Source organism: Bufo bufo, chromosome 1 (assembly GCF_905171765.1).
Source record: "Bufo bufo chromosome 1, aBufBuf1.1, whole genome shotgun sequence".
Classification (NCBI taxonomy): Eukaryota; Metazoa; Chordata; class Amphibia; order Anura; family Bufonidae; genus Bufo; species Bufo bufo.
In genome coordinates this window covers 403,242,136-403,386,314 of record NC_053389.1, presented here as the reverse complement: position 1 = coordinate 403,386,314, position 144,179 = coordinate 403,242,136, and positions in this window count along the sequence as shown.

Below are 144,179 nucleotides of genomic sequence, written 5' to 3'. Positions count from 1 at the left end.
CAAAAGGTGGCTACTTTGAAGAACCTAGAATATGACCTATTTTCAGTTGTTTCACACTTGTTTGTTATGTTTATAATTCCACATGTGTTAATTCAAAGTTTTGATGCCTTCATATTCATGAAAATAAAGAAAACTCTTTGAATGAGAAGGTGTGTCCAAACTTTTGGTCTGTACTGTAGCTGGAGAACCACTCACCAGTTACAATGCTGTGGGCACTTAGAAGCCATCATAGCCATGCGCAGTAATGGCTTTGCTGTGCTTGGCCGGAGCATCATGTGACCCAGTCTCTATACAAGCTGGATCACGTGTAGGACTGCCCATCAGCTCTGTGTAGTGCAGGGACAGGAAGCAGGAAGCTGAAGTAAGGGATAGTGTTAGGAATTTCATCTAGCTATTTATTCTGTGGGTGACCTATAGTGATTATTTTGGGGGTGCAATACACTATATTTGCACCCCTGAAAAAGAGATATTATAAATAATCTGGCTGTTAATTCTATGGGTAAACTATAGTGATTTTTTTTTGCGGGTGTCATGCACCATCTTTGCACCCCTGACACTGAAATATAATAATTAATCTGGCTGTTAATTATGTGGGTGACCAATAACGATTATTTGTTGGTGCAATGCACCATCTTTGCACCTCTGACACAAAATTATAATAGTTAATCTGTTTGTTGGTTCGGTGGGTGACATACACCCATTTGTGGCATAAGATACACCTGCAATGAATCCGTGACAGGGAAATTAATATAATTATTCTGTCTGTTAGTTCGGTGGGTGATATATACCCATTTTTGGTGTGAGGTACGCTTGCACTGCATACGTGAAAGGGAAATTAATATAGGTAATCTGTTTGTTAGTTTGGTGGATGACCTTAAAGAATTAGGAGAGCATCAAATAAGGGACGTGGCCCTGGTCATGGTGGTGCTGGTGGAACTCCTGCTGTAGGGAGAGGATGTGTCACGGCTGTGTCATGGTCTGGTATTGTGGACCATGACACTTTTGCCGTGCATGCTTGTTGCTGGTGGCAACATGTTGTTTTTGCATGTTTTGACACTTCCCCTTTAAGTTGTGTGTCCCTTCCCATCCTGGTGTGCACGGGGTTAAGGTGTGTTTGCTAGGTGTGGTGGGTGTGATCTCAGGCCTCCTTATATGTTGGGGTGGTGGAACCTGAGGTCAGTTTGATTTTGCTTGTCAGTCTGTGTAGGAGCTCTGCTCCCTGGCTGTATGTTTTAGTCTGTGTGAGCCACCCAAATTTGTTATATTGTTTCCCTTGCTCTGTCTGTGTGTCCCCTCCGGCGTGTTTCTGTTTTCCCTCTCCCATCTGGTGTATGTTGTTATGGTGTGGGCCTTGTTTGGAGGTTATTGTGTTGTGGTGTGTTTCCTCTGAAAGGGGGTTGCTTTCCCGGAGGGGTTTAAGCAAACATCTAGACAGTGCATTTCTGGTCCTTCTCGTCGGCGGCAGGTAAGTTCTGGTAACCTAGGTTGTCTGTTGCCTTTTGTTACTTACCTGTCATTCGGCTGTGAACCCTGTCTAGTTGGTGGCCAGCTGCTAGGCTTCTGGAGACACCATGCATCCGTTGTGTAGGATGAATGGGTGGTTTCTGCCCTGTCTTCAGGCTTAGGGCATAGCAGGGATACCTAGGGTTATAGGTTGTGAGCATGAGCCCCTTTACCTTCTGAGACGGCTTATGCATTAGGAGTTTAGGGAGATCTTCAGGGTCGTGTTAGAAGGTGACCTGCTCCCTGTTCCCTGCTATCCGGCGTAGCAGCGACTGATATTGTACGGTGGGGGGTTTCCCCCACTGCCCGCCGTGACAGGATGTGGTAAATCTGTGCCAGCTACATGCCCAAATAGAGCACCTTCCTCAGGTGCACGTAGGCGATATGATGTTCTGCCTCATTTTGTAGTCCCGAATACCGGTGTATGAATGGCGAGGCCATAACAAGTAGAAGCGGTAGTAGATTGCATGGCTGACAGTACCTCCAGTTCCTTTACATTTTCTCCCACCCGGTTCCCTGCTGAAAGCATACAGTTGGCACCTGCTGCCCATCTGTCTTCCACGTCACCCCCTTGCAAATCAGCCAAGCAGTCTGAGCCCCAAGTCATGCAGCAGTCTCTTATTCTTTTTGATGACTCTGCTGGCATTGTTTTGTGGGCCTTCCACTTACCCCTGCCCCAGAGATTGAGTGCACTGATGCCCAACCAATTATGTTTCAGGATGTGCACGCACGTCTCTGATGATGATGACGAATCACAGGTACCAACTTCTGTGGCTTTCTCCAGTGTGCAGACAGGCAAGAAGGGCAGGGGTGAGGAGTGGGTGGAAGATAATGTGGAGGATGATGAGGTCCTAGACCCCACATGGAATCAAGGTCATGCGAGTGACGTGCGCAGTTCAGAAGAAGAGAGGTGGTGGTCACGCAGCGTCATCCACACAGCAAAAGAGGGAGAAGGGTATAAAATCAGACCGGCCATCCTCTAGCCAGTATGCCTGCTACTGCCCACCACACCCCGGGACTGAGCACACTGAAGCCATCTCCAAGGAGTTCCCTGGCGTGGCAGTTCTTCAGGCAATGTGCTGACGACAAGAAACTAGTGGTTTGCACGCTGTGCAATCAGAGCCTGCAGCGAGGCATAAATGTTCTAAACTTGAGCACCACCTGCATGACCAGGCATCTAAGTGTAAAGCACAAGTTGCAGTGGAGTGCATACCAGAAAAACCACAAAAGACCTCAGGCTCCTCCTGCTCCCTCTTCTGCTGCGGTCTTGGACTCTTCCTCCTCCTCTCAAGCAACAGGGCCATCTGGCTCCCGCAGACAGAGGATGTAACACCTCCTTCACTAACACCAGCAGTGTCACCGAGCTTCTCCACACTGGCCCATGGAAGCGTTCAGCTGTCCATGCCCCAAACACTGGAGAGAAAGAGGAAGTATCCCCCTACCCACTCGCGATCCCTGGCCCTGAATGCCAGCATTTCAAAATTCCTAGCCTTTGAAATGCTGTCATTCCGACTGGTGGAGACCGAGACTTTTAAAAACCTTATGGCGGTGGCTGTCCCAAGGTACATGGTTCCCAGCCGCCACTACTTTTCCAGGCAGACCATCCCTGCCCTGCGCAACCAAGTGGCAGAAAAAATCTGGTGTGCACTGCGCAGCACCATCTGTGGCAAGGTCCACATAACCACCGATACGTGGACCAGTAAGCACAGGCAGGGACGTTATAGCTCCCTAACTGCACACTGGGTAAATGCAGTGGGCCTGAGGTGCAAAGCGGTTTAGCACATATCCTACCACCACTGAGGATTGCTGGATGTTTCTCGTTGCTTCCTACTCAGCCTCCTCCTCTACTCCGTCTTCATCCGGTCAGCGTAACACCTGCACCACCAACTTCAGCACAGCCAGGGAGAAATGAGAGCAGGCTGTTTGGAGGAAAAGCCCCACACTGTGCAGGAGCTCTGGACGGGCATGGAATAACAGACCAATGAGTGGTTGGTGCCACTGAGCCTCAAGCCCGGCCTGGTGGTGTGCGATAACAGGCGAAATATCGTAGCAGCTCTGTGCCTAGCCAGTTTAATGCACATCCCTTCCCGTGGCATGTGATGAATTTGGTGTTGCAGAGGTTCCTGAAAAATGACCTCAGTATTTCAGAGCTGCTGCAGAAAGTGCGGGCCATCTGTGCGCGCTTTCAGCGTTTTCACCCTGTTGCTGTTTGCCTGTCTGCGCTGCCTTCCAGCCTTCCAGCTCACCACCTTATATGTGATGTACCCACAAGGTGGAACTCCACCTTGCACATGCAGGAGAGACTTTTAGAGCTGTATGAGGCAATAGTGGAGTTTAAGCTACAGCAAGCACGGGTGAGTTGCTCTGTGAAATAGTGATGGGAAGTTCGGATCTTTTAGGTGAATCGGTTCAGCTCATTCAAATGAACCGATTCATGAATCGGATCTTCGGTTCACTTGGTGAGTCAGACTGCTGAGCTGACTCGCAAGTGCCAGCCCCACCCCTCCCCGCCCACCAACCAATCACCGACCAGAGCTGAGGGGGCGAGGCAAGCACAGCACACTAGCAGCTCTGACTCGAGTCCTCGGAGTAGTACAGGGTCAGGGAGTCTAAATGAATCGAATAAGTCACAAGAATCTAAAGATCCGACTCAGTTAGTGACTCATTCGATTCATTGAGTTAAAAGAGCCGTGAGTCAGACTGTAGAACAGGTTACATTACACTGAGGCTGTTGGCTCTTGTTGCAGCAGTGATAAGGAGCAGAGAGATAAGAGAAGGGACAGATGACACAGAGTTTAGATTACAGGATGAATTAACCCTTTAGAATCAAATTGGCTTCTCAGGAGATATATACAGTTGCAAGAAAAAGTATGTGAACCCTTTGGAATGATATGGATTTCTGCACAAATTGGTCATAAAATGTGATCTGATCTTCATCTAAGTCACAACAATAGACAATCACAGTCGGCTTAAACTAATAACACACAAAGAATTGAATGTTACCATGTTTTTATTGAACACACCATGTAAACATTCACAGTGCAGGTGGAAAAAGTATGTGAACCCCTAGACTAATGACATCTCCAAGAGCTAATTGGAGTGAGGTGTCAGCCAACTGGAGTCCAATCAATGAGATGAGATTGGAGGAGTTGGTTACAGCTGCCCTACCCTATAAAAAACACACACCAGTTCTGGGTTTGCTTTTCACAAGAAGCATTGCCTGATGTGAATGATGCCTCGCACAAAAGAGCTCTCAGAAGACCTACGATTAAGAATTGTTGACTTGCATAAAGCTGGAAAGGGTTATAAAAGTATCTCCAAAAGCCTTGCTGTTCATCAGTCCACGGTAAGACAAATTGTCTATAAATGGAGAAAGTTCAGCACTGCTGCTACTCTCCCTAGGAGTGGCCGTCCTGTAAAGATGACTGCAAGAGCACAGCGCACACTGCTCAATGAGGTGAAGAAGAATCCTAGAGTGTCAGCTAAAGACTTACAAAAGTCTCTGGCATATGCTAACATCCCTGTTAGCGAATCTACGATACGTAAACACTAAACAAGAATGGATTTCATGGAAGGATACCACAGAGGAAGCCACTGCTGTCCAAAAAAAACATTGCTGCACGTTTACAGTTTGCACAAGAGCACCTAGATGTTCCACAGCAGTACTGGCAAAATATTCTGTGGACAGATGAAACCAAAGTTGAGTTGTTTGGAAGAAACACACAACACTATGTGTGGAGAAAAAGAGGCACAGCACACCAACATCAAAACCTCATCCCAACTGTAAGGTATGGTGGTGGGGGCATCATGGTTTGGGGCTGCTTCGCTGCATCAGGGCCTGGACGGATTGCTATCATCGAAGGAAAAATGAATTCACAAGTTTATCAAGACATTTTGCAGGAGAACTTAAGGCCATCTGTCCACCAGCTGAAGCTCAACAGAAGATGGGTGTTGCAAAAGGACAACGACCCAAAGCATAGAAGTAAATCAACAACAGAATGGCTTAAACAGAAGAAAATACGCTTTCTGGAGTGGCCCAGTTAGAGTCCTGACCTCAACCCGATTGAGATGCTGTGGCATGACCTCAAGAAAGCGATTCACACCAGACATCCCAAGGATATTGCTGAACTGAAACAGTTCTATCCAGAGGAATGGTCAAGAATTACTCCTGACCGTTGTGCACATCTGATCTGCAACTACAGGAAACGTTTGGCTAAAGTTATTGCTGCCAAAGGAGGTTCAACTAGTTATTAAATCCAAGGGTTCACATACTTTTTCCACCTGCACTGTGAATGTTTACATGGTGTGTTCAATAAAAACATGGTAACATTTAATTATTTGTGTGTTATTAGTTTAAGCAGACTGTGATTGTCTATTTTTGTGACTTAGATGAAGATCAGATCACATTTTATGACCAATTTGTGCAGAAATCCATATCATTCCAAAGGGTTCACATACTTTTTCTTGCAACTGTATGTTAAAGGCATCTCATTCAGTAGCTATATAACTAAGGGTGGGTTCACGAGATGCCTTTAACATATATATCTCCTGAGAAGCCAATTTGATTCTAAAGGGTTAATTCATCCTGTAATCTAAACTCTGTGTCATCTGTCCCTTCTCTTATCTCTCTGCTCCTTATCACTGCTGCAACAAGAGCCAACAGCCTCAGTGTAACCTGTTCTACAGTCTGACTCCCGGCTCTTTTAACTCAATGAATGGAATGAGTCACTAACTGAGTCGGATCTTTAGATTCTTTTGACTCATTCGATTCATTTAGACTCCCTGACCCTGCACTACTCCGAGGACTCGAGTCAGAGCTGCTAGTGTGCTGTGCTGGCCTCGCCCCCTCAGCTCTGGTCGGTGATTGGTTGGTGGGCGGGGAGGGGTGGGGCTGGCAGAAGCAGCTTCCACTCTAAGATCATATTACTGACTCCTCCCGAGTCCCTCCCTCAGGCTCCTGCTGCCAGCGTGAGGTGAGCTGTATTGTCTGTGCGCTGTGACTGAGAGCCGTTTCAAACGGATCGGATCATTCAAGTGAATCGACTCCTCCGGTTCACTGAACTGAATCGATTCAAATGAACGATTCGTTCATGAACCGGACATCACTACTGTGAAACAGCAGCACTTCACTACCAACGAGTGGGACTCCATGCAGCACATATATGCCGTGCTGTCCTCTTTCAAGTACTCCACCATCATGGTCACTGCTGATGATGCCATCCTCAGCCTTACTATCCCATTTCTATGTCTCCTTGAAAAAACGCTTCGGGCGATGATGGAAGAGGATTTAGCACAGGAGGAAGAGGGATCATTTCCACGGTTATCAGGCCATCATTTGCAAGTGGCTCGGTGGGTGGGTTCCTGCACCAACAGCGGCCAGGTACACAACTGTCCAGCCAGGGCACAGTTCTAGAGGATGAGGAGGATGATGATGATGATGAGGAACTGTGTTTATAACAGGGTGGCAACCAAAGCAGCTCATGGGCATCACTGGAGCATGGCTGGGGGGGATACAGAGGACATAGACAATACACCTTCCACTGAGGACAGCTTGTCTGGCACACATGAGCGACTACATGCTGCAGTGCCTGTGCAACGACAGCAGAGCTGCCCGCATTCTAACCGTTGCTGATTACTGGGTGGCCACCCTGCTGGATCCCCGCTACAAGGACAATGTGCCACCCTTACTTCTGTCACTGGAGACTGATCGGAAGATGTGAGAGTACAAGCACACGCTGGTAGACGCGCTGCTGATTGCGTTCCCACCTGACAGCGGAGGCTCAATCAAAGCACAAGGTGAGGGAAGAGGAGGAGGAAGAAGTCGTCAATGCAGCTGGGGCACCGTCAGCACCTCAGAAGGGATGGTTAGTATGGCAGAAATGTGGAAAAGCTTTGTCAGCACACCACAACAACCAGCACCACCAACCAATACGGAACGTCTTAGCAGGAGGCAGCATTTCAGTATGGAACAGTATGCGTGCACAAGCCTGCACATATTGACTGATGGGTCTGCCCCATTCAACTTCTGGGTCTCCAAATTAGGCACATGGCCAGAGCTTGCCCTTTATGCCTTGGAGGTGCTGGCCTGCCCTGCAGCCAGTGTATTGTCTGAACGTGTGTTTAGCATGGCAGGGGGCGTTATCACAGACAAGCGCAGCCGCCTGTCCACAGCCAATGTGGACAAGCTCACGTTTATTAAAATGAACCAGGCATGGATCCCACAGGATTCGTCAGTACATTGTGCTGAGTAGTCAAGTTTACCAGCCGCAACCAGCCATTGTTATACTCCAGCGCACTTTATTTTCATGTTCTCTTTACCATTTTCCAGTGTTTTGGGGCCTTCCCAAATTTATAAAAAAATATGAATTAATTAATAAAGTTAAAAACAAAACAAAACTGTGTTGTCTACCTCCTCCACCACCGCTTCCACCAACACCGCCTCCTCAGCCTCCTACTCCACTTTGACCTTCGCCTCCTAGTTCAAAATTATATATTTTTTTTGTATTCTACATTATTTTAATTAATTTCCCTATCCACATTTGTTTGTAGGGCAATAATCTTGCTCTTACCTACATTTTGCTTCCTTTTGCTGCCCTCTAGCCCTTACTACAACTATTGACTTAAATGGGTTTCGGGTTCGGCATTTTGACCGAAGTTTGGCTGAATCCAGCGAACCCGAACATCCACGTGTCCGCTCATCCCTATTCATGCTTAGAGTCAGTTCAGATTATTAGGATGTCATCAATGAAACAGAAGTAGGCCAAGGTTTTTTTTGGGGGGGCACGATACCCAAAAGTCACTTTTCATGGCCAAAATGAAATAAAATTAATCCATCAAATAGACTTAATATAGTGTACACTGTATTGTATTCAGTAGAGCACAAAGAAAGGGCTACTTACCAAGCTGTGAAAGAGCTCACTTTATCACACTGACAGATTTCACACTGAACCGTATTAAGCGGCTTACAATGCATGAGAATGGATGGAAGCTACAGAAGACAAAAGCTTGAACATTTTTAACTGTACTCAACTACAAAAATTATTTTTGCCTAAAATGTTTGTATGCCTCTAAAAAGAAATTCCCCTAAGTATGAGCATAGCTTTTAATTTAATTTAATTATTTTTGCTTCTCTTACTTTCATTTATATTATACAATCTTTATTCTTCTACTTTATGATGTTATCTTATCATCAAATTATCTTATTTCACTGCATAAGTTGCATAATACTCTAGCTGTTACAGGACCCAATGTAATCCTATAGCCTGTAATGAACTGTAATTGAGCCATAAGTGGAAGCCACACAAGATGTCACTGAAAAATATTAAAGGGGTTGTCCAGGATTAGAATAATAGGGCTACTTTCTTCCAAATACAGTTTTACACCTTTTTTGAGTAATGTCTGATATTGCAGCTCAGCCCCATTGAAGTAAATGGAGCTGAGGTGCAATATCGCACGCCACCCATGGACAAGTTTGGTGCTATCTCTGGAAGAATACAGCCATGTTTTTCTAATCTAAGACAGCCTCTTTAAGTTCTTCAGAACTTACATGTAAATGCCACATTCATCTGATTTTGGTGAATGACAAATACCAGAAAAAATGGGATGAAAAGTAATAAAGTTGCACAAAAAAATAAAAAAAAAGTATACTAGTTATGTTTTGCTGATATTTTAGATAACACTTCCAGAGTTGTAGCAAAATCATGCAAATACTGTTTCTTTTTATAGCAAAAACCAAAACATTACTGTTCCCATCTAATGGGAAAACAAAGAGAGGTCTCCTATTATATCTGATATCTACTGTATTCTAATGACTGGTAATAAATAACACATAAATGAATAAGAGCTTACAATTCTTGGAAGGTGTGGGTTTCTTTTCAATTCTCTTTTTGTATTGATATTTAACCACTTCCCATCTGGGCCCTTTGCCCCCTTCCTGACCAGGCCAAATTTTGCAAAACTGACATATCTCACTTTATGTGGTAATAACTTTGGAACGCCTTTATTTATCCAAGTCATTCAGAGATTGTTTTCTCGTGACACATTGTACTTCATGATAGTCATAAATTTGAGTCAAAATATTTCACCTTTATTTATGAAAAAATCCCAAATTTACCCAAAAATTTGAAAAATTCGCAATTTTCTAAATTTCAATTTCTCTGCTTTTAAAACAGAAAGTGATACCTCATAAAATATTTATTATTTAACATTCCCCATATGTCTACTTTATGTTGGCATCATTTTGGAAATGTCATTTTATTTTTTTAGGACGTTAGAAGGCTTAGAAGTTTAGAAGCAATTCTTCAAATTTTTAAGAAAATTGCCAAAACCCACTTTATAAGGACCAGTTCAGGTCTGAAGTCACTTTGTGGGGCCTACATAGTGGATACCCCCATAATTGACCCCATTGTAGAAACTACACCCCTCAAGGTATTCAAAACCGATTTTACAAACTTTGTTAACCCTTTAGGCGTTCCACAAGAATTAAAGGAAAATGGAGATCAAATTTTTAAATTTCACTTTTTTGGCAGATTTTCCATTTTAATAAATTTTTTTCTTTAACACATCGATGGTTAACAGCCAAACAAAACTCAATATTTATTACCCAGATTCTGCGGTTTACAGAAACACCCCACATGTGGTCGTAAACTGCTGTATGGGCACACGGCAGGGCGCAGAAGGAAAGGAACTCCACATGGTTTTTAGATGCCATGTCCCATTTGAAGCCCCCTGATGCACCCTTACAGTAGAAACTCCCAAGAAGTGACCCCATTTTGGAAACTAGGGGATAAGGTGCCAGTTTTATTAGTACTATTTTTGGGTACATATGATTTTTTGATCATTCATTATAACACTTTATGGGGCAAGGTGACCAAAAAATTGGTTGTTTTAGCACAGTTTCTATTTATTTATTTTTACAGCGTTCACCTGAGGGGTTCAGTCAAGTGACATTTTTATAGAGCAGATTGTTACGGACGTGGCGATACCTAATATGTATACTTTTTCTCATTTATTAAAGTTTTACACAATAATAGCATTTTTGAAACCAAAAAATTATGTTTTAATGTGTCCATGTTCTGAGAGCTATAGTTTTTTTATTTTTTGAGAGATTTTCTTATGTAGGGGCTCATTTTTTGCGGGATGAGGTGACGGTTTTATTGGTACCATTTTGTGGGACATACGCGTTTTTGATCACTTGGTGTTGCACCTTTTGTGATGCAAGGCGACAAAAATTGCTTGTTTTGACACAGTTTTTTTTTTTTTTTTTTTACGGTGTTCACCCGAGGGGTTAGGTCATGTGATATTTTTATAGAGCTGGTTTTTACGGACGCGGCAATACCTAATATGTATACTTTTTTTTATTTGTTTCACTTTAACACAATAATAGCATTTTTGAAACCAGAAAAATGATGTTTTAGTGTCTCCATGTTCTAAGAGCTATAGTTTTTTTATTTTTTGAGAGATTTTCTTATGTAGGGGCTCATTTTTTGCGGGATGAGGTGACGGTTTTATTGGTACCATTTTGTGGGACATACGCGTTTTTGATCACTTGGTGTTGCACCTTTTGTGATGCAAGGTGACAAAAATTGCTTGTTTTGACACAGTTTTTTTTATTTATTTTTTACGGTGTTCACCCGAGGGGTTAGGTCATGTGATATTTTTATATAGCTGGTTTTTACGGACGCGGCAATACTAAATATGTCTATTTTATTTTATTTTTTCTATATTTAATTTTTTTTTTTATTCCTTACTTGGGATTTTTTTTTTTTTTTACATGTGAAACTTTTTTTTATTTTATTTTTTCAACCCTTTATTTTATTTTTATTTTATTTTACACTTTTCGTCCCCCATAAGGTCATACAAGACCTCTGGGGGACATTTACTTCACTTTTTATTTTTTTTTACACTGTTGATTTCTCCTGTAACTGGGGCTGACATAGTAGCCCCAGTTACAGGACAAATGCACCCCTATAGAGGCTGTACAACAGCAATCCTGCGCTGTACAGCCTCACAGCAGGGCTGATCGAGGTCTCTGAGAGACCTCACACAACTCCTTCACACTCCGGTCACGGCGGTCACATGACCGCCGGGCCGGAACAGGAAGCGCACGGCGCTTCCTGCTCTGCAGACACAGCGCTCGGTGAGCGCTGTGTCTGCAGCGATCGTGAAGGCAGGGACACCTGGGCACTGTCCCTGCCTTGTCTTAGGGTTGCCCTGCTGTCACTGACAGCGGGCAACCCGATCAGCAGCTGCACGATTAGCGTGCAGCTGCTATTTCTGACAGGACGTTTTAAAACGTGCTGTCAGAAATAGACGTCCACCCATAGGACGTTTATATCCTATGGGCGGACGTGAGGCGGTTAAAGATGAACTTTTGCAATATCATATGACCTATCAAAGATTTTGGTTCATGGGGGTCCAAGTGCTGAGACCTCTGCTAATATGAGGAATACAAATAACTTAACTGAGTGCTGTTTCTCCATCTTGCTGAAGCTGGAAATAAAGACGGCCTCATAGTCTTTCTACTGAGTCTGTCTTCATTTCCATCTTCAGCAGTAAGGAGAGACAGTATACGGACATGTAAAGTAGAGATAGTGGATGATACTACTTGTGGGTCTGTCATGTTGTCTCTGCCTGACATCTTGTAATCACTTACATATATCATTACATTCACACATATATGCTTTCATTGAATTCCAACAACTCCTACTTAGCACACAGTTGTTCTTTCATCGAGTGTATAAAATAGTAGTTACCTACAATATAATAAGATAAAAACTCTGAAAATGAGCGGAAACTCTGCAGGGTGATAAGACCTTCTGAAATTATTTATGTACTCATTGAGACTCCTTGTTATGAAAGATGTGCTCTATTTTTTAAGCCATTGTACAGTTGTAGGAGAGACTGGTTGGCTGTACTTCAGGGGGAATAAGGACTTACCTGTTAATATGAAAATGTATTTTCTGGTGCTTAGGCATACCTGTAGGTTGACGACAATATTATGAAGCACTATGGGTGGGTAAAAGAATGAGGATGAAGTGCCTACTTTACAAATAATTGCTATAAAATCAGACCAGTATGGCATTATATTATGGCAGAGCCACCATATATGTAGACAGGCTCTGACATCTGGTAGACACCTCTAACATTAACATTCTGTAGATGAGCGAAAGCTCTGCCAGGGTGACAAAACCTTCTGAAACTTTTGATGTACTCGGGCTTCCTAAGCTGAGACTCCTTGTTATGAAAGATGTGCTCTATTTTTAAGCCATTGTACAGTTGTAGGAGAGACTGGTTGTTGTTCTTCAGGGTAATGAAGACTTACCTGTTAATATGAAAATATATTTTCTGGTGCATAGACAAACTGTAGGTTGAAGACAACATTTTTAAAGTACTACCTGTGAGTAAGAGAATGAGGATGAAGTGCCTACTTTACAAATAATTGTTATGACATCAGACCAATAGGGCATAATATTAGGAGAGTCACCATATATGTAAACAGGCTCAAGCTTCTGATAGACACCTCTAACATTAATCTGCACTTATTTTAATCTCACTGGGATGAGATGCCAGAGTCTTCTTCAATTCCTTCATTCAAGTTATCAAGGACGCAGTTGGCCAGATAATTAATTCTATTGTCCCTATTTGAATGAGGCTTTGGCTTTCCAGAACTGGAGCTGAGGCAAATTTTTAGGTCTCAGTAAAAAACTATTTGTATGATTCAAACCAGAGCATACAAAAAGATGGTAGTTTTCATTGCTGCTAATTACAATCAATGTCCCACATTTAATTGTAAAGGCCATTTGGCTATGCTGTACCAGGTACTGAAACTGAAGATTATCCAATGCATTTTATACAAAAAGTAATCATTAAAATGTTATGCACTTTGACATCATAGTGTATGTACATAGAGTATTATATTATACACACACAAATGTACTCCCTCAGAATACAATGTATATATTAGTTTAACACTATTTTTTTGTGGTGAATATGTCAGTAGTAATAATAGTAACAATCAACATAGGAAAATTTGATTTTATGTAACTTTGCCATGTATGATCTCTTATATTATAAAAATGAGTTTCTGTCTGTCTAGACATCTGTCTGGACGTTCTTTATGTGCGACCAAACGACTGGACCGATCTTCACCAAATTTGGCACACAGGTACATCAGGTGTCCGGGAAGGTGCACAAGGTCACATATCCCTTATCAGTCAATAGAAGCTTGCAGGCTTTTAGTCTCCACACACACACAGTTTTATTCCAGGTTTCCATAACAACCCAGCCATTTTTCTTCACTGCTATAAGTCCGCTTTAGGCTAGGGCTACACAACGACATTCACAGCTCAGCAGACAGTATCACACAATAGACTTAGATACACAGCAGATAGTATCACACATGATAGGATTAGATACACAACTCAGCAGGCAGTATCACACAAGGTAGGATATTAGATACACAGCTCAGCAGACAGTATCACACAACATAAGATTAGATACACAGCTCAGCAGTCAGTATCACACAGGATAGTATTATGTGTTAAAAAAGTTGAAGAGCAGCACACAAATCAAAGCTGGTGCAATTCCTTGAAGCAGACCACACAGGATAGTATTAGATACAAAGCTCAGCAGGCAGTATCACACAGGATAGGGTTAGATACACAGCTCAGCAGACAGTGGGGCGGGGTGCTGTAGAATTCACTGTTATGGGAGAAACTGTCTATCTTTTAACAACACACAGAAACTTTAAATGAAATAGATTAAATATACCCGTTCTTCTGGTAGTCTCTGATATATATAAAAATGAGTTTCTGTCTGTCTAGATGTTCTTTATGCGCGACCAAACGACTGACCCAATCTTCACCAAATTTGGCTCACAGGTACATTAGGTGTCCGGGAAGGTTTTAGACCAGGTCTCAGCTCTCTAGGACGTACTGTTCCTGAGATATTCCCAAAAAATGACCTGCATTAGCCAATAAAAGCCAGCAAGCCTTTCACTTGAATCTGAACTGCCATTAACACGGTCACATGTCCCTTATTAGCCAATAGAAGCTCGCAGGTCCTACTCCAGGTTGACATAACAACTGATCACAGTTTTTATTTTATTTTTATTATTAACAATTTTTATTGCTTTTTTCTGAAGTCATATGACATATGATAGTAAACAATAAGTTACATTGGTTAAGTATACAATGCTTATGAACAATGATATGACAATGTCTGATTGTTTTCACTGAACCTGAAATCACATAGAAGACTTCATTATTAAGTTAAAGGGCTTCCTGCGCCGATGACATCACCGAAATAGAAGACGTCATCGGCGCAGGCGCACTGAGGGAGTTCTGAGGAGACGAGCCTCCTTATCTCAGAGCGCCTGCACCGATTCAACACAGGCGCGCGATTTTTGAAACGCCGACAGGGCTGGCCGGAGGAGGAGATTCCGGCTGGCCCTGTCAATCAACAAGAGGAGGGGGCGGATTTCTGCAGCAGCTACCAGCAAGTAGCCGCCCTACTTGCTGGTAGAGACCGAATTTGCATATGATAAAACTTAGTTTTTTGAATAAACTGCTGGATCAAAGTAAGGAACACAATTATATTTTCATATATCGCTATATAACTAATTTAACTAGCCCCAAAAAAAAAAAAATCACTTTAGTGGGGTGACAGAAGCCCTTTAAGCTTCTTGAGAGATGCAAAAATGTAAGTTACATCACATTGTAATTTTTTCATAATATTAGAAAAACATGTTATGAAAAAAACATGAACAAAAGGGGTATGATTAGTGTAATATAGGCCACTTAGCCACAGATACAACCTAGGAGAGAGAGTGTACGGTTATAGACAAGATATTATGTGCATGTAATGAGGAAGGGTTAATGCAAACCACTATATTGTTTCCAAGGAGACCAGATAGCTAGGAAAGAGGACCGTGAGCGAAGCTCCCAATGAGAGAGTTCTTCTAACCTATAGATCTGGTCTACTTTTTGGATCCATTAACCCCTTAAGGACTCAGCCCTATTTCACCTTAAGGACTTGGCCATTTTTTGCAAATCTGACCAGTGTCACTTTAAGTGCTGATAACTTTAAAACGCTTTGACTTACCCAGGCCGTTCTGAGATAGTTTTTTCGTAACATATTGTACTTCATGACACTGCTAAAATTGGGTCAAAAAAGTAAAATTTTTTGCATAAAAAAATACCATATTTACCAAAAATTTGGAAAAATGAGCAAATTTCAAAGTTTCAGTTTCTCTACTTCTGTAATACATAGTAATACCCCCAAAAATTGTGATGACTTTACATTCCCCATATGTCTACTTCATGTTTGTAGCATTTTGGGAATGATATTTGCTTCTAGGCTTAGAAGTTTAGAAGCAAATTTTGAAGTTTTTCTGAAATTTTTATGGACCAGTTTAGGTTTGAAGTCACTTTGTGAGGCTTACATAATAAAAACCACCCAAAAATGACCCCATTCTAGAAACTACACCCCTCAAGAAACTTTATTAACCCTTTAGGTCTTCCACAAGACTTCATGGCAAATGGACATAAATTTTAAGAATTTAGATTTTTTGAAATTTTTTCCAATATAATAAATTTTTTCCTGGAAAAAAACAAGGGTTAACTGCCAAACAAAAGTCAAAATGGGTTGCCCTGATTCTGTAGTTTGCAGAAACACCCCATATGTGGTCGTAAACTACTGTTTGGCCAAATGGGAGGACATAGAAGGAGGGGAACACCATATGGGTTTTGCAAGGCAGATTTTGCAGGACTGGTTTTGTTTATACCATGTCCCATTTCAAACCCCCCCTTGCACCCCTAGAATAGAAATTTCAAAAAAGTGACTCCATCTAAGAAAGTACACCCATCAAGGTATTCAAAACTGGGTTTACAAACTTTGTTAACCCTTTAGGTGTTCCACAAGAGTTAATGGCAGATGGAGAAACAATTTAGAAATTTATATTTTCCTGAAAATTTTCCATTTTAACCCTTACTTTATTACTGAAAAAAATGGGTTAACAGCCAAACAAAACTCAAAATGGGTTTCCCTGATTCTGTAGTTTGCAGAAACACCCCATATGTGGTCGTAAACTACTATTTGGCTAAACGGCAGGACATAGAAGAAGGGGAACGCCATATGAAGGCAGATTTTGCTGGACTGGTTTATTTACACCATGTACCCTTTCAAGCCCCCCTGATGCACCCCTAGAGTAGAAACTCCATAAAAGTGACCCCATCTAGGAAACTACGGGATAAGGTGGTTGTTGTTTTGGGACTATTTTAGGGGTAAATATGATTTTTGGTTGCTCTATATTACACTTTTTTGAGGCAAGGTAACAAAAAATTTAAATTCTAAAATTGTTTCTACATTCGCTATTTAGTTTTGTGGAACACCTAAAGGGTTAACAAAGTTTGTAAAGTAACTTTTGAATACCTTGAGGGGTGTAGTTTCTTAGATGGGGTCACTTTTTTGGAGTTTCTAGTCTAGGCTACATCAGGGGGGCTTCTAATGGGACATGGTGTCAAAAAAAAAACTGTCCATCAAAATCTGCCTTCCAGAAAGCATATGGAGTTCCCTTTGTTGGCTATATAGCCATTTACGACCACATATGGGGTGTTTCTGCAAACTAAAGAATCAGGGCCATAAATATTGAGTTTTGTTTGGATGTCAACCCTTGCTTTATTACCGGAAAAAAAGGATTCAAATGAAAATTTTGCCCAAAAATTGGTGTTTTGATACAGTTTTTATTTTATATTTTTAACGCTGTTCATCCGAGGGGTTTGGTCAAATGTTATTTTTATAGGGCAGATTCTTACAAACGCGGAGATACCTAATATGTCTACATTTTAGAATTTATTTAGATTTTACACTACATTATCATTTTAGGAACCCAAAAAAATTATTTTTGTATCTCCATAGCCTTGGAGCTAATCATATTTTTTTTTAGTTGGGCGACTATCTAATGTAGGGGCTCATTTTTTGCGGGATGAGATGGTGGTTTTATTGGCACTAATTGGGGGTGGGTGCATATGACATTTTGTTCGCTCGCTATTACACTTTTTCTGATATTAGGTGACAAAAAAATGCCTTTTTTTACACGTGTTTTTTTTTTTTTAATGCTGTTCATCCGGGGGAGGGGGGGGGGGGTTGGGTTAAATGTTATTTTTATAGAGACGATTTTTACTGACGCGAAGACGCCCAATATGTATGGCTCTCAGACTTTGGAGACACTAAGCAGGCATCCTAAACCTGCGGCCCTCCAGATGTTGTAAAACTACAATTCCCACCATGCCCTGCTGATGGCTGTAGGTTGTCTGGGCATGCTGGGAGCTATAGTTTTACAACATCTGGAGGGCCGCAGTTTGAGGATGCCTGCACTAAAACTAATATTTTTTTGGGGAAAAAAATTGTTTCCGTGTCTCCAAAGTCTGAGAGCCATAGTTTTTTATGTTCTCTAGGGGACTGTTGGGGATTATAAACATTTTGTACTCCATGGAAGTGTGATACTCCCTGAAGCAATCGATAACGCAGAGGCCCTGATGATCGGGGCAAGTGTCACATTGAGTGGTGGTGTCCTTCCGTATCCCCCTCTTGTGACACACTCTGCATCTTTTTTGGGTTCGTCCCTTCTTTCCAGTATGGGGGACCACACCTGGAAAATGTTGGCCATGGACGATCCGGGCGTCTCCAATAACCGAGGTACTCCGGCCTGCTCTTTCCTGGTCCAAAAAGATCAGGTCTTTGAGGACTGCCTCATAGAATTGGAGGAATATCCCTGTGCTGCCAGCGCTCCGGGATAGTACAAAAGAGTTGTACAAGGCAACCTGTACCAAGTAGACCGCAACTTTTTTGTACCATGCCCGGGTTTTCCGCATGGCATTATATGGCTTGAGGACTTGATCAGAGAGATCAACTCCTCCCATATATTGATTGTAGTAGACGATACAATCGGGCTTGAGAACCGTTGCTGCGGTACCTCGCACAGGGACAGGGGTGGTGCTGTTACCGTGAATTGTGGACAGTACAAGGACATCCCTCTTGTCCTTATACCTGACCAGCAACAGGATTCCACTGGTAAGGGCACGGGTCTCACCCCTGGGGATAGGTACCTGGAGGGGGTGGGCAGGGAGGCCGCGTTGATTTTTCCACAGCGAACGTGGATCTGGCGGCAAGGGACCTGAACAAGGGAATGCTGGTATAAAAGTTGTCCACGTACAAGTGGTAACCCTTATCCAGCAGTGGGTACATAAGGTCCCACACGAGTTTCCCGCTAACACCCAGAGTGGGGGGACATTCTGGGGGTTAAATACGTGTATCTCGCCCCTCGTACACACAAAATTTGTAAGTGTACCCTGAGGTACTCTCACAAATTTTGTATAGCTTCACGCCATACCTAGCCCGCTTTGTGGGAATGTATTGGCGGAAACTGAGTCTCCCCTTGAACGCAACGAGAGACTCATCAACCGCGACCTCCCTTCCAGGTACGTAGGACTGCTCAAATTTGGCCCCGAAGTGATCGATGACCGGCCGTATCTTATACAGACGGTCATGGGCAGGATCATCTCGGAGGGGACATGCTGCATTATCGGAATAATGCAGACATTTCCGGATGGCCTCAAACCGGGGACGTGACATGACCATACTGTAGAGTGGGGTCTGGTAGAGGACGTCCCCGCTCCAGTATTGCCTGACACTGGGTTTTTGCACTAGAGCCATATGCAGCATGAGGCCCCAAAATGTCCTCATCTCGGCTGCACTGACCGGCGTCCAGCCACCGGGTCTAACCAAAAATGAGCCCGGCTGCTGAGCAACGAACTGTTGGGCGTACAGATTCGTCTGTTCCACCATCAGATTCACAAATGGGCTACTGAAAAAAAAAGTCAATTTCAGTAAACCCCACTGTGGGAATCTGGATTCCTGGATTGCCAGCAAAATCCGGAATCTCGGGCTCAAAGTCCACTGGGGGACACCAGCTAAGTTCATCGGCAGGGGGCTCCGGTGGGCTTATTTGGTGGGCCGGGAAACCAGTACGAACCCCAGGGCGGCTCGTACTAGGGTGGGCCACAGGATCTCAGCCGCCTTGGGGGCTCATCGTCATCAGATGATGATGAGGAGGATGCGGTTGACAAAAGGAACATCCTCATCCTCACTGGGGCTCTCGGAGTCGGAGGCAATCTGGGCGTATGCCTCCTCGGCCGAGAACATCCGGCGGGCCATGGGTATGTGTGTGCATGTGTATGTGCGTGTGTGTAAACCTTTATTCTATGTGCGTGTGTGTGGGGGCACGGGTGTTCGCGTACTAAAAAGTCCAAGCAAAAAAATTTCTGATCAGCGGTACAACGCTGATCAGCGGTGCGGCGGGCGATGCGCTAAACAGGGGCCGGACGCTAAGAGTGCCGGCCAGTCAGCGCACGCAGGAAAAAAATAAAAATCGTGGGGGGGCTGGTGGTGGTGGGGGGGCTGGTGGCCGGGGGGGTCTGGGGTCTGAAAGCTGGAACAAAGAAAGTTTAGATAAAAGTTATATTTTTTTTTCCTAACTAACTTTTCCCTTCTGTCCCTGCCTAACAGTGCCTCTCCCTCACTGACCCTAACCTACCTGGAGGGCGATGGGTGCAGGAAGGTGATGGATGGCGATTAGGGGGACTCAGGAGCTGGTGCTGCAGGGTGCTCGTGCAAAACAGGAAGAGGAGGGGAGAGAGGAGCGCAGGAAGTTTGAATCTCGCGCCTCTCTCCCCTGCACCAATCAGCACCCTGGACAGCGGCATTCAGCACCAGGGCCAGCACCGCCTCTCCAAATCTTCGGACTATGATTGGTGGTGTATAATCACGCCACCGATCGCAGTCTTTTTCCGGTTCATCGGGTCAAATGACCACCCCCTGCGTTGTTACAGGATGCCGGCTGAATGATTTCAGCCGGCATCCTGTTCTGATTAACCCCCGCGGCGCCGGAGTCGCGATTTAAAGCCATGATGCATCGGTATGTCATGGGTCCTTAACCCCTTAAGGACGCAGGGCGTACCAGTACGCCCTATTTCCTGAGTCCTTAAGGACTCAGGGCGTACCGGTACGTCCTAACTTTAAATGAAGATTCCGACGCCGCGGGGGTTAATGGGAACGGGATGTGACCCCTCCTATCGGCGATCGCCGTAAACCGCAGGTCAATTTAGACCTGCGGTTTGCTGCGCTTTCTGATCCCCGCGGTCCCTGACCGCGGGGATCAGAAACTTTAGTGTCCCTCAAATATAGATTTTCCACCCCCCCTGCACCCCTGCATGATTTGTTGCCGGGGGGTGGTCCAGGGGGGGAGTTGTGTGCAGTGGGGGCGGTGCGGGAGGCGGGCGGCAGGCGGGATCGCTATCCCCCGCCCGCCTCCTCTTGAAAATTCGTTGGTGGCCAGTGGGTATACCAGGGTGTCAGCACATTGCTGACACCCTGGTATAAACGTCTGACATCTGTGCAGATGTCAGCCGTTTAACCCTTTCCATACCGCGGTCCGTACGGACCGCTGTATGGAAAAAGTTAACAGTAAGAGGGCGCTCCCTCCCTCTCCCATCGGGGGGCTGCAGTGCCTTTGCAGCCCCCCGATGGAGAGAGAGAGAGAGCCCAGACAGCCCCCCAACGGCCCCATCCTTACTCTTCCCCGTCTGCGAAGTTCTGACCACTACTGAGCAGACGGGGAAGGTGTCCATGGCAACAGGGCGCTGTCTCAGGCATCCTGCTGTCCATGGTGCTGAACAGATCTGTGCTAAAGGCAGAGATCTGTTCAGACAAAGTGTAAATAAAATACAGCACAAAACACTATATAGTGTACTGTACTGTATTATACAGACATTAGACCCACTGGATCTTCAAGAACCAAGTGGGTCTGGGACAAAAAAAAAAGTAAAAAAAGTGAAAAAAAAGTAAAAATCAAAAAACACTTTTATCACTGATTAAAAAAAAAAAAAAAAAAAATTCCCTACACATGTTTGGTATCGCCGCGTCCGTAACGACCTGATCTATAAAACGGTCATGTTAATTTCCCCGCACGGTGAACGCCATAAAAATAAAAAAATAAAAACTATTAGGAAATTGAAATTTTGCCCACCTTACTTCCCAAAAAAGGTAATAAAAGTGATCAAAAAAGTCGCATGTACGCCAAAATAGTACCAATCAAACCATCATCTCATACCCTACCCAAGATAATCGCCCAAAAACTGAAAAAACTATGGCTCTCAGACTATGGAAACACTAAAACATGATTTTTTTTTTTTCAAAAATGAAATCATTGTGTAAAACTTAAATAAATAAAAAAAAAGTATACATATTAGGTATAGCCGCGTCCGTATCGACCGGCTCTATAAAAATATCACATGATCTAACCCCTCAGATGACCACCGTAAAAAAATATAAATAAAAACGGTGTAAAAAAAGCCATTTTTTGTCATCTTTCGTCACAAAAAGTGTAATAGCAAGCGATCAAAAAGTCATATACACGCTAAAATAGTGCCAATCAAACCGTCATCTCATCCCGCAAAAAATGAGACCCTACTTAAGATAATCGCCCAAAAACTGAAAAAACTATGGCTCTTAGACTATGGAGACAGTAAAACATTTTTTTTGTTTTAAAAATGAAATCATTGTGTAAAACTTACATAAATAAAAAAAATTGTATACATATTAGGTATCGCCGTGTCCGTGACAACCTGCTCTATAAAATTACCACATGATCTAACCTGTCAGATGAATGTTGTAAATAACAAAAAAAAACGTGCCAAAAAATCTATTTCTTGTTGCCTTGCCGCACAAAAAAGTGTAATATAGAGCAACCAAAAATCATATGTACCCTAAACTAGTACCGACAAAACTGCCACCCTATCCCGTAGTTTCTAAAATGGGGTCACTTTTTTGGAGTTTCTACTCTAGGGGTGCATCAGGGGGGCTTCAAATGGGACATGGTGTAAAAAAAAACTGTCCAGCAAAATCTGCCTTTCAAAAACCGTATGGCATTCCTTTCCTTCTGCACCCTGCCGCGTGCCCGTACAGCAGTTTACGACCACAGATATGGTGTTTCTGTAAACTACAGAGTCAGGGCCATAAATACTGAGTTTTGTTTGGCTCTTAACCCTTGCTTTGTAACTGGAAAAAATATATTAAAATGGAAAATCTGCCAAAAAAGTGCAATTTTGAAATTGTATCTCTATTTTCCATTAAATCTTGTGCAACACCTAAAGGGTTAGCAAAGTTTGTAAAATCAGTTTTGAATACCTTGAGGGGTGTAGTTTCTTATATGGGGTCACTTTTCTGGAGTTTCTACTCTAGGGGTGCATCAGGTGGGCTTCAAATGGGACATGGTGTCAAAAAAACAGTCCAGCAAAATCTGGCTTCCAAAAACCATACGGCGCACCTTTCCCTCTAGGCCCTACTGTGTGCCCGTACAGTAGTTTACGGCCACATATTGGGTGTTTCTGTAAACGGCAGAATCAGGGCAATAAAGATACAGTCTTGTTTGGCTGTTAACCCTTGCTTTGTTAGTGGAAAAAATGGGTTAAAATGGAAAATTAGGCAAAAAAAATGAAATTCTCAAATTTCATCCCCATTTGCCAAAAAATCTTGTGCAACACCTAAAGGGTTAACGAAGTTTGTAAAATCAGTTTTGAATACCTTGAGGGGTGTAGTTTATAGAATGGGGTCATTTTTGGGCAGTTTCTATTATGTAAGCCTCGCAAAGTGTCTTCAGACCTGTAGTGGTCCCTAAAGATTGGGTTTTTGTAAATTTTAGAAAAATTTCAAGATTTGCTTCTAAACTTCTAAGCCTTGTAACATCCCCAAAAAATAAAATATCATTCCCAAAATGCTACAAACATGAAGTAGACATATGGGGAATGTAAAGTCATCACAATTTTTGGGGGACCAGGAGAAAATGAGGTAAAAGTGTTTCTGGAAAGGATCTGTAATAAGACAGTGGAAGGCCGTCGGGTCCTGGGCATTTCCCTGTCGGGGAGGAGTTGAGCGCCTCCATCAGGTCTGACAGGGTGAAAGGAGCAGCAAGTTTATCTTGGGGGAAGTGAGAGAGCTGGGAGGTTTAATGTTTTAAGGAAGAAAGAGATATTATGCTCTTTATCATATCGAGGGCCTGGAAGGGGGGAGAGGGGAGGTTATAGAGGGATTTGTAGTAGAGATTAAATTGTTCTGCGATGTCTTCTGATCTAAAAAGTGTCTTACCTGAAGGGGTAGTGATGTTTTGGACAAAATTAATGAGTTTTCTACGTTTGATTCTCTGCATTTGAAATTTTGTGGCTTTATCTTTTGTTGGGATGATAACTAGAACCTAGCAGAACGTTCATTAAGCAAGTTCTCCAGTTCAGTTTTAAGAGATGTCATTTCAGACAAATGGAGCTGAAGCAGAGAGATTTTATGTGTTTTTTCCAAAGAGTTAATCTGTGAGAGGAGGGAGTTTAGCTTCTTTTCAGATTCTTTTTTTTAGAAAAGGGCATAGACTAATGATTTGGCCTCTGATAAAGACTTTATGTGCATCCCAAAGCACATTGGGGGAGATGGAAGGGGTTTGGTTAATGGTGAAATATTCTTTCAGGAGGGAAGATATTCATTTTTTATGGATATCTTTACCCAAGATAGACTCGTTGAACCTCCAGCAGGGCGACCTACCTGGTCCCGTGGGATGACGGAGGGTGCAAAAGATGGGTGCGTGATCGGAAAGAGTCATAACCCCAATTCGAGCTGAGGAACAGAGTTGTAGATGCTCAATGATTCACACCAGTATATAGTCAGTTCTGCTGTAAGAGTTGTTAGCTGGAGAATAAAAAGAGTAGTCAATGACATTTGGATTCAAACATCTCCATACATCAATAAGTCCTAGATTAAACGGTCTAGCCAGAGTAGCATGGATTGCCCTAGATTATGGGGCAGATTTCTTTGAGGATGTGTCAATCAAAGGGTTGAGAGCCAAATTTAAATCACCTGCCAGGATAAGGATGCCTTCCCTATGAGTCTCCACTAAGGATAAAAGTTCAGCAATCCAACGGGGTTGATCAGTATTGGGTGCATAGGCGTTAACAAAAGTGTAAAGTACCTGGCCTACACGACCTTTCAGGATAATGTAGCGGCCCTCTGGATCTTGGATATGGTTTAGATGGGTGAAGGGGGTGCCTATGCGAAACCCAATACTGACCCCTCTTGAGGCTGCGCCATTTGCACCACAGTGGTACCATGTCGGAAATTTAGAATAGGAAAGGTTAGGGTAATTGTTATGCTTATAGTGAGTTTCTTGGAGGAATAATACATTGCACTTTTCTTTCCATAGAAGGGAGAATATTTGGCAACGTTTAAAGGGAGACCTTAGACCCTTTACATTGTAGGATACTATATTCAAATCAGCCATAACTCATCTGGTCAGTGGCAAGAAACAGAGCTGAGTGTAGGTATTGTGGCAAATACAAAAAGCCCAACATTTTAACTAAGGGAAAAAACTGTCGAAACTGATAACCATAGTGAGGAGATCATTACCATGATGAAAAATTGTACAGATGGTAGCAAAGGACAGTACGGGAGGGGGTGAGAGATAATTCACATGAAACCTGCAGTAGAGTGGGGAGTTGGAATTACGAAAGACAACATATCACAAAATGGAGGAATGGAGAAAAAAATAATACATGGACCAGGATGGAAAGCAACACTTAGGGAGAAGAAAGTTATTGGGTAGGATAGGGAGGAGTAAGTAAGATCGGAAATAGTATTCGCTGGAAACTCAGCACTAATACTGAGACAAGGTGGATTGAGGTAGAATCAGATCAAGTTAGAAATAGAAATTGAGAACCCAGAAGGGGTTAAATACTGAGTTAGTTGAGGATGAGTCAGGATCCATCTTGAGAAGCATGCGACTTCTTGGGAGTTGTAGAGTCCTTGTTCTTCTTGGACTTTTGCTTCTTAGGTGTGATAGAATGTTCCCAGGGTTGTAGAACTGGAAGGGAGGGTAAAGATGTGATGTCCTGCACTTTATCCAAGTCCAGTATATCCAGTGGGGCGATATCCAGCGCGATGAATGCTTCTGGGAGGTCCGGAAAATAAGAAATGCTGATCCTCTTGCCAGAAACTATGAATGAAAGGAAAGGACCACCTGTATGGAATCTGTCTCTCTTTGAGGAGGGATGTGAGGGGTCGCAGGATTCTTCTTTTTTGTAGGGTGGAAGGAGATAGATCCTGATAAATCTGGATAGGAACCTCGTCCAAGAGGATGGATGGCGCAGCTCTGGCCACTTTAAGTATTCCTTCTTTATCCTGAAAGTTCAGGAAGCGGCTAATAATGTCTCTTGGTGGATCATTTTCTTTAGGGCGCGGGCGTAGAGCTCGATGAGCCCTTTCTATAATTAGCATAGAAAGGTCAAAGTCCCCAAGTAAGGAGGCGACTATTTTTATAATCGCTGCTGAAATATCCGCTGCAGAGACCGATTCAGGGATCCGGCGTGTACTCCACTTGCCGGAATTACACGCCGGATCCGGAAAAACTCAAGTGTACTGAAAGCATTTGAAGACGGAGCCGTCTTCAAATTGCGTTCAGTGTTACTATGGCACCCAGGACGCTATTAAAGTCCTGGTTGCCATAGTAGGAGCGGGGAGCGGGGGAGCGGTATACTTACAGTCCGTGCGGCTCCCGGGGCGCTCCAGAATGACGTCAGGGCGCCCCATGCGTATGGATGACGTGATCCATGCGATCACGTGATCCATGCGCTTGGGGCGCCCTGATGTCACACTGGAGCACCCCGGGAGCCGCACGGACGTTAAGTATGCTGCTCCCCCGCTGCCCGCTACACTTTACCATGGCTGCCAGGACTTTAGCGTCCCGGCAGCCATGGTAACCATTCAGAAAAAGCTAAATGTGCCGAAACAACGTTTAGCTTAAGGCCGGATCCATGCCTTTCAATGGGCATTAATTCCGGATCCGGCCTTGCGGCAAGTCTTCAGGATTTTTGGCCGGAGCAAAAAGCTCAGTTCCGGAACTGAAGACATCCTGATGCATCCTGAACGGATTTCACTCCATTTAGAATGCATGGGGATAATCCTGATCAGGATTCTTCCGGCATAGAGCCCCGACGACGGAACTCTATGCCGGAAGAAAAGAACGCAGGTGTGAAAGAGCCCTTATATGTGTTTGGCAAAGCGAGAGAGATTGTGAGACCGCCGCACTATGGTCTAAGGAAGCAGCTTGTGCGGCTTCTAATGAGTCTATGGGTCCGCAAAAAACGCGTACATCACACTGTGTGCTGTCCACATCAGTATGTCCGTTCCGTTGCCCCGCTAAAAAAAATGGTGCATGTCCTATTTTTTTCTAGTTTGCTGACAAGGATAGGCATTATTACAATGGATCCGCAAAAAAAAACGGATCTGCAAAAAAATAAACGGATGCAATACAGGACGTCATCCATTTTTTTGCGGATCCGCGATTTAAAGATCGCAAAACACATACGGTCGTGTGCATGTAGCCTTAACTAGTGACAATTTCATCCGTCCAAATTCCATCTTGATTTTACTTGTCTTATAGTACTCTATACAGTTTAACAATATATTCTAACCTGTTTTTTCAATAATATACAAGCTTCTTGACACCAGTGGTTAGAGGCACCATAGGATACCTGTATTAACCATTTGTAACAGCAGGCTGCTGTGGTGTAGATTTATAGGTGTCCTGTTTACTGTAGGGATAACATTTAGATTTCATTTTCTATTTAGAAGAAGAGATATTAAGGAATGTTCAGTAACACCAGTAGATCACACAGGATCCATAGATGTGTCCTTTAATTTTCTTCTTAGCTCAACATATTTTAAGATGCATGGCTCAAGCATAAAAAACAAAACATGATATTGTAAAGGTGGTCAGCTTTGTACCTGCTCTACTGTTGTTCAACTGACTATATTTATGGGTAATAGAATCACTATAATTTATGCTAAAAATTTATCTAGGAAAATGCTTTTCAGTGTTGTTTCCCTTTCATTTCTCTTAATATGCAACTAGTGCATTGTACTATAGAAACTTAGACATTAGTTTAGAAGTCATTTGATTTTTGCTTTTCTGTGAGCCAGCGAAAAGGTGAGGCAGGGTTGTGAGGAGCTTTTCACACTATGGCTAAACAGCTGGTAAGGGCTTAGGGATTTATCTCATTTAGTAGAACACACATTAGCTTAACAAGAGGACCCTCATACTTCAATAAAAGACTTGTGTAACACCTGCTAAGAGTCTGGCCAAGTTATTAATTCCCCTCACCAGCTGCATATCCATATTTTCTTTCACAACTCAAGGGATGCTCTTACTAAATAAACAATACCTCTTAAAATTTCAAGGGCAGTTTACAATGTACTGAAGTATGTAAGTGATATAAACTCACAGAACAGTTATATTTTCATGGAATCTAAACAGGGAGCTACAGTATGTTGTAAATATAGCAAAGTTGTGTCAATTTAATGGTATATTAAAGTAATATGATTAGAGATGAGTGAATTGTTTCTAAACATTTCAAATTCAATACACTAGTGATATGATGTAGCTTACTGAGAAGTATGAGGCGGCACTGCTGGTGTGCAACACTATCAGGTGCGGGATGTGGGATTGTGTGACCCAGTCAAATATTGCAATGAATAGTGGTGCTCTGCTATCTAGCAAGTCCACAGTATACCATAAGACGATCCAAGTAAAGAAAGAATAATGATAGCAGCACTCACCAAATTGCAGCAAGATTCTTCTTTATTACAAAATTGGAAAAGAAGTTACAACGGGCTGGGGCGGACCAATGCGTACAAACACTGAGTGATCAGCTGGCGACGGCCGTTTCGCGCACCTGCGCTTCTTCTGGCCTCTGACCTAGTCGCGCTACCCATGCGCACATTTAAATGCGTCCACGTTGCCTCGGCAACCACCGACGCTAAAAACATATACCTCGTTTATTTAAAAAACGAGGTAGGGTAATAGACATAACTTTCCATGACACTAACTATATCTATATCTATATTCACGTGCTCAATACTCTATCTGCATAAACACACACTTAGATCATTTCGATCATTTAGTCCCAAAGGACCCATGGCGGCAGTGCGGATAATCCACTCTCTATCTCCACCTAGTACTAGGGCGGGGACGTGTTCAAGGGCTGCAAATTTTTGGCATTTTGTGTTGTAATCATGTTTATTACGGATATGCTCAATAAGCCTGGTGCAACCTTTACCTGACCTAACTGAGTTAATATGCTCCCTGAATCTCTCATACATAGGGCGGAAACAGGTGTCATGGCATCAATGACATCTTTTTCCACCGTTGTATCTGAAGACAATCTTGTAATCAACCTGACTGCACTTCAATTCACACCTTCCTGTATAAGTGCCCTTAACAAAGGGCTTGGCTTCAGCCTAGTAGTAAATTTCAATCCAGTAACATTCGAAATAGATCTATTCAAAGCTATACGCAAATTACAACTGCATAAAATGTATAGTAACTCCCCGTCTACATCAGGGTCTAAGAGAGAGGGTGAAATCCCAGCCCACACGAATGTCCTGGGCTTCAAAATAGATGAAACCTATGATGAAATGGAAATTGCCTGTTTAGAATTTCTAGCTGACACAGAATTAGGTGGTCTTCCTGCCCCCTCTGCAGAAGCAGGTCGCATTGAAGGGGGCATAAAATCTACATATTCTCCCCCCTTGCCTGCTGGGAGTAGCATCGACATCTTCCACAAACAAATATTAAGAGATGTAAAAGCCCTGGTGTACCCCAGAGTGGAGAATAATACCACCAAGGAAGAATGGTCTGAAATTAATTGGTTAACCAACAGGGATGATGTCGTAGTGAAACCGGCAGACAAGGGGGGCAATATTGTACTTCTTACTAAGGAATACTACCTACAAGAGGCACATAGACAGCTGGGAGATACCTCTGTCTACTGCAAGCTTGAAAACGATCCTACCCCTGGTATCCAAGTACAACTCTGTGAGTTGCTAACACGTTATATTGAGGTTGATTTTTTTTACGGCTCGTATCATGGATCGGCTTGTGCCACCATTCCCCAAAAAACCCACTTGGTTCTTTGTACCTAAGATTCACAAGTCACTGACCCAACCCTCTGGCCGCCCTATTGTGGCGGGCATAGGGTCAGTGACCGAGTCTTTATCTAAATACCTGGACTGGCTCTTGAGACCGCTCTTGTCTCATGCCCCTTCATATTTGCGAGACACCAATGCCTTCCTGGAAGCACTGAAGAATTTCCAGTGGCAGGAAGATTTTAATTTGGTGTCCCTTGATGTGGAGAGCCTCTATACCCGCATACCACATGGGGAGGGTGTACAGGCTGTCATCAAGGTGTTGAGCAAAACAGACAAGAGCGCTATCTATTGTTCCTTTGTCCAGGAAGCACTAAATTTTGTACTCAGCAATAATGTGTTTACCTTATGGGGGTGCCGGTACAGGCAGATCTATGGTACGGCCATGGGCACACCCGTGTCTTGCACGTTCACCAATTTATATTTGACCACTATGTTTGTTCTACCTCAAATCCATATTTGCATAATATAATGTTATTTTTGCACTATGTGGATGATGTCTTTATGGTATGGCAAGGTTCGCAACAGGTGTGTGAGGAATTTGTCCAGTTCCTAAATCATCATAATGAGATGAACATGAAATTCACAGTAAACTTCGGAGGCACCACATTGGATTTCCTTGACGTACGGGTGACAATTGACGAGGGCACCATAGTCACCACCAGCTTTCGCAAACCAACTGCCACAAATTCATTACTCCACTATGACAGCTATCATCCACGTAGCGAAAAACAGGCAGTCCCATACGGACAATTTATACGCTTGAAACGTATCAATAGCACAGAGGCAGGATACACACTGCAGGCTCAGGAATTGAAGGAGAGACTCCTACACAGAGAATACCCGGAATCAGAACTAAACGTAGCGTTAGAAAGAGCAGGCCAATTCACACAGAGTAAGTCTTTAAAAAAGAAAAGCAATTCTAGAAAAAACACTGCAGATAGGTTTGCATTTGCCTTTAAATACAGTCCTCTAGCAGATACTATTAAACAGGTTATACTTAAAAACTGGGACATCCTCAAAAATGTATTAGGCATAAGGTAAAACAATTCACCACATGCAGGACTAAATATGTGGTATACCTGGTACTATGCTCCTGTGGATCCTTCTATATAGGGAAAACCATCTGCCCTATGTATGACCAACTCCGTAATAAACATGATTACAACACGAAATGCCTAAAATTTGAAGCCCTTGAACACGTCCCCACCTAGGATTAGGTGGAGATAGAGACCGCCTCCTTTTGCAGAAGGAGGCGGAGTGGATTATCCTCCCCAATTTTCAGGGGAGGAGTATCAGGCCCTCTTGTGGTTAAGAAAACAGGACAACATCGTGATTAAGCCGGCCGACAAGGGAGGGAACGTGGTCCTGATGACCAAGGAATATTATGTGGAAGAAGCAGGCACACAATTAGAAGATGGCACAGTATACCAGAAGTTGAGAGGGGACCCTGTTCCAAGTGGGTTTTTTGGGGATTGGTGGCACAAGCCGATCCATGATACAAGCCGTAAAAAAATCAACCTCAATATTATGTGTTAACAACTCACAGAGTTGTACTTGGATAGCAGGGGTAGGATCGTTTTCAAGCTTGGAGTAGACAGAGATATCTCCCAGCTGTCTATGTGCCTCTTGTAGGTAGTATTCCTTAGTAAGAAGTACAATATTGCCCCCCTTGTCTGGCGGTTTCACTAAGCCAAGCCCTTTGTTAAGGGGACTTATACAGGAAGGTGTTAATTGAAGTGCAGTCAGGTTGATTACAAGATTATCTTCAGATACAATGGTGGAAAAAGATGTCATTGATGCCATGACACCTGTTTCCGCCCTATGTATGAGAGATTCAGGGAGTATATCAACTCAGTTAGGTCAGGTAAAGGTTGCACCAGGCTTATTGAGCATGTCCGTAATAAACATGATTACAACACGAAATGCCCAAAATTTGCAGCCCTTGAACATTTACCCGCCCTAGTACTAGGTGGAGATAGAGACCGCCTCCTTTTTCAGAAGGAGGCGGAGTGGATTATCCACACTGCCGCCATGGGTCCTTTGGGACTAAATGATCAAAATGATCTAAGTGTGTGTTTACGCAGATAGAGTATTGAGCACGTGAATATAGATATAGATATAGTTAGTGTCAGGAAAAGTTATGTCTATTACCCTACCTTGTTTTTTAAATAAAAGAGGTATATGTTTTTAGCGTCGGTGGTTGCCGAGGCAACGTGGACGCATTTAAATGAGCGCATGGGTAGCGCGACTAGGTCAGAGGCCAGAAGAAGCGCAGGTGCGCGAAGCGGCCGTCGCCAGCTGATCACTCAGTGTTTGTACGCATTGGTCCGCCCCAGCCCGCTGTAACTTCTATTCCGATTTTGTAATAAAGAAGAATCTTGCTGAAATTTAGTGAGTGCCGCTATCATTATTCTTTCTTCACTTGGATCACACTAGTGATTAGAGTTGAGCGGACACCTAAAAGTTCGGGTTCGACAGGTTCGGACGAACTTCGCAAAAAAAAAAGTTCGCGTTCGGGACCAGAACTTGACCCGAACTTGACCCTGAACCCGAACCCCATTGAAGTCAATGGGGACCTAAACTTTTGAGCACTAAAATGGCTGTAAAAAAGTAATGGAAAGGGCTAGAGGGCTGCAAATGGCAGCAAAATGTGGCTAAGAGCATGGCAAGTGCAAATGTAGATAGGGAAATGACAAATAACATAAAATATGTAAAAAAATTAAATAAAAAAATCTTGATCTTGGAGGACGAGGTCCATATGGAGTAGGAGGTTGAGGAGGCGGTGGATGTGGTGGTGTAGGTGGAAGCGGCGGTGGAGGATGAGGAGGTAGCCTACACTGCTTTTTGTTTTTATTTTTTATTTTTTTGTTTTAATTAGGGTACACCCCAAAACATTGGGAAATATAGCCTGTTATAACTCCCTCCAGCCACGCTAAACAAACGTTCAGACAATACACTGGCTGATGGGCAGGCCAGCACCTCCAAGGCGTAAAGGGCAATTTCAGGCCATATGCCCAATTTGTAGACCCAGAAGTTGTCGCACGTCCCAGTGATGTCCATGATCCAATTGGATATCTGCTCTGTCAACTTTCAATGTTCTTTTCTGCGCCTACCATGTTGATCACGGTTAGCAGGGAATCAGGGTTCCACCCCGGAGAGGGAGCGTGAGAAAGGGAGACCACATCCAAGGGAGGTCAATGGCTGCAATGCGATCAAGCTGAAATGTGGTACAAATTATTAAAGCAGAAGGATCGTTTTTCATCGCCAGAAATGGATTAATGACACCCACCAATGGAACAGATGATTTTTAAAAATTTCGGTCCCTGTCACCTATGCAGAGTGGGGGTTTATTCACGGCAAAAATGGTAAAATGTCACCCAATAATGTAACAGAAAAATTTGTAAAATTTATTAACCTGCCTACTAGGTAGAGCAGGGGTATATCACAGCCCAAAATTGGTGAATGTCACCAAACTATGTAAAAGAAAAATTAGTGAAATGTATTAACCTGTCAACTAGTTAGATCAGGGGTATATCACAGCCAAAAATTGGTGAATGTCACCCGACAATGTAACAGAAGAATTAGTGAAATGTATTAACCTGTCAACTAGGTAGAGCAGGGGTTTATCACAGCCCAAAATTGGTGAATGTTACCCAACTATGTAACATAAAAATTTGTGAAATGTATTAACCTGTATACTAGATAGAGCAGGGGTATATCACAGCCAAAAAATGGTGAATGTCACCCAACTATGTAACAGAAAAATTAGTGAAATTTATTAACCTGTCAACTAGGTAGAGCAGTAGTATATCACAGCCAGAAATTGGTAATTTCACCCAAAAATGTAACAGACAAATTTGTGAAATTTATTAACCTGTCTACTAGGTTGAGCAGGGGTATATCACAGCCAAAAATTGGCGAATGTCACCCGACAATGTAACAGAAAAATTTGTGAAATGTATTATTTTATTAACCTGTCTACTAGGTAGAGCAGGGGTATATCACAGCCAAAATATGGCGAATTTCACCCGAAAATGTAACAGACCAATTACTGAAATTTGTTTACCTGTCTACTAGGTAGAGCAGGGGTATATCACAGCAAAAAAATGGTGAATTTTACCAAAATATTTAACAGACAAATTTGTGAAATGTTACCTGTCTACTAGGTATAGCAGTGGTATATCACAGCCACAAATTGGTGAATTTCACCCAAAAATGTAACAGACAAATTAGTGAAATGACATAAAATAAAATAAAATATACGCACAAAAAAAAAATAATAATCTTGATGTATGAGGTGGAGGTCCATATGGAGTAGGAGGTTGAGGAGGCAGTGGATGTAGCGGTGTAGGTGGAAGCAGCGGTGTAGGAGGACGAGGTAGCCAACACTGGTTTTTGGTTTAAATTTTTTATTTATTTATTTTTTAATTAGGGTACACCCCAAAAGAGTGACAAATATCAAAAATACAACAATTAGCAATTGCGCTGTAGTATAACAATGGCTGGGTAAGGCCGGTATACATGTCTATTCTGCACAAGGTACGGACAAGTCCTGTGGGATCCATGCCTGGTTCATTTTAATGAACGTGAACTTGTCCACATTGGCTGTGGACAGGCAGCTGTGCTTGTCTGTGATAACGCTGCCTGCCGTGCTAAACACACATAGAGATAATACACTGGCTGCAGGGCAGGCCAGCACCTCCAAGGCGTAAAGGGCAAGCTCAGGTCACGTGCCCAATTTGGAAACCTAGAAGTTGAAGGGGCAGACCCGTCATTCAGTACATGTATGCGTGTGCACAAATACTGCCACCATGTTGCTGAAATGCTGCGTTGGTCGCCGTGCAGCACCGCGCCAATTTTAAATTAGGACCAACTCATAGAGGCAACCTTGGCGCGGTGAGTGGGCTTATGCCTTTTGATCAAAGTGTACACTAATGCCTCATTTGGCATGTAGCATAGGAGGCGGTACACATGCGCTATTTAGCGCTGTTTTCTGCAAATGTAGCAGGGATGAGATCAAAGCATAGCAGCTGGATGTGCGATTCATTTATTTTATTTTATTTTTTATATATACATAACCGCTCATGTGTGCCAGGCTGCCCAGAGGCAACGACAAGCTGTCCTCTGTGGGAGGTGTATCGTCTGTGTCCTTTGTATCCCCCCAGCCACGCACCAGTGATGGCCATGAGCTGGTTTGGGTGCCACCCTGCGTCATCCTCCACCTCGTCATCATCCAGAACTGTGCCCTGGCTGGACAATTGTGTACCTTGCGTTTGTGGGTGCAGGAACCCACCCTCGGAGCCACTTGTGAATGACTGTCCAGAAACCCTATGAAATGATTCCTCTTCCTCCTCCTCCTGTGCCACATCCTCTTCCATCATCGCCAGCAGCGTTTTTTCAATGAAGCATAGAAGTGGGATAATAAGGCTGCGTTCACACGGGCGAGATTTCCGCGCGGGTGCAATGCGGTAGGTGAACGCATTGCACCCGCACTGAATCCGGACCCATTCATTTCAATGGGGCTGTTCAGATGAGCGATGATTTTCACGCATCACTTGTGCGTTGTGTGAAAATCGCAGCATGCTCTATATTCTGCGTTTTTCACGCAACGCAGGCCCCATAGAAGTGAATGGGGTTGCGTGAAAATCGCAAGCATCCGCAAGCAAGTGCGGATGCGGTGCGATTTTCACGCATGGTTGCTAGGTGACAGTGTATTCACTGTATTATTTTCCCTTATAACATGGTTATAAGGGAAAATAATAGCATTCTGAATACAGAATGCTTAGTAAAATAGCGCTGGAGGGGTTAAAAAAATAAACAAATTAACTCACCTTCTCCTCTTGTTCGCGAAGTTCCCAGTATGATGAGTTGTGGGCTAAAGGACCTTTGGTGACGTCAGATCACATGCTCCAATCACATGGTCCATCAAAACTGACTGCAATTGCATTCCTACTCGCGCGGGTTTGCCGCAACACACCGGGACGCATCCGGAACTAATCCGGACACGCTCGTGTGAACCCAGCCTAACGCTGAGAATGGCGTTATCGGCACTAGCCATGTTGGAGGAGTACTCGAAACAGCGCAACAAGGAACACAGGTCTCGCATGGAGGCCCAGTCATTGGTAGTGAAGTGGTGCTGTTCTGCAGAGAAGCAGAGCAACTAACCCGTTCATGCTGCAGCTTAAACTCCACTATCGCCTTCTGCTGCTTGCACAGTCTGGCCAGCATGGAGTTCTACATTGTGGGAACGTCACATATGATGCGGTGAGCGGAAAGGCCGAAGTTATACTGCAGCGCTGACAGGCGAGCAGCAGCAGGGGGAGAACACCGAAAGCGCGCACAGATGGCCAGCACTTTCTGCAGCAGCTCTGACATATCTGGGTAATTTTTAAGGAACCTCTGCACCACCAAATACAGCACATGCGCCAGGCAAGGGATGTGCGTCAAACCGGCTATTCCCAGAGCTGCTACGAGATTTTGCCCATTATCGCACACCACCAGGCCGAGCTTGAGGCTCACCGGCACCAACCACTCATCAGTCTGTTGTTCCATGCCCGACAACAGCTCCTGCGCGGTGTGGGGTTTGGCCCCCAAACAGATTAGTTTTAAAACTGCCTGCTATTGTTTACACCTGGCTGTGCTGAAGTTGGTGGTGAAGGTGTTACGCTGACCAGATGAGGAGGCGGTAGAGGATGAGGAAGCGGAGTAGGAGGAGGAAGCAACAGGAGGCAAACTGAAGCGCCCTGCAATCCTCTGTGGTGGAAGGACGTGCGCCAAACTGCTATCCGCCTCAGGCCCAGCCGCCACTGCATTTACCCAGTGTGCTGTTAGGTAGATATAACGTCTCTGATCGCGCTTACTGGTCCACGTATCCGTAGTTAGGTGGACCTTGCCACAGATGGGTTTGTGCAGTGCACACCTGATTTTGTCCCCCACTTGATGTGTCACACCACTTTGGTGTGCTCAGTCCCTTGCTGCGTTGGGCTGTAGCAGGTGAACTGTCTAGGAGGACGGCCGATCCGCTTTTGCACCCTGCTCCCTCTTTTGCTATGTTGGTGGCTCTGTGCGACCACGCCTCTTCCTCCAAATTACACAGGTCACTCCCATGACCTTGATTCCATGTGGGGTCGAGGACCTCATCGTCCTCCACATCATCTTCCACCTAGTCTTCACCCCTGCCCTCCTTGTCGGTCTGCACACTTTCGAAAGCCCCAGCAGTTGGCACCTGTGTTTCGTCATCATACGAGACGTGCTGCGGCGGTCCTCCCATGTACTCATCTTGAAACATAAGTGGTTGGGCATCGGTGGAGGTGGATGGACCTGGGAAACGCTGCTAGCAGAGTCATCAAAAAGCAGAAGAGACTGCTGCATGACTTGGGACTCAGACTGCTTGGCTGATTTGCAAGGGGGTGAGGTGAAAGACTGATGGACATTGGCTGCAGGTGCTAACTCTGATCTTTTAGCAGGAGACTGGGTGGGAGACAATGTGAAAGAACTGGATGCACTGTCAGCAACCCAATCTACTATTGCTTGTACTTGTTCTGGCCTCATTATTCGTAGAGCCGCATTAGGCTCGACCAAATAACGCTGAAGGTTCTGTTGCCTACTCGCACCTGAGGAAGGTGTTTCACTAGTGCATGTAGCTGGCGCAGATCGACTACGTCCTCTACCTGCAACAGCAGCTCCACGAGCAGCACCACGATCGGGGCCATGTACCTTATTCGACGCTCTCCTCATTCTCCGCAAATTTAGGATCTTGCCCCAAATGGGTGTTTTTTTTAGTAACAGAATATAAAAGCAGTATCTAACGTGTGTATTTTACACTGACAGATGCAGCAAAGGCTAGAAATTTAGTATGTTGCCCAAAAAGGGTGTTTTTTTAATAGCAGAATATAATAGTGGTATCTAATGCTTGTATTTCACACTGACAGATGCAGCAAGGGCTGTGAAATTTAGTATCTTGCCCAAAAAGGGTGTTTTTTAAAACCCAGAAAATTATTGCAGTATTTCAAGCTTTTATTTAACAATGACAGATGCAGCAAATGCTGCAAATTTAGTATTTTGGCCAAAATGGGTGTTTTTTTAATAGCAGAATATAACAGCAGTATCTAACGCTTGTATTTTACACTGACAGATGCAACAAGGGCTGTAAAATTTTGTATTTTGCCCAAAAAGGGTGTTTTTTTAAATCCAGAAAATTATTGCAGTCTTTCAAGCTTGTATTTAACAATGACAGATGCAGCAAACGCCGCAAAATTTGGATTTTTGCTTAAAATGGGTGTATTTTTGTAACAGAATATGACAGCAGTATCTAACGCTTGTATTGCACATTGACAGATGCAGCAAGGGCTTTAAAATATAGTATTTTGCCCAAAAAGGGTGTTTTTTAAAATCCAGAAAATTCTTGCAGTATTTCAAGCTTAAATTTCACTCTGACAATTGCTGCATAGGCCCCAGATGGAGGGTATTGCCAAAAAGGGGTGCTTTTTTAAACCCAGAAAATTATTGCAGTGTTTCAAGCTTGTATTTAACAATGACAGATGCAGCAAACGCCGCAAAATTAGGATATTGCTCAAAATGGGTGTTTTTTTTAATAGCAGAATATAACAGTAGTATCTAACGCTTGTATTTCACACTGACAGATGCAGCAAAGGCTGCAAATTTAGTATTTTGCCCAAAAAGGGTGTTTTTATAATAGCAGAATATAATAGTGGCATCTAATGCTTGTATTTCACACTGACAGATGCAGCAAGGGCTGTAAAATTTTGTATTTTGCCCAAAAAGGGTGTTTTTTAAAACCCAGGATATTATTGCAGTATTTTAAGCTTTTATTTAACAATGACAGATGCAGCAAATGCCGCAAAATTTTGATTTTGCCCAAAATGGGTGTTTTTTTTTTGTTTGTTTTTTAGGTATATTTAAAAAATATATATTTTCAAAAATTTAACAATACACGGTACATATTGAGTATGCAAAGCGTCTAACATGACGCAGCAGATAATAAAGAGGTTATACAATCTAGACATACACAAGGCAATGAAGATGTTATTTCACACAGCAATTCCATAATCTGTAAGTATGCATACGTTACTATATCCTGAAGATATCTACCATTGTTGGCCAAATTCTACATATTCAAGATGGGTGTCACACGGTCCAAGGAATGAATAATGACCTATTTAACACGTTCCTCTTAGAAACTGGACTGTAATAGGAATATCAATCAATAAGTAAACCTAAATTCCCGCCATAGTCGCCATTGTTTTATAAATTTCTGATGATTTCAGGCTTCCCATGAGGATAGTTCCTCAAACCAATACAATTGGTCTACCTTCTGCTTCTATTATTCCATGGAAGGGAGAGTAGTGGATAGCCAGTGTTTCGGGACCAATAGACGTGCTGCTATAAGCAGTTGTCTAAACAGAAAGGGGGAAGGATGTGGGTCATTTGTATCATATATGTTAAGTAGACCTTTGAGGGGAGAAATTGGCACTGTAGTATGGCATATCTGGTTGCTTAGGCGGAATATTTCCTTCCACCAATTTTTTATAGTGGGACATTCCCACCAAATATGAAAGAAGGATCCTCTATTACTCAGGCATCTCCAACGTCTATCAGAGGTAGAGATGTCGCGAACATAAAATTTTCCATTCGCGAACGGCGAACGCAAATTTTCACAAATGTTCGCGAACTGGCGAACCGGGCGAACCGCCATAGACTTCAATAGGCAGGCGAATTTTAAAACCCACAGGGACTCTTTCTGGCCACAATAGTGATGGAAAAGTTGTTTCAAGGGGACTAACACCTGGACTGTGGCATGCCGGAGGGGGATCCATGGCAAAACTCCCATGGAAAATTACGTAGTTGACGCAGAGTCGGGTTTTAATCCATAAAGGGCATAAATCACCTAACATTCCTAAATTGTTTGGAATAACGTGCTTTAAAACATCAGGTATGATGTTGTATCGATCAGGTAGAGTAAGGGTTACGCCCGCTTCACAGTGACAGACCAAACTCCCCATTTAACGCACCCAAACAGTCCATTTGCACAACCGCAAACTCTCCATTTGCACAAGGTTGGATACCAAGCTAGCCATGTCCCGTTCCTTGTCCTCACTGATGTCATTGAAGGTCTCCTCCTCCACCCAGCCACGTACGACACCAAGGGTCTCCGAAAGGTGACAACAAGCCCCCTGGGATGCCTGCTGTGCTTGGTCTTCCACCTACTCAAAGCCACCTTCCTCCTCTGACTCCTCTTCTTCAGACTCCTCTCTCTGCTTTTCCTCTCTCTGCGTTATTATAAGGTGTGTTGAGTAGTACTATTCCTATCAGGGGACGTGTATATGGCATTGATTTTAGGAACGGGGAGATGGAAAAAGATGCTTGGTCGGTCCTCCTACTTCAAATTTGGGGCACTGCGCGTGCAATCTAATGTGCCGCCAGATAGTTGTGGTGTGTTATGTTGTTCTATTCTTATCAGTTTAATCCCTGTTACGTCCCCTATCAGGGGACGTGTATATGGCATTGATTTTAGGAACTGGGAAATGGAAAAAGATGCTTGGTCGGTCCTCCTACTTCAAATTTGGGGCACTGCGCGTGCAATCTAATGTGCCGCCAGATAGTTGTGGTGTGTTATGTTGTTCTATTCTTATCAGTTTAATCCCTGTTACGTCCCCTATCAGGGGACGTGTATATGGCATTGATTTTAGGAACTGGGAAATGGAAAAAGATGCTTGGTCGGTCCTCCTACTTCAAATTTGGGGCACTGCGCGTGCAATCTAATGTGCCGCCAGATAGTTGTGGTGTGTTATGTTGTTCTATTCTTATCAGTTTAATCCCTGTTGCGTCCCCTATCAGGGGACGTGTATATGGCATTGATTTTAGGAACGGGGAGATGGAAAAAGATGCTTGGTCGGTCCTCCTACTTCAAATTTGGGGCACTGCGCGTGCAATCTAATGTGCCGCCATATGTTTTGGTGTGTTATGTTGTTCTATTCTTATCAGTTCCATCCCTGTTACGTCCCCTATCATCTTTCAGGCAAGTCAACCCCAAGACGGCGTGACACTGCCGTATCCGGGATGTGGAATAGCCCCTGGGGAGCTGGGGGGGTGCCGTTGATGTGGAGCAAGACGCAGCAGCAGAAGAGGACTCAGCCGAGGAGGTAATGGAAGAGGATGGAGTAGGAGGAGTAGAGTAGGTGGCAGCAGGCCTGCCTGCGAGTCGTGGCGGTGTCACCAACTCCTCTGCAGAGCCACGCATTCCATGCTTGGCAGCCGTCAGCAGGTTTACCCAATGCGCAGTGTAGGTGATATACCTGCCCTGAACGTGCTTTGCAGACCAGGTATCAGTGGTCAGATGGACCCTTGCCCCAACACTGTGTGCCAGACATGCCATTGCTTCCTTTTGCACAATCGAGTACAGGTTGGGGATTGCCTTTTGTGCAAAGAAATTTCGGCCGGGTACCTTCCACTGCGGTGTCCCAATAGCTAAAATTTTTTGGAACGCCTCAGACTCCACCAGCTTGTATGGTAAAAGCTGGCAGGCTAAGAGTTCAGACAAGCCAGCTGTCAGACGCCGGGCAAGGGGGTGACTTTGTGACATTGGCTTCTTACGCTCAAACATGTCCTTGACAGACACCTGACTGTGGGCAGATGAGCAGGAACTGCTCAAGGCGAGAGAAGGAGTGGCGGATGGTTGAGAGGGGGCAAGGTGGACAGCAGTGGTTGACGTGGCTGAAGATGCTGGACCAGGAGGAGGATGGCGGCTTTGAGTTTGTGTGCTGCTTGTACTCATGTGTTGATCCCATAGGCGTTTGTGATGTGCGATCATGTGCCTTCGCAAAGCAGTTGTACCTAGGTGGGTGTTGGACTTCCCACGACTCAGTTTCTTTTGGCACAGGTTGCAAATGGCTTCGCTGTTGTCAGGGGCAGACACACAAAAAAAATGCCACACTGCTGAGCTCTGCAATGACGGCATTCTGGTGGTGGCAACAGCATGTGTTGATTGGTGTGCTATCTGGCTGACCCCGGGTGCCAATGCATGCTGTCTGACTGTGCCACTAGCTCCTTGCAACGACCTCCCCCTGCTTCCAACTCGTCTCCTGCTCCTCTCTGTCTCCCCATCTGAACTTTCCCCCTGTTCTTCTTCTCTTCTAGCGGGCACCCACGTGACATCCACGGACACATCGTCATCATCAACCACTTCACTTGTATCTGACAACTCAGCAAAGGAAGCAGCAGCGGGTACAACATCATCATCACACCGTACGTCCATGTGTGTAATGCTGCCTGACTGAGACATATCCCTGTTATCTACATCCTCTGGCAATAATGGTTGCGCATCACTCATTTCTTCCAACTGATGTGTAAATAACTCCTCTGACAGATCAAGTGAAGCGGCTGTGGTGCTAGTGTTGGTGGTCGCGGCAGGCGGGCGAGTGGTAACTTGAGAGGTGCGTCAAGGTTCCGAGCGGAAGCTGTAGAAGATTGGGTGTCCTGTGTTAGCCAGTCAACTATGTCCTCAGAACTTTTCGAGTTTAGGGTACATGGCTTCTGAACACTGGGCATTATTCTAGGGCCAAAGGGAATCACAGCACCACGACCACGACGGCCCTGCAGGGTGGCCTGCCTCTGCCTGTCATTTTTTTTTAGATTAGTTAAGTTGTACTATGCGTGCAAGCTACTGTGACACCAGTCATGAGTGGCACTGTACACTGGCAAAAGTTGGCAGAGTAGACGCTGTAGGCCTGACACACACGCTTGCAGACAACTAACTGCTATTCAATCTATTACAGTCAAAATTGTATTATTTTTTTTTATGTGCACTATTGTTACACCAGATATGAGTTGCACTGGTGTGACACTGTGCCCTTGCAGGCCCTGAAACGCACACTTGTGAAGGAAAATGACTGCTATTATTTCAGTCCAAAAAGTGTTGTTTTTTTTTAAATGTGCACCACTGTTACACCAGATATGAGTTGCACTGGTGTGACACTGTGCCCTGGCAGGCCCTGAAACGCACACTTGTGAAGGAAAATGACTGCTATTATTTCAGTCCAAAAAGTTTTTTTTTTTTTAAATGTACACCAATGTTACACCAGATATGAGTTGCACTGGTGTGACACTGTGCCCTGGCAGGCCCTGAAACGCACACGTGTGAATGAAAATGACTGATATTATTTCACAGTCAAAAAAGTTTCTTAGTTTTTTTTTAAATGCAAGCTATTGTGACACCAGATATGAGTGGTGGCACTGGGCAAGTGGGCACAGTATATGCTGTGAGCCTGACACACACGCTGGCAGGCAGGCAAGTGCAATTAGATTACACAGAAAAAAAAAAAGCAGACTGATGTTCTAGCCATAAAAAGGGCTTTTTGGGGTGCTGTCCTTACAGCAGAGATCAGATGAGTCCTTCAGGACACTAGCCTAGCTATCGATTTCCCTATTAAATCAGCAGCAGCTGCACTATCCCTCCTCTCACTATGAATGCAGCTTCCGAATGAATCTAAAATGGATGCTGTCCAGGAGGTGGGAGGGTCTGCTGCTGATTGGCTGGAATGTGTCTGCTGACTGTGAGGTACAGGGTCAAAGTTTACTCAATGATGACGAATAGGGGGCGGCCCGAACATCGCATATGTTCGCCCACCGTGGCGAACGCGAACAAGCTATGTTCACCGGGAACTATTCGCCGGCCAACTATTCGGGACATCTCTAGTGACCAACTGCCAATAGCCAAAATGTAGCTTGCAGGGTAAGGAGTCCCTATCAACTGTTGGGCATTCACCACAGCTGTGGTCGTGATGTAATGCACCTACAGATAAATACTGGGCACTGGAGGGACAGAAGCTGTAAGTGGGGCGAGGAGGGGGAATAGATCTTATATGCAGTATTCTATCTGAGTACTATTGACTTGAACTCAGACTGTATAAACTTGGATAACACCCCTAGATACTCCTATTTGCTACCCCTAGCACTGACTCACTCACAGATACTATGTGCCCGGGACGGCACAGCGCCCTAAACCTAGCAGGTTATTCAATATATGCCTAGACATCGCCCAGTAACGCTCAACGCGTTTCTTTAAATCATCAGGAGCTCAGGGCATAGGCAGACAATACACAAACAAACAAACAGCGCTGCCCCTCATATTTGGAGGCGGCAGCGTCAGCGCTAGGATGGCCGTGACGCAGGCGCCAGAAACAGCTGATTAAGTTACCCAGGCCACTCCCACAGAGGGCAGAAGCAATCCCCAAGACAGCCAATAGCGGGGCTAGAAATGCGGTTACCTAAGTAAACCGCTGCCCACTCCAGGGACGATCCGTTACCAGTGTCAACACACTGAGATTTACATAGCTTAGCGAGGGTTTGTCCTTATCGTGATTCATTTGCAATAGTGATTCACTCTCTTCCTATTTTAATGTGAATTAATAAAGTTTATGTCCTAAAAAATTAGCCTACCCTTGGGGATGTAATTCCAGAAAAACCTAGCATCCTATATCGGAAGGCCCCTAATATACGCAACTCATTGGTGCACAGCTATATTCCTATTGAAAATAAAAAATAAACTAAAAACCAGTTCACATGGTGCAGTTTCTGCATTGCCTGCAGGAACCGCTCCAAAGAGGACAAGAAATGTCGGAATATACAAAAGGTGACTACAGAAAATGGTACAGAATATAATATTAAAGGAGAGATAAGCTGTGAACATCCAGGGGTGATTTATCTATTAAAGTGTCCCTGCAATCATTTGTATGTAGGGAGGACACTATGAAAATTGAAAACACGGCTCCAAGAACATATAAACAACATAAAAAAAGGCCTGGAGAATCATAGTGTCTCGATGCACTTTAAAAGATGTCATAATAAGGACCCAAGAGGGCTTGGTTCATGGGTTTGGAAAAGGTGGTCCACAATTGGAGGGGTGGTGATCCGGTTAGTAACATTAACCGCAGAGAGGTAGAGTGGATCTACAGGTTAGATTCACTGCAACCCAGCAGATTTAATGTTGATTTTGATTTGAAACCATGTCTGACTGAATAGTGGGTTCCTGCCGCAGTGTGAATAGGGACATAAAAAAAGTATATGTGGTGTTTAGGATTGAGGTAGCGTTACCGAAGGTATGTGTGATAGATTATATTGTATCATGATCTATAATTTTATGCAAGAAAAATGATTGGAATTTTATGGAGAAGGTTTTAAATGTATGAACATAAGGGAAGGGGTGTTCTACCAGGCTCCCTCAGTGGTATAAAGGAATGCCCAAGGAAGGGTGGGACATTCGACCCTGACAAAGCTATTCTGGCAAAACCCGGGTCGGGCAGTGCTACAGATTTTATTGTTCAATACCTGACTTTTTGTGACTCTTGTGAGTATATTAAAAAGCATCTAAGAGATTAAGATTGGTGGAACTTCACTATGTGCGGTGCAATTTTGTAATCCACAGGAGGAACTCGTTTGTTAGAGATTGCCTGCTGGTGGAAGTCTGTGTCATAGCTACACGAAAAGAGCTGCTGTTTTTCCTTGATTTTGCACTCTGACACTTTGAAGTGTGCCCGGCAGCGCAACTACCTTTGAATTGACACTCGCACATAATGTTTTAAAGCATCAACTCACCTGAAGGCACTCACAAAAAATGTTTTAGATCGTCAACTGATCAGCATGCCCTCACATATAATGTTTTACAGCGTCAGCTCACCTGCAGGCACTCGCATATAATGTTTAGCGCGTCAGCTCACCAGCAGGACCTCTCCTCTAATGTTTTACAGGGTCAGCTCACCTGCATGCCCTAACCTACAATCTTTTACAGGGTCAGCTCATCTTCTGATGACGATAGCGAAGTCTAAACTGTTGGTACTCTGGCACACATTGCTGACTTCATGTTAGGCTGCCTTTCCCACGACACGCGCATTATATGCATTTTAGACAACACGGATTACTGGTTGTTCATCCTTCTCGACCCCCACTACAAAGAGAACTTCTCATCTCGCATTCCTCTGGTGAAGAGGACAAGCAAAACGGTGCTATACCAGAAGGTCCTTGTTGAAGAATTGCTCCAAAGTTGATAGGGCAGACATCCAAATGGATTGTCACGGGGACGTGCGATCGTCTAGAAGTTATCTAGAGTCAACAAAGCGGCAGCAGGCCCTCACCTACAAGTCCAGTCTCAGTAGCCAAGAGTCTGGTCAACACAATCCTCACCATGATGGCACACTGGGTGAACGTTGTGGAGGCTGGGAACAACTTGGCTGCTGGCACCAGACTTGCCCTCCAATATATCCTCGTTAACGGAAAGTGTACTCATTCCAATAACAAGGCCGCTTAGGAGTGCTGTATTGTTATTTATCGTCACTTCCTCCCCGAGTCGGGAGTGGCTAATTGCCGCACGCCTGCTGCCTTCCTTGGAATCTTGTGCTTTAATAACTTGACCCACCCTCTTTGGGTGGTTCACAATTAGGAAAAAAAAGGGGCAAGGCAACAACAGCCAATCAGATTTAAGCCATTGACCTCCCTTGGATGTGGTAGCCCTTTCTCAGGCTCCATTTTCGGCATCATAGAAACATAGAAACATAGAATCTGTTGGCAGATAAGAACCATTTGGCCCATCTAGTCTGCCCAATATACAGAATACTATGAATAGCCCTTGGCCCTATCTTATATGAAGGATGGCCTTATGCCTATACCATGCATGCTTAAACTCCTTCACTGTATTTGCAGCTACCACTTCTGCAGGAAGGCTATTCAATGCATCCACTACTCTCTCAGTAAAGTATTGCTTCCTGATATTACTTTTAAACCTTTGCCCCTCTAATTTAAAACTATGTCCTCTTGTAGAAGTTTTTCTTCTTTTAAATATTCTCTCCTCTTTTACCTTGTTGATTCCCTTTATGTATTTAAAAGTTTCTATCATATCCCTTCTGTCTTGTCTTTCTTCCAAGCTATACATGTTAGGCTACTTTCACACTGGGGTTTCTGGGTCCGCTTGTGAGATCCGTTTCAGGGCTCTCACAAGCGGCCTAAAATGGATCAGTTTAGCCCCAATGAATTCTAAATGGATAAGGATCCGTTCAGAATGCATGTTTGCCTCTGTTCAGCCTCCATTCCGCTCTGGAGGCGGACACCAAAATGCTGCTTGCAGCGTTTTGATGTCCGCCTGACGATGCGGACTCAAACGGATCCGTCCTGACTTACAATGTAAGTCAATGGGGACGGATCCATTTTCATTGACACAATAAGGTGCAATTGAAAATGGATCCGCCTCCCATTGACTTTCAGTGTAAGTCAAAACGGATCCGTTCTGAACGGATACAAGCGTTTGCATTATAGGTGCGGATCCGTCTGTGCAGATACCAGACGGATCCGCACCTAACGCAGGTGTGAAAGTAGCCTTAAGGTCCTTTAATCTTTCCTGGTAAGTTTTATCCTGCAATCCATGTAGTAGTTTAGTAGCTCTTCTCTGAACTCTCTTCAAAGTATCAATATCCTTCTGGAGATATGGTCTCCAGTACTGAGCACAATACTCCAAATGAGGTCTCACTAGTGTTCTGTAGAGTGGCATGAGCACCTCCCTCTTTCTACTAGTAATGCCTCTCCCTATACACCCAAGCATTCTGCTAGCATTTCCTGCTGCTCTATGACATTGTCTGCCTACCTTTAAGTCTTCTGAAATAATGACCCCTAAATCCCTTTCCTCAGATACTGAGGTTAGGACTGTATCACTGATTTTATATTCTGCTCTTGGGTTTTTACGCCCCAGGTGCATTATCTTGCACTTATCAACATTAAATTTTAGTTGCCAGATTTTTGACCATTCCTCTAGTTTTCCTAAATCCTTTTCCATTCGGTGTATCCCTCCAGGAACATCAACCCTGTTACAAATCTTTGTGTCATCAGCAAAAAGACACACCTTACCATCAAGGCCTTCTGCAATTTCGCTGATAAAGATATTAAACAATATGGGTCCCAGAACAGATCCCTGAGGTACCCCACTGGTAACAAGACCATTGTCTGAATATACTCCATTGACTACAACCCTCTGTTGTCTGTCCCTCAGCCACTGCCTAATCCATTCAACAATATGGGAGTCCAAGCACAAAGACTGCAATTTATTGATAAGCCTTCTATGTGGGACAATATCAAAAGCCTTACTAAAGTCTAGATAAGCGATGTCTACTGCACCTCCGCCATCTTTTATTTTAGTCACCCAATCAAAAAAAATCTATAAGATTAGTTTGACATGATCTCCCTGAAGTAAACCCATGCTGTTTTTCATATTTCAATACATGGAATTTTAGATGTTCCTCAATCCTCTCATTAAGTATGGTTTCCATTAATTTCCCCACTATTGATGTCAGGCTTACTGGCCTATAGTTGCCTGATTCCTCCCTACTACCTTTCTTGTGAATGGGCACAACATTTGCTAATTTCCAATCTTCTGGGACGACTCCTGTTACCAGTGATTGGTTAAATACATCTGTTTAATGGTTTTGCTAGTTCACCGCTAAGCTCTTTTAATAGCTTTGGGTGTATCCCATCAGGCCCCTGTGACTTATTTGTATTAATTTTAGACAGCTGACTTACAACCTCTTCCTCTGTAAAGACACATGCATCAAAAGATTAATTAGTCTTCCTTCCTAACTGAGGTCCTTTTCCTTCATTTTCCTTTGTAAAAACTGAACAGAAGTATTCATTGAGGCAGTCAGCTAGTTCTTTATCTTCTTCCATATACCTTCTTCTTTTGTTTTTAATTTGTTAATTCCTTGTTTTAGTTTCCTTTTTTCATTTATGTATCTGAAGAATGTCTTATCGCCTTTTTTCACTGACTGAGCTAATTTCTCTTCTGCCTGTGCTTTAGAAGCTCTTATAACTTGTTTGGCCTCTCTCTGCCTAATCTTATAAATTTGCCTGTCATCCTCGTTTTTTTTTTTTTTTATAATTACTAAATGCTATCTTTTTGTTTTAAATGATTTTGGCCACTTCTGCTGAGTGCCACTTCTGCTGAGTCTCTTCCTTTTTTTGCTTTTACTCACAAGCCTAATGCAATTATCTTTTGCCTTCAATAGTGCCACTTTTAAGTAGTCCCATTTCTCCTGGACTCCATTAAAAAACTGGTCCAATCTGATAGGGACTCATATACCACTAATCTAATTTTAGAAAAGTCAGTTTTTCTAAAATCTAAAACTTTTGTTTATGTGTGGTGTGACTCAGTCACTGTACTTATAGTAAACCACACTGACTGGTGATCAACAGATCCAAAGCTTTCCCCTACAGTAATATCAGATACCAAATTCCCATTTGTGAATACTAAATCTAAAATGGCCTCCTTCCAGGTTGGCTCCTCAACTACTTGCTGTAGAGATAATCCCAGTAGGGAATTTTAAATATCTGTACTCCTGGCAGAACTAGCTATTTTGGTTTTCCAGTTTACATCAGGAAGAATAAAGTCTCCCATAATGATAACCTCCCATTTCAATGTAATTTTAGCTATTTCCTCAACTAGTAGATCATCTAATTCTTTGACTTGGTTAGGGGGTCTATATATCATACCTACACGAGTTACCTTATGATTATCAAGCAGCAAGGTAACCCAAACTGACTCTAAATTGGCCTCGCTAACTTGTATTAAATTAGATTTTATGCTATCTTTCACATACAGGGCCACCCCTCCCCCTTTTTTGCCTTCTCTGTCTTTCCTATATAGAGAGAACCCTGATATTGTTATCTAACTCCGATTCCTCGTTACCCTTGATCACCATGGTAGGTGCATAAAAGAACATCGTAAGTTGATAGGGCAGACATCACCAATGCGCAGGCCGGGCCTCGCCCCTAAGGTTTTAGATGGTCAGATCAGCAGGCCCTTGCTCCAAATGTTTTTGAGGGTCACCAGTAGGCGATCAATCATAATTTTTCAAGGGTGTGTATGATGCCCTTCTTTATCTGTAACAAAGGGTGTTTTTGAGTGCGGGTTCCTTGTAATTTTTGCCAGCTCTTTCACTTAGTGCTTAGGCTTCATGAGTGTAGGAGTCCCACTAAATGAACTATTGTACCACAATGTGAATGAGGCCCTCCTTTATGTGATATACAGGTTGTTTTGGATTGCCTCTTGCTTGCAATTTTTTGCAGCACTAGCACTTTATATACAATTGAATATACAGGAAATAATAATAATTCCTAACAATTTTTCCTGTAAAATAGATTTTTGTCAGTCTGTAAAAGTGGCGTACAACTCGGACAACATGGTTCTTAGCAGCGTCCTGGGAGTCCAAGATGCATCCAGACATTGTCCCCATGCTGTTCCCGATCCATTTTGGTGGTGTTTCTGTCACTTTCTGACTTTTTACAGTGGACCAGGCACCCTCTCCTCTTCAGAGCAGGGAGTGCCTGGTTGTCTCCCATTGGTATCCATTATACTCGGGTGCTCGGTCGACTACACGAATATAGCAATGTGTTCGGGCCGAACACCTAAATACTTTTTTGCTCGATCATCAGCTATATGCCGAAAGCCATGTATGTGCAAGCCAACAATCTATCCATGAGACAGATACAGTCAGCATACCTTACAATAGCAGCCTTGTACACTATGAGTCATTCAAAACCAACTCTCATCTGACTGAGAGCCATAACTGTTGGATTGCTTGGGTGGACCTGTGCACCTAGATCATTATCATTAGGGTGACAAAATGTTTCCTGATTGTCCTAACATAATATTCAATAACCTTTCTATACAGTTTTGTCATGGAAACTAATTTTCATAATTGTGGGCACATGCAAATTAGCTGAATTGGCTTGTTTTTCAGCTGAAACACCATTTGCATGGATAATTAGAAATAAAAATTCACGATTCAAATATTTGCGATCAACACTACTCATGAACAGCGCCATTTATTTGATTCATAGTCTTATGAAAAGACTATGAATCCAATAGATGGCGCTGTTCATGACTTATGAACAGCGCCATCTATTGGTTTCATAGTCTTATGAAAAGACTATGAGTCCAATAGATGGCCCTGTTCATGACTCATGAACAGTACCATTTATTTGTTTCATAGTCTTTTTTTTTTTTAATACATTTTATTAGGTTTTGAAATAATTTGCACATTTACATTCAAAGGTACATATTGGATCAAATTACAGGTCATATTCCTTTTTCACGGTTATGTGCAGTGAAAACAAAGATAAAACACATTTAAACAGTGCAATAATCCTTTCCCTAAACATTATCCCTTCCCCCCCCCCCTAACCCTCCCCCCTTCTATACAGGTGATGTGGTTTGAAGTTTTCTTTTTACTATAGGCCTTCCTAGAGGTGTACAGTGTCTCATTTCGGAGTTCATGTGGATTTATTGTCGTGTACTCTCATGGTAGTGCATCTTTATGTAAGAATTTATGATGCTTTATATGTTATTGGTTTCATGATCTTTTGACAAGACTATGAATTCAATAGGTGGTGCTGTTCATGAGTAGTGTAGATCGCAAATTTTTATTGCAAATTTTCCATGCAAATGGTTTTTCATCTGAAAAACAAGGCAGATTCTGCTCATTTGTATGTCTTTCCCATATGCCCATGTTTTTGCAAATTAGTTTACATGACAAAGCTGTATAGAAAGGTTATTGAATACTACGTTAGGACAATCAGAAAACTTTTTCTCACCCTAATAATAATGATCTAGGTGCGCAGGTCCACCCAAGCCATCCAACAGATATGAAGCAACTTTGAGGCTTACTGGCTCTCAGTCAGATGAGTCTCAGGTTCCTCCATCTCGATCTTCTGATTGCGATCAAGGCATGCCCGGACGTGGTTGCGAGGGTGCGAGGTTTGAGCTGATTTGGTTTCCTTTCTTATGTTTTTTTTTCTGCGGCTTTGGCTGACAGTTCCTAAAGATGGCTGGAATTCCGTACACCATTCATTTGGAAGTGGACCCGAAGGATATAAGAAAGAATACCTTGGAATTTATTGTGATCGAGCTCGTGGAAAAGAAGGCTGGAAGTGGTTGACATCTAATTTATAGCTTCCAAAACTGCCCTAAAACAGGTGTGTACGATGTAACTTTTCTTAATGAGAACCTTTGTTTGGAGGCTTATGAATGGTCAGAAACAATTCAGAAGATCCTGAATTAATGGGAGTGAAGATAACTCCATTGTTTGGTCTTCATGAAATTTCAATTGTAGTACAGTCGTGGCCAAAAGTTTTGAGAATTACATAAATATTGGAAATTGGAAAAGTTGCTGCTTAAATTTTTATAATAGCAATTTGCATATACTCCAGAATGTTATGAAGAGTGATCAGATGAATTGCATAGTCCTTCTTTGCCATGAAAATTAATTTAATCCCAAGAAAAACCTTTCCACTGCATTTCATTGCTGTCATTAAAGGACCTGCTGAGATCATTTCAGTAATCGTCTTGTTAACTCAGGTGAGAATGTTGACGAGCACAAGTCTGGAGATCATTATGTCAGGCTGATTGGGTTAAAATGGCAGACTTGACATGTTAAAAGGAGGGTGAGGCTTGAAATCATTGTTCTTCCATTGTTAACCATGGTGACCTGCAAAGAAACGCGTGCAGCCATCATTGTGTTGCATAAAAATGGCTTCACAGGCAAGGATATTGTGGCTACTAAGATTGCACCTCAATCAACAATTTATAGGATCATCAAGAACTTCAAGGAAAGAGGTTCAATTCTTGTTAAGAAGGCTTCAGGACGTCCAAGAAAGTCCAGCAAGCGCCAGGATCGTCTCCTAAAGAGGATTCAGCTGCGGGATCGGAGTGCCATCAGTGCAGAGCTTGCTCAGGAATGGCAGCAGGCAGGTGTGAGCGCATCTGCACGCACAGTGAGGCAAAGACTTTTGGAAGATGGCCTGGTGTCAAGAAGGGCAGCAAAGAAGCCACTTCTCTCCAAAAAAAACACCAGGGACAGATTGATCTTCTGCAGAAAGTATGGTGAATGGACTGCTGAGGACTGGGGCAAAGTCATATTCTCCGATGAAGCCTCTTTCCGATTGTTTGGGGCATCTGGAAAAAAGCTTGTTCGGAGAAGAAAAGGTGAGCACTACCATCAGTCCTGTGTCATGCCAACAGTAAAGCATCCTGAGACCATTCATGTGTGGGGTTGCTTCTCATCCAAGGGAGTGGGCTCACTCGCAATTTTGCCCAAAAACACAGCCATGAATAAAGAATGGTACCAAAACACCCTCCACCAGCAACTTCTTCCAACAATCCAACAACAGTTTGGTGAAGAACAATGCATTTTCCAGCACGATGGAGCACCGTGCTATAAGGCAAAAGTGATAACGAAGTGGCTCGGGGACCAAAAAGTTGACATTTTGGGTCCATGGCCTGGAAACTCCCCAGATCTTATTCCCATTGAGAACTTGTGGTCAATCCTCAGGAGGCGGGTGGACAAACAAAAACCCACTAATGCTGACAAACTCCAAGAAGTGATTATGAAAGAATGGGTTGCTATCAATCAGGAATTGGCCCAGAAGTTGATTGAGAGCATGCCCAGTCAAATTGCAGAGGTCCTGAAAAAGAAGGGCCAACACTGCAAATACTGACTCTTTGCATAAATGTCATGTAGTTGTCGATAAAAGCCTTTGAAACGTATGAAGTGCGTGTAATTATATTTCACTACATCACAGAAACAACTGAAACAAAGATCTAAAAGCAGTTTAGCAGCAAACTTTGTGAAAACTAATATTTTTGTCATTCTCTAAACTTTTGGCCACGACTGTACATGTTTATAATCCTTTTACTGAAGTTAATTTGATTATGGACTTTTAGCTGAAATATTGTGAATATGTGGGGAAACCTGTGCCTCAGAAGAATCATCTTGGTATCTTTAATTGTAAATACTGTTTCAAAGCTAAATTGAAAAAGGACCCACAGCGTGTGGGAGGTTTTAGTCACCCGCCGGCTAATTTTTCGGTGCCGGGGAATAGAGGTTACTTAATGTACCCTGGGCAGCCGTCATATTGCAGAAAATGCTATTCTTTTGGACACACTCAGGAGAGTTGTCAGAAAGGTGTATGTTGTAGGAACTGCAAGAAGGAGGGACATACTGCTGGGGAGTGCCCAACTCCTAAAGCATGTGATATATGTGGGAAAACAGATCACATGTATAGGAATTGTCCTAGTGCTGAAGCCCAGAGAGACAACAACATGAGGCAGCAGCAGATAGTTCAAGAGGAGCGGGAAAGGAGAAGGCTAACCTATGCTGCTGTGGCGAGTGAGGGTGTGAGGAGGGAAAGAAGAGAAGGGACTGTGTTGCGTCCTGCTACAAGACTTGATTGTGCAACCCTCCCTAAAGCACTTCCTGTAAGAAGCTTTGAGGAAGTTATAGATGATCTTCCAAGTGCATCTGACCCAATAAATATTGAAGAATTTATGTCTGGAGAGGCGTCTGGAGGATGGCGGTCTGGAAAGAGTCAAATGGAGGGTGGTGGGGAGTCCAACACAGAAGAGTCTCTCCCTCTCCCCCTTTCCCCCACCCCCCCTCCTTTACCCACCCTTAGACCCCATCTTCCCCTCCCCTCCCCCCCCTTGTCCCTTGCAATACCTCGTTGGTCTCATCAATGTAACTTCTAATAACCCATAGCAGGTCATTCTAATTGGGTTGATACCCTTCCCCCCCCCCCCCCCCTCACATGAAGCCTAAAAGCTTCTCACAAATGTCCTCACTGTTGGTTGCCTTAACGCGACCCTGGTTATATTCTTGTTTTGTTTTCAGTTTCTGTTTTTTGTGTCTATTTTACAGTCAAAGAGTATTAATGCACCATATCTATGGTTAAATACAGTTGCAAGAAAAAGTATGTGAACCCTTTGGAATGATATGGATTTCTGCACAAATTGGTATTAAATTTGATCTGATCTTCATCTAAGTCACAACAATAGACAATCACAGTCTGCTTAAACTAATAACACACAAATAATTAAATGTTACCATGTTTTTATTGAACACACCATGTAAACATTCAAAGTGTAGGTGGAAAAAGTATGTGAACCCCTAGACTAATGCCATCTCCAAGAGCTAATTGGAGTGAGGTGTCAGCCAACTGGAGTCCAATCAATGAGATGAGATTGGAGGTGTTGGTTACAGCTGCCCTGCCCTATAAAAAACACATACCAGTTCTGGGTTTGCTTTTCACAAGAAGTATTGCCTGATGTGAATGACATCCCATTCCAGTATTCAACCCATATATCAGACACAGAGGGAAGATATATTATTCTGAAAGGGCTTATTGGCCATAAGATGTTCACCCTTGTGAATATTTATTCCCCTAACTATGACCAAGTCTTTTGGCTTCTAGAGGTCCTTTCTTTGGTAGAATCCGTCAGGGAGAGTATACTCATCCTAGTGGGAGACCTGAATATTGCTCTACACCCTACCACAGACACATCCTCTAAAAAGTCTCCTATATCAGTCAAACTTTTGAAAAAACTCAAAGCCAAGTTACATGTAATGGGCCTGATAGATATATGGAGATGTATGAATCCTTCTGCTATTGATTATACTTTCTACTCAGCTTCAGGTCACTCATATAGTAGGATCGATTATATCTTTGTACCCAAAGACTTCCTACATCAATCCTCAAACCCTCGGATTGGAAATATTACCATTTCAGACCACTCTCCGATTTTCTGCACCTTCCTTCTACAACCTGGATCTGGTAAGCCCTCCAGCTGGAGACTTAATGAGTCCATATTGAGCGATGATGGTCATATAACTCATTTTACATCCCTCATGGAACAATACTTCAAGACTAATGACTCCCCTGACATCTCCCCGCAAACACTATGGGATGCCCACAAAGCATTTATCCGTGGTCATTTTATAAGTAAATGCTCATACCTAAAGAAACTAGCAGACAAACAACTCTCCTCCCTATTGGACCGCATACACACCCTAGAAATGCTACATAAACAATCCCTTGATCCTCAACAGCTATCTGATCTCGCAGCTCTTAGATCCGAGCTCAAAATAAGGCCTCAAGATTTATGATGAACCGTATTAAAAGAAGAAAATATGCCAGATACGTAACCTCAATCAAATCAGTCCACTGTCACCAGCTTTTTTCTCCTGAGGCCATTGCGGAACAATTCCGCCTCTTCTATAATGACCTTTACAATTTACCCCCCCTACTGTATCCCAACCCAATATAGATGCAAATCCACTCCCCAATTCTTTTTTAGACACCCTAAAATTACCCTCCTTGGCCCCTTCCCAAAGCGAAGACCTCTCTAAACCTTTCACCATGGAAGAACTTACTGCAGCCCTCAAAAGTTCCCCAAAAGGTAAATGTCCCGGCCCTGATGGACTCTCAACTATCTACTACTCTACCTTCCAAACCAAGTTAGCTCCCTATTTGCTACGAGTATGTAATCAAGCCTTACAAAATTGACCCCTTTCCCCAGACATGACGAAAGCAGTGATTACGATTATACCGAAAGAGGGAAAAGACCCCACCCAATGTGCCAATTATCGGCCCATTTCACTTCTAAATAATGATTTTAAACTTTTAGCAAAGATGCTTGCATCCAGAATTCAACCTATTCTCCCTAACCTGATTCACCCTGATCAAGTGGGATTTGTTAAAGGTCGAGAAGGAAAAGACAATACTGCTAAAATCCATGATGCCCTATAATATGCCTCAAATAAAAAATTGCCTCTGGTTCTCCTAAGCACCGACGCGGAAAAAGCTTTTGACCGCATTGACTGGTCCTACATTGAATTCACCCTACTCAAATTTAACTTCCCTGCCCCATATATACATGCTATTTTCGCAATGTACAGTAATGCTTCCGCCTCGGTCCTAGTGAACAACCACTTATCCTCCAATTTTCTGATTAAGAACGGAACCCGCCAAGGTTGCCCCCTGTCCCCTCTCATCTTTGTCTTGGTCATGGAAACCCTTATGCAAGCTCTTAGACAGGAAAACTCCATCCATGGTTTAAAAATTGGGTCCCAAGAATTTAAATTAGCCGCCTTTGCTGATGACCTCCTAATTCTCACTACTAACCCCATTACCTCCATGTCCAAGATACTCCTATTGCTAAACAATTTTAGTGCAGTTTCCAACTTTAAAATTAACCCTCATAAATCGCAAATCCTACATATTGGCCTATCCCCTTCTGCCATCAAAATACTCCAATCAAATTCCCCATTTAATTGGACTGACCAACATATAACTTATTTGGGAATTAAAATAAATGCTCACCTCCCCGATCTCTTCCAATTGAATTATATTCCCCTTTTACAATCCATCGCCGCTCAATTGGACTCATTGGAAGGACATTACCTTTCCTGGTTTGGTAGGAAAAATATAGTGATGTCATTGGTCATCCCTAGGCTTACTTACCTCCTCCAGGTTCTACCTATCATAATTCCCCGCTCTTTTTTCAGAAAACTGAACAGGCTCATACGTCAGTTCTTGTGGCAAGGGAAAAAATCTAGAATTTCACTTTCCACTCTTATCAAATCTAAACACAGAGGAGGAATTGGTTTACCAGACCCCGAGCTATATATGAAGGCCATCCACCTTTGTAGAGCGATTGATTGGATCCACTCCCCCCTCACAAAATTTGGCTCATTATTGAGAACGCTAACTTTAATTCCTCCCTTAAATCCCTTCTGTTATCAGACAAACCCCTTACATTCCTTCCTCTAATGTCAAACCCCTTGATACGCTCTACCATTAAAATATGGAAATGGTTCACTTCCAACCATAAAGATCTACTCCCTTTATCTCCCCTCCTTCAAGTCAGAGATCTATATTCCTTAGCCCCTCTAGAGATTAGGTCTTCAACCCACTCACAACTTAAAACATTGTCCACCCATATAGCAGACCTCCTTGACAGGGATGGGTGTGTCCTTTCTGAGCTTGAATTAGCTTCTTCCTTAAACATCCCGCCCTCTAATTTTCTCACTCTTAAGTTTCTTAGAGCTGAGTTACTCGCACATACTAGGTCTATACCCAAGACATACTCCCCTAATTGGTTCATGAACCTACTGTCCACTACCTGCTACCCCCCTAAAATGATCTTTTTTCTCTACAAAAAGCTAAACACTCCCCCCTCAAAGGTTAAACCCGCTTTCATAGGCCATTGGGAGAAAGACTTAAACAAACAATTTTCCGACAAAGAACTTAATGCACTGTTAACTGTTCCACATAAACTCTCCAGGTGCGTCCGGGTGCAGGAGAACGGATATAAAATTTTGTCTAGATGGTATAAAACACCTGATAAAGTAGCTTTCCTGTACCCCGACGTTCCAGATACATGTTGGAGATGTGGTTCAGAAAAAGGCACCTTTATGCACATTTGGTGGAGCTGCCCTCCATTGTTGTTGTGGTGGAAACAGATCTTCCAAATTAGCAATGATATTTGCAAGCCAAGTTCCTCCTGCACACCTGAAATTGCCCTTTTATCATTGAGTGTAACAAAGTCTGATAAGCAATCAAAATTATTACCTTACCTGTTATCTGCAGCCCGCCTTTTGATTCCTACTAAGTGGCGCTCTTTGGAAACTCCCTCCATAGAACAATGGAGAAACAGAGTAGACTAAATCTACCGTCTTGAGGAGATTTCTAACTGGGAACTAGGTTCCAGGAATAAGTTTCTATCTACCTGGTCCACCTGGAAAAAATACAGAAACTTCTCCTGATTAATTGTATACCCTAAGATCTTCCCCCCTCCATCCTGTTTTCTAATCTGTATCCTGCTGTGTCAGGAAATAATGGATACTCGCTGAACTGTAATTTTTTCATGTAACCATTGCTTTATACTATAAAAAACACTAAAATTGTTTATTAAAAAAAAGAAGAGCGGCGATTCTTGAATTTCTAGCACAAGAAGATGCTGCAATTTTTTTGTTTGTAGGAATGTGGTCTGTGTGAAGTAGTAAGAGAAGAAGAGTGGATGTATGGAAAGTCTGTGTGGTCTGGGAGTGTTTTAAATAAAAATGATGGTGTTGGCTTCTTAGCGAGAGGGAGAGATGTATCCTTAGTAAGTTACATGGTAATAGAAGAAGAATAATATAAAAAAGTGAAATTTTGTGTGATTAATATTTATGCACCTATAAATAAGAATGAACGGAAACTTTTGTTTGAGAAAGTGAGATTATTTATCCCTGGGAGAATGCCAGTAATTCTTGCGGGAGATATTAATTGTGATTTAGATAAGAGTCATATTGATGAGTCTGGGAAAGGGTTAATAGACTTGCTTTCAGATTTTAAATTATTTGATATGCAAACTTTATGTAAAGTTGAACCTAAATTGAAGACCTATCATGCGGATAGTGGCAGATTTCATAGCAGGTTAGACTATTGTTTTGTGTCACAAAATATGTGTCCTTTAAGTTATAAACAGAAAGAAGTTCTTTTTTCGGATCATGAATGTGTGATATGTGAGTTGGATATAGAATCAAGAGGAGTGTATGGACGTGGGTTATGGAAATTAAATGTGGGTTTGTTGGAAAATGAGGATGTGAAAATTGATTATAGAAGATTGTATGAAAGTTCGTGTAGGAGAAAGAGTGAGTTTAGTGATGTGTCTAAGTGGTGGGATTGGGTGAAAATAAAAGCAAGGTCTTTTTTTAAGAATTTAGGTTGTAAAATAGCGACGGCAAAAAGAGAGCAGTATGTAAGATTGAATGCTAGGTTAAGGTATTTGTATAAATTTTATAGAGGGGGATGTTGATGTAAGTGAGGATATTGTGGGAGTGAAACGTGAGATTAAAGAATTTTTGATCGAAAAATGAAGAAGTATAATTTATAGGGCAAAATTAGAAAATTTGGAGAATGAAAAATGCACACATATTTTTTTTTTTTTAAAGTGTTTGGAAAGAGAAAGTGCATTAATGTATGTTATAATGAGAGTGGTAATGAGGTAAATGGAGAAGAAATGAAGGAAGAAGTTGCAAAATTTTATGAAGAATTGTATGCTGAGAAATGGAGGGATGAAAAGTTAGAGGATGATGTGTTAAGTGTGATAGATAAGAGCTTGAATGAAGAAGAAAAAGTGCGGATTATGAGGGATATAAGTAATGAAATATGGAGGGTGATTAGTAGTATGGCAGCAAATAAGACGCCAGGGAAGGATGGTCTTCCGGTTGAATTCTATATAAAGATGTGGGATGTGGTAGGAACTGATGTGGTAGCATTGTATACGTTTTTGTGGATGAATGGAAAAATGGCTGATAGTATGCGGTCAGGGGTGATTACCTTAATTCTGAAAAAAGGTGACTCTAAGGATTTAAGAAATTGGCGACCGATAACGTTACTTAATTGCGATTATAATATTTATGCAAAGATGTTTGTAAATAGAATTAAATAAGTGATTGATAGAGTAATAGGGAAGGACAGTGTTGTGCGATACCAGGAAGGAGGATTCATGAAAATATGTGTATGTTGAGAGATTGTTTGTGGACTGTATGGAGAGGAAGGAGGTGTTTTTGTTAAGTTTGGATTTTGAAAAGCATATGATAGGTTTGCTCATAAGTTTGTGTATAGAGTGTTGTTAAGAATAGGATTTCCAACTGAGTTTGTGTGGAAAGTGAGAAGTATGTATGATGGAATTTTTAGTCGAGTATTGTTGAATGGTTGTATAGGTAGAAGAGTAAGTGTGTTTTCAGGGGTGAGGCAAGGCATTGTCACCTATTGTGTTCATATGTGCGATTGAACCATTGTTGTGTTTGTTAAGGAAAGATAAGGCAATTTGTGGAGTGCAAAAAAACACAGGAGGTGGTGGGTTTGAATGGAAGGTGAGTGGTTATATCGATGATGTGTGTGTGTTATGTGATTCAGAGTGTTCAGTAGGACGGCTGAAATTGTTAGTTTCTATATTTTGTGGAGCATCTGCTTTTTGTGAATGTAAAGCTTTTGGAGGTGTGATTGGGAGGGATGTGAGAGTTAGTGTGGTGGAAGGTCCGATTAAGGTTTTAGGTGTGAAATTTGATGAGAAATTAGAAGGAAAGGATAGTTGGGAAGAGGTGAAGGTGAGAGTTAAAAATAAGTAACATTTTTGGCGAATGAGGGATTTGTCCTTTTTTGGTAAAATAATAGTGTTATTTTGCCTATTTTTTTTGTATACTGCAATCGTCTTTCCACCAGGTTATATGATGTTGAGAAATCTTAATTTAATTTTGTTTGTGTTCCAATGGGGATCAAAGATGGAGAGAGCCAAGAGTGAAGTTAGATTATTAAAAGGATAAGTAAAGGGGGTTTGGAGTTTCCAAATCTTGGAGGTATATTTTGGAGTTAATATTATTTTGTTTTTACTAAAGATAGTTAAGATAGAGACAAAATACTCATGTATGTACAGATATTTATTTGGAACCTACTTGATACGGTTGAAGTGGAGTGTGAGGGATTTCAGATGTCCAATTTCGTTTGGGATGCTAGTATGGTATATGTGGGTCTATAAGTTTTTGGTCAAGTATGAATTATGTGGAGTAGATGTGAGAATGTTGCGTAATAAAAGTTTGGTATACAGGATGATAGAGTGTAAAGAGATGGAGTGTGGAATAAATATGGTATGGGGTGCTGATATAGAGAAGGTATGGAAGAAAGTTAGGATGGATGGGTTAATGAATAGACAGAGTGAAGTGGTTTGGCAGAGTTTACATGGGGTGTTACAAGTAAAAGAGTTTCAGAGGTATCGTGGGTTAGTAATAAGTTATGTATGTCCTAGGGAGGGTTGTGGTGGATGTGAGAGTATTGTACAGTACATCTATTCTGGAATTGTAAGTTTGCAAGGGAGTTGATTAGAAGAGTGGGACCATTATGTAAATAATTAACTGGGATCAGTTTGTTGTCCTTCAAATTATTTATGTTTGGTTTAGGTATAAGTGATGGGGTGAAGGAGAGAATGATAACAAAAGAAACTGGGCACTCTCAGATATCCAAACCAATATTGAATTTATTAGAATAAATAAAATCTAGCCCTACCCTATGTGTGGGTAGACTGATAGAACGGCAATAATGCTGGGTAATAAAATCAGCTTGAACAATACACCAGCAGTGTATAATACAACAGTAATACCATATAAGTAGCACAACAGGAGGCGTAATTAAAATCGATAGATGTAAATAAAGTGCATAGACTCATATAGCAGCAAACTAGAATGTGCAGTAGGTAGCACTAGCATATAGCAGCAACCAAAGGCAGTGTAAATAAACACCTAATGGGGTATGTCCATAGGTTCTAGATGGATAACCAGTAAGATGTTTTGAAACAAAGATACTGTCTTTTAATCCAATGAAAAAATCCTTCAGATCGATACTGATTCAAATGACAGTTAAATTCGAATATAGGTTACTTGGTAAAACTTTTGCTCCAACTTAAGCACATAGGAAAACTTGAATTGAACTTTTCTCCACCATGAGCAATGATAGCGGCTTCCCGCTATGATGAAGTATCAGCAGCGTCCCGCTGAAGCAATTCGCTATGTGATCTCAAAACACTTATGCCGGCATAAATATTCGAACAGTTCCCGAGCACCCCGATGTGTTCGGCCCGAGCACTTTGTTGCTCTATCAACACTAGTGTGAACCGTTACTTAAGTTTGTGTCTCGCCTTGTCCATTTCTCAGTGGTGCTGTCGCTTGTGTCGTGGTGGATGGCTGCATTCTTTGTTGTACTGGCTTTTGGTTTATGCTGGTTTGGGGATGTTTGCTGGCAGCGACCTTGTGTCTGAACTGGGTCTGAGTTTGGACGCAGTGTTCAGTGCAGTCACTCTGGGCTGTTTGTTGGCTGGCTGCCTGTTTCCTAGTTGGTGGTTCGGGCGTGCTGGCGGCAGTTTTGGGGTGACTTGCTTGTGCTGACACTGATCTTTCACCTTTTTTTTCCCCCGTTGTTTTGGGTGTTCCACCTAGATTCCTCTTTTCAGTTAAGGAGGGCTTTGAGGGGGAGGGGTGTCATGGCTGTGTTACTGTCTTGTTGTGCGCTGTGACATGCTAGTCGTGCATGCTGGTTGCCAGGGGCAACGTGTTACTTTTCAGCATGTGTGTGCTTTCCTCCTTTCTCATGGTGCCTTCTCTGTCCTGTGCTGGATGGGTTAACTACCTGGCTGGGTGTGGTCACTTGGTGTTTTTATTGCCTGTGGCTTGTAAGCTGTATCTGTATGGGCTTATCTGTAGGGCTGTTCAGGGATTCCAGGGTCCGAGATTCCTTCTGAGTCCGGTCATACGGTGTGAGAAGTCAGGGCCAGGATTAGGGTGGCTGTAGGAGGTGAAATGCTCCCTTTTCCCTGTGTCCAGGCCTAGTTGCTTCCCCATTTTCCTCTTGGTGTTCGCTGGGGAGTCGTCGTCCCCACTCCCCACCATGACAGTGCCATATTCATCTGCAACTGACCTGAAAATATTTGGGTTCATCTGCTGCCTGAAATTTTGCAAAGTTTGTAATACACCCAGTTTATTAAGAACTGGTTCACTCATCTCTACTTTTAAAAGGTCATTTCATCTTCAACTTACTTAACTGTAAGAATTGCTTCTAAACTTCTAAGCCTTCTAACGTCCTAAAACAATAAAATGACATTTCCAAAATGATGCCAACATAAAGTAGACATATGGGGAATGTTAAGTAATAAATATTTTATGAGGTATCACTTTCTGTTTTAAAAGCAGAGAAATATAAATGTAAAAAATTGCAAGTTTTTCAAAATTTTTGGTAAATTTGGGATTTTTTCACAAATAAAGGTGAAATATATTGACTCAAATTTATGACTATCATGAAGTACAATGTGTCATGAGAAAACAATATCTGAATGGCTTGGATAAGTAAAAGCGTTCCAAAGTTATTACCAAATAAAATGAGATATGTCAGATTTGCAAAATTAGGCCTGGTCAGGAAGGGGGCAAATGGCCCAGATGTGAAATGGTTAAGTATGGATGTACCTGTACCACATGTTCCTTAATCATTTTTTGGTCCCTCAGGATAGACTATTAGACACAAGTGACTAAATGTAAGTGTCTGTTGTGACATTTTTTGCTCTACTGTTATATTGGGAAATATTTGCTTATGCTAAGAACGTTGTCATTTTAATGGTTATATTAAAAGTTATATTTTACAATTGAGCAAGAAATGTAATTGTACAGCGTTATCTGCAGTAGCACTCACAACAATGGCTGCTAGCCTGCCCGTGCCTGCCCGTAACACAATGACACTGAGTTTGACTCCCATCTCTCACTAAAATGTATCTATCAATTAATCAATTTCTCTTACTCCTCCTGACCTATAAAACCGTGGCTGCTGTTTAGGTGGTGGAATAGATCTCATATCTTTCAGATTCCCTGTAAACCATAGGTTTGGGAAAATTTCTAACAAATTGAATTCTATAGAATTGATTCGCTTGTCTCTGTTCTGGGGCAAAATGTTCGGATCAGAATCTCTGTCTAGTTAATATTACAAACTTTTTAAGAATTGGCTTGAGGAGAAATTCTGCTGCATAGTGTATAAAATTAAAAATTGGGATGGATAAACACGTGTATTCGCCTCCAAATCAAAATCCAAGTAGTACTTCATATGCCACAGATTATTTATCATGCAGATTTGAAATATTTGACACAGAGAGAAAAAAAGGACATATTGTTTGAAGTGGTTCCCTCTGGGAAACATCAGCAGGTAGCCACACAGGGATTAGCTCTATTGAATGGGGTTTGTTTATGACTGTGCTGATCTGCAGCAGTATACAGTACATTAAATTGTAAATCTATGGTATAAAAATTAAGCTCTTAAAGAAGAATACAATTCAATTTTACTGAGCTGGGAACTTTGAAAATGGCCACACCTATTTATTTATTTTTTTACATAGATTTGGAGTTGATGAAAGACTTTGACTCCATTGTTGCAAACCAGGGGTCGCAAATTCATTTCTCGCTGGGGCCCCTATTGGGGGGAATCCTCTGGATACTCAAGCAGGCGATATTCAAGAGGAGGAAGACACTTGCTCACCTGTGTCTCCTTCTCCTCCCAGGGGAAAACAGATATAAGATTTGCATTGGGGATATAAGGTACGACCTGAAGAGTACATCTCAGTTAATGGATGCCCCATAAACAGATTGTACTCAATTAGAAAACTCTTTTTGGACAATTAGCAAATTATGTTCAAGAGGAGGAAAATGTGAAAGAAATTAAGTGGTTAATGAACATGAATGGTGCTAATTGTACTTAAATTGTGAAATATTCATTTTCTGAGTTTTATGCCTAAACCTATGATTGAGAAATATGAATCACCATATAGTCACTTGATTCATTAAAGTTAGTTGGACGGACACCACAAATAGGGAACTGCTTGGCAGAATGTGATATATACAGACAGGGAAACTTTTGCAGAGAGATGACTCATGTCCATGATGTATATGAGTAATGCCTGTGTGTGTGTCTACGTGTCATTTTTCATCATACCATCATGTTTCTGATTGGTTACTTTAATAAATACTTGTGATTGGACATTAAAATTATTGGCTTAAGGGGGGTGGCTAGATCCACAATGTATATCTAATAAAATAGGCTCATTGGGCGCTGCCCGGCAGAGAATTGTTTAACCAGCCAACCTGTCTGTCTGTTTGATTCATTAGGCCGAGCACATTCCTTGGCAGATGGAGAAAACTTATTAACCAATTTGAATCCCACAGACAAGCGAGTGTAGTCCCCTAGTTTGGGACTTGTCCTAAAATGCAGCGACAGTTGATATATGACAGTATTCAGGATGGAGATTTGCTTCAATGTGACATAAAAAGTCATATTTTCTCCAGAAAGCCTAAGGCAGATCCTGTCAAACATTCAAGTCAATCAGCTCTCATTTGAAGGGCCTTGGTCTAATCCTTAGACAGTGTAAAAGGGTCCTTTCATTTAAATCTTGCAGGTCTGGTCACTGGGTTAAAAAAACATCCCTTGAAATTTTCCATGCAAAAGGCTACACTAATAATCTTGTCATAAGACTATCAAACCAATAGATAGCGCTGTTCATGACTTATGAACAGCGCCATCTATTGGTTTCATAGTCCTATGACAAGACTATTACTCTTATTATAACACTATGAAACAATAGATGGCGCTGTTCATGAGTAGTGTAGATCGCAAATTTTCCATGCAAATGATTTTTCAGCTGAAAAACAAGGCAGATTCTGCTCATTGACATGTCTTTCCCATATGCCCATGTTTATGCAAATTAGTTGTTACATGACAAAACTGTATAGAAAGGTTATTGAATATTATGTTAGGATAATCAGAAAACTTTTTGTCACCCTAATAATATAGATCTAGATGGGGAGATCCACCCAAGCCTTCCAATAGATGTGAAGTAACTTTGAGGCTTACTGGCTCTCAGTCAGATGAGAGCTGGTTTGGAATGTGCACAAGGCTGCCATTTTAAGGTATGCGGACTAAGCCTGTCATCTGTCACATGGATAGATTGTTAGCTTCCACATACCTGGCTTTTGAAATATAGCTAGGGTTGAGCGAACCAGAACTGTAAAGGGGTTTGTAGCGAACTTTAGGATTTTTGGACCCCGGACCCGAACCTTTCAGTAAAAGTTCGGGTTCAGGTTTGGTGTTTGGCTATTTTATGGCGCTTTTTGAAAGGCTCAAGAGCAGCCAATTAACAAGCGTTTAACTCTGTGCCCTTAGAAGCCATCACAGCCATGGCTACTAATGGGATGGCTGTGATTGCCCAGTGCAGCATATGACCCAGCCTCTATATAAGCTGGAGTCATGTAGCGCTGCACGTCACTCTGCTGTTTTTAGTGTAGGGAGAGGATGCTGCTGCTGTGAGGGAGAGAATAGGAAAGAATCTTTAATCAGAAGTGCTTGTTAACTCAGCGATCTACTTATGATGATGATGTATAGTCTTCTGTACACGCAGTCTTACCCTTCGGGCCTCGATGCGCTGTAAGTATGTCTTTGGAGTGTGGGAGGAAACCGGAGAACCCGGAGGAAACCCACGCAAACACGGGGAGAACATACAAACTCCATGCAGATGTTGCCCATGGTCGGATTCGAACCTAGGACCCCAGCGCTGCAAGGCAACAGTGCTAACCTACTTTGATTTAGTTTTGTGGGTGCAGGGCAGAATCTTTTACCCTGCCCTGAGCCCAGTGACACAGAAAAAAAAATTTTATCAGTCAGGCACCGGCGGCCATTTTATGCAAGCTCAGTGCACCAGCACAGCATATGTGCTTTTGTGACATTCAAATCCAAGCTTGAAATACTGCAATAATAATCTAGGTTTAAAAAAAAACACAAATTTTTGGCAATACCCTACATCTGGGGCCTATTCTGCATTTGTTAGTGTTTCATACAAGCTAGAAATACTCCAATAATATTTTGGGTTTAAAGAAACACCCATTTTAGGCAAGAAAAATAAATTTGCAGCCTTTGCTGCATCTGTCAGTGTGAGATACAAGCTTGAAATACAGCAATAATATTCTGGGTTAAAAAAAACACCCATTTTGGTCAAAAAACTAACTTTGCACCCTTTGCTGCATCTGTCAGTGTGAGATACACACGTTAAATACTGCTGTTCTATTCTGTTATTTTAAAAAAAACACCTTTTCGGGCCAAATACTAAATTTGCAGCCTTGGCTGCATCAGTCAGTGTGAGATACAAGCTTGAAATATAGCAATAATATTCTGGGTTTAAAAAACACCCATTTTGGGCAAATAACTAACTTTGCAGCCTTTGCGGCATCTGTCAGTGTGAGATACACGCGTTAGATACTGGTGTTCTATTCTGTTATAAAAAAAAACACCAATTTTGGGCAAAATACTAAATTTGCGGCCTTTGCTGCATCTGTCAGTGTGAGATACACAAATACTGCTGTTCTATTCTGTTATTAAAAAAAAAACACCCATTTTAGGCCAAATACTAAATTTGTGGCCTTTGCTGCATCTGTCAGTGTGAGATACAAGCTTGAAACACTGCAATAATATTCTGGGTTTAAAAAAACACATCTGTCAGTTTCAGATACACGCGTTAGATACTGGTGTTCTATTCTGTTATAAAAAGAAACACCCATTTTGGGCAAAATACTAAATTTGCGGCCTTTGCTACATCTGTCAGTGTGAGATACACGCATTAGATACTGCTGTTTTATTCTGTTATCAAAAAAACACCAATTTTGGGCAAAGTACTTAATATTGCAGCCTTTGCTGCATCTGTCAGTGTGAAATACACGTGTTAAATACTGTTGTTCTATTCTGTTATTAAAAAAAAACACCCATTTTGGGCAAGATCCTAAATTTGAGAAATATGAGGAGAGCGTCAAATAAAGGACATGGCTCAGTTCGTGGTGCTGCTGGTGAAGCTTCTTTTGCAGGGTGAGGACGTAGTCTATCTGTGCCAGCTAAATGCGCAAGTGAAACACCTTACTCAGGTGCGAGTAGGCGACAGAACCTTCAGCGATATTTGGTCGGGCCTAATGCGGCTCTACGAATGGTGAGGCCAGATAAAGAACAGGCGATAGTAGATTGGGTTGCTGACAGTGCCTTCAGTTCCTTTACATTGTCTCCCACCCAGTCTCCTGCTGAAAGAGTTGGCACCTGCAGCCGATGTCCATCAGTCTTTCACCTCACCCCCTTGCAAATCAGCCAAGCAGTCTGAGCCCCAAGTCATGCAACAGTCTCTTCTGCTTTTTGATGACTCTGTTAGCAGGGTTTCCCAGGGCCATCCACCTAGCCCTGCCCCAGAAGTGGAAGAGATTGAGTGCACCGATGCCCAACCACTTATGTTTCAAGATGAGTACATGGGAGGACCATCGCAGCATGTCTCGGATGATGACAAAACACAGGTGCCAACTGCTGTGGCTTTCAAAAGTGTGCAGACCGACAAGGAGGGCAGGGGTGAAGACTGGGTGGAAGATGATGTGGAGGACGATGAGGTCCTCGACCCCAAATGGAATGAAGGTCATGCGAGTGACCTGTGTAGTTTGGAGGAAGAAGCATTGGTCGCACAGAGCCACCAGCACAGCAGAAGAGGGAGCAGGGTGCAAAAGCGGAGCGGCCGTCCCCTAGACAGTACGCCTGCTACTGCCCATCACAGCAAGGGACCAAGCACACCAAAGCCAGCTCCAAGGAGTTCCCTGGCGTGGCAGTTCTTCAGACAATGTGCTGATGACAAGACATGAGTGGTTTGCACGCTGTGCAATCAGAGCCTGAAGCAAAGCATAAACTTTCTCAACCTGAGCACAACCTGCATGACCAGGCATCTAAGTGCAAAGCACGAGCTGCAGTGGAGTAGACACCTCAAAAACCAAGAAAGGTCTCTGGCTTCTCTTGCTTCCTCTTCTGCTGCAGTCTCGGCCTCTTCATCCACCTCTGGAGTGACAGTGCCACCTGCCACCCAGCGAACAGAGGATCTGCCAGCAACACCACCACCTGGGCTACCAAGCATCTCCACAATGTCCCACGAAAGCGTTCAGCTCTCCATCTCCCAAACACTGGAGCAGAAGAGGAAGTACCCCCCTACCCACCCGCGATCCCTGGCCCTGAATGCCAGCATATCAAAATGACTGTCCTTTGAAATGCTGTCATTCCGTCTGGTGGAGACGGAGAGTTTTTTAAGCCGTATGGCGGTGGCTGTCCCACAGTATGTCGTGCCCAGCCGCCACTAATTTTCAAGGCATGCCATCCCTTCCCTGCACAACCAAGTGGGGACAAATCAGGTGTGCACTGCGCAACACCATCTGTGGCAAGGTCAACCTAACTACGGATATGTGAACCAGTAAGCACGGTCAGGGACATTTTATCTCCATAACCGCACACTGGGTAAATGCATTGGCGGCTGGGCCTGAGGCAGATAGCAGTGTGGCGCATGTCCTTCCACCACCAAGGATTGCAGGGTACTTCAGTTTGCCTCCTGTTGCTTCCTCCTCCTACTCCGCTTCCTCATCCTCTACTGGCTCCTCATCCAGTCAGCGTAACACCTTCACCACCAACTTCAGCACAGCCAGGGGTAAATAACAGCAGGCAGTTTTAAAACGTATCTGTTTGGGGGACAAACCCCACACCGTGCAGGAGCTGTGGGCGGGCCTTGAACAACAGACTGATGAGTGGTTGGTGCCAGTGAGCCTCAAGTCCGGCCTGGTGGTGTGCAATAATGGGCGAAATCTCGTAGCAGCTCTAAAACTTGCCGGTTTGACGCACATCCCTTGCCTGGCGCATGTGCTGAATTTGGTGGTGCAAAGGTTCCTTAAAAATTACCCCGATATGTCAGAGCTGCTGCAGAAAGTGCTGGCCGTCTGTGCGCGCTTTCGGCGTTCTCACCCTGCTGCTGTTTTCCTGTCATTGCTGCAGCGTAACTTCGGCCTTCCCGCTGACTGCCTCATATGCGATGTGCCCACAAGGTGGAACTCCACCTTGCACATGCTGGCCAGACTATGCGAGCAGCAGCAGGCGATAGTGGAATTTCAGCTGCAGCACACATGGATGAGTCGCTCTGTGGAACAGCACCACTTCACCACCAATGACTGGGCCTCCATACGAGACCTGTGTTCCTTGTTGCGCTATTTCGAGTACTCCACCAACATTGCCAGTGCCGATAACGCCGTTCTCAGAATTTCTATCCCACTTCTATGCCTCCTTGAAAAAACACTTATGGCAATGATGGAAGGGGATGTGGCACAGGAGGAGGAGGAGGGATAATTTCATACGGTTTCCGGCCAGTCATTCACAAGTGGCTCCGAGGGTGGGTTCCTGCACCCACACACGCCAGGTACACAATTGTCCAGCCAGGGCACAGTTCTGGAGGATGACGAGGTAGAGGAGGAGGAGGAGGCGATAGAGGAGGAGGAACCGTGTTCACAGCTTGGTGGCACCCAGACCAGCTCATGGCCATCACTGGTGCGTGGCTGGGGGGATACAGAGGACACAGACGATACACCTCCCACAGAGGACAGCTTTTCGTTGGCTCTGGGCAGCCTGGCACACATGAGCGATTACATGCTGCAGTGTCTCGCAATGACCGCCGAGTTGCCCACATTTAAACTTGTGCTGATTACTGTGTTGCCACGCTGCGGGATCCCCGTTACAAGGACAACGTACCGTCCTTTGTTCCGTCACTACAAGTACAAGCGCACGCTGGTAGATGCGATGCTGGTGGCATTCCCACCTTACAGCGGAAGCACAGTGGAAGCACAAGGCGAAGGCAGGGGAGGAAAAAGAGGTCGCCAACGCAGCTGGGGCACCACCAGAACCTCAGAAGACAGGGTTAGCATGGCCGAAATGTGGAAAAGCTTTGTCAGCACGGCACAACAATAACCAGCACCACCAGCTGATATGGAACGTCTTAGCAGGAGGCAGCATTTCAGCAACATGGTGAAGCAGTATGTGTGCACACGCCTACACATACTGAATAACGGGTCTGCCCCCTTCAACTTCTGGGTCTCCAAATTGGGCACATGGCCTGAGCTTGCCCTTTATGCCTTGGAGGTGCTGGCCTGCCCTGCAGCCAGTGTATTGTCTGAACGTGTGTTTAGCACGGCAGGGGGTGTTATCACAGACAAGCGCAGCCACCTGTCCAGAGCCAATGTGGACAAGCTTACGTTCATTAAAATGAACCAGGCATGGATCCAACAGGACTTGTCCGTACCTTGTGCAGAATAGACATGTATGCCAGACTTACCCAGCCATTGTTATACTACAGCGCAATTGCTCATTGCTGTATTTTGGATATAATTCCCACTCTTTTGGAGTGTACCCTAATTAAAAAAAATATATAAAATGTAAACCAAAAACCAGTGTTGGCTAACCCGTCCTCCTCCACCGCCGCTTCCAACTACACCGCTACGTCCACCGCCTCCTCACACTCCTACTCCATATGGACCTCCACCTCATAAATCAAATTTTATTTTATTTTTTGTACGTATTTTATTTTCTGTCATTTCACTAATTTGTCTGTTACAATTTCGGGTGAAATTCACCAATTTTTGGCTGTGATATACCACTGCTACACCTAGTAGACAGGTGAAAAAAAATCTATAAATTGTCTGTTACATATTCGGGTGAAATTCACCAATTTTTGGGTGTGATATACCCCTGCTGTTCCTAGTAGACAGGTAAAAACATTTTACTAATTTGTCTGTTACATATTTGTGCTAAATTCACCAATTTATGCCTGTGATATACTTCTGCTATACCTAGTTGACAGGTAAACACATTTCACTAATTTGTCTGTTACATTCTCGGGTGAAATTCAACAATCAGGGGGACGTGCGACATGGTGGGGCAGTATGTGTGCACATGCCTACACTCACTGACTGATGGGTCCGCCCCCTTCAACTTCTGGGTCTCCAAATTGGGCACATGGCCTGAGCTTGCCCTTTACGCCTTGGAGGTGCTGGCCTGCCTTGCAACCAGTGTATTATCTGAATGTGTGTTTAGCACGACTGGAGGGGGTTATCACAGGTTATATTTCCCAATGTTTTGTGTTGTACCCTAATTTAAACAAAAAATAAAATAAAACCAAAGTACATTGTAGGCTACCTCCTCCTCCTCCACCGCTGGTTCCACCTACACCGCCACATCCACTGCCTCCTCAACCTCCTACTCCACATGAACCTCGTGTTATGTATTTTATGTTATTTAAAGTCATTTCCCTATCCACATATGTTTGAAGAGCACTTGCCATGTTCTTAACCACATTTTGCTGCCATTTGCAGCCCTCTAGCCCTTTCCATGACATTTTAGAGCCATTTTAGTGCTCCAAAGTTCAGGTCCCCATTGACTTCAATGGGGTTCGGGTTCGGGGTCAAGTTCGGGTTAAGTTCGGGTCCCAAACTCAAACTTTTTTGTGAAGTTCGGTCGAACCCGTCGAACCCGAACATCCAGGTGTCCGCTCAACTCTACATATAGCCTTTGTGTGTTTGTCTATTGTATGTCGTAGATAATAGGAGTCCAAGTTTCCTAACCATTTTTATGGGGTTTCCATCAATTTCTAACCTTTTTTTGTGAACCAGACACCCTCTCTTTTTCAGAGCAGGGGGTGCCTGCTTTAATGCTCGTGTCTCCCATTGATGTGTCACCGAGCACCAGTTTGGCCGAGCATGCTCATTCAACACTAGATATGACACTTTGATACAGTGTACAACTTGTATTACAGTGTAAATTAGGTGTGCCCTCAAAATAACTCAACACACAGCCATTAATGTCTAAACCACTGTCAACAAAAGTGAGTTTAGACACACCCCTAAGTGAAAATGGACAAATTGTGCCCAAAGTATCAATATTTTGTGTGGTCACCATTATTTTCCAGCACTACTTTAACTCTCTTGGACATGCAGTTTACTAGAGCTTCATAGGTTGCCATTGGAATCCTCTTCCACTCCTCCATAACGACATCACAGAGCTGGTGAATGTTAGAGACCTTGAGCTCCTCCACCTTCCGTTTTAGGATGCCCCACAGATGCTCAAGAGGGATTATGTCTGGAGACATGCTTGGCCAGTCCAGCACCTTTACTCTTAGTTTCTTTAACAAGGCAGTGGTCATCTTGGAGGTGTGTTTGGGGTCGTTGTCATGTTGGCATACTGTCCTCCGGTCCAGTTTCCAAAAGGAGGGGATCATGCTCTGCTTCAGTATGTCTCAGTACATGTTGGCATTCATGGTTGCCTCAATGAACTGTAGCTCCCCACATCGTGCAGCCTCAAACCATGACATTCCCACCACCATGCTTGACTGTAGGCAAGATTCACTTGTCTTTGTACTCCTCACCTGGTTGCCGCCACACACGCTTGACACCATCAGAACCAAATATGTTTAGCTTGGTCTCATCAGATGACAGGGCATGGTTCCAGTAATGTTCTTAGTCTGCTTGTCTTCAGCAAACTGTTTGCGGTCTTTCTTGTGCATCATCTTTAGAAGAGGCTTCCTTGTAGGATGACAGCCATACAGACCAATTTGATGCGGTGTATGGTCTGAGCAATGACAGGCTGACACCCCCTCCCCACACACACACACACACACACACACACACACACTTTAACCTCTGCAGCAATGCTGGCAGTTCTATTTTCAAAAGACAACCTCTGGATATGACGCTGAGCACATGCACTCAACTTCTAAGTTCGACCATGGCGAGGTCTGTTCTGAGTGGAACCGGTCTTGTTAAACTGCTGTATGGTCTTGGCCACCGTGCTGAAGCTCAGTTTCAGGATGTTGGTAATCTTCTTATAGCGTAGGCCATCTTCGTGTAGAGTAACAATAATTTTTTTCAGAAACTCTGAGTTCTTTGCCATGAAGTGCCATGTTGAACTTCCAGTGACCAGTATGAGAGAGTGTGAGAGTGATAACACCAAATTTAACACACCTGCTCTCCATTCACACCGACCTGACACAGGGGAGGAAAATTAGCTAATTGGGCACAATTTAGCCTTTTTCACTTAGGGGTGTACTCACTTTTGTTGCCAGCAGTTTAGACATTAATGGCTATGTGTTAAGTTATTTTGAGGGCACACCAAATTGACACTGTTATACAAGCTGTACACTGACTACTTTACATTGCATCAAAGTGTCATATCATCAGTGTTGTCCCATGAAAAGATATAATTAAATATTTACAAAAATGTGAGGAGTGTACTCACTTTCGTGAGATACTGTATGGCATAAGAATGTCGATAGACTCCAGTTCTATATTGAACACTTATTCATAATTACATTTCCAGACACCTGTTTAGTCCTTTCATTGAATGGTGACTTTGTCAAGGTATCTGGAACATATCCATCTTGTGCAGGAAAAGGCTAAAACCATGTACAACTTTCCCAAAACTGATTAATTTATGGATAAGCACCTGTTCCTGCTGCTATGACAACTGTTCCTGCTGGTTTCATTAATCAGTCCTAAGACGTTATCATCAAGAAACTGGCTAAAGATCTGCACTGAATGAAAAAGTCAATTCTAACACAAACCTTCTTTTCCTTCGCTGATTAACATTCCCTCTCACTTTGACTCCGTACATGCTTATACAATGAACTCAGTCATTTGTTTTTTCAATTGTCATTAGCCTGCAAGTAGAACTGGTATACAGTGTCATTTTCTCAACTCCATGGGTATTTTCAGTTTGAAGTGACAGAAGCATAAATGTAGTTTTTACTCTGTGAGTAAAAATTTCTTTTTAAACCACTATTAAAAAAGTTAATTAATACATATTAAATCTAATATATATATATATATATATATATATATATAATTATATAAAGCTGAGTATATGTATGTATGTATGCATGAATGTATGGATGGATGTATCTATTTTCCGCTAAAGGAATCCACACCATCACATTTACAATCACAAAATTTTGCACAACCATCTCCTGTGACTCGGAGGACATCATAGACTATATTTTGAGTGGAAACTTTCACCCCACGCTTTCCAATTATTTGCCCAAAAATATGCTTAGTAACTAGGGTTGAGCGAACCTTAGGATTTTTTGACCCCCGGACCGAACCCGAACATTTCAGTAAAAGTTCGGGTTCGAGTTTGGTGTTCGGCGATTTAATGTTGCTTTTTGAAAGGCAGCCAATCAACAAGCGTTTAACTAGTGTGCCCTTAGGCCTCCTGCACACGACCGTATGGCTTTTTCAGTGTTTTGCGGTCCGTTTTTCACGGATCCGTTGTTCCGTTTTTTGTTTTCATTGTGTTTGTTCCGTTTTTGCGTTCCGTTTTTCCGTATGGCATATACAGTATACTGTAACTGCATAGATAAAATTGGGCTGGGCATAACATTTTCAATAGATGGTTCCGCAAAAAACGGAACGGAAACGGAAGACATACGGATGCATTTCCGTATCTGTTCAGTTTTTTTGCGGACCCATTGACTTGAATTGAGCCACGGAACGTGATTTGCTGGCAATAATAGGACATGTTCTATCTTTAAACGGAACGGAAATATACGGAAACGAAATGCATACGGAGTACATTCAGTTTTTTTGGCGGAACCATTGAAATGAATGGTTCCGTATACGGACCGTATACGGAACGCAAAAAACGGCCACTAAACGGGGGAAAAAAACGGTCGTGTGCAGGAGGCCTTAGAAGCCATCACAGCCATGCCTACTAATGGCATGCCTGCGATAGGCCAGTGCAGCATATGACCCAGCCTCTATTTAAGCTGGAGTCACGTAGCACTGCACTAGTGTAGGGATAGGATGCTGCTGCTGTGAGGTAGAGAGTAGGAAAGAATCTTTTTGATATCAGAATTTGTTGTTAACTCTGTGATCTACAGCAAATTTTGTTTTGTGGGTGCAGTGCAACATTTCTGTACCCTGCCCTGAGCCCAGTGACACAGAAAAATAACTTTTATCCTTCTGTTAGTTAGGTGGGCGTCTGCGGCCATTTTGTGCAAGTTCAGTGCACCAGCACTGCATATGTGCCAGGGACAATAATTTAACCCTGTTCTTTTAGTTCAGTGGGCAACATAGACCCATTTTTTAAGTGCATCTGCACTGCATATGTGCCAGGGGAATGGAAAATAATATAGGTAATCCGTCTGTGAGTTAAGGGACCCAGGGGGTGACAAGTACCCCTGTGCTGCATGTGTGAGTGTAATCAATTCAGTAAATCCATCTGTTAGACAAATACATTTTTTTTTATAAAAAGTACATTTGCGCCGTGCACTGCATTTGTGATAGTGAAATATAATCAGTTAAATCCATCTGTTTTAATTGTGGGTGAAAAAATCAGATTCCCCCCCCCATTAAGTACCTTTTTGGACTGCACTGCATTTGTGATAGTGAAAGAAAGTCAGTTAAATCCATCTGTTTCACTGTGGGTGAAAAAATCTTTTTTTTTCTTTTTTCAGAAAGTACCTTTGCGGCCTGCACTGCATAGCTGACAGCCAGGCAAATAAATACAGTAAATTCATCTGTAGGATTGTGGAGTGACATTTCCACGGTTATCAGGCCAGTCATTCACAAGTGGCTCGGAGGGTGGGTTCCTGCACAAACATAGGCCAGGTACACAATTGTATTGCACATGTGCACATGTGCAATACACTATTTTTACACCCCGGACACAGAAAAATAATTTCTCTGTCTGTTCATTCTGTGGCTGACCTTCCTACAGCAATCTTTTGGTGGGCGCAATCCAACATCTAAAATAAATATGAATAATTTAATACTTAATCCGTCTGTTAGTTAGGTGAGCAAAAAAAAACTTTTTTGTGTGAAGTACACCTGCACCTGCATATACAGTATGTCAGGGACATTAATATAGTTAATTTGTCTGTGAGTTCAGGGGTTGACATATTTCCATTGTTGGCTGTTTTATACCCCTGCTCTACATAACAGACAGGAAAATAATTTAAAAAAAATTGTCTGTTCCATTGGTGGGTGACATTAACCCATTTTTGCCATTGAAAAACCTCTGCTCTGCATAGGTGACAGGGAACTAAATTTAGTAAAAACGTCTGATACTTCGGTGGGTGACGGCAAAAGTCAAGCAGCAGTCTCTTCTGCTTTTTGATGACTCTGCTAGCAGGGTTTCCCAGGGCCATCCACATAGCCCTGCCCCAGAAGTGGAAGAGATTGAATGACGAAACACAGGTGCCAACTTCTGTGGCTTTCAAAAGTGTGCAGACTGACAAGGAGGGAAGGGGTTGTGCAATCAGAGCCTGAAGCGAAGCATAAACGTTCTAAACCTGAGCACAACCTGCATGACCAGGCATCTAAGTGCAAAGCACAAGCTGCAGTGGAGTAGACACCTCAAAAACCAAGAAAGGTCTCTGGCTCCTCCTGCTTCCTCTTATGCTGCAGTCTCGGCTTCTTCATCCCCCTCTGGAGTGACAGTGGCACCTGCCACCCCGCAAACAGAGGATGTGCCAGCAATGCCACCACCTCGGTCACCAAGCATATCAACAATGTCCCATGGAAGCGTTCAGCTGTCTATCTCCCAAACACTGGAGCGAAAGAGGAAGTACCCCCTTACCCAGCCGTGATCCCTGCCCCTGAATGCCAGCATTTCCAAATTCCTGGCCTTTGAAATGCTGTCATTCCGTCTGATGGACACGGACAGTTTTAATATTCTGAAGGCGGTGGCTGTCCCACAGTACGTCGTGCCCAGCCGCCACTATTTTTCCAGCCATCCCTTCCCTGCACAACCAAGTGGGGGACAAACTCAGATGTGCACTGCGCAGCGCCATCTGTAGCAAGGTCCCCCTAACTATGGATACGTGGACCAGTAAACACGGTCAGGGACGTTATATCTCCCTAACAGCACACTGGTTAAATGTATGTCCTTCCACCACTGAGGATTGCAGGGCGTTTTTCTTTGCCTCCTGTTGCTTCCTCCTCCTACTCCGCTTCCTCCTCTACCGCCTCCTCATCTGGTCAGCGTAACACCTTCACCACCAACTTCAGCACAGCCAGGGGTAAACGACAGCCTGGCGCATGTGCTGAATTTAATTTAATAACATGTCCCACATTTCTGCCCAATCACATTTCATCCATTGACCTCCCTTGGATGTGGTATCCCTTTCTCAGGCTCCCTTTCTGGCATGAAACCCTGGCAGGCAGAAGTTATCTAGAGTCAACAAAGCGGCAGCAGGGCCTCTCCTGTATAACGTTTCCTAATCCAAAATACCCCACTGACATTCCCTGTAATTTTTTAATACTCAATCCAATAACAGGGCATCTTAAGAGTCCTGTATTATTATTTATCGTCACTACCTCCCCGAGTCGGGAGTGGGTAATTGATGCGCGCCCCCTCCTTTCATTCGATTCTTCCGCTTTAATAACTTGTCCCACATTTCCGCCCGATCACATTTCAGCCATTGACCTCCCTTGGATGTGGTATCTATTTCTCAGGCTCCCTCTCTGGCATGGAACCCTGATTCCCTGTTACCCATGATCACACTGGTAGGCGCATAAAAGAACATCGAAAGTTGATAGGGAAGATATCCAATTGGATCGTGGCGACGTGGTGGAGCAGTATGTGTGCATACGCCTACACGTACTGACTGATGGTCTGCCCCTTCAACTTCTGGGTCTCCAAATTGGGCACATGGCCTGAGCTTGCCCTTTACGCCTTGGAGGTGCTGGCCTGCCCTGCAGCCAGTGTATTATCTGAACGTTTGTTTAGCACGGCAGTAGGGGGTTATCACAGACAAGCGCAGCCGCCTGTCCACAGCCAATGTGAAAAAGCTCACGTTCATTAACCACTTGCCGCACACGTAACACCGATAGGCGTCCGGGCGGCAGCGCTCTCAGGGCTCAGCGACACCTATTGGCGTCATCTCGTGAGACCCGAGATTTCCTGTGAACGCGCGCTCACAGGATCGTGCAGTTCACAAGTTGATCTACAGCCTGCCAGCGCTGATCATTCGCTGGCAGGCTGTAGATGTTAAAAAAATCACATCAGAAAGGTATATCAGCGTCTGATATACCTGCTACCTGGTTCTCTGGTGGTCCCTTTTGCTTGGATCGACCACCAGAGGACACAGGCAGCTCTGTAAGTAGCACCAAGAACCACACTACACTACACACCCCCCCGTGTCACTTATTAACCCCTTATTAACCCCTGATCACCCTAATATAGACTCCCTGATCACCTCCCTGTCATTGATCACCCCCCTGTAAGGCTCCATTCAGACGCCCGTATGTGTATTGCGGATCCACGGATCCGCAAAACATGGACACCGGCAATGTGTTTTCCGCATTTTGACAGAACTATATAGAAAATGCCTTTTCTTGTCCGCAATTGCGGACAAGAATAGGACATGTTCTATATTTTTGCGGAACGGAAGTGCGGACACGGAAGTGCAGATCCCCAATTCCATATCCGAGCGGGACAAAGTCTGTCCCCATAGAAATGAATGGGTCCGCAATTCCGTTCCGCAAAATGCGGAACAGAATTGCGGACGTGTGAATGGGGCCTAAGGGTCCTTTATCACCGCCAGTTAGTTAGCTACTTGTTAGGTAGTTAGTGCCCACCGCACCGCAGTCACTGATTAGCGTCATCGCTGTCACTAATCAGCACTAGTACTATATAGTATCTGTAAGTGATCAAGACTGATCGCAATCAGATCTATATCAGTACATTAGTGTCACCTTAGGCTCTACAAAAAACACAGTGTTTGCCCGATCAGGCCTGATCTTGTGCGCACACTTGCGTTCAGTCCACCCCACCGCAGTGACCAAACACCGTAACATCGCTGTGGCGCTATAAAGATCACTTTTGAGCTTTTTGGATCTTTATTAGCGATCGTAGCTTTACTTCGCAAGCACTCCTATTTCCTTTCCCCTCTTTTTTTTTTTGCACATTTTTTGGCAGAGATTTTTTCATCCACATTGATCGATGCGAATGAAGAAATCTGTGCCGTTCATTTTTTCTTTCAGCCCAGAGGCAGAACAAAAAAAAAATAATCTCATTACCCGTATGCTCAATATAAGGCCTCATGCACACGACCGTGCCATTTTTTGCGGTCTGCAAACCGCGGATCCGCAATTTGCGGAACGGAATGGGCGCCGGCAATATAAATGCCTATTCTTGTCCGCAAAGCGCGGACAAGAATAGGACATGTTATATTTTTTTAGCGGGGCTGCGGAACGAAGCTACGGATGCGGACAGCACACTGAGTGCTGTCCGCATCTTTTGCGGCCCCATTGAAATGAATGGGTCCAGGGGGCGTGGCTAGCTAGGCATGTAAGCGGTCGCACGCAAAGTGAGCTCCCGCTTTGACCCTGCTATTTATCCTGAAAACACCTTTGGATCTGTGTATTTCCACAGCCTGAACGATCAGAGACCATCGGCAGGCACTTGCCAGAGTGACTGGCTGGATATATTGTGCGGTCATGTCAAGAAAACGAGAAGGCAGAGGGGGAGATAAGGACCTCGAAGATGGCGCCGGAGCGGCCACGCCGAAGCGGAGAGACCGCGCGACTGAACTACAAAGGGAAGCGGCGGCGAAACTACGCCAGTATGCTCGTTCATCAACAGCTGCCAGCACGAAACGGCGTCCGGAACCTCAGGATCGTACACCTCCAGACCAGGGGGATGATTCAGAGCCTGAAGAGATGGAGTCCACCACAACTGTGAGTACAGGCGCCAAAAGATTTGCGGCCTTGCAGCTAAACAGTGGTGAGCCAGACCGAGAAACCGGCGACTCGGACTCTGGGGAACCCACCCTTAAGGATGTGATGCACGCCATATCTAAATGTGGGAAATCTCTTAATGCCCTGATGGTCCAGGTGGGCGCCATTAAGGAGGACATATCCATTATGAGACATGATTTTAAAAAACTTGCAGAACGCACAACTGCACTAGAAGACAGGATGGGGGACGTTGAGGATGAGGTGCAACCTCTAAAGGGGGATGTAGCGGAACATGCCCGAATCCTAAGTGCATTGGCGGCCAAGCAAGATGACATGGAGAACAGATTGCGCCGAAATAACGTACGCATAGTAGGAATGCTGGAAAAGGTGGAGGGCAGAAATCCTACCGAATATTTTGAAGCATGGCTGAAAGAGCAGTTTGGTCCAGATACTCTGACACCGTTATTTGCAGTTGAGCGTGCCCATACGGTACCTACTAGGCCTTTACCACCGGGAGCTCCGCCGAGGACAGTTCTGGCCAAACTATTGCATTACAGGGACCGGGACATCCTTCTCCGTAAGGCCAGAGAAATGCCTGATTTATCCGTGGAGGGACATAAAATATCATTGTTCCCAGATTATTCTATGGAGGTGCAGAAAAAAAGAGCCCGATTTCTGGAAGTTAAAAAGCGGCTGAGAGGTCTGGGAGTCCCTTACTCTATGATATACCCAGCCAGGTTGCGAGTGGTAGCCCTGAACACGGACAGTTTCTTTGAGGATCCCAAAGAGGCAAATAGGTGGCTGGACAGAAATGAAAGACAGATACGGATGGGACAGCAGCCCCCTGCATGAAGAGACGCATCTCAGTCTACCGAAATGGTGGTTTAAATATCCCTTAAGTGTATAACTCCCTTTCTCTTGATTTTATGTAGTTGCACTGTTTGTTCGTTAAATGCACTGTAGAGAGGGGAGGAATCAAGAGGGAGTACAGAAGGCTATATAAATAATAGCAAATGTGAAAAAGCATGTTTTATGATGCAAAAGATGGTGGGGAAATGCATACTTATATACATCCTAGTGACAGGGTAGTTAAACTGTCCTTTATATTTGAAGAAGGTGTCATATGTCCTATGTTTTATGCACTGTGTTATCTGACGTATGTTAGTCTGCCGGGTAAAGTGTGGAGGGAGAAATGGCGATCAGCTGTAATAGCAGAAGTGCGGACGGTTATTCGTTTGCACACTGAGTTTTACTTAAATATCTCTAGTTGTGCTCCTCTCGCTGATACTGTTTGTCTGCGAAGGGTCACTACTGGTCTTGCTAACGGGTAAAGTGTAATCCCACGGGCCTGGTATACAGGCGTGTTGTGGGGCCGGTTGGTAAGCCCAGTACTTTGAAATGTTCTTTAGTTTTTGTCATTGTATGGCAGGGTTTCAGAGGGGGGGGGGGGATTGGGGAATGTTGAAAGGCAAAGCGGTTTTCGATATGTGTGGATAAAAGGTTGGAAGTGGATGTGTGCGAAATGGAATGTGATGTGCCATCCTCCAGAGCGTGGGAGACAGACTGGTAACGCACTAGGCAATAAACAGTTCTCTAGTACTAATGGCTGATTGTGTTAAATTCCTTAGTTGGAATGTGCGCGGGATTAAAGACACGGCCAAACGGAGAGCAATTATGGAGAGCATCCGGCCGCTACATCCTCTCATATGCTGCCTACAAGAGACCCATTTATTGCCGGAACAGGTACACTTACTCAAACCATCGTGGGCGGGATCGGGATATCACTCCACGTATTCCACATATGCAAGGGGGGTCAGCATCTTGATTCATAAAAACGTCCAGTTTTGCTGTCTTTCCAGCAGGGTGGATGATGAGGGTTGCTATATATGCCTATATGGCACTCTATATGGTTGGTTATGTGTTATATGTGGAGTGTACATTCCACCACCATACTCTCCAATGGTGGTCAGAAAGGTTCTATCCTTTATAGCAGACTTCCCAGGGGTACCAGCTCTCATACTGGGAGATTTTAACAACATAGTATGCCCTAGCATGGATAGGATGGGGATGGCGGTGAGGAATCCATCAGATGATTATACCCCATTTGGGAGGCTCCTACAGGAGGTAGCCCTAGTGGACATATGGAGGGAAAGGAACCCACAGCTACAGCAATACTCTTGTTGCTCTAGTTCATTTGGATCGCTATCTAGAATTGACTTAGCACTAGTAAACAAAGAAATGGGGCAACTAGTACAGGAAGTTAGATACTTAGCTAGACGACTGACAGATCATTCTCCATTATTAGTGTCCGCTGCATTTAAACCTGTTAGGATAGGAAATGGCGGATCGTGGACATTTAATCCGTTCTGGCTTCCTCTTTTAGTGGACGTGGATAATATTAAGGGGCGATTGGAAGAGTTCTTTAGGATTAATCTGCCGGACACTTCATGACTGATAGTATGGGACACTATGAAAGCGTTTGTTAGAGGGTTACTTATAGCGCAGGTAAATAGAAAAAAAAGCGAAACTAGAGCTAAGGTACAGGCCCTAACGTGAGCGGTGGAAGTGGCTGAGGCTACATATGTAGAACAACCTATTAATAGGCACAGGGAGATATGGGTAGGGGCACAAAAAGAGCTAAATGATAGACTATTGCTAAACGCTAGAAACAAACAGTTTTTCCAGAAACAGGTTTATTATGAAGAGGGAGAAAAGACAGGGAGAATGTTGGCCATGGTATCCAGAGCACAGCGTTCTTCTAGTTATATAGCGGCTCTTAAGGATACATCTGGGGTTCAATGTAGTGCTGCAGAACAGGTACTAGGGATAATAACTGGGTTCTATACAAACTTATATGCCTCCCGATTAATGGCATCAGACGCAGAGATTGATTTATTTCTCGCGGGTTTGCAATTGGCAATTCTTACAACTGAACAGCGGACAAAATTAGACTCCCCTATAACAGTTAATGAGATGGAGATGGCGTTGGCTTGTATGTCCAATAATAAGGCTCCAGGAAGTGATGGGTTGCCGGTGGAGATATACAAGCGGTTTGCCTCAGTGATGCTGCCTCAGTTATTGGAAGTCTTTAAGGAGGCCAAAACGCAGAAAAAGCTGCCCCCCAGCATGGCTGAGGCGACAATAGTGGTCATTCCGAAACCGGGCAAAGATATAATGGAGGCGGAGTCTTATAGGCCTATTTCACTCCTCCAGGTGGATATTAGGATTCTAGCGAAGGTCTTGGCAAATCGCCTGAATACGATTATATCTAAGCTTATTCATCCGGATCAGGCTGGCTTCATGCCAAACATGTCAACGGCGGTTAACATCAGGCGCCTTTTCCTAAATATTCAGGGGCAGGCCTGCAATCCGAATGCGGTGGTCGCATCTCTCGATGCGGCCAAAGCATTCGATAGTGTGGAGTGGAGGTATTTATTGGAAGGTACTGCAGAAATTAGGGTTTGGCACCGCCTTCATAGATTGGATCCAACTCTTGTATAAAGACCCGACAGCAAAAATCTGAGTTAATGGTAACCTGTCAGATAGCTTTGCATTATATAGAGGGACAAGACAGGGCTGTCCTCTATCGCCCCTATTGTTTGCAATTGCAGTCGAACCATTAGCGGAAGCTATCAGGACTTCTGAGAGGATTAAGGGTTTTATATACGGCTCCCTAACAGAGAAAGTAGCCTTGTATGCAGACGACTTGTTACTATTTCTAGATAATTGGACGGTGTCTCTTCCAGCGGCAATGGAGGTGATAGATAGGTTTGGGAAGATGTCAGGTTTGTGCATTAACTGGAAAAAAATCTGTGTTGATGCCTCTGAGGAGAGATAATAGCCAGGCCAGCTCGAATGTTGAGGGACTACAGATTGTTCAGTCTTTCAAATACCTAGGTATTCAAGTTTCCTGTAATGATTCAGATTTTGAGAGGCTGAATATCACCCCTTTGTTGCAGAAGTTTAAGCAGAAGGTAAATGCATGGATAAAACTGCCGTTGTCATTGATAGGTAGAACTAACCTGATCAAAATGATACTAATGCCCCAGCTTTTATACATATTGCATAACGCCCAGTTTGGATACCTCTGAGAATCTTTTAGGTGGTGAATGCAATATTTAGAGACCTTATCTGGAAGAAGGGCATACCACGAATTAAGTTGGCGACTTTATGTAGGCCTAAGACCAATGGGGGGCTGGGGGTTCCGGATCCGTGGATGTATTATCTAGCGGCACAATTACAGCATATGAGAGGATGGGAGTCGACGGAGGGCCTGGGCACAGCTGGCAAAATTATTCAGGTACTGGTGGGGAGTAGCAACTTGAGGGCCTCTCTGGAGGATGGCACATTTCATAAAAAGTGTAGTACGCATAGAATACTGCGATCCATACATAATACATGGTGGAAAGCCAGGGAGGTTATAGGCATAAAGGGGTATTCGGATCTTACTCATATCTGGCCGAATTTCATGTATAGGGAGGTGGACAAAGTTGATGGAATACAGGTGTGGGAGGCAAAGGGGCCTAAATATATGAGACAGTTGTTTGAGAACAATATCCTTAAGGAATTCAGTAAATTACAGCATTTGGGCTACCGAGGTCCCAATTCTACTTATACCTACAACTCAGACATGCACTGCGAGCTCAAGGACAGATAGAGGAGGTAGGTCCTGCACAGAAAAATTCAGTAATAGATTTGGCAAAGACGAGTGGGGGCACAACGGGGGTCATATCATTGAATTATGCTTGCCTTATGGAAGCACGGTTTAAAAAGCAAGATTTTCCACTATATGAGAAATGGAGGAAAGATGCTCCGGATTTAACGGAGGAGCAGTGGGACACCGTTTTAGATGATTTTATTAAGGTGGCGGTAAGCGAAGCCCATAGGGTATCTCAACTCCTGTTAGTACATCGGGTATATAGAACACCAGTCCTATTAAAGAAGATAGGGTACAGAATGGACGACTGTTGCCCAAGATGCGATGTGGCGAACGCTGATCTTATTAATCTAATGTGGAATTGCCCCCGATTAAGGAGGTACTGGAGGGGAGTAGAGGAGATATTAAAGAATGTATTTGAAGTCAGACTAAATATGACAATTGTGACATGTATTTTGGGTTGTGTGGAAATGTCGGAGGAGATGGCGGAGAAAAGACTGGCTATCCTTCGAGTGTTGTATCAGGCGAGAAAGGTAATAGCATTTCACTGGTTGGATAGACAGCCACCATCGGTGAATGAGCTGGAGAACAAGGTACATTCACTGATACGCCTTGAACAATTTGTTTATTGTAAAAGGAATAGTCTCAAAAAATTTGAAAAAAATTGGTCTCTCTGGATCCAACACTATAATATTCAAGTGTGAGAGAGTGTATGGAGGTATGAATGGGGAAATAGGTAGGGATGCTAAAAGGAGAATAAGGAACAAATCCAGGCAGATATAGATATAAAGCTATCCTAGGAGGTGTCTGAAATATATATGTACAAAATACCATGTTTGTATGAAGTCCTCTACACAACTGCTGTATACCATCGCTCAGATGTTTATGCCCACATGCAACGACGTATAGTCCTGTGTCGAGCTTTGTGTCATGATTTAGTTGACATGCCAAACTGAATTTTTCTTTATCATGGAACTTTGTTATATTGCTTTTGCCTTGAAGGGGACTGTTGGGAGGGTGGGAGGGGAGGGGGGATTAGATGTATGTACATCTTTTGTTTTAAAAAATTGCTAATAAAAATTATCTGATTCAAAAAAAGAAATAAATGGGTCCGCATCCGAGCCGCCAAAACGGCGGCTCGGATGTGGATCCAAACAACGGTCGTGTGCATGAGGCCTAAGGTGAATAGCAGAAACTCCTAATGCTGGCCATACAAATGCCAGGGCAGTACAATTTGACCCTCAAATGCCAGGGCAGTACAAACACCCCACAAATGACCCCATTTTGGAAAGAAGACACCCCATGGTATTCGCTGAGGGGCATATTGAGTCCATGAAAGATTGAAATTTTTGTCACAAGTTAGCGGAAAGGGAGACTTTGTGAGAAAAAACAAAAAAAACCTATTTCCGCTAACTTGTGCCAAAAAAAAAATCTTATATGAACTCGCCATGCCCTCACGGACTCGCCATGGATTCCAAACTACTTCTCACGCTTTATGGCCCCTAAAATGCCAGGGCAGTATAAATACCCCACAAGTGACCCCATTTTAGAAAGAAGACACCCCAAGGTATTGCGTGAGGGGTATGGGGAGTTCATGTAAAATTTTATTTTTTGTCACAAGTTAGTGGAATATGAGACTTTGTTAGAAAAAAAATAAAAAATTCCGCTAACTTGTGTCAAAAAAAAAAATATTCTATGAACTCGCCATGCCCTTCACGGAATACCTTGGAGTGTCTTCTCTCCAAAATGGGGTCACTTGTGGGGTATTTATACTGCCCTGGCATTTTAGGGGCCCTAAAGCGTGAGAAGTAGTTTGGAATCCAAATGCGTAAAAATGCCCTGTGAAATCCTAAAGGTACTCATTGGAATTTGGGCCCCTTTGTGCACCTAGGCTGCAAAAAAGTGTCACACATGTGGTATCGCCATACTCAGAAGAAGTAGGGAAATGTGTTTTGGGGTGTATTTTTACATATACCCATACTGTGTATGAGAAATATCTCTGTAAATGAAAACTTTTTAACATTTTTATACAAAGTTGTCAATTTACAGAGATATTTATCTCACCCAGCATGTGTATGTATGTAAAAATACACCCCAAAACACATTGCTCTTCTTCTTCTGAGTACGGCGATACCACATGTGTGACACTTTTTTGCAGCCTAAGAGCGTAAAGGGGCCGAAAGAACAACGAGTACCTTTAGGCTTTACAGGGTTGCTCACAATTTAGCCCCGCCCAAAATGCCAGAACAGTAAACACACCCCACAAATGACCCCATTTCTGAAAGTAGACACCCCAAGGTATTCACTGAGGGGCATAGTGAGTCCGTGGAAGATTATTATTTTTTTTTTGCCAGAAGTTAGCAGAAATTGAAACTTTATTTATTTTCCTCAGAAAGTGTCATTTTCCGCAAAAAAATCATACATAAACTAACCATGCCCCTCCGCGAATACTTTGGGGTCTCTTCTTTCTAAAATGGGATCATTTGGGGGGTATTTATACTATCCTGGCATAGAGTTGAGCGAACACCTGGATGTTCGGGTTCGAGAAGTTCGGCCGAACTTCCCGGAAATGTTCGGGTTCGGGATCCGAACCCGATCCGAACTTCGTCCCGAACCCCATTGAAGTCAATGGGGACCCGAACTTTTGGGCACTAAAAAGGCTGTAAAACAGCCCAGGAAAGAGCTAGAGGGCTGCAAAAGGCAGCAACATGTAGGTAAATCACCTGCAAACAAATGTGGATAGGGAAATGAATTAAAATTTAAATTAAAAAAATAAAAATTAACCAATATTAATTGGACAGAGGTCCCATAGCAGAGAATCTGGCTTCACGTCAGCAGAGAATCAGTCTCTTCATGCCATAGCAAAGAATCTGGCTTCATGTCAGCAGAGAATCAGTCTCTTCATGCCATAGCAGAGAATCTGGCTTCATGTCAGCGCAGAATCAGTCTTCATGTCATAGCAGAGAATCAGGCTTCACGTCACCCACCACTGGAACAGGCCACTGTCACACATTTAGGCCCAGGCACCCAGGCAGAGGAGAGGTCCCGTAACAGAGAATCTGGTCTTATGTCAGCGCAGAATCTGTCTTCATGTCACAGCAGAGAATCAGGCTTCACGTCACCCACCACTGGAACAGGCCACTGTCACACATTTAGGACCCGGCACCCAGACAGAGGAGAGCGGTCCCGTAACAGAGAATCTGGCCTTATGTCAGCGCAGAATCTGTCTTCATGTCATAGCAGAGAATCAGGCTTCACGTCACCCACCACTGGAACAGGCCACTGTCACACATTTAGGCCCCGGCACCCAGACAGAGGAGAGCGGTCCCGTAACAGAGAATCTGGCCTTATGTCAGCGCAGAATCTGTCTTCATGTCATAGCAGAGAATCAGGCTTCACGTCACCCACCACTGGAACAGGCCACTGTCACACATTTAGGCCCAGGCACCCAGGCAGAGGATAGAGGTCCCGTAACAGAGAATCTGGCCTTATGTCAGCGCAGAATCTGTATTCATGTCATAGCAGAGAATCAGGCTTCACGTCAACCACCACTGGAACAGGCCACTGTCACACATTTAGGCCCAGGCACCCAGGCAGAGGAGAGAGGTCCCGTAACAGAGAATCTGGCCTTATGTCAGCGCAGAATCTGTATTCATGTCATAGCAGAGAATCAGGCTTCACGTCACCCACCACTGGAACAGGCCACTGTCACACATTTAGGCCCCGGCACCCAGACAGAGGAGAGCGGTCCCGTAACAGAGAATCTGGCCCTCTTCCTCCGAACTGCAATTTGGCAAGAGAGAAAAGAGAAGGGAGAGGCGCTCATAGGGTGGTGGGTGGCGGTTGTGTTGTTTTGCGTAATGGTCGAAGTGTGCTCACCTTTTGGTGTTGTGCTGGTTGGAGCACACCTTCCGTGGAGGTAGGTACACGTGGAGAAATAAGGGGGCGTTGGTATTTTTAGGAGGGTCGGTGCTGCCAATACCCGTTCGGTCCCTTAGGGTGGAGTTGCCAGGACTCCTAGGGACTGTGAAGGAAGAAGTTGCTATTATTGTTTTTATCATCATTATTATATATATATTTTTTTGTATATAATTATGCACATTTTTAACGCTTAAAGGCACGCGCACAAACTCTCTAAATATTCTACTGTTTAATGCATGTCCACACCCATCTAACCAGGTGGGGATATACCTTTTGCCTCCGGCATTTTTTTCTTTTTTACCCTTGTTTTAGACTTGATAAAGGAGTTATAAACTCCGAAACGCGTTGTCTACTGAACAATAAAAACAGCTATTTCACCAAAGTCCGCTGACTGAGGTCGTCCTTTTGTGCGCCAAGCAAATACCCTACTGTGTGCATTCGCACACAAACCAGCAACTTCTTCCTCCGAACTGTGAAAGTCAGTGGCACGACCTTCATTCCATGTGGGGTCTAGGACCTCATCGTCCCCTGCATCGTCTTCTACCCAGTCTTGATCCCTGACCTCCTGTTCAGTCTGCACACTGCAGAAAGACGCAGCAGTTGGCACCTGTCTTTCGTCATCATCAGAGACGTGCTGAGGTGGTATTCCCATGTCCTCATCATCAGGAAAAATAAGTGGTTGTGCGTTAGTGCATTCTATCTCTTCCACCCCTGGGGAAGGGCTAGGTGGATGCCCTTGGGAAACCCTGGCAGCAGAGTCTTCAAACAGCATAAGAGACTGCTGCATAACTTGAGGCTCAGACAGTTTCCCTGATATGCATGGGGGTGATGTGACAGACCGATGGGCTTGGTTTTCATGCGCCATCTGTGCGCTTTCTGCAGAAGACTGGGTGGGAGATAATGTGAACGTGCTGGATCCACTGTCGGCCACCCAATTGACTAATGCCTGTACCTGCTCAGGCCTTACCATCCTTAGAACGGCATTGGGCCCCACCAAATATCGCTGTAAATTCTGCTGGCTACTGGGACCTGAGGTAGTTGGTTCACTAGGACGTGTGGCTGTGGCAGAACGGCCACGTCCTCTCCCAGCACCAGAGGGTCCACTAACACCACCACGACCATGTCCACGTCCGCGTCCGCGTCCCTTATTAGATGTTTTCCTCATTGTTCCCGTTCACCACAATTTTGAGAATGGCAAATTTGGGAATGCTTTTTCAACCCAGAAAAAAAAGTGTGCTTTTACGGTCACTACAAATAACTTGACCAGCTAAAACAGTGCAGATTTGGTTGAATAGAGATGTGAGACCTGTTTTTTTTTGCGCTGTGTGACATGTATAGGTTTAATCACAGAATCACACTTCTATCAGCACGCTAGCGTGTGTCTTAGGTTTTTCTGAATGACACTATCAATACCTTCAATGTAAGATTTTCTTTTTGGGATAGATTTCAAGTAGGCCTCAAATACCAGAAACTAGTTATTTTGAGAATGGCAAATTTGGGAATGCTTTTTCAACCCAGAACAAAAAGTGTGCTTTTACGGTCACTACAAATAACTTGACCAGCTAAAACAGTGCAGATTTGGTTGAATAGAGATGTGAGACCTGTTTTTTTTTTGCGTTGTGTGACAGGTATAGGTTTAATCACAGAATCACACTTCTATCAGCACGCTAGTGTGTGTCTTAGGTTTTTCTGAATGACACTATCAATACCTTCAATGTAAGATTTTCTTTTTGGGATAGATTTCAAGTAGGCCTCAAATACCAGAAACTAGTTATTTTGAGAATGGCAAATTTGGGAATGCTTTTTCAAACCAGAAAAAAAAGTGTGCTTTTACGGTCAATACAAATAACTTAACCAGCTAAAACAGTACAGATTTGGTTGAATATAAATGTCAGGTCTATTTTTTAGACACTGGGTGACAGGCTCAACTTGCCCCTGATGTAATATATGGCCAAAAAATAACCACACTGTTGATGGTTAAATGCACTTGGGTGACACAGGCTCAGCCTGCACCAGATGTAGTTGTCATGGTCTTACCTGCTTGCTGCTCTCCTTCGTTTGACATGTGCTGGCGGCCATCTTGGTTTCTGGGTTTCTTGTAGCCTTCCACCCTGCGGCTCCTCCTTCCCCTGGGAGGAGCTGGATGCCTAGCTCATATATATAGGAGGTCTGTGGCTTCAGTTCCTTGCTTGGTCCTCTTGTGTTCACATGCTTCTAAGACTGCTGCTGCTTCTGGTTCCTGATCCTGGCTTCGTCTGACTACCCTGCTGGTTCCTGATCCTGGCTTCGTCTGACTACCCTGCTGGTTCCTGATCCTGGCTTCGTCTGACTACCCTGCTGGTTCCTGATCCTGGCTTCGTCTGACTACCCTTCTGGTTCCTGACCTCTGGCTTCGCAAAGACTCTGCTCGGTTTCACCATCCGTTTGGACTTTTGCTTTACAGCTTTATTTTCAATAAAGCCTTCTTATTTTCACTTATCTCTTGTTGTACGTCTGGTTCATGGTTCCGTGACAGTAGTATATGGCCAAAAAATAATCAGACTGTTGATGGTTAAATGCACTTGGGTGACACAGGCTCAGCCTGCACCAGATGTAGTATATTGCCAAAAAATAATCAGACTGTTGATGGTTAAATGCACTTGGGTGACACAGGCTCAGCTGCAGCTGATGTAGGATATAGCACAAAATAACCACACTATCGATGGTTAAATACACTTGGGTGATACAGGCTCAGCCTGCAGCTGATGTAGTATATGGCCAAAAAATAATCAGACTGTTGATGGTTAAATGCACTTGGGTGACACAGGCTCAGCCTGCAGCTGATGTAGTATATGGCCAAAAAATAACCAGACTGTTGATGGTTAAATGCACTTCGGTGACACAGGCTCATCCTGCAGCTGATGTAGGATATAGCATAAAATAACCACACTATCGATGGTTAAATACACTTGGTGATAGCTCGTGCTGGCGCACCACAAGTCACAAAATGGCCCCCGATCACCCCAGAAAAAAAGTGATCTAAAAACGCTCTGGGCAGCCTCAAAAAAGTGAGCAAGTAAATAATAGCACTTCAATGATCCACAGCTGCAGATTGATCACAGAATGAAGTCTTTTGGAGGAGTTAATCTGCCTAATCTCGCCCTAAAGTCGCAGCTGCAACCTCTCCCTATACTGATCATAGCAGAGTGACGTGCGGCGCTACGTGACTCCAGCTTAAATAGAGGCTGGGTCACATGGTTCACTGGCCAATCACAGCCATGCCAATAGTAGGCATGGCTGTGATGGCCTCTTGGGCCAAGTAGTATGACGCTTGTTGATTGGCTGCTTTGCAGCCTTTCAAAAAGCGCCAAGAAAGCGCCGAACACCTAACCCGAACCCGGACTTTTACGAAAATGTTCGGGTCCGTGTCACGGACACCCCAAAATTCTATACAGTTCGGGTTCGCTCATCCTTATCCTGGCATTCTAGCATCTCACGAAACATGACAGGTGCTCAGAAAGTCAGAGCTGCTTCAAAATGCGGAAATTCACATTTTTGTACCATAATTTGTAAACGCTATAACTTTTGCGCAAACCAATAAATATACACTTAATGGATTTTTTTTAATCAAAGACATTTAGCACAATAAATTCTGACACAAACTTGTATAGAAATGTAATTATATTTGAACAATTTAACCAGAGAAAGTTAAAAATACACATTTTTTGAGAAAATTGCGGTCTATTTTGATTAATATCATAAAAACGAAAAATCTCAGCAGCAATCAAATACCACCAAAAGAAAGCTGTATTTGTGAGAAGAAAAGGAGGTAAACTTCATTTGGGTACCAAGTTGCATGACCGAGCAATAAACCGTTAAAGTTATGAAGTGCCGATTTGTAAAAAAGGGCCTGGTCACTAGGGGGGTATAAACCTGTGGTACTTAAGTGGTTAAAATGAACCAGGCAGGGATCCCACAGGACTTTTCTGTACCTTGTGCAGAATAGAGATGTATACCAGCCTCACCCAGCCATTGTTGTACTCCAGCGCACTTTCTCTTTTGTTTTATTTTTTATATTTCCCAATGTTTTGGGGTCTACCCAAATTTAAACAAAAAAAACAACAAAAAAAAAAAACTGTGTTGGCTATCTCTTCCTCCTCCACCGCTGCTTCCACCTACACCGCCACATCCACTGCTTCCTCAACCTCCTACTCCATATGGACCTCCTCCTCCTACATCAAGATTATTATTTTTTATTTTTACGTATTTTATGTTATTTTAAGTAATTTCCCTATCCACATTTGTTTGCAGAGCACTTGCTATGCTCTTAACCACATTTAGCTGCTTATTGCAGCCCTCTAGCCATTTCTATGACTTTTTTTAGAGCCATTTTAGTGCTCCAAAGTTCGGGTCCCCATTGGCGAACCCGAACATCCAGGTGTCCGCTCAACTCTATTAGTAACCTAACTGCCAAACTACAGGAGCCATTGTCTGTTGGCTGTTGTGGCAGTTAGCCTGGATATTAATCAGGTTGCATATAGCAACCAATCACAGCTCAGATTCTATTTTGCTACAGGTTATTAATATGAGTATAGGACAGCTTATGTGGGAGTTAATATGATTTATATTATGACGCTTGGCCAACGTTGTTGTAGAAGTTGATGTAACTCACGTGACCTTAAGTGAATACTAATTCTGTGGGGTTGCATATACTGTCAATTAAATAGTCAGAGCAAACAAACAGCTAATAAAGAGACAGGGCACGGAGACTGGAACATTGACATAAGCAGTAAATATGAGGCCTGGACACTTAGATGATGGGAAATTTGTGAGAAGCTATAATGCTAAATGCTAACATACCAGGGCTAAGCACAGCCGATTTTCAGATAAAGCCAGAAGTATAAATCCTTCCTTTACTGTATATTTCTAATTCCTTTCCAATCAATTTCTGTAGGCAGGTCTGCTTCAAATCCTCATCCCAAAAAGTTTGTGTATTTAGCCTTAGTGCATTCACATGACCATATTTTTGGTCTGCATCCGATCCACATTTTTTGAGAACCCATTCATTTCCATGGGGGCAAAAAAGATGTGGACAACACCATGTGCTGCCTGCATCTGAATGTCTGTTCTGTGCTCCCCCCCCCCCCCAAGAATATACAACCTGTCCTATTCTTGTATGTTTTGCAGGGGGAATTCTCCATTGGCAATACAGGGTGGTCAATATACACTCACCTAAAGAATTATTAGGAACACCTGTTCTATTTCTCATCAATGCAATTATCTAGTCAACCAATCACATGGCAGTTGCTTCAATGCATTTAGGGGGGTGGTCCTGGTCAAGACAATCTCCTGAACCCCAAACTGAATGTCAGAATGGGAAAGAAAGGCGATTTAAGCAATTTTGAGCGTGGCATGGTTGTTGGTGCCAGACGGGCCGGTCTGAGTATTTCACAATCTGCTCAGTTACTGGGATTTTCACGCACAACCATTTCTAGGGTTTACAAAGAATGGTGTGAAAAGGGAAAAACATCCAGTATGCGGCAGTCCTGTGGGCAAAAATGCCTTGTGGATGCTAGAGGTCAGAGGAGAATGGGCCGACTGATTCAAGCTGATAGAAGAGCAACGTTGACTGAAATAACCACTCGTTACAACCGAGGTATGCAGCAAAGCATTTGTGAAGCCACAACACGCACAACCTTGAGGCGGATGGGCTACAACAGCAGAAGACCCCACCGGGTACCACTCATCTCCACTACAAATAGGAAAAAGAGGCTACAATTTGCACGAGCTCACCAAAATTGGACTGTTAAAGACTGGAAAAATGTTGCCTGGTCTGATGAGTCTCGATTTCTGTTGAGACATTCAAATGGTAGAGTCCGAATTTGGCGTAAACAGAATGAGAACATGTATCCATCATTTGATGGCTACTTTCAGCAGGATAATGCACCATGTCACAGAGCTCGAATCATTTCAAATTGGTTTCTTGAACATGACAATGAGTTCACTGTACTAAAATGGCCCCCACAGTCACCAGATCTAAACCCAATAGAGCATCTTTGGGATGTGGTGGAACGGGAGCTTCGTGCCCTGGATGTGCATCCCTCAAATCTCCATCAACTGCAAGATGCTATCCTATCTATATGGGCCAACATTTCTAAAGAATGCTATCAGCACCTTGTTAAATTAATGCCACGTAGAATTAAAGCAGTTCTGAAGGCAAAAGGGGGTCCAACACCGTATTAGTATGGTGTTCCTAATAATTCTTTAGGTGAGTGTATTTCTTGGCAAAGAACGCAATATGAGGTAGGTCGAAAGAGGATTATATATACTGGCACTACTGGTGGAAACGGAGGAGAAAAAAAAAATATATATATATATATATATATATATATACAGTTGCAAGAAAAAGTATGTGAACCCTTTGGAATGATATGGATTTCTGCACAAATTGTTCATAAAATGTGATCTGATCTTCATCTAAGTCATAACAATAGACAATCACAGTCTGGTTAAACTAATAACACACAAAGGATTAAATGTTACCATGTTTTTATTGAACACACCATGTAAACATTCACAGTGCAGGTGGAAAAAGTATGTGAACCCCTAGACTAATGACATCTCCAAGAGCTAATTGGAGTGAGGTGTCAGCCAACTGGAGTTAAATTAATAAGATGAGATTGGAGGTGTTGGTTACAGCTTCTCTGTCCTATAAAAAACACACACCAGTTCTGGGTTTGCTTTTTACAAGAAGCAATGCCTGATATGAATGATGCCTCGCACAAAAGAGCTCTCAGAAGACCTACGATTAAGAATTGTTAACTTCCATAAAGCTGGAAAGGGTTATAAAAGTATCTCCAAAAGCCTTGCTGTTCATCAGTCCACGGTAAGACAAATTGTCTATAAATGGAGAAAGTTCAGCACTGCTGCTACTCTCCCTAGGAGTGGCCGTCCTGTAAAGATGACTGAATCCTAGAGTGTCAGCTAAAGACTTACAAAAGTCTCTGGCATATGCTAACATCCCTGTTAGCGAATCTACAATATGTAAAACACTAAACAAGAATGGATTTCATGGGAGGATACCACAGAGGAGGCCTATTCAGGGAGTCCAACACTCCCTGAATATTATGGCGCATAACAGGTAGTATTTAGTGTTAGGACCAGTCTAACAGAGATCGCCTTGACGTTCGGCAGACGGGCTTAGATGGTTTTGTACAAAATGCATTGTCCAAGCATCTCGCTTTTATAAATAAGCGTAGTATTAGCACCATAATTTTTGTAAGCATTGTTGTACTTTGTCTGATTTGCAAAGTGCTGCTGCATTGTCTCTTTTTTTCCTATACCACAGAGGAGGCCACTGCTGTCCAAAAAAAACATTGCTGCACGTTTACAGTTTGCACAAGAGCACCTGGATGTTCCACAGCAGTACTGGCAAAATATTCAGTGGACAGATGAAACCAAAGTTGAGTTGTTTAGAAGAAACACACAACACTATGTGTGGAAAAAAAGAGGCACAGCACACCAACATCAAAACCTCATCCAAACTGTGAAGTATGGTGGTGTGGGCATCATGGTTTGGGGCTACTTTGCTGCGTCAGGGCCTGAACGGATTGCTATCATCGAAGGAAATATGAATTCCCAAGTTTATAAAGACATTTTGCAGGAGAAGTTAAGGCCATCTGTCCACCAGCTGAAGCTGAACAGAAGATGTGTGTTGCAACAGGACAACGACCCAAAGCATAGAAGTAAATCAACAACAGAATGGCTTAAACAGAAGAAAATACACCTTCTGGATTGGCCCAGTCAGAGTCCTGACCTCAACCCGATTGAGATGCTGTGGCATGACCTCAAGAAAGCGATCCACACCAGACATCCCAAGAATATTGCTGAACTGAAACAGTTCTGTAAAGAGGAATGGTCAAGAATTACTCCTGACCGTTGTGCACGTCTGATCTGCAACTACAGGAAACGTTTGGTTGAAGTTATTGCTGCCAAAGGAGGTTCAACCAGTTATTAAATCCAAGGGCTCACATACTTTTTCCACATGCACTGTGAATGTTTACATGGTGTGTTCAATAAAAACATGGTAACATTTAATTCTTTGTGTGTTATTAGTTTAAGCAGACTGTGATTGTCTATTGTTGTGACTTAGATGAAGATCAGATCACATATTATGACCAATTTGTGCAGAAATCCATATAATTCCAAAGGGTTCACATACTTTTTCTTGCAACTGTATATATATATATATATATATATATATATATATACACATACACATAGACACTTCAGGGGGCATTATAATACAGGGCACAGTACAGGGGAGTAATAACTGCAGAGGGCATTAGAAGTACTTGGGGACCTGCAGGGACGGCATTATAAATACTGAGGGCAATATGGTGATATTATTACTTGGGAATCGTTGCTTTGCTCGTTATTGAAGGGAACCACTGCTATTACATGTAGCGATCTCCTTCATACTATTGAGAGGAACAAACACTAGGGCCCCTTTCACACGAGCGAGAATTCCGTGTGGGTTCAATGCGTGAGGTGAACGCATTGCACCCGCACTGATTCCAACCCATTCACTTCAATGGGGCTGTTCTGATGAGCGGTGATTTTCACTCATCACTTGTGCGTTGCGTGAAAATCGCAACATATTCTATATTCTGGGTTTTTCACGCAACGCAGGTCCCATAGAAATGAATGGGTCTGCGAGAAAATCGCAAGCATCTGCAAGCAAGTGCGCATGCAGTGCGATTTTCACGCATGGTTTCTAGGAGATGATTTAAGTGAATTGATAAAAGTCAATTTACTGTATTATTTTCCCTTATAACATGGTTAAAAGGGAAAATAATAGCATTCTTAATACAGAATGCTTACTAAAATGTGGCTTTAGGGGTTAAAAAAAAAATAATAACTCACCTCATCCTGTTCTTCGTGCAGACGACATCAACTTCATTTGTCTTCTTTCAGGACTTGCAAAAGGACATTTGATGATGTAATTGCTCTCACCACGTGGTGAGCACGGTGACGTCAGCGCAGGTCCTGCTTAATGAAGAGAGAAGATAGAAGGTATTGGACAGATGTAACTAGTCACTGCAGACACCCTCTATAGAAAAAGTATTGAAAATGATGGAAAAAATATAGTAATTTGAACTTACATTTCTCAAATCACTGGCCCTAACACACAGAAGGTATTGGACAGATGTCACAAGTCACTGCTGATACCCTCTATTTAAAAAGTATTGAAAAGGATGGAAAAAATATATTAATTTTCACTTACATTTCTCAAATCATTGGCCCTGACACAGAGAAGGTAATGGACAGGTGTCACAAGTCACTGCTGACACTCTCTACATAAAAAGTATTGAAATTGATGGAAAAAATATAGTAAATTTCAATTTTATGCGGTGCTGAGTGGTGGCCATTGCTGCTTTTGTGCTATGCTGGTGGAGTGATGGGGCCCAGGGCAAGGGTCCTGTCGCCTGCTAGTGCGGTGCGTAGGCGCCGGTGGTCGCCATGCAGTGCCGCGCCAAAGTTAGAGTAGGTCCCCACTTGAAGATGCAACCTTGTCGTGGTAAGTGGGCCTATGCTCTTTGATCAAACTGTATACCAATACCTCCTTTTAGTGAATAGCATAGGGTTATATTTATTATAAATTGTGCCATGTTTAATTATGCTGAAAAACAGTTGTCATATCAAAAGCATAGCATTGAGGATGTGCGATCCAGATTCACTCTCACATGTTACAGTCAGGTCCATAAATATTGGGACATAGACACAATTCTAACATTTTTGGCTCTATGCACCACCACAGTGGATTTGAAATGAAACAAACAAGATGTGCTTTAACTGCAGACTGTCAGCTTTAATTTGAGGGTATTTACATCCAAATCAGGTGAACGGTGTAGGAATTACAACAGTTTGCATATGTGCCTCCCACTTGTTAGGGATCAAAAGTAATGGGACAGAATAATAATCATAAATCAAATTTTCACTTTTTAATACTTGGTTGCAAATCCTTTGCAGTCTATTACAGCCTGAAGTCTGGAATGAATAATAGACATCGCCAGACGCTGGGTTTCATCCCTGGTGATGCTCTGCCAGGCCTCTACTGCAACTGTCTTCAGTTCCTGCTTGTTCTTGGGGCATTTTCCCTTCAGTTTTGTCTTTAGCAAATGAAATGCATGCTCAATTGGGTTCAGGTCAGGTGATTGACTTGGCCATTGCATAAGATTCCATTTTTTTCCCTTAAAAAACTGTTTGGTTGCTTTTGCAGTATGCTTTGGGTCACTGTCCATCTGCACTGTGAAGCGCCGTCCAATGAGTTCTGAATAGGGTTCGTACCGAACTTTAGGATTTTGGGACCCCGGACCCGAACCCGAACATTTCCGTAAAAGTTCGGGTTCGGTGTTCGCCGCTTTTTGAAAGGCTGCACAGCAGCCAATCAACAAGCGTCATACTACTTGCCCCAAGAGGCCATCACAGCCATGCCTACTAATGGCATGGCTGTGATTGGCCAGAGCAGCATGTGACCCAGGCTCTATATAAGCTTGAGTCACGTAGCGCTGCACGTCACTCTGCTGTTACAAGTGTAGGGAGAGGATGCTACTGGACTTGTGATTTCAGTGAGAGCATAGGAGAGAATCTAACTCAGTGATCTACAGACAAATAGTTGTGTGGGTGCAGGGCACTATCGTTTTACCCTGCCCTGAGCTCATTGACCAAAAAATACAAACTTTTAGAATTCTGTTAGTTAGGTGGGTGGCGGCTGCCATTTTATGCATGCTCAGTGCACCAGCACTGCATCTGAGCTTTTGGGACATTGCAAATCACAATTTTTTGGGGGCAAACTACAACAGTCAGTGTGCAATTTAAGGTAGAAATACACCCATCATTTGAAAAACACACTTTTTTTTCTTCAAAAAACAATATTTTTTCAGATCTGCAAGTGTTAAATTCAAGTTTAATATATACAGCTTTCATATTCTTACCATAGAGGCGACCTTGACGTGGTGAGTGGCTTATTACGCTTTGGCCAAAATGTACACCAATGCCTCATTCAACATCCAGCATAGAGGCAAGGCAGAGTGCTGGTCGCAGAGTGCTATTGCATTTGTGTTTTTGCGTTTGTATGTGTATTTCGCCATAGCGATGTGCACCTGCATACAGGGTTGTGCTGACTGAATGCCCCACATTTTTTCTTTGTAGTATACAGTTGCAAGAAAAAGTATGTGAACCCTTTGGAATGAAATGGATTTCTGCACAAATTGGTCATAAAATGTGATCTGATCTTCATCTAAGTCACAACAATAGACAATCACAGTCTGCTTAAACTAATAACACACAAAGAATTAAATGTTACCATGTTTTTATTGAACACACCATGTAAACATTCACAGTGCAGGTGGAAAAAGTAAGTGAACCCCTAGACTAATGACATCTCCAAGAGCTAATTGGAGTGAGGTGTCAGCCAACTGGAGTCCAATCAATGAGATGAGATTGGAGGTGTTGGTAACAGCTGCCCTATAAAAAACACACACCAGTTCTGGGTTTGCTTTTCACAAGCAGCATTGCCTGATGTGAATGATGCCTCGCACAAAAGAGCTCTCAGAAGACCTACAATTAAGAATTGTTGACTTGCATAAAGCTGGAAAGAGTTATAAAAGTATCTCCAAAAACCTTGCTGTTCATCAGTCCACAGTAAGACAAATTGTCTATAAATGGAGAAAGTTCAGCACTGCTGCTACTCTACCTAGGAGTGGCCGTCCTGTAAATATGACTGCAAGAGCACAGCGCAGACTGCTCAATGAGGTGAAGAAGAATCCTAGAGTGTCAGCTAAAGACTTACAAAAGTCTCTGGCATATGCTAACATCCCTGTTAGCTGATCTACGATACATAAAACACTAAATAAGAATGGATTTCATGGGAGGATACCACAGAGGAAGCCACTGCTGTCCAAAAAACCCATTGCTGCACTTTACAGTTTGCACAAGAGCACCTGGATGTTCCACAGCAGTACTGACAAAATATTCTGTGGACAGATAAAACCAAAGTTGAGTTGGTTGGAAGAAGCACACAACACTATGTGTGGAGAAAAAGAGGCACAGCACACCAACATCAAAACCTCATCCCAACTGTGAAGTATGGTGGTGGGGGCATTATTGTTCGGGGCAGCTTTGCTGCGTCAGGGCCTGGACGGATTGCTATCATCGAAGAAAAAAAGGAATTCCCAAGTTTATCAAGAAATTTTGCAGGAGAACTTAAGTCCATCTCTCCACCAGCTGAATCTCAACAGAAGATGGGTGTTGCAACAGGATAACGACCGAAAGCATGAAAGTAAATCAACAACAGAATGGCTTAAACAGAAGAAAATACGCCTTCTGGAGTGGCCCAGTCAGAGTCCTGACCTTAACCCGATTGAGATGCTGTGGCATGACCTCAAGAAAGTGATTCACACCAGACATCCCAAGAATATTGCTGAACTGAAACTGTTCTGTAAAGAGGAATGGTGAAGAATTACTCCTGACCGTTGTGCACGTCTGATCTGCAACTACAGGAAACTTTGGTTGAAGTTATTGCTGCCAAAGGAGGTTCAACCAGTTATTAACTCCAAGGGTTCACATACTTTTTCCACCTACACTGTGAATGTTTACATGGTGTGTTCAATAAAAACATGGTAACATTTAATTCTTTGTGTGTTATTAGTTTAAGCAGACTGTGATTGTCTATTGTTGTGACTTAGATGAAGATCAGATCACATTTTATGACCAATTTGTGCAGAAATCCATATCATTCCAAAGGGTTCACATACTTTTTATTGCAACTGTATATTGGAGGCGTGGCGATCTCCATGCAGTCATGCACACCTGATTAGTGAGTCTGCCCTGGAGGCTGGTTTTAAAGTCAGTATAAAACTGAGTCTACTTTTACAGCGCCTACCAGTAGCCATTTGGCTCCAGGAGAAGTATATAGTGGGATCAGCATGCATGTTGGTACTTGCATCCCTGGATCCGATGAAAGCTGTCACAGCACCGGACGGGGTTAAAAGCAGAGTGTGCCTGGCGTGCATGCTGTACCTGCGCTCCCTGGACTTTGTGTGGCTATCATGGCCCATAAACAGGTAGGAACTAGTGTTAGGGACCACTCATAGAGGCGACCTTGACGTGGTGAGTGGCTTATTACGCTTTGGCCAAAATGTACACCAATGCCTCATTCAACATCCAGCATAGAGGCAGGGCAGAGTGCTGGTTGCAGAGTGCTATTGCATTTGTGTTTTAGCTTTCATATTCTGTTAGCAAAAAAATACTTTATTGGCAATCAACAACATCTGTATTAGTCAGTGTGCAATTTAACCACCTCAGCCCCCAGTGCTTAAACACCCTGAAAGACCAGGCCACTTTTTACACTTCTGACCTACACTACTTTCACCATTTATTGCTCGGTCATGCAACTTACCACCCAAATGAATTTTACCTCCTTTTCTTCTCACTAATAGAGCTTTCATTTGGTGGTATTTCATTGCTGCTGACATTTTTCCTTTTTTTGTTATTAATCGAAATTTGACGATTTTTTTGCAAAAAAATGACATTTTTCACTTTCAGTTGTAAAATTTTGCAAAAAAAAACGACATCCATATATAAATTTTGCTCTAAATTTATTGTTCTACATGTCTTTGATAAAAAAAAAATGTTTGGGTAAAAAAAAAATGGTTTGGGTAAAAGTTATAGCGTTTACAAACTATGGTACAAAAATGTGAATTTCCGCTTTTTGAAGCAGCTCTGACTTTCTGAGCACCTGTCATGTTTCCTGAGGTTCTACAATGCCCAGACAGTACAAACACCCCACAAATGACCCCATTTCGGAAAGTACACACCCTAAGGTATTCGCTGATGGGCATAGTGAGTTCATAGAACTTTTTATTTTTTGTCACAAGTTAGCGGAAAATGATGATTTTTTTTTTTTTTTTTCTCACAAAGTCTCATATTCCACTAACTTGTGACAAAAAATAAAAACTTCCATGAACTCACTATGCCCATCACGAAATACCTTTGGGTCTCTTCTTTCCAAAATGGGGTCACTTGTGGGGTAGTTATACTGCCCTGGCATTCTAGGGGCCCAAATGTGTGGTAAGGAGTTTGAAATCAAATTCTGTAAAAAATAACGAGTGAAATCCGAAAGGTGCTCTTTGGAATGTGGGCCCCTTTGCCCACCTAGGCTGCAAAAAAGTGTCACACATCTGGTATCTCCGTATTCAGTAGAAGTTGGGGAATGTGTTTTGGGGTGTCATTGTACATATACCCATGCTGGGTGAGATAAATATCTTGGTCAAATGCCAACTTTGTATAAAAAAATGGGAAAAGTTGTCTTTTGCCAAGATATTTCTCTCACCCAGCATGGGTATATGTAAAAAGACACCCCAAAACACATTCCTCAACTTCTCCTGAATACGGAGATACCAGATGTGTGACACTTTTTTGCAGCCTAGGTGGGCAAAGGGGCCCATATTCCAAAGAGCACCTTTCGGATTTCACTCGTCATTTTTTACAGAATTTGATTTCAAACTCCTTACCACACATTTGGGCCCCTAGAATGCCAGGGCAGTATAACTACCCCACAAGTGACCCCATTTTGGAAAGAAGAGACCCCAAGGTATTCGCTGATGGGAATAGTGAGTTCATGGAAGTTTTTATTTTTTGTCACAAGTTAGTGGAATATGAGACTTTGTATGAAAAAAAAAGAAAAAAAAATAAATCATCATTTTCCACTAACTTGTGACAAAAAATAAAAAATTCTAGGAACTCGCCATGCCCCTCACGGAATACCTTGGGGTGTCTTCTTTCCAAAATGTGGTCACTTGTGGGGTAGTTATACTGCCCTGGCATTTTCCAGGGGCCCTAATGTGTGGTAAGTAGGTAAATGACCAGTGAAATCCAAAAGGTGCTCTTTGGAATATGGGCCCCTTTGCCCACCTAGGCTGCAAAAAAGTGCCACACATGTGGAATCTCCGTACTCAGGAGAAGTTGGGGAATGTGTTTTGGGGTGTCTTTTTACATATACCCATGCTGGGTGAGAGAAATATCTTGGCAAAAGACAACTTTTCCCATTTTTTTATACAAAGTTGGCATTTGACCAAGATATTTATCTCACCCAGCATGGGTATATGTAAAATGACACCCCAAAACACATTCCCCACCTTCTCCTGAGTACGGAGATACCAGATGTGTGACACTTTTTTGCAGCCTAGGTGGGCAAAGGGGCCCATATTCCAAAGAGCACATTTCGGATTTCACTCGTCATTTTTTACAGAATTTGATTTCAAACTCCTTACCACACATTTGGGCCCCTAAAATACCAGGGCATTATACCTACCCCACAAGTGACCCCATTTTGGAAAGAATAGACCCCAAGGTATTCGCTGATGGGCATAGTGAGTTCATGGAAGTTTTTATTTTTTGTCACAAGTTAGTGGAATATGAGACTTTGTATGAAAAAAAAAAAAAAAAAAAAAAATCATCATTTTCCACTAACTTGTGACAAAAAATAAAAAATTCTAGGAACTCGCCATGCCCCTCACGGAATACCTTGGGGTGTCTTCTTTCCAAAATGGGGTCACTTGTGGGGTAGTTATACTGCCCTGGCATTTTCCAGGGGCCCTAATGTGTGGTAAGTAGGTAAATGACCAGTGAAATCCGAAAGGTGCTCTTTGGAATATGGGCCCCTTTGCCCACCTAGGCTGCAAAAAAGTGTCACACATCTGGTATCTCCGTACTCGGGAGAAGTTGGGGAATGTGTTTTGGGGTGTCTTTTTACATATACCCATGCTGGGTGAGAGAAATATCTTGGCAAAAGACAACTTTTCCCATTTTTTTATACAAAGTTGGCATTTGACCAAGATATTTATCTCACCCAGCATGGGTATATGTAAAATGACACCCCAAAACACATTCCCCAACTTCTCCTGAGTACGGCGATACCAGATGTGTGACACTTTTTTGCAGCCTAGATGCGCAAAGGGGCCCAAATTCCTTTTAGGAGGGCATTTTTAGACATTTGGATACCAGACTTCTTCTCACGCTTTGGGGCCCCTAGAATGCCAGGGCAGTATAAATACCCCACATGTGACCCCATTTTGGAAAGAAGACACCCCAAGGTATTCAATGAGGGGCATGGCGAGTTCATAGAAATTTTTTTTTTTTGGCACAAGTTAGCGGAAATTGATATTTTTTATTTTTTTCTCACAAAGTCTCCCGTTCCGCTAACTTGGGACAAAAATTTCAATCTTTCATGGACTCAATATGCCCCTCACGGAATACCTGGGGGTGTCTTCTTTCCGAAATGGGGTCACATGTGGGGTATTTATACTGCCCTGGCATTCTAGGGGCCCTAAAGCGTGAGAAGAAGTCTGGAATATAAATGTCTAAAAAATTTTACGCATTTGGATTCCGTGAGGGGTATGGTGAGTTCATGTGAGATTTAATTTTTTGTCACAAGTTAGTGGAATATGAGACTTTGTAAGAAAAAAAAATTATAATTCCGCTAACTTGGGCCAAAAAAATGTCTGAATGGAGCCTTACAGGGGGGTGATCAATGACAGGGGGGTGATCAATGACAGGGGGGTGATCAATGACAGGGGGGTTGATCAATGACAGGGAGTTGATCAATGACAGGGGGGTGATCAATGACAGGGGGGTGATCAATGACAGGGGGGTGATCAATGACAGGGGGGGTGATCAATGACAGGGGGGGTGATCAATGACAGGGGTGGTGATCAATGACAGGGGGGTGATCAATGACAGGGGGGTGATCAATGACAGGGGGGTGATCAATGACAGGGGGGTGATCAATGACAGGGGGGTGATCAATGACAGGGGGGTGATCAGGGAGTCTATATGGGATGATAACCACAGTCATTGATCACGCCCGTGTAAGGCTTCATTCAAACGTCCGGATGCGTTTTGCGGATCCGATCCATCTATCAGTGGATCCGTAAAAATCATGCGGACGTCTGAATGGAGCTTTACAGGGGGGTAATCAATGACAGGGGGGTGATCAGGGAGTCTATATGGGGTGATAACCACAGTCATTGATCATGCCCCTGTAAGGCTTCATTCAGACGTCCGGATGCGTTTTGCGGATCCGATCCATCTATCAGTGGATCCGTAAAAATCATGCGGACGTCTGAATGGAGCTTTACAGGGGGGTGATCAATGACAGGGGGGTGATCAATGACAGGGGGGTGATCAGGGAGTCTATATGGGGTGATAACCACAGTCATTGATCATGCCCCTGTAAGGCTTCATTTAGACGTCCGGATGCGTTTTGCGGATCCGATCCATCTATCAGTGGATCCGTAAAAATCATGCGGACATCTGAATGGAGCTTTACAGGGGGGTGATCAGGGAGTCTATATGGGGTGATCACCACAGTCATTGATCATGCCCCTGTAAGGCTTCATTCAGACGTCCGGATGCGTTTTGCGGATCCGATCCATCTATCAGTGGATCCGTAAAAATCATGCGGACGTCTGAATGGAGCTTTACAGGGGGGTGATCAATGACAGGGGGGTGATCAATGACAGGGGGGTGATCAGGGAGTCTATATGGGGTGATAACCACAGTCATTGATCATGCCCCTGTAAGGCTTCATTCAGACGTCCGGATGCGTTTTGCGGATCCGATCCATCTATCAGTGGATCCGTAAAAATCATGCGGACATCTGAATGGAGCTTTACAGGGGGGTGATCAGGGAGTCTATATGGGGTGATCACCACAGTCATTGATCATGCCCCTGTAAGGCTTCATTCAGACGTCCGGATGCGTTTTGCGGATCCGATCCATCTATCAGTGGATCCGTAAAAATCATGCGGACATCTGAATGGAGCTTTACAGGGGGTTGATCAATGACAGGGGGGTAATCAATGACAGGGGGGTGATCAGGGAGTCTATATGGGGTGATCAGGGGTGATTAGGGGTGATCAGGGGCTAATAAGGGGTTAATAAGTGACGGGGGGGGGGGTGTAGTGTAGTGTAGTGGTGCTTGGTGCTACTTTACTGAGCTACCTGTGTCCTCTGGTGGTCGATCCAAACAAAGGGGACCACCAGAGGACCAGGTAGCAGGTATATTAGACGCTGTTATCAAAACAGCGTCTAATATACCTGTTAGGGGTTAAAAAAAACACATCTCCAGCCTGCCAGCGAACGATCGCCGCTGGCAGGCTGGAGATCAACTCTCTTACCTTCCGTTCCTGTGAGCGCGCGCGCCTGTGTGCGCGCGTTCACAGGAAATCTCGCGTCTCGCGAGATGACGCGTATATGCGTCCACTCGGAATGAATCAACCACCTCCAGGACGCGTCTGTGCGTACAGCGGTCCGGAGGTGGTTAAGGTAGAAATACACCCATCAACTTCTGGGGTTTGAAAAACACACATTTTTTTCTTAAAAAAAAGTATTTTCCAGATCTGCAAGTGTTAAATTCAAGTTTAATATATGCAGCTTTCATATTCTGTTAGCAAAAAAGACTTTTTTGGCAATCTACAACATCTGTATTAGTCAGTGTGCAAAATACACCCATCATTTTCTGGGGTTTGAAAAACACACTTTTGACAAAAAACAAAATTTTCAGGCCTTGCAGCATCAGCACGTGTGAAATTACAGGCTTATATACTGCTGTCAAATTCTGTTTTTAAACAAACACTCATTTGGGCACAAAAATTTTTGTTGGCAGCCTTTGATGCAGATGTCATTGTGAGATACACCCTTAATACATTTGGGTTACATTCAGAGATTTTAAATACCACCAATATTGAATTCAGGCCTACAGAGGTTCAGGCCCTGTGAGATATCCCCTCTACATACAGGGGTTTAAATTAGGCATTTGAAATACAGCCATTTGAAATACAGCCATTTTATGCAAAGATATATTTACTTCAGGCCTACACTGGTTCAGGGCGTGTGTGATCCCCCCCTATACATACAGGGGTTTGAATTAGGCATTTGAAATACAGCCATTTGAAATACAGCCATTTTATGCAAAGATATATTTACTTCAGGCATACACTGATTCAGGGCGTGTGTGATCCCCTCTATACATACAGAGATTTGAATTAGGCATTTGAAATACAGCCATTTGAAATACAGCCATTTTGTGCAAAGATATATTTACTTCAGGCCTACACTTATTCAGGGCGTGTGTGATCCTTTCATGCAAAGTATTGTAATAATAGATTCATATGGGTCCTCCTGTGTATGTGAGCATATGCGGCTGCTCGTTCATATACATCTCCTTTGTGTGATCTTTATCCACTGTATACTAATGAATAAGGTGTCCTTGCTGCTGTGACAGTATTCAAGGCCGCCTTGTTAATTTCCTTATACATTAATGCGGCGCTTTTGCGCCTTCCCTGAGACCCACTGAGTTCCTCCCTCGGTCAGCCATTGGTTTTACCTTGTACCGAGCCTCCTGGCCGGATTGGCTGTGTGACGGAGGCGTGTCTAGCAGGGCGGGGCTTTACCCTGTATAGCTCGGCGTTCTGTGGGCCGCTTTGCGGCCATCACAGTGCCGATTCACATGCATACTAGCACGCAGCGCCTCAACCTAGAGGCTGCTAGCTTAGGCAGGACAGTAGCCTGTTAGTTACAACTCCGTACCTCACACTAGAGGAAAGCGGTGTTAGGCAGGTATTTCTACTGCTGTCTGGCTGTCCACTACCTCGGTTTTTTAAAAATCATAACTGAGGCGTTGGGCTCTGTTCTAAGTTTGGTGCATATAGCTCCTGATGAAATGCATTCTCAATGCATGGAAACGCGTTGAGCTGTTACCACCTAGGGGTATGCCAGGGCAATCCTTGCTCCACTAATCCATGTTGGACTGACGGCCCATGCTCTGCCATAGTCCTGCACCTGTGATTATTAGTGCAGTGAGAGTCAGCGCGCCGGCTCTCGCTGTTTGGAGTGGTGTTTGGTGATATCCCCATACCAGACATCCCCTTGATCATAGTCCACACCCTGGGTTACACACCGTGTACCCTGTGGTGTATTGAGCCCCCTAACGTGTTGGTGAGTCTGTTAGACTGTTCTGGTGCTCCAGATGGTGGCGCTGTTTGGAGACATCATTGCTTTCTCACATGCTCAATATTAGTCAGTGCTGACCGTTACACTGACGGGTGATACCCTCTTTTTTAATCAGACATATAATAAAGACATTATTATTTTGTTTTAGCGCCTATCCACACATTATTTGCTTGATTGTATACATAGGCGTATATTTAATACACCACTCTAGTTTATTTTCTACTTAGTTGATTTGTAATACAGGGAATGGCAGGCTTTCTGTCTAGCAGCATTGACACCGCTCAGTGGATGGGAGATCCTAGTGAAGTGTTTTCTGAACGAGACATATCCTTTTCCTCCCAGACTATTACCATCTCATCTGCTTTCAAACAAGTGACCAGGATCTATAAAAATTTTGTTAGATCTTGGTGGGAGGTGCAGTCTTTAGAAACATACATTGGGAACAAAATTGTCCCACGTGGTTTGATGAATCCCATTACACCAGCAGTCCGACTGAGATCCACGGATTTTCTCAAAAAGTGGGAGAGGGAATCCGTAGATTCATCTCTGAGACTAATGAAACTCTTATTGGACGAGGAAAAGAGTGTTGTGGCATCTCTGGAAAGTGAATTGAAGGAAGCGATTGAGGCTACCAAAAAATTCAGTAGTCATACTGACTTTAATAAAAAAGAGTCGCTCCTTCAAATCTCCGTAGAAAAATATACTGCCCAGTTGAAAGAAAAGAAACACTCCCTCTTCAATAGGGATATTAGAGACTTCAAAGAGGGAAATTTTTTTGATTATAGTATCAAACACTCAGATGCTCTTGAATTAGATACTGAAGTCTCTTCCTCAAAGGGTGAACCAGACTCAGAAGCTACTGGTGGGAAACGAACAGGGCCCCAATCTGCAAGAAGACCATTTGGTGGTAGGAATAGGGGTCAAGGTAGTAGAAGGGGACGAGGGGGTAGAGGTCAATATGGTAGGGGTGGTTTTTTAGACGATACCCCGCCGATGTCCCAATACCTACTGAGGAACAAACAATGACATCCCCCCGTTGTTCCCAAACAGTATCCCAATTCTCACCTAGATCAGCGAGGGATGAGTTACAAGTCATCAACTTGTCCTCTCGCATTCTCACCACCATGGAGACTCAAGTGCTACAAAAGGGCCTCTCCTTTGTCCCGATGCGCAGATTTGATTGCTTTGGGTGGGTGAAAGACTTAAATCTATTTGCGCGCAAACTCAAATGGCGCAAATTTTTTGTCACCCATGACCGCAGGAAATGCGAGGAACTGGGAATTGATTTGTCAGATCTGCCAGATGTTCAAATTTTATCAGATCTGTTTGCTGAGGGACAAAGAAATCCAGGTGATGGTCCTTTTACAAAGCTCAGATTACCCTCAACCAAAATGCCGCCCATTGGTGATTGCACCCCTATTGACACGTTTGTGTCCATAGTGTCTAATAAGCTGAGTCAAATTGATGCGTATGGACTTAGCAGTGACAATTTGAATGAACAAGAAAGAGGGGCTCTCTGGTTGTTGCAGCAGGATAAGGAGTTGGTGATTAAATCATCAGATAAGGGCGGGAATATTGTTATTCTTGGGCACAAACAATACCGTAATATGTGTATGAGCGTGCTCAGGGATAAGCTTACATATGAACTACTCCCGTCTGATCCCACTCCAGCCTACAGGATGGAATTGTCCTGTATTCTGAACCAAGCCCTAGAGAAGAAACTAATCGACAAGACTGAATTGGCCTTTCTGTTACCTGCACACCCAGTCACTGCGGCCTTCTATTGTCTCCCCAAAGTTCATAAGGGGTATGAGCCTTTAAAGGGGAGGCCAATAGTGTCTGGGAATAATTGTCTGACAGCCAATATCAGTACTTATGTGGACACCATCTGCAGCGTACTCAAGTTGTGTGTAATAGAGTTTCTGGGTGTAGTAGTGCAATGACACTAACCTGAGACGGCTGACTCTCTGCAAGGGCAGGTGATGGTAGAAATTGTTCGTGACGCCAGTGCCAATTAAACGGTGGCACGCCGTTTGCGGATAGCAGGAATAAATTGAGGAACACGTGGTATTAAAAAAGAACTCCAACTTTAGTAGTTTTCATGCAGAGACAATATTGGAATCGCAGTTCCTTGGCATACAGTCGATTTTGCAATACGGTTGATGCAGGCAATTACAGATTTAGCAAGGTGATTACAGAGTGTTGAACACAGGACTTGCAGTACAGGAGCTTGCACTCTATTTCTGTCTGATCCTGGAATATAGCAATTCTTCACCAAGGCCCAATAACCTAGTTCTGGCGTTATATCCTTGGCTATAGCTTTAGAAAGTACCTCCTCTGTTATTTTTAGTACCTCTTGCTTCTCTGCACTTTGCCTCGGTCTCTCTCAGCTTCCTGAGGCTCTAGAAACTTCTGAGCTCTCCACTAGACTGACTTTGGCTTCCCTGTCTGGGCCTTATATAGACTAGGGCTCCCTAGCTCCCTCTAGTGACTAGAAGCTGGAATGACACCCCTAGCAGGCCTGTACATGCAAGTGTCATAGTAACAGGGAAACACATAGCATTGCATTACATGACATTTTATAAAACTGACATATACCAACTTCTCCATAACTAAGGAGGGACGACAGCACACCAAGTGACCCTTTGGTAGTGACGGGTGTTACAGTCCCCGTACACTACACATCCTGCGTCCCTTTGTCAATAGTTTGCCCTCACATGTTAGGGATACTATGGATGTGTTGGGACGGTTGGATGGTGTCCAATGTGACAAGGGTACCTCTTTGGCCAGCTTGGACGTGGAGGCGCTCTACAGCTCAATTCCTCATGAGTTGGGCTGTGGAGCGATCCTAACATTCCTCCAGCAGAGAGGTGAACAATACAGGGATCATAATACCTTTGTCATGGAATTGTTGAGTTTCATACTCAGACACAACGTGTTTTTGTTTGATGGCTGCATTTTCCACCAGCTCAGGGGGGTCGCAATGGGCAGTCCCTGTGCCCCGACTTTTGCAAACCTTTACCTGGGCTGGTGGGAAAGAGAGGTGGTGTTCTGTGAGGACATGGAGCGGTTCACGGATGTTGTCCCCCTCTGGATCAGATACATCGATGATGTGCTGATCCTGTGGGGGGGTGACAGTGAGCTGTTCCTAGAATTTGTTGCGGTCCTTAACAGGAATACTCTGGGATTGTTCTTCACCTCAGAGATTGATATGAACACTATTTCCTTCCTGGACTTCTCCATTTCATTGTCTGCTGATGGGCATATTAGTACCAACGTTTTTAGAAAAGCCCACAGCTACGAATAATCTTTTGAAATGGGAGAGTGGACACCCTTTGGCCCTTAAGAGAGGAATTCCTAAGGGCCAATACTTGAGGGTGAGGAGGAATTGTTCTTATCTTGGTGACTTCAGGGTGGCTGCTAAAGATCTTCAGCAGAGATTTCAATGTCGTGGTTATCCTCAGCGGTGTCTAAAACAGGCTTATCAGCACTCTATGAGCACCAACAGGGATCTGCTGTTGTCTCCGAAAAAGAGGGACACTGGTGACAACATCGTGAGGATGATCGGGACATTTGATAGTGCCCATGAGAGGGTACGTCATGTTCTTGCTGAACATTGGGACATACTCAAATCTGACCCAGATATTGGGTGTTTGATTCCAGCCAAACCCTCAGTCACTTATCGGCGCAGCAACAACTTGCGTGACATGTTGACGCATAGCTTATACACTAGCCCCCGTCCGCAATCATGGCTACGAAACCCAATTACAGGTACATTTCCCTGTGGATCCTGTAAATTTTGTGGTTTCATTAATAAATCTAAAAGCTTTACCAACAGTACGGCGGACAAAACGTTTTTCACTAAGTCTTTCTATAATTGCAAGTCGGTTGGTGTTGTGTATTTAATGACATGTGTATGCAACATCAAATACGTGGGCAAAACCATTAGACAGCTAAGAAGACGGATTGGGGAGCACATTCTTGACATCCCGAATCTCAAAGATACTCCAATTGCACGCCATGTTCTTGATTATCACAGAGGGAATACATCATCGGTCAAGTTTCAAGTGATCGACTCTGTGAAGTTATCATCTAGGGGTGGCGACTGTGATCGCATGTTGCTACAAAAAGAGGCGAGATGGATCTTTTCTTTAAACACCATTAAACCATCCGGCCTCAATGATGCGATCTCTTTTGTCCCCTTTATATAATGATGATACTGGTGTTTCCATTTCATGCAAAGTATTGTAATAATAGATTCATATGGGTCCTCCTGTGTATGTGAGCATATGCGGCTGCTCGTTCATATACATCTCCTTTGTGTGATCTTTATCCACTGTATACTAATGAATAAGGTGTCCTTGCTGCTGTGACAGTATTCAAGGCCGCCTTGTTAATTTCCTTATACATTAATGCGGCGCTTTTGCGCCTTCCCTGAGACCCACTGAGTTCCTCCCTCGGTCAGCCATTGGTTTTACCTTGTACTGAGCCTCCTGGCCGGATTGGCTGTGTGACGGAGGCGTGTCTAGCAGGGCGGGGCTTCACCCTGTATAGCTCGGCGTTCTGTGGGCCGCTTTGCGGCCATCACAGTGCCGATTCACATGCATACTAGCACGCAGCGCCTCAACCTAGAGGCTGCTAGCTTAGGCAGGACAGTAGCCTGTTAGTTACAACTCCGTACCTCACACTAGAGGAAAGCGGTGTTAGGCAGGTATTTCTACTGCTGTCTGGCTGTCCACTACCTCGGTTTTTTAAAAATCATAACTGAGGCGTTGGGCTCTGTTCTAAGTTTGGTGCATATAGCTCCTGATGAAATGCATTCTCAATGCATGGAAACGCGTTGAGCTGTTACCACCTAGGGGTATGCCAGGGCAATCCTTGCTCCACTAATCCATGTTGGACTGACGGCCCATGCTCTGCCATAGTCCTGCACCTGTGATTATTAGTGCAGTGAGAGTCAGCGCGCCGGCTCTCGCTGTTTGGAGTAGTGTTTGGTGATATCCCCATACCAGACATCCCCTTGATCATAGTCCGCACCCTGGGTTACACACCGTGTACCCTGTGGTGTATTGAGCCCCCTCACGTGTTGGTGAGTCTGTTAGACTGTTCTGGTGCTCCAGATGGTGGCGCTGTTTGGAGACATCATTGCTTTCTCACATGCTCAATATTAGTCAGTGCTGACCGTTACACTGACGGGTGATACCCTTTTTTTTAATCAGACATATAATAAAGACATTATTATTTTGTTTTAGCGCCTATCCACACATTATTTGCGTGTGTGATCCTCCCTATACATACAGGGGTTTGAATCAGGCATTTGAAATACAGCCATTTTGTGCAAAGATATATTTTCTTCAGGCCTACACTGGTTCAGGGCGTGTGTGATCCCCCCTATACATACAGGGGTTTGAATTAGGCATTTGAAATACAGCCATTTGAAATACAGCCATTTTGTGCAAATATATATTTACTTCAAGCCTACACTGATTCAGGGCGTGTGTGATCCCCTCTATACATACAGGGGTTTGAATCAGGCATTTGAAATACAGCCATTTGAAATACAGCCTTTGTGCAAAGATATATTTACTTCAGGCCTACAGAGGTTCAGGCCCTCTGAGATACTACCTCTACATACAGGGGCTTGAATTAGGCATTTGAAATACAGCCATTTTGGGCAAAAAAATCTTTTATTGAGGCCTAGTCTCGTTCATGCCATGTGAGATACACCCTTTACATACTGTCGTTCTATTCTACTATTAATTAAACACCCATTTAGGGCAAGATCTGAGGAGAGCGTCAAATTAGGGACGTGGCCCTGGTCGTGGTGCTGCTGGTGGAGCTCCTGTTGCAGGGAGAGGACGTGGTTGATCTGTGACAGCTACACGCAGTGAAACCCCTTCCTCAGGTGCGAGTAGGCGACAAAACCTGCAGTGGTATTTGGTCGGGCCTAATGCTGCTCTTCGAATAGTGAGGCATGAACAAGTATAGGCGATAGTAGATTGGGTTGCTGACAGTGGATCCAGTTCCTTCACATTGTCTCCCACCCAGTCTCATGCTGAAAGACCACAGTTGGCTCCTGCAGCCGATGTCCATCAGTCTTTCACCTCACCTTCTTGCAAATCAGCCAAGCAGTCTGAGCCCCAAGTCATGCAGCAGTCTCTTCTGCTTTTAGATGACTCTGTTAGCAGGGTTTCCCAGGGCCATCCACCTAGCCCTACCCCAGAAGTGGAAGAGATTGAGTGCACCGATGCCCAACCACTTATTTTTCAAGATGAGTACATGGGAGGACCATCGCAGCACGTCTCGGATGATGACGAAATACAGGTGCCAACTGCTGGGGCTTTTGAAAGTGTGCAGACCGACAAGGAAGTCAGGGGTGAATACTGGGTGGAAGATGATGTGGAGGACGATGAGGTCCTCAACCCCACATGGAATTCAAAGTCATGTGAGTGACCGATGTAGTTCGGAGGAAAAGGCGGTGGTCGCACAGAGCCACTAGCACTGCAGAAGTGGGAGCAGGGTGCAAAAGCGGAACGGTCGTCCTCTAGACAGTACGCCTCCCACTGCTCACCGCAGCAAGAAGCCGAGCACACCAAAGCCAGCTCCAAGGAGTTCCCTGGCTTGGCAGTTCTTCAGACAATGTGCTGACGACAAGACACGAGTGGTTTGCACGCTGTGCAATCAGAGCCTGAAGCGAGGCATAAACGTTCTCAACCTGAGCACAACCTGCATGACCAGGCATTTAAGTGCAAAGCACTAGCTGCAGTGGAGTAGACACCTCAAAAACCAAGAAAGGTCTCTGGCTCCTCCTGCTTCCTCTTCTGCTGCAGTCGCGGCCTCTTCATCCACCTCTGGAGTGACAGTGCCACCTGGCACCCCGCAAACAGAGGATCTGCCAGCAACACCAACACCTGGGTCACCAAGTATCTCCACAATGTCCCACGGAAGCGTTCATCTCTCCATATCCCAAACGCTGGAGAGGAAGAGGAAGTACCCCCCTACCCACCCGCGATCCCTAGCCCTGAATGCCAGCATTTCTAAATGGCTGTCCTTTGAAATGCTGTCATTCCATCTGGTAGAGACGGATAGTTTTAAAGGCCTTATGGCGGTGGCTGTCCCACAGTACGTCGTGCCCAGCCGCCACTACTTTTCAAGGAGAGCCATCGCTTCCTTTTACAACCAAGTAGGGGACAAAATCAGGTGTGCACTGCGCAACGCCATCTGTGGCACACTGGGTAAATGCAGTGGCGGCTGGGCCTGAGGCGGATAGCAGTTTGGCGCATTTCCTTCCACCACCGAGGATTGCAGGGCGCTTCAGTTTGCCTCCTGTTTCTTCCTCATCCTCTACCAGCACCTCATCAGGTCAGCGTAACACCTTCACTACCAACTTCAGCACAGCCAGGAATAAATGACCGGCCGGGCGCTCCTCCTACTGGTAAGTGACAGGTCTGTGCGGCGCATTGCTTATAGCACAGACCTGTCACTTACCAGTAGTAGGAGCGCCGGGCCGGAAACCCTGCAAAATGATCCCTCTTCCTCCTCCTCCTGTACAACATCTTCTTCCATCATCGCCAGGAGAGTTTTCTCAAGGAGGCATAGAAGTGGGAAAGTAACGCTGAGAATGGCGTTATCGGCACTGGCCATGTTAGTAGAGTACTCGAAAAAGCGCAACAAGGAACACAGGCCAAGTCATTGGTGGTGAAGTGGTGCTGTTCCGACGAGCGACTCACCCGTGCGTGCTGCAGCTGAAACTCCACTATCGCCTGCTGCTGCTCGCACAGTCTGGCCAGCATGTGCAAGGTGTAGTTCCACCTTGCGGGTACGTCGCATATGAGGCGGTGAGCGGGAAGGCCGAAGTTACGCTGCAGCGCTGACAGGCGAGCAGCAGCAGAGTGAGAACGCCGAAAGTGCGCACAGACAGCCCACACTTTATGCAGCAGCTCTGACATATCGGGGTAAGTTTTAAGGAATCTCTGCACAACCAAATTCAGCACATGCGCCAGGCAAGGGATGTGCGTCAAACCGGCTAGTCCCAGAGCTGCTACGAGATTTCGCCCATTATCGCACACTACCAGGCCGGGCTTGAGGCAGACTGGCACAAACCACTCATCGGTCTGTTGTTTAAGGCCCGTCCACAGCTCCTGCGCGGTGTGGGTTTGTCCCTCAAACAGATAAGTTTTAAAACTGTCTGCTGTCGTTTACCCCTGGCTGTGCTGAAGTTGGTGGTGAAGGTGTTACGCTGACCGGATGAGGAGCTGGTAGAGGATGAGGAAGCAGAGTAGGAGGAGGGAACAGCAGGAGGCAAACTGAAGCGCCCTGCAATCCTCAGTGGTGGAAGGACATGCGCCAAACTGCTATCCGCCTCAGGCCCAGCCGCCACTGCATTTACCCAGTGTGCTGTTATGGAGATATAACGTCCCTGACCGTGCTTACTGGTCCACGTATCCGTAGTCAGGTGCACCTTGCCACAGATGGCGTTGCGCAGGGAAGGGATGGCTTGCCTTGAAAAATAGTGGCGGCTGTGCACGACGTACTGTGGGACAGCCACCGCCATAAGGCCTTTAAAACTAACTGAAATGCTGTCATTCCGTCTGGTGGAGACAAAGGCCAGTAATTTAGAAATGCTGGCATTCAGGGCTAGGGATCGCGGGTGGGTAGGGGGGTACTCCCTCTTCCTCTCCAGCGTTTGGGATATGGAGAGCTGAACGCTTCCGTGGGACATTGTGGAGATGCTTGGTGACCCAGGTGTTGGTGTGGCTGGCAGATCCTCTGTTTGCGGGGTGCCAGGTGGCACTCTCACTCCAGAGGTGGATGAAGAGGCCGCGACTGCAGCAGGAGGAGCCAGAAACCTTTCTTGGTTTTTGAGGTGTCTACCCCACTGCAGCTCGTGCTTTGCATTTAAATGCCTAGTCATGCAGGTTGTGCTCTGGTTGAGAACGTTTATGCCTTGCTTCAGGCTCTGATTGCACAGCGTGCAAACCACTTGTGTCTTGTCGTCAGCACATTGTCTGAAGAACTGCCACGCCAGGGAACTCCTTGGAGCTGGCTTTGGTGTGCTCGGTCCCTTGCTGCGGTGGGCAGTAGCAGGCGTACTGTCTAGAGGACGGCCGTTCCGCTTTTGCACCCTGCTCCCTCTTCTGCTGTGCTGGTGGCTCTGTGCGACCACCGCCTCTTCCTCCGAACTACATAGGTCACTCGCATGACCTTGATTGCATGTGGGGTGGAGCACCACATCGTCCTCCACATCATCTTCCACCCAGTCTTCACCCCTGCCTTCCTTGTCGTTCTACACACTTTCTAAAGCCCCAGCGGTTGGCACCTGTGTTTTGTCATCATCCGAGACGTGCTGCGATGGTCCTCCCATGTACTCATCTTGAAAAAATAAGTGGTTGGGCATCGGTGCACTCAATCTCTTCCACTTCTGGGGCAGGGCTAGGTGGATGGCCCTGGGAAACACTGCCAACAGAGTCATCAAAAAGCAGAAGAGACTGCTGCATGACTTGGGGCTCAGACTGCTTGGCTGATTTGCAAGGGGGTGAGGTGAAAGAGAGATGGACATCGGCTGCAAGAGCCAACTGTGGTCTTTCAGCAGGAGACTGGGTGGGAGACAATGTGAAGGAACTGGATCCACTGTCAGCAACCCAATCTACTATCGCCTGTACTTGTTAAGGCCTCACCATTCATAGAGCAGCATTAGGCCCGACCAAATACCGCTGCAGGTTTTGTCGCCTACTCGCACCTGAGGAAGGGGTTTCACTTGTGTGCGTGTAGCTGGAACAGATCGACCATGTCCTCTCCCTGCAACAGGAGCTCCACCAGCAACACCACGACTTGGGGCACATCCCTAAGTTGACGCTCTCCTCATATTTTTCGAATTTTTTAATCTTGCCCTAAATGGGTGTTTAATAAATAGTAGAATAGAATGACAGTATATAAAGGTTGGATCTCACACGGCCTGAACCAGACTAGGCCTCAATTAAATATTTCTTTGCACAAAATGGCTGTATTTCAAATGGCTGTATTTCAAATGCCTGAATCAAACCCCTGTATGTAGAGGGTGGATCTCAAACGGCCTGAACCAGTGTAGGCCTGAATTAAAGATTTCTTTGCACAAAATGGCTGTATTTCAAATGGCTGTATTTCAAATACCTGAATCAAACCCCTGTATGTAGAGGGTGTATCTCACAGGGCCTGAACCAGTGTAGGCCTAAATTAAAGATTTATTTGCACAAAATGGCTGTAGTTCAAATGGCTGTATTTCAAATTTCTGAATCAAACCCCTGTATATAGAGGGTGTATCTCACACGGCCTGAACCAGTGTAGGCCTGAATTAAAGATTTCTTTGCACAAAATGGCTGTATTTCAAATGCCTGAATCAAACCCCTGTATATAGAGGGTGTATCTCACACGGCCTGTACCAATGTAGACCTGAATTAAAGATTTCTTTGCACAAAATGGTTGTATTTCCAAATGGATATATTTCAAAAGCCTGAATCAAACCCCTATATATAGAGGGTATATCTCACAAGGCCTGAACCAGTGTAGGCCTGAATTAAAGATTTCTTTGCACAAAATGGATGTATTTCAAATGGCTGTATTTCAAATGCCTGAGTCAAACCCCTGTATATAGAGGGTGTATCTCACACGGCCTGAACCAGTGTAGGCCTGAATTATAGATTTCCTTGCACAAAATGGCTGTATTTCAAATGCCTGAATTAAACCCGTGTATGTAGAGGGTGTATCTTACACGTCCTGAACCAGTGTAGGCCTGATTCAAAGATTTCTTTGCAAAAAATGGCTGTATTTAAAATGGCTGTATTTAAAATGCCTGAATCAAACCCCTGTATGTAGAGGGTGTATCTCACACGGCCTGAACCAGTGTAAGCCTGAATTAAGGATTTCTTTGCACAAAATGGCTGTATTTCAAATAGCTGTATTTCAAATGCCTGAATCAAACCCCTGTATATAGAGGGTGTATCTCACACGGCCTGATCCAATGTAGGCCACTTGTAACAGCAGAGTGACGTGCAGCGCTACGTGACTCCAGCTTTTATAGAGGCTGGGTCACATGCTGCTCTGGCCAATCACAGCCATGCCATTAGTAGGCATGACTGTGATGGCTTCTAAGGTCAGACAGTTAACCGCTTGTTTATTGGCTGCTCTGCAGCCTTTCAAAAAGCGCCAAGAAAGCGCCGAACACCGAACCCAAACTTTTACTGAAATGTTCGGGTCCGGGGTCCAAAAATCGTAAAGTTCGGTAGGAATCCAAACTTTACAGTTCGGGTTTTCTCAACCCTATACACAACTCAACAGGCAGTAACACACATTGTAGGATTAAATACTCAGCTTAGCAGACAGTATTACACATAATAGAATTTGATACACAGCTCTGCAGACAGTATCACACATGATTAGTGTTGAGCGGGAGGTGCCATATTAGATTTTGCTATATTTCGCAAATATTCGATTGAATATTCGACTTATATTCGTCAAAATCGAATATTCGTCATTATTCTATTTATCTCGAATAATATGCGATTTAATTATTCGCGTATTGCGATTTTCTTTACACTGTATAAGGCAACTTTCATATTGGTTGGCTATGTCTATGGCTAATATGTGAATTTTATGAATATTCGCTATATTGCTAGAACAGATTTTTTGAATATTACAAATATTCTAAAATACAAAGTTACAGCAATATCACGAATATTCGTGAAATACACATAATTTAGCTAATATAGTGCTCTAAACTTTTTTTTATAGTCTAATTTTTTGGTCTTTTCTGAACTTCATTTTTTGAAAAAAATTACACTATTAAAAAAAAAATACAATAGCACTATATTAGCTAAATTGCAGTGTATATGTGTATTTTTTGAATATTCGCTATATTGCTATAACTTAGTTTTTTAGAATATGACGAATATTCTAAAAAACAAAGTTATAGCAATATAGCGAATATTCGTAAAATACACATATAGACTGCAATTTAGCTAATATAGTGCTATATTTTTTTTATAGTGTCTTTTTTTGTCTCTTCTGAGCGTTAGAAGACAAAAAAATTAGACTATAAAAAAAGATTATAGCACTATATTAGCTAAATTGCAGTCTATATGTGTATTTTACGAATATTCGCTATATTGCTATAACTTAGTTTTTTAGAATATGCCGAATATTCTAAAAAACGAAGTTATAGCAATATAGCGAATATATTCTTTACTTAGAATATTCGTAAAATATATATATTTTTTCAGTCTGTACTGTTATTCCACTTTTGCAGACTGGTCCCCGACAAGCGTCCCTGTCACCATGGTAACGGCTGTGGGTTAGAATATACCATCGGATCTGAGTTTTCACGATCTCACGGAAAACTCAGATCCGATGGTATATTCTAACCCACAGCCGTTACCATGGTGACGGGGACGCTTGTCGGGGAGGTGTATGCCGAAGTTGATTAAATAACGAATATATTCGCTATATTGCTATATATTCGTTTTTTCGAATATTCGTGGAATAATCGAAATCTTGATTTCAATTTTTTTGTTCCAAATATTATTCGATTTTTGATTTTTTTTATTCGCTATCGCTGTCTCTAATTTAAATAAAGCGGGTAACGTAAACGTGCGTGAAAAAGCATATGATGTAATTTACAGTACTAGAACCGCCCAGTGACTGTGACCAGTGTCTATAAAGCATTCATCATCACTATTTGAACTTTACAAGTGATTTACTACAATGGCTACTGGAAGTACTTCAAAGTTCAGACACATATTTGAGAAAGATGAGGACGACATCATATTAACGGTAAGTAATATTCTCTTAAAGCATATATGTTGTTTGTGTAGATATTGCATGCAGCACAATGATTGTTCTGTAGATCACAAATTCTGAAATATTCGTAGATGCAATTATTATCTTTATTGATACGATTTTATTTTTTGGACTGTATGTCTCGAAGGGCATACGGTCATGTGAAAGTGGCATAAGTGTCTAATGTAGCTAATAAATATAAACTACCCAAAAAAATAACATTAAACTGTATCCGAACTATCTCTAATCTAAAAAACACTATAATGTCTATAAACATGTGTAACTTTTGGATTTAGATGTAAATCTTAAGGGTTTATACACCTACTCCACACAATGCACTAATTCTCTGATAAACTAAATTACATTAATATTTTCTTTTCTTTTAAACATACAGTAATCAATAAATGCCATAAACGAATGGCCAAGTACCAGAAGGAGCAAGAAAAGGATCGATTGGCTCTACATAAGCTTCTGCGGTGGGTTTCAAAAAAGGTTCGGAGAATGGATCAGAGGAACTGTAAAATAATAAAACATATAGATGCATTTCATGAAAAAAATTAAAAATAAGCCAAAAATGACTGTTATTGTTAAAATGTTTGATATTGTTATTGTTAAAATGTTATTAAAAATATTTATCTGCCACAGACTTGATGTGTCCGATCTTGAAAGTTCTATCAGTCAGAGGAATGCATCGTATCTTGTGTAGCTAATTTTGTACTTCTTTTTCTTGTTGTTTAAAAAAATAAAAAATTATTTAACACAGGCGCGCGCGTTCACAGGATCGGAAGGTAAGCGAGTGGATCTCCAGCCTGCCAGCAGCGATCGTTCGCTGGCAGGCTGGAGATGCGATTTTTTTAACCCCTAACAGGTATATTAGACGCTGTTTTGATAACAGCGTCTAATATACCTGCTACCTGGTCCTCTGGTGGTCCCCTTTGTTTGGATCGACCACCAGAGGACACAGGCAGCTCAGTAACATGTAGCAACAAACACCACTACACTACACCCCCCCCTGTCACTTATTAACCCCTTATGAACCCCTGATCACCCCTGATCACTCCATAAAGACTCCCTGATCACCCCCCTGTCATTGATCACCCCCCTGTCATTGATCACCCCCCTGTAAGGCTGCATTCAGATGTCCGTATGATTTTTACGGATCCACTGATACATGGATCGGATCCGCAAAACACATACGGACATCTGAATGGAGCCTTATAGGGGGGTGATCAATGACAGGGGGGTGATCACCCCATATAGACTCCCTGATCACCCCCCTGTCATTGATCACCCCCCTGTAAGGCTGCATTCAGATGTCCGTATGATTTTTACGGATTCACTGATACATGGATCGGATCCGCAAAACACATACGGACATCTGAATGAAGCCTTACAGGGGGGTGATCACCCCATATAGACTCCCTAAACACCCCCCTGTCATTGATCACCCCCCTGTCATTGATCACCCCCCTGTAAGGCTGCATTTAGATGTCCGTATGATTTTTACGGATCCACTGATACATGGATCGGATCCTCAAAACACATACGGATGGAGCCTTACAGGGGGGTGATCAATGACAGGGGAATGATCACCCCATATAGACTCCCTGATCACCCCCCTGTCATTGATCACCCCCCTGTCATTGATCACCCCCCTGTAAGGCTCCATTCAGACTTTGTTTGGTCCAAGTTAGCGGAAATTATTTTTTTTTTTCTTACAAAGTCTCATATTCCACTAACTTGTGTCAAAAAATAAAATCTCACATGAACTCACCATACCCCTCACGGAATCCAAATGCGTAAAAATTTTTAGACATTTATATTCCAGACTTCTTCTCACGCTTTAGGGCCCCTAGAATGCCAGGGCAGTATAAATACCCCACATGTGACCCCATTTCGGAAAGAAGACACCCCAAGGTATTCCGTGAGGGGCATATTGAGTCCATGAAAGATTGAAATTTTTGTCCCAAGTTAGCGGAAAGGGAGACTTTGTGAGAAAAAAAAATATATCAATTTCCGCTAACTTGTGCCAAAAAAAATAAAAAATTCTATGAACTCGCCATGCCCCTCATTGAATACCTTGGGGTGTCTTCTTTCCAAAATGGGGTCACATGTGGGGTATTTATACTGCCCTGGCATTCTAGGGGCCCTAAAGCGTGAGAAGAAGTCTGGGATCCAAATGTCTAAAAATGCCCTCATAAAATGAATGTGGGCCCCTTTGCGCACCTAGGCTGCAAAAAAGTGTCACACATGTGGTATCGCTGTACTCAGGAGAAGTTGGGCAATGTGTTTTGGGGTGTCATTTTACATATACCCATGCTGGGTGAGAGAAATATCTTGGCAAAAGACAACTTTTCCCATTTTTTTATACAAAGTTGGCATTTGACCAAGATATTTATCTCACCCAGCATGGTTATATGTAAAATGACACCCCAAAACACATTGCCCAACTTCTCCTGAGTTCGGAGATACCAGATGTGTGACACTTTTTTGCAGCCTAGGTGGGCAAAGGGGCCCATATTCCAAAGAGCACCTTTCGGATTTCACCGGCCATTTTTTACAGATTTTGATTTCAAACTACTTACCACACATTTGGGCCCCTAGAATGCCAGGGCAGTATAACTACCCCACAAGTGACCCCATTTTGGAAAGAAGACACCCCAAGGTATTCGCTGATGGGCATAGTGAGTTCATAGAAGTTTTTTTTTTTTGTCACAAGTTAGTGGAATACGAGACTTTGTAAGAAAAAATAAATCATAATTTTCCGCTGACTTGTGACAAAAAATAAAAAGTTCTATGAACTCACTATGCCCATAAGTGAATACCTTAGGGTGTCTACTTTCCGAAATGGGGTCATTTGTGGGGTGTTTGTACTGTTTGGCTATTGTAGAACCTCAGGAAACATGACAGGTGCTCAGAAAGTCAGAGCTGCTTCAAAAAGCGGAAATTCACATTTTTGTACCATAGTTTGTAAACGCTATAACTTTTACCCAAACCATTTTTTTTTTACCCAAACATTTTTTTTTATCAAAGACATGTAGAACAATAAATTTAGAGAAACATTTATATATGGATGTCGTTTTTTTTGCAAAATTTTACAACTGAAAGTGAAAAATTTCATTTTTTTGCAAAAAAATCGTTACATTTCGATTAATAACAAAAAAAGTTAAAATGTCAGCAGCAATGAAATACCACCAAATGAAAGCTCTATTAGTGAGAAGAAAAGGAGGTAAAATTCATTTGGGTGGTAAGTTGCATGACCGAGCAATAAACGGTGAAAGTAGGGTAGGTCAGAAGTGTAAAAAGTGGCCTGGTCATTAAGGGGGTTTAAGCTATGGGGGCTGAGGTGGTTAAACAAAAATTTTAGAAAGTCAAATAGTGTAATTCTGCTGCACACTTAGTCAGAGGTGTCTTGGTTTATTTTCGGTGTTGTCCTAGTCTGGTAGGGGCCCATTCCTGGGAACAAATTCCTGCTGCACACTTCGAACATGCTGCTGGCTGCACACTTCGAACATGCTGCTGGCTGTCGTGCTGAGTTAGGCCGAGCCATGTGTAGCCCTTATACTAGACCCTTAACATCTACCTGGTGCTGATGCTGAAGTCTGTCCTGACCCTGATGACTTATGTGTGGGCCTTATACTCCACCGTTAATGATACTTGCTGTTGTATGTCCTGACACTGCTGAGTTATGTGTGGGGCGTATACTACAGTGTTACCATGTACCTAATGCTGTCTGTTCTGCTGTCTGTCCTGACCCTGGAATAAAGGGTCCTTACAACAAATTTCTAAAATTACACCTTAACATTACATTAAAAAAAAAACAAAGCACAGGTTATCAAACTAAAAAAAATGTTTTTATAACAAAAATAAGAAAGCAAGCCTCTACGGCAACTTTAGCTTTAGCTCCAATAATACTGTATCAATTTTTTGGAGCTGGTGAAGGTGTTTTTCCTCTAATTGAATTGATGCTGCAATTTTTCAAGCTGCCCAAAATCTTTGAGGAATTGCTTTTTGGTGGCCTCCAATTCCTTTATGGCCTTGTTCACAACTGGACAAAAAAAATTATAATTTAAATTAGGGTTACTTACAAGACAATTAGTGCATTGTGTGTAGTATGTATTTAAACACTGGCGATTTACATCTAAATACAATAAATATTGATATTTACGTTAATTATATTTTGGTTTTCTTAGTGATAGTTCTGATAGAGTAGAATGTTATTTATTTTGTTAGTTAATATTTTTTCCGTAGTTTACATAATATGTTGCTTTTTTTTTTCCTATAGCACTAGTTTCTGTTGTCCCCTCATTGTTACCACTTTTAACCACTTCACGGGCGGCCATTAAGAGTAGGCCTCAGCGGGACGTGACTTGATTTAGAGGGACAGTCTATTACGGACCAACAAACACCCTGCCCCCAGGCATAATAGTTTGCGAACCGGGGTGCAAGTGCAACTCAGCTAAACAGGCAGCCATGTTAATGCAGGGTGGAATGGGGATCGTGGGATGCTTGTGAATATGTTATGTATATCAAATTATAGTAATGTGTGCACATATTTACCCTCCCGGTGGGGGGTGTAGACCACCCCTTCCTCCTCTTCTGGAGCTGGGGGGGCGGAATCAGGTGGCTGGGAAGGTCCGGCCTCCTCCTCAGTTGCCTCTGTATCACCAACATCTGGGGGTGAAGTGGCCTGCACATTTTCTCCCTCCTCCATGGGCGCCTCCACATTTTCTACCTCCTCCTCCATGTGCGCCCCCATTTTATTTTTATTTTTTTTATTTTTTTTGGGGTGGCGGACCGAGGGAACAGGTTTACCTGTAATGACACAATGTTAACAATTTACACAAACAACTCATAAATCATAACAAAGGTAAAGATCAAAAAATTCCTATATGGTGGAATCTGCATGGGATTATGAATTATACCAATAGTGGATTTACCTTTTATTAAAAAAAAAAAAAAGACTAGTTCTACCCATCTATAACACTTTAAGTTACAAGGTAGGATGAGGTAACATGGGATTTGTTAGGAAGGTGCCCTATAGGGTATTGTGACTGGGTAATGGATGTTTAGGTAAACCAAACAACAGTTCAGAAATTAGATAAGGGGTTATTGGATGGTGTTATGTTGGGTATATAATTTTTTGTGGCTGCCAGCGTTAGACTGTCTGCCAAGCCGCATTTTGAAGATCTACTGCCAACCCGCCCTCCCTCCCTGTTAATTTAGTTGTCAAGGTAACTTTATAATTAGAAGGAGGCTTAAAGTCTCCCCTTAAAACTGTCATTTTGACTGTGACCACCCCTTTAACAGTGACTTTGATGGTGACCGGCCCTTTCACAGTGACTTTCACGGTGAACGCCCCTTTAACTGTGAACTCCACAACTCCCGTCAATTGGCAGTTAGGATTTAAGTTAAAGGCTGGCAGGCTTGTATTGGATAATACAGGTCATTTTTTTGGAATATCTTGTGTACATCGTAGAGAGCCGAGGCCCCTGCAAGATTTATTTCCAGGTAGCAAGGGATGTGTATACCAAGTTTCATTGAAATCGATGGTTGCGTTTTTGAGTTTTTGTGGAACATACATACACACATACATCCTTTTTTATATTTATATAAAATAGATATATACACTTAGTCAAAAAAAGTCTAAGTCTAAGTGTAAGTCAAACGGATCCCTCCTGACTTTACATTGAAAGTCAATGGGGAACGGATCGGTTTACAATTGCACCAATATTGTGTCAATGTAGACGGATCCGTCCCCATTGACTTACATTGAAACGGATCCTTGAAACGGATCTCACAGGCGGACCCTGAAACGGCAGTGTGAAAGTAGCCTAAAAATGAAAATAGGCCTGGTCTTGAAGGGGTTAAAGGGGAAATATTAGATTTAAAGTTACCGATATAAGATCGGATTGTATTGCGATTTATATGTATGTGAGGTCTGAGGAATCAGATATTGGCCAGCTAAGCTGCGATGTACCTGTTTAGTTAAGTGACGGTACGGTATTGGGTGAACTGCTGGTTTGCATCCCCGTGGTGCACCCTGGGTAACGCTAAATGAACCATCAAATACTGGCGGTCTGACTAAAAAAGCTCATGAACATAAATTTTTATCTATATATATTGTGTGTATGGTATATAGTGTGTGGTATATATTGCATGGTAGGAAAACGGACGTGCTATGTGCCTGTGATAGATATTTATCTGTTGTTCATACATACATGCTACTGACATAGTGCTGTGAAGTAACAAGAATACCCAATCAGTAGTATCTGCTATGGGGGGGGCGGGCGGCGGAGGAAAAAAATAATATATATTTTTTTAAATCATTGTAGTTCTTATTCGTATACACGAATATTTAGCAACACTCAATCTACATATAAATAATTTAGATGTAGATTGAGTGTTGCTAAATATTGTTCTGACATACATGCAATATGAAATAAAATACAGTGCTGTATTACAATATTACTTACAGTGAGAAGAACTTCTTCTTCCTTTTGAAATCGAATTCTTGCCATTTTCGATCGCCGATTTTTCATTAAACTTACTAACGCCAAACTCCACTCAAAGCAATGCAAAACCGAAACCGAAACCAGGGAACATGTCACGTAACATGATTACGTCACTCATAAGATCGACTCCTCACGCGATTATTCATAACATTCCCGATTGATTCCACCCTGCTTCTTGCAATATAGCGAATATTCGAAAGAATAATTTATAATCGATCGATTTAGCTAATATAGTGGTATAATCTTATTTGTGGGCCAATGACTCATTGGCCCACGAGCAAGAAGCAGTGAGGGATCATGTTTTTTCAAATGTTTAAAATTTACGAATATTCAATATAGCGAATATATAGCACTATATTAGAAATATTCGCAAATTCTCGAATTTGTGATATTCGAGAAAAAAAATTGCTATTCCAATATTCGTGCTCAACACTACACACAATAGGATTAGATACACAGCTCAGCAGACAATCAATAATCAATAAGTATTTTAAATGTCACCCAATGTGTCTGAATTGTATTATGCACATTTGTAACATGTAATGGGACTGTTAAAAGTATATAATAACCTCTGCATAATACTGTGGTTGGTGTGTGTTATTTTGAATATAATAAATATAATACTAGACTAGCATTGTATACTGACACCAAGTGTATCTAAATCATAGCATACGGCATATAGAATTGTAGTGAACAATGGCACAGGTCAAAATATATGGTAATCTTTGCACAGTAAAAAAAAATAAGAGCATCCATTTTTCATATATGTTAAAATGTAAGACAAAGACCTGATGTGAACCCGACCAAATTTCACAATTGTAATTCCATTACCAGGTCTTTACCTTAAGTTCAGGTATTTAGCTAGTAACACAATGCGCCACCTATTGTCTGAACGTTGTATTACAATTTATCCAATTTAGATATAACGTCATTTTGTGACACACATCTCAGGACACGTTGAGATAAGTGATCAGTTAAGTGTGGACACATCTGTACTGGGGGGTGTGATATACTTATAATATACTTTCTAACATAGAAAGTATATTATAGTGCATTTGTATTGTCCAGCAGTTGTGTGCGGTTCTGCTGAGATACCGCAGCTAGATAGAGGGACAAACACTATTGGAATAACTAATGCAATGGGTGTGATATACCAATTACCCCCCGAAAAAAACTGATTGAGGCAGGGGTGCTATATACCTTTAATATAATTTCTATATAGTGCATTTGTATTGTGCAGCATTTGTGTGCGGTACTGCTGAGATACTGCAGCTATAAAGAGGGACAAACGCTATTGGAACAAATAATTTCAACGGATGTGATATACCACTTGCCCCCCAAAAACTGATTGAGGCAGGGGTGTGATATACCTATAATATACTTTCTATATAGTGCATTTGAACTGTGCAGCAGTTGTGTGCGGTTCTGCGACCTCCTTAAGAAGGCACCTGGCCTCCCATCACCGAGCCCAGTGGGAGCAACGCCGTCAGAACCCACAAAGCCACACTCCTGGTGCTCCATGTCCTGCCTCTTCTCATTCTCCTCTCTCCTCCCATTTGTCCTCCACTCCACCTTCCACTGTGCCGTCGTCGCGTTCATCTGGCACAAGGCAGGCTTCCGTGGCCCAAATGTTTGAGCGTAAAAAAATTATGCTGGCTTGTCGGAACTGCTAGCCCGCCAACTGCTGCCATATAAATTGGTGGACTCTGAGGCCTTTAGAAAATTTGTGGCCATTGGCACACCGCAATAGAAGGTTCCCATAAGGAAATATTTCTCCCACAAGGGCATCCCAGAGCTACTGTATATGGCCACGTTCAGCAGCAAGTGAATGTATCTCTGGCACACAGTGTCGGTGCCAAGATACATCCGACCACAGACACGTGGTCTTGCAAACACGGGCAGGGAAGGTACATAGCTTTTACTGCTCACTAGGTGAACCTTCTGACGGCCGTCAAGCATGTAACCCGTGGCACCCGTGTGGATTTGGTGTTACTGCCACAGATTGCATGCAGGCCTGCCTCTTCTTCTCCTCCTCCTACTCCATCCTCCGTCTCCTTCTCGGCTGACTCCTCCGTTTCCACTGCTACCGCCTCCTCTGCTGCCCCCCCCAGCTCCACAGAACCTATTTGATGTGCCAGGTGAGATGTTGCCATGCTGTGCTGCGGCTGTTGTGCAAGCAAAGAGCCACACCAGTCCTGCACTGCTTTCAGCTCTGAGGTAAAACGCCGATCAGTGGCTAACCAGGCTCAATTTGACAGTTGGTAAAGTGGTATGCGACAACGGTGCCAATCTGCTGAGCGCGCTGAAACAGGACAAAATGACACACGTGCCGTGCATGGCACACGTCCTTAACTTAGTCTGGCAGTGTTTCGTTGCCAAATACCCCGGGGTCCAGGACGTCTTGCGGCAGGCCAGGAAAATCTCTGCATATTTTAGAAGATCTTACATGGCCATGGCTCGCCTTGCTGTCATTCATCGGCGACACCACTTGCCCGTCAAACATCTGATTTGTGACTGCCCGACGCGATGGAACACTACCTTGTATATGCTTGATAGGCTTCTCCAGCAGAAACGTGCTGTTAACGACTACCTGTACGAACTCTGCGGCAGGACAGGTTCTGGGGAGCTTGTTTTTTTTTTCACCGCACCAGTGGCTGCTCATGCGCGATGCATGCAGACTTCTGCATTTAATGAGATCACCAAACTGGTCAGTCGCAGCCATGGCGCCATCAGTGACATCGTACCTTACGCCTTCTTAATGGAGCGTGCATTGTGTCGTGTCATTGATCAAGCCGTCGAGGAGAAAGAGCAGGAAGATAAATGCTGAATGAATTCCCAGGGGGGGGCTACTCCCTCTGAGACAAGTCAGCGGGACACTGAAGAGGAGTCAGAGGAGGATGGTGCCTGGGGGGAGGAGGAGGAGCAAGAAGAGCAGGCTTTAAACTTTTCAGGGATCCCTGGTGTTGTCCATGCCTGGGCGAGGAGACCGAGGATGACATTCTCCTGGGCGATGAGCAGGAGCCAGGGTGCTCCGCCGCTTCCAATTTAGTGCAAATGGGGGCCTTCATGCTCCAGTGTTTGAGAAGGCCCCCATTTGCACTAAATTGGAAGCGGCGGAGCCCCCTGGAAGCGGCAGAGCACCCTGACTACATCGGGTTAACAGCCGATGTGGATGCTCTGAGAAGCGAGGAACCCCTGGACTACTGGGTGTACAGGCTTGACCTGTGGCCAGAGCTGGCAAAATTTGCCATGGAACTCTTGGCTTGCCCCTTGTCGAGTGTCCTGTCCGAAAGGACGTTCAGCGCAGCAGGGGGGATCGTGATCGATAAGCGCACTGGCCTAGCTCACAACAGTGTGGACTACCTCACATTTCTAAAAATGAATTAGTCATGGATCTCGGAGGAATTCAACACCTGTGACAACCACGTGTAATTGAATTTCCTCATGCCAGCCCACACATATCCGCCACAACCCAGAACAAAGAATGGTCTTTGTCTTATGTATATACAGCGGCATAAAAGGCCTTTTCTGTCAGATGAATGCCTAATTTTTGGGGCCTCTCCTCCAGTGGCCTACAGTTAAATTTTTATTCAGTGACAGCCTAATGTACCTCCAGACCCATAATCACTAGTTCTTTTCTGTTAGGTGAATGCCCAATTTTTTGGGCCTGTACTGGCCTACAGTAAAATTGTTATCCACTAACCGTCTAATATACCTCCAGCCACATAATCACTTGTTGTTTTCTGTCAGGTAAATGCCTAATTTTTGGGGCCTGTACTCCCGTGGCCTAAAATAAAAATGTTCTAGGCTCCAGCAGGGCACATTGTTAAGTGTTTCCCTTTAAGGCGCATAAAAATGGCCCCTGATTAAAATACATATTTTTTGTGGGAATTTTTGCCAGTGATCACCCTCTGGTATGTCACTGTCCATGTTGTGGGACTATTTGTGCACTTCTAGTAAGTATTTGGTTGCTGCAAATATGACCTGAATGTTTTTCAGGTTCGCCTGCGATTAAAGTGAATAGGGCTCGCCAAGAAACCGCGGTTTGCAAACATTTGATCGCAAACACGCATTCGCAAAACGTTCTGGACGGTGTCCATCACTACAATGGACTCTGTACAGCATTACACCGATGTATAATTTCTCATACACCAGACTGAAAGAGTATTCCAAGCACCTGTCTGCCCACATAGCTGCCGAGAAGCAGAAGGGACTTGCCATTGAAGTGGGCTCAGAGCTGAACCTAAAAGCCAAATTTTCCTGTTTACTTGGACTCAAAGGAAAGGACAGAGATACACTGGCTGTGCTCATACAGATTTCATCCAAGCCCCCACTCACCAACACAAGCACAGAGGACCGGATTGTGTAGACAGGTTGGTTCTGCAGGACATACAAAGAGGACAATCTATTGGAGTTCTTACTCAAGATATTTACTTGCCTCCCGCTCTTACTATATAACGGCTCCAAGGCACTCACGGCTGTCCTAGGGATGTGGTTCCAAAGAAACTTTGACTGTTGTTTCGGTAATCTGGTGATCATTTCTCAGGACCTTATGTGGATAGCAGCGATGTGGACAGAGTATGACATGTCTGGATCAGTGACGGCCACAGAGCTTTTTTTCTCTACGCCCGTCGAACCTTGCATGGACATTTCTTATGCCATCCATGCAGAGGACTTCAAGACTTTATGGAATGATATTCATAAATCAAAGGATGAGGTCATATTGGAGGAAGTAGACAATTTATTCAAATGTCTTTACTCGCATTTCTTCAGACACTTTAGAATCCACTTATCAGCATCCCAGCTCATCACAGAATGAGCTGGAGTCGGCTTGTTTGCTGGACTGTCCTCCAGTTATCAGCCATAACCCCATACATTTCTTGATCCGTGTGCATTACTCTCGTGGTCACCCCAACACTGGTCGTTAATCCATTCTTGTTGATGAAGCACTTTGTTTTTCCAGTTTGTCTTTTACATTGTGTGGTTTTGCGCCTTCTGTGTTGTATTTTATGTGTGTTAATATCCTGTTTGTTAAATAAACGTTGTTTTTTTCTCCCCATTCAAAAAAAGAAATAAAAAAAATTGTGATATGGTAGCCAAAAGCAGGAGTGGGTACAAAACACAGAAGACATGCAACTATTCCATTCATGTGGCATCTCTGTTTTGGATCCACTCATATTTTTTTTGGCATTAGCAATACTGATGGATTACTGACCAAATGCGGACCATGTGAAGGCAGATGCTTAAAAGACAGGGTCCGTTTTTTGGGTGTTGTTCTTATGATGGAGACAAAGTGCAAAATAATCAGTGACGTCAACACAAACTTACTCCTGACACCCTCTCCACTCTGTAATGGGGGCACTACTTGTATCAGCTTGTAAAAGAAAAAGTACTGTAGACTTCTATGTGGAATCAGCTGATGACAGTGTAAAAGGATTGCGCTTCTTCTTGGTGCTAACATCAACCTGTAAGACTACACCACTATAAAGGCGCTGTGCAGCCAGGAAATAGCCGTTTTTAACGTAATTTGCCACAAAATTATTCAGATCAAACATAATGTTTCCCCAAAAATTCTGTGAGCTGGTGAAGCAAATTTTTGAAAAATTTGCTCATCTCTAATTAAAATGCATAGGGGCATTCTGCTTAGAAATAGGTGTGCCAATCATTTTGTGGGGAATGTGTTGGTGTAAAGAATATATACTGTAACTCAGCTCTTACTTGTCTGCTTTACTCTACAGACAATGAAATATGACTCATTTATTTATTGTTATAAATTGCAATGTTTTGCCACCGGCAACTGAGCTAGATCCATAAGTCTTCATCAATAGTTAAGCATAAATCTTTTTTGATGTTCTAAGAACCAGGACGATATACAGGCTAACATTTTAAATTTGAAATAGATGAATAACTTTCACGCACTGAATCTTCTTGGCTGACAATATTAATTGTGTATTGGTTTACTTTTTGTTCAACTACATTTGTTTTCTAGTAATTTTAAAATGAGTGAATGGTTATGTAGTATCACATGAGGTAAATAGATAAATTTGTGTCTTTGTTTTTTTCCTTTGTGCATTCCAAAAGCAACAACTTTTTAAAATTTCCATTCACATAGCCATATGAGGGCTTATTTTTTGTGGGAAAAATTCATTTTTTTTTAACCCTTTAAGGACCATGACATAGCTATACATGCTGCAGTGTCTCTGCAACGACCGCCGAGTTGCCCACATTCTAACTTGTGCTGATTACTGGGTGGCCACGCTACTGGATCCCCGTTACAAGGACAACATACCGTCCTTAATTCCGTCACTGGAGCGTGATCGCAACATGCGCGAGTACAAGCGCACGCTGGTAGATGCGCTGCTGATGGCATTCCCACCTGACAGCGGTGGCACAGTGGAAGCACAAGACGAAGGAAGAGGAGGAGGCAGAGGTCGCCAAGGCAGCTGGGGCACCACCAGCACCTCAGAAGGCAGGGTTAGCATGGCCGAAATGTGGAAAAGCTTTGTCAGCACGCCACAACAACCAGCACCACCAGCTGATATGGAACGTCTTAGCAGGATACAGCATTTCACCACGTACACGTACTGCATGATGGGTCTGCCCCCTTCAACTTCTGGGTCTCCAAATTGGGCTCATGGCCTGAGCTTGCTCTTTACGCCTTGGAGGTGCTGGCCTGCCCTGCAGCCAGTGTATTATCTGAACGTGTGTTTAGCACGGCAGGGGGCATCATCACAGACAAGCCCAGCCGCCTGTCCACAGCCAATGTGGACAAGATCACGTTCATTAAAATGAATTAGGCATGGATCCCACAGGACTTGTCCATACCTTGTGCAGAATAGACATGTATACCAGACTCCCCGAGCCTTTGTTGTACTCCAGCGCACTTTCTCTTTGTTTTATTTTTTATATTTCCAAATGTTTAGGGGTCTACCCAAATTTAAACAAAAAACTTAAATAAAAAACTAATACAAAAACCAGTGTTGGCTACCTCCTTCTCCTCCACTGCCGCTTCCACCTACACCGCCACATCCACCGCCTCCTCAACCTCCTACTCCAGTCCCTCCTTCTCCTAGATCAAGATTATTATTTTTTATCTTTAAGTATTTTATGTTATTTGAAGTCATTTCCCTATCCACATTTTTTGCAGAGCATTTGCCATGCTCTTAACCACATTTTACTGCCCTTTACATGACTTTTTTAGAGCCATTTTAGTTCGGGTCCCCATTGACTTCAATGGGGTTCGGGGTAAAGTTCGGATTAAGTTCGGCTCCCGAACTCAAACTTTTTTGTGAAGTTCGGCCGAACCTGTCGACCCCGAACATCCAGGTGTCCACTCAACTCTACAGGCGAGTTCTTCTTGGGGTAACTATGGCCACCGCCGCACTAAACACCCGCTCTGATGCCACACTCCTGGCCGGGCAGGACAGATTTTCCATGGCAAACTCAGCCAGTTAAGACCAAAAATCCAGTTTCGCTGCCCAGTAGTCCATCGGATCTTTAATGATGGCTGTCAGAGTGCACTCCAAGCCACCACCTGCTGGTTCAGGTTCTACTCTATGTCTAGCTGCTGGTGAGTAGTTTCTTCACTATGAGGTGAAGAAAGCTGCTCATCAGCGACTCTAGACTCAGACTGCTGCTGATGGAGCTGGTACTGCTCTTGCTACCCCACCCCTCCCCAGCAGCCATGGCAGTGGAACATGAGTGCAGAGGGCCCCCCCAGTCAGACCTGTGAGAGGATGGACGATGGCGCAGATTGGTAGCGGCCAACTGACTACATAGGATGTCTCTATAGTAGTTTAGTTTGTCATCCCTCTCAGCGGGTGTAAAAAGGCCTCCATTTTAGACCGGTAGTGAGGGTCCAAAAAGGTGGAGATCCAGAAGTCATTCCTCTGTCGAATTGTGATAATTCGTCTGTTACTACGCAAGCAAGTGAGTATGCATCGGGCCATTTGTGCAAGTGACTTGGAGGGACTCCCTGCCTCCATCTCCACTGCATACTGCCACGGTGTGTCTGTGTCCTCTGCCTCGTCTTCCTCATCGCCCTGTAGCTCCTCTGGCTGATCCTGCTCTTCTTCTCCTATCACCTGTATAGAAAAACCACCCATTTCACTACACATTGCTTGTGCTCCAATGTCCTCTTCCTCCTCCAGTTCAGCCCCCCAGGATTCGATTTCTTGATGAAGTACACAAAGCTTTTTTCTCCCCTCTGTGACTCTGTTCACCCAGGCAAACGAGGTGTAGAACAGCGTGACACCGCCGTGCCCTGCACATGTGGTATGCTGGAGGGGCACTTTGAATTTTCCCTGCAGTGGAGGCTGAGGACACGGTGGAGGATGAGGAAGTAGAGGCGGAGATTGTCGCAGGACCAACGGCATGAGACCGTGGAGGCGAAAGCGGCGTGACCTGGCCCATTGCTGGTGTAGCTATGCAGGAACCACATTTACCCAGTGGGCCGTAAAGAACATATATTGTCCTTGACCATAGTAAAGCTACCGATGAAATTTCCCAAAAAAGGCTGTATCACAAACAAATTTCACCACTGAATGGCTAATTGATGCAACAATCACCCATCTATTTTCCCCATAAAGGCTGTTTCACACGCCAAAAAGGACTTTGGATCATATAACTGCACCTCTGAATGGCAAAAAATATATATTTTTTGTGCCACTAATATACGCCAAAAAGGGGCTTTAGAACATATAACTGCACCGCTGAATGTTAAATAGGCCCTTATTTTTTTCCACTTATACACGCCACAAAAGGCACCACTGAACGGCATATGTATTTTTATTTTGCCACTATTACACTCCAAAAAAGGCCTTCAGAACATATAACTGCACTGCTGAACTGCAAATATATTTTTCTTTTGCCACTAATACACGACAAAAAGGGCTTTAGAACATACAGGGAGTGCAGAATTATTAGGCAAGTTGTATTTTTGAGGATTAATTTTATTATTGAACAACAACCATGTTCTCAATGAACCCAAAAAACTCATTAATATCAAAGCTGAATATTTTTGGAAGTAGTTTTTAGTTTGTTTTTAGTTTTAGCTATTTTAGGGGGATATCTGTGTGTGCAGGTGACTATTACTGTGCATAATTATTAGGCAACTTAACAAAAAACAAATATATACCCATTTCAATTATTTATTTTTACCAGTGAAACCAATATAACATCTCAACATTCACAAATATACATTTCTGACATTCAAAAACAAAACAAAAACAAATCAGTGACCAATATAGCCACCTTTCTTTGCAAGGACACTCAAAAGCCTGCCATCCATGGATTCTGTCAGTGTTTTGATCTGTTCACCATCAACATTGCGTGCAGCAGCAACCACAGCCTCCCAGACACTGTTCAGAGAGGTGTACTGTTTTCCCTCCTTGTAAATCTCACATTTGATGATGGACCACAGGTTCTCAATGGGGTTCAGATCAGGTGAACAAGGAGGCCATGTCATTAGATTTTCTTCTTTTATACCCTTTCTTGCCAGCCACGCTGTGGAGTACTTGGACGCGTGTGATGGAGCATTGTCCTGCATGAAAATCATGTTTTTCTTGAAGGATGCAGACTTCTTCCTGTACCACTGCTTGAAGAAGGTGTCTTCCAGAAACTGGCAGTAGGACTGGGAGTTGAGCTTGACTCCATCCTCAACCCGAAAAGGCCCCACAAGCTCATCTTTGATGATACCAGCCCAAACCAGTACTCCACCTCCACCTTGCTGGCGTCTGAGTCGGACTGGAGCTCTCTGCCCTTTACCAATCCAGCCACGGGCCCATCCATCTGGCCCATCAAGACTCACTCTCATTTCATCAGTCCATAAAACCTTAGAAAAATCAGTCTTGAGATATTTCTTGGCCCAGTCTTGACATTTCAGCTTGTGTGTCTTGTTCAGTGGTGGTCGTCTTTCAGCCTTTCTTACCTTGGCCATGTCTCTGAGTATTGCACACCTTGTGCTTTTGGGCACTCCAGTGATGTTTCAGCTCTGAAATATGGCCAAACTGGTGGCAAGTGGCATCTTGGCAGCTGCACGCTTGACTTTTCTCAGTTCATGGGCAGTTATTTTGCGCCTTGGTTTTTCCACACGCTTCTTGCGACCCTGTTGACTATTTTGAATGAAACGCTTGATTATTCGATGATCACGCTTCAGAAGCTTTGCAATTTTAAGAGTGCTGCATCCCTTTGCAAGATATCTCACTATTTTTGACTTTTCTGAGCCTGTCAAGTCCTTCTTTTGACCCATTTTGCCAAAGGAAAGGAAGTTGCCTAATAATTATGCACACCTAATATAGGGTGTTGATTTCATTAGACCACACCCCTTCTCATTACAGAGATGCACATCACCTAATATGCTTAATTGGTAGTAGGCTTTCGAGCCTATACAGCTTGGAGTAAGACAACATGCATAAAGAGGATGATGTGGTCAAAATACTCATTTGCCTAATAATTCTGCACGCAGTGCATAACTGCACCACTGAATGGCAAATATATGTCTCTTTTTTCCACTTATACACGCCACAAAAGGCTTTAGAACATATAACTGCACCGCTGAATGGCAAATATATTTTTATTTTGCCACTAATATACGACAAAAAGAGCTTTAGAACATATAACTGCACTTCTGAACTGCAAATATATTTTTCTTTTGCAACTAATACATGCCAAAAAGGGCTGTAATTTTTGCACTTTACCACACACCGGCTAATAAGCCCTTTATTCCCACTAATACAAGCCAAAAAATGCTTTCGAACATATAACTGCACCGCACAAGGGCAATTAAGACGTAGAAAAATTTCCTTGTAATAAACCCTGTTAATGGCTGTATCAAACAGCACTTGCACCCCAATAACAAGAACAGTTTGCTGGAATTACAGAGCTGTATAATGGCAATTTGGGTCCTCAGTCAGTGCGGCAAGGTGCAATAGGATTGTTCCTATTACCCAGGCTGTAACCTTTCCTACTGAACCCTGTTCAACATAAATGCTGTGGAATGATTTCTCCCTATACCTTGAAAAATCTTTCCCTGAACTTATAAATTGTTTTTTTAGCACAATTACGTTTTTTCTAGCACTGTCCCTAGCGCCTGCTGAAGTCTCTCCCTGCACTAAGTACACTTGAAAATGGCAGAATCTAAGGTTGCTGAGGCTATTTATAGGGCTGTGACAGGGCTGGCTGGCTGTTGATTGGCTGCATGCATGGCATTGTGGGTGATCTCTCATTTCCAGAGTTCCATGTTCCATGTCCTCACACGTGCAGCAGCCATTTTAGGAAAAAAATGTGATTCGTTACCACGAAGCGTGAGGAAATTCGGATTCTGTGCAAATATAATTTTTTCTGAAATTCGGATCGAATTCCACTTCGTCAACTTTGATTCACTCATCTCTAATGAGGAGTTTAAAAGTTTTATTGACTTCTGATTGTGATCTGGTCCATGGTTTTCATTTCCCTCTGGAAACTATAGCCATTATTACAAATAGATGATAATTTGAAATCAATATTTCCAGATGCCTCTCTTCTTTGCAGCTACCTAATAAAATAAAAAAAACACTAGAGATGGGACGGGGGATTCGTCTAATCCACAAATCCATCGAATCTTGCTGGATTCGTGGGATTCGTGGACTTGAATCCCGACGTCATTTTCGTAATTCGAATCCGACGAATCCCGCCGAGTAGGACTGAAACGATTATTCGAATAACTCGATTAAATCGAGTGAAAAAATTCATCGATGCAGTTTCCCTGCATCTAGTAATCGTTACATCACATGATCACGGAGCGGGAGTGAAATTAAGCGTCTCACTCACCGCTTCCGTGTCCTCCGGAGGCCAGAGAGGCAGGACTTTGCGTAATGCGCAGTTGCGCTCATGCATCGTCATCACGCCGGCTAACGATGTGTGTCTGACGTCACATAAGGTCCCAGTGCATGGACCCCATGTGTCTGCGGCTGCGCCCTCCTCACTAGTGCCAGTGCCATTAGGTAATTTAAGTTAACAGCACTTGAGGCACGCCAGGGGGGAATCGGGGGCACTGAGTCACTGTAAATTGATATTGAAATGAAAGGCAGATGGAGAGAGAGTGGTTAATGGAGGCTGCAGGCACCACCTTGGCATGTATAAAGTTATTGGTTTAGAGAGGGGTTAATGAACGCACCTCCATGGTGCTTTCATTAACCCCTACAAACCAATAACTTTATACATGCCTAATGCCAAGGTGCTTCCATTAACCCCTCCAAACCCAATGGGCATGTACAAACCGGATTCCCAAAAAGTTGGGACACTAAACAAATTGTGAATAAAAACTGAATGCAATGATGTGGAGATGGCAAATGTCAATATTTTATTTGTAATAGAACGTAGATGACAGATCAAACGTTTAATCCGAGTAAATGTATCATTATAAAGGAAACATACGTTGATTCTAAATTTCACGGTGTCAACAAATCCCAAAAAAGTTGGGACAATTAGCAATAAGAGGCTGGAAAAAGTAAATTTGAGCATAACGAAGAGCTGGAAGACCAATTAACACTAATTAGGTCAATTGGCAACATGATTGGGTATAAAAAGAGCTTCTCAGAGTGGCAGTGTCTCTCAGAAGCCAAGATGGGTAGAGGATCACCAATTCCCACAATGTTGCGCAGAAAGATAGTGGAGCAATATCAGAAAGGTGTTACCCAGCGAAAAATTGCAAAGACTTTGCATCTATCATCATCAACTGTGCATAACATCATCCGAAGATTCAGAGAATCTGGAACAATCTCTGTGCGTAAGGGTCAAGGCCGTAAAACCATACTGGATGCCCGTGATCTCCGGGCCCTTAAATGACACTGCACCACAAACAGGAATGCTACTGTAAAGGAAATCACAGAATGGGCTCAGGAATACTTCCAGAAACCATTGTCAGTGAACACAATCCACCGTGCGATCCGCCGTTGCCAGCTGAAACTCTACAGTGCAAAGAAGAAGACATTTCTAAGCAAGATCCACAAGCTCAGGCGTTTTCACTGGGCCAGGGATCATTTAAAATGGAGTGTGGCAAAATGGAAGACTGTTCTGTGGTCAGACGAGTCACGATTCGAAGTTCTTTTTGGAAATCTGGGACGCCATGTCATCCGGACCAAAGAGGACAAGGACAACCCAAGTTGTTATCAACGCTCAGTTCAGAAGCCTGCATCTCTGATGGTATGGGGTTGCATGAGTGCGTGTGGCATGGGCAGCTTGCATGTCTGGAAAGGCACCATCAATGCAGAAAAATATATTCAGGTTCTAGAACAACATATGCTCCAATCCAGACGTCATCTCTTTCAGGGAAGACCCTGCATTTTTCAACAAGATAATGCCAGACCACATTCTGCATCAATCACAACATCATGGCCGCGTAGGAGAAGGATCCGGGTACTGAAATGGCCAGTCTGCCGTCCAGATCTTTCACCTATAGAGAACATTTGGCGCATCATACAGAGGAAGGTGCAACAAAGAAGGCCCAAGACGATTAACAGTTAGAGGCCTGTATTAGACAAGAATGGGAGAGCATTCCTATTTCTAAACTTGAGAAACTGGTCTCCTCGGTCCCCAGACGTCTGTTGAGTGTTGTAAGAAGAAGGGGAGATGCCACACAGTGGTGAAAATGGCCTTGTCCCAACTTTTTGGGGATTTGTTGACACCATGAAATTCTGATTCAACATATTTTTCCCTTAAAATGGTACATTATCTCAGTTTAAACTTTTGTTACGTGATTTATGTTCTATTCTGAATAAAATATTTGAAGTTGGCACCTCCACATCATTGCATTCAGTTTTTATTCACAATTTCTATAGTGTCCCAACTTTTTTGGAATCCGGTTTGTATAAAGTTATTGGTTTGGAGGGGTTAATGGAAGCACCTTGGCATTAGGCTGGCATGTATAAAGTTATTGGTTTGGAGAGGGGTTAATGGAAGAACCTTGGCAATGGGCATGTATAAAGTTATTGGTTTGGAGGGATTATTGGAAACACCTTGGCATTAGGCATGTATAAAGTTATTGGTTGGAGGGGTTAATGGAAGCACCTTGGCAATGGGCATTTATAAAGTTATTAACCCCTTCAAACCAATAACTTTATACATGCCTAATGCCAAGGTGTTTCCATTAACCCCTCCAAACCAATAACTTGATACATGCCTAATGCCAAGGTAGGATTCGTAGGATTCGAGATTCGAAAGATTCAAAAGATTCGAGAACATTTTCTGATTCGGATTTGAAAAAAATTGGATTTTACATTTATTGGCATATCTGCCATGAGCTTCTGCATGCACACCTCATAAATTAAGCAACAGGATGTAAAAATGCTCCAATATTAACTGCTACAACTGTCCCCCTCTCCCCATATTGATAGTTTATTTTTATTTTTACAACCCTTGTCTTATTTACCTCATTTTTCCTATGACAAAAATTTGCAATGTGCCTTTCTCACAGGGACTCAAATCACAGGTATAGTTGTGTGGCTGGGGTGACTCCCTGGGAAGTCAGTGGCTTCCATATAGGTGCTCTACCCCAACACAATTTCACAGGAAGCTAATTTACCTTTTGTATATATTTGGAGTGTGGCCTATAAAAAGTATCAATGAGTGTGAACTCTCACATTAAAAATATTTTCTTTTCTTTAACCACTTATAGACCAGGCCATTTACCCCCTTCCTGACCAAGCCTAATTTTGCTAATCTGACATTTGTCACTTTATGTGGTAATAACTTTGGAATGCTTTTACTTATCCAATGTGGAATGAAAAATAAAAAAAATATAATAAACAAAGAGGTTTGGACGACAGAGTATATATTATGGGTGAATACACAAAATATATAAAAAATGACGGGGTGCCAAAAAGATGGATAGTAAATATCAGAAAATAGAGAAGTAATATCCCATAGGGGGAAATGTTGAGATATTGGAGGGAAGGGAGCCACGTGGTCAGGGTATAGCAAGGCTAACCAGCAGAACAAATATAGTGTCGTTGTCTGGGTATGGGTATTTTGGGGTCCAGCACTGGGCCCCCCAAAAAAACAAGAAAACCATCAAGTTATGACCCACTAGAAAGGCACCACTCCCCAGCCAAAATATTTGCAACCAATATAGTGTATAATGAAATAGGATTAGTCTTGATAGTTAGAATATGTAGAATACAACCTCTGTATAACATTTCTCTATAAAATTTTGGATATAAACATTTAGAAATACATAAGTAGCACTCACTTTACTGGGGAGGATGTCTGTTGGATAAAGCTCAAGACACCTCCAGACAGAGCCCCCCCAAACCGGGTTCGCTTCTAAGATGGTAGAAAATGTTGGCAGCCGTAGATCCAGCATCAGATAGATTTTCCTTTTATTCAAAAACAGACGGCAATCAATATGTTTCGGGGGTTTTAAAGTATCCCCCTTCTTCAGGTGTAGTACCAATGGAATATACATACAGTACAGACCAAAAGTTTGGACACACCTTCTCGTTCAAAGAGTTTTCTTTATTATCAAAACTATGAATTAAAACATGTGGAATTATATACATAACAAACAAGTGTGAAACAACTGAAAATAAGTCATATTCTAGGTTCTTCAAAGTAGCCACCTTTTGCTTTGATTACTGCTTTGCACACTCTTGGCAT